Raw genomic sequence first — 121,896 nt, forward strand, 5'->3', positions numbered from 1 at the left:
CACCATAGAAATGTTGAGGGAATTATTTTATAAACACTTAATATTACATTGAAATCAGCATGTTCTATTGGTTTTGAAATCAATTTCGTTTTATTGTTCAGTAACCAAAGACATAATCCTAATCATATTAGTAATTCATGCTAGTTGATGATAACCCTAATCATATTAGTAACCCATGTTAGTTGATGATAATCATATTAGTAACCCATGTTAGTTGATGATAATCATATTAGTAACCCATGCTAGTTGATGATAATCCTAATCATATTAGTAATCCATGCTAGTTGATGATAACCCTAATCATATTAGTAACCCATGCTAGTTGATGATAATCCTAATCATATTAGTAACCCATGTTAGTTGATGATAATCATATTAGTAACCCATGCTAGTTGATGATAATCCTAATCATATTAGTAATCCATGCTAGTTGATGATAATCCTAATCATATTAGTAACCCATGTTAGTTGATGATAATCATATTAGTAACTCATGCTAGTTGATGATAATCCTAATCATATTAGTAATCCATGCTAGTTGATGATAATCCTAATCATATTAGTAACCCATGTTAGTTGATAATAATCCTAATCATATTAGTAACCCATGCTAGTTGATGATAATCCTAATCATATTAGTAACCCATGCCAGTTGATGATAACCCTAATCATATTAGTAACCCATGCTAGTTGATGATAACCCTAATCATATTAGTAACCCATGCTAGTTGATGATAATCCTAATCATATTAGTAACCTATGCTAGTTGATGATAACCCTAATCATATTAGTAACCCATACTAGTTGATGATAATCATTTTAGTAACCCATGCTGGTTGATGATAATCATATTTGTAACCCATGCTAGTTGATGATAATCCTAATCATATTAGTAATCCATGCTAGTTGATGATAATCCTATTCATATTAGTAACCCATGCTAGTTGATGATAATCCTAATCATTTTAGTAACCCATGCTAGTTGATGATAATCATATTAGTAATCCATACTAGTTGATGATAATCATATTAGTAACCCATGCTAGTTGATGATAATCCTAATCATATTAGTAATCCATGCTAGTTGATGATAATCATATTAGTAACCCATGCTAGTTGATGATAATCCTAATCATATTAGTAATCCATGCTAGTTGATGATAATCATATTAGTAACCCATGCTAGTTGATGATAATCATATTAGTAACCCATGCTAGTTGATGATAATCATATTAGTAACCCATGCTAGTTGATGATAATCCTAATCATATTAGTAACCTATGCTAGTTGATGATAACCCTAATCATATTAGTAACCCATACTAGTTGATGATAATCATTTTAGTAACCCATGCTGGTTGATGATAATCATATTTGTAACCCATGCTAGTTGATGATAATCCTAATCATATTAGTAATCCATGCTAGTTGATGATAATCCTAATCATATTAGTAACCCATGCTAGTTGATGATAATCCTAATCATTTTAGTAACCCATGCTAGTTGATGATAATCAGATTAGTAATCCATACTAGTTGATGATAATCATATTAGTAACCCATGCTAGTTGATGATAATCCTAATCATATTAGTAATCCATGCTAGTTGATGATAATCATATTAGTAACCCATGCTAGTTGATGATAATCCTAATCATATTAGTAATCCATGCTAGTTGATGATAATCATATTAGTAACCCATGCTAGTTGATGATAATCATATTAGTAACCCATGCTAGTTGATGATAATCATATTAGTAACCCATGCTAGTTGATGATAATCCTTATCATATTAGTAACCCATGCTAGTTGATGATAATCCTTATCATATTAGTAACCCATGCTAGTTGATGATAACCCTAATCATATTAGTAATCCATGCTAGTTGATGATAATCCTAATCATATTAGTAACCCATGCTAGTTGATGATAATCATATTAGTAATCCATGCTCGTTGATGATAATCATATTAGTAATCCATGCTAGTTGATCATAATCATATTAGTAACCCATGCTAGTTGATGATAATCCTAATCATATTAGTAACCTATGCTAGTTGATGATAACCCTAATCATATTAGTAACCCGTACTAGTTGATGATAATCATATTAGTAACCCATGCTAGTTGATGATAATCATATTTGTAACCCATGCTAGTTGATGATAATCCTTATCATATTAGTAACCCATGCTAGTTGATGCTAACCCTAATCATATTAGTAACCCATGCTAGTTGATGATAATCATATTAGTAACCCATGCTAGTTGATGATAATCCTAATCATATTAGTAACCCATGCTAGTTGATGATAATCCTAATCATATTAGTAACCCATGCTAGTTGATGATAATCATATTAGTAACCCATTCTAGTTGATGATAATCCTAATCATATTAGTAACCCATGCTAGTTGATGATAATCTTAATCATATTAGTTATCCATGCTAGTTGATGATAATCCTAATCATATTAGTAACCCATGCTAGTTGATCATAATCCTAATCATATTAGTAACCCATGCTAGTTGTTGATAACCATATTAGTAACCCATGCAAGTTGATGATAATCCTAATCATATTAGTAACCCATGCTAGTTGATGATAATGATAATGTTAATCATACTAGTAACCCATGCTAGTTGATGATAATCCTAATCATATTAGTAACCCATGCTAGTTGATGATAATCTTAATTATATTAGTAATCCATGCTGGTTGATGATAATCCTATTCATATTAGTATTTCATGCTAGTTGATGTTAATCTTAATCATATTATTAATCCATGCTAGTTGATGATAATCTTAATTATATTAGTAATCCATGCTAGTTGATGATAATCCTAATCATTTTAGTAACCAATGCTAGTTGATGATAATCATATTAGTAATCCATACTAGTTGATGATAATCATATTAGTAACCCATGCTAGTTGATGATAATCCTAATCATATTAGTAATCCATGCTAGTTGATGATAATCATATTAGTAACCCATGCTAGTTGATGATAATCATATTAGTAACTCATGCTAGTTGATGATAATCCTAATCATATTAGTAACCCATGCTAGTTGATGATAATCCCAATCATATTAGTAATCCATGCTAGTTGATGATAACCCTAATCATATTAGTAACCCATGCTAGTTGATGATAACCCTAATCATATTAGTAACCCATGCTAGTTGATGATAACCCTAATCATATTAGTAACCCATGCTAGTTGATGATAATCCCAATCATATTAGTAACCCATGCTAGTTGATGATAACCCTAATCATATTAGTAACCCATGCTAGTTGATGATAATCCCAATCATATTAGTAACCCATGCTAGTTGATGATAACCCTAATCATATTAGTAACCCATGCTAGTTGATGATAACCCTAATCATATTAGTAACCCATTCTAGTTGATGATAATCATATTAGTAACCCATGCTAGTTGATGATAACCCTAATCATATTAGTAACCCATGCTAGTTGATGATAATCATATTAGTAACCCATGCTAGTTGATGATAACCCTAATCATATTATTAACCCATGCTAGTTGATGATAATCCCAATCATATTAGTAACCCATGCTAGTTGATGATAACCCTAATCATATTAGTAACCCATGCTAGTTGATGATAACCCTAATCATATTAGTAACCCATGCTAGTTGATGATAATCCCAATCATATTAGTAATCCATGCTAGTTGATGCATCTTTAGATCTCCCCTCACAGGAAACCACTTGTGCGTGCACTTCTGAGAAAGTTGTTTTAACGCTTTGTGCATTTTGGTACATTCGCATGTCGTCTACAGTTCATAATATGAAGAAATTAAACTTTATCAAATTTAAAGCTAAATGGTTTGATCTGTTTCATCAGCCTTATTGCTTTTTTTTTTTACATTTTGTAATTTTGGATCTGTTGTCCCAGAACTGAGTCTGTTTTGAACCGTGTACATATTTTTTATGTCCCAGGGATGACGGGACGCCCTTAATTTCGAGCACTGGAGGGAATTATTTTATAATGACGTAAAAAGGGATTTGGTTGTCGTAATGTTGCAATTTTTAATAGGCTTCCAATGGTGGCCAACTGGCCTCCTGGAGAACCTTAAAGGGGCAGTGTTCTATTTTCAGACAGGCTTGAATATACATGAAGCTAATAGGTAGAGTGTAGCCTACAGTACATTTTTCTCTAATTCTCTTATGGTAAAAAAAATATAGTCATCATTTTTTATTTTGTAAAGTGGTTTCTTGCATCCTACAATGATGTAAAAATGGTGTTGCAGACCATTATTTTATTTTTGGACAAGTAAAAAACCTGATACAAGCGGCTAAAAAAAAGGAAATGACAAAAAGCCCTGCACTGATTTCATAAGGTCCCTGCCTTTAATACATTCAACTGTCTCTTACTCTTACTTTTGCAGTACCATACTGACACAATGTGATCGTCCCAGCACCCTACGACCTTATCCCCTTCACGTGGACCATGCATGAAGACAACACACTGATTTTATAAGAACATTTTACATGAACATCACACATGGCCTGATTATTACATAGCATTGTCCTTGTTTTACTATCTTTATGGAGGACATAGTAAAACCAAACAAAACACACACACACCAACCACTGTGTGAGAATGGCAGGACAGTGACACTATTCCTATACACCCCATGGCTGTCATTGTAGTCCTGATTGTAGTATCTGTGAGTGAACAGTATCTGTGTTTGTGACTTGGTCCGTATATCCGTGTGTGTGCATACGTGGGGGCCGTTCTTACTGTAGTGTGTGTAGATATTTCTTGTCATGGTGTAGGGGCTATGAGAGAGACAGAGTGAGAAGGAGTTGGACCTCCCTCCGCCCCTTCGTCACTCCATCCCCCCCATTACAGCTTGTTACCGTGAATGTGTGGTTAACCAGAAAAAGCTGTTGGTCAGGGAGAGGAGAAACATGGAGGGAAGTAAAGTTTGAGAAATCCAATGTTGTGCTTGTGTTTAGACTGATCTATGGGCTAACTTTTGTGTGTGAGTGTGAGAGTGTGTGTGTGCGCGTGTTAGAGGGTTGCTTTTCAAGAGCAGGGAGAGTTAGAACAAAGGTTTCTTTGTGCTGAATGCAGTTCAGTGATGAGAGAGTGAAGCACAGCCAGGTCTTAGAGAGTATTTAACAGTGTACACTGACTGACTGCATTCCATATCCAGGAATGAAAGACTATACGCTTTCAATTTATACTCCTCTCTCTCATTTCCCCAATTCATTAAAACTCTCTACCCGAACCAGTTGGCTAAAATTAATTAGTGTCCATACATATGGTCCCCTAATTGTGTTAACCCTCTCAATGCTGGGTTGCTGTTGACCCCTTCATAAAACTGAAGAGGAGTGATGAAGTCATAAACTCACAAGACACTATAGCATTGTCCCACGACTAGAGATCTAGCTCCTAAATATCATGGACAGCCTTCACAATCTAATTTGGCAAATAGCATTTGGACTTAGAGTCTGCTGACTTGGCTTGCCACCTGACAACAACATTGTGGGGGAAGAGATGGAGAGAGCGAGGCAGAGAGCGAGGCAGAGATAGTCATTTGCATTTGCTTTGGCAATGTAAACATACAGTATGTTTCCCCTGCCAATAAAGCATTTTTAATTTAATTGAGAGAGAGATCTTTTTGGCTATATAACAAAGAACACAGAGAGAAAACATGTGATAAATGAATCAGCTATTAAGGACTAACAGAACCCACTGGATTCTCCAATTACATTGAATGAACAACACAAAATACAAATCCTCCAACCCAAAAAGGCCTGTGGTGTTGATGTACAGTACATGAAATTATAAAATATACAGACTACTATTTCCAACTGGCTATACTTAAACTCTTTAACATCATCCTCAGCTCTGGCATCTTCCCCAATAATTGGAATCAAGAACTGATAACCCCAATCCTCAAAAGGGGAGAAAAGTTTGACCCCAATAACTACCATGGGATATGTGTCAACAGCAAGCTTGGGAAAATCCTCAGCATTATCATTAACAGCAGACTCGTACATTTCCTCAGTGAAAACAATGTAAAGAGCAAATGTCAAATTGGCTTTTTACCAAAATAACGTATGACAGACCATGTATTCACCCTGCACACCACAAACAATAAAAAAGGCAAAGTCTTCTCATGCTTTGTCGATATCAAAAAAGCTTTTGACTAAATTTGGCATGAGGGTCTGCTATACAAGTTGATGGAAAGTGGGGTTGGGGGAAAAACATACACTCTAAAATCATTGTACACAAACAAAAAGTGTGGTTAAAATTGGCAAAAAAACAAATTTCTTTCCAAAAGGCCAGGGGTGAGACAAGGATGTAGCTTAAGCCCCACCCTCTTTAACAAATCTATCAAGATTTGGCGAGGGCACTAGAACAGTCAGCAGCACCAAATGTCTACTGTTTGCTGATGATCTGGTGCTTCTTTCCCCAAGCAAGGAGGGCCTGCAGCAGCACCTAGATCTTCTGCACAGATTCTGTCAGGCCTGGGCCATGACAGATAATTTATTTTATTTCACCTTTATTTAACCAAGTAGGCCAGTTGAGAACAAGTTCTACTTTACAACTGCGACCTGGCCAAGATAAAGCAAAGCAGTGTGACAAAAACAACAGAGTTACACATGGGATAAACAAACATACAGTCAATAACACAATATAAAAATCTATGTACAGTGTGTACAAATGTAGTAAGAATAGGGAGTTAAGGCAATAAATAGGCCATAGTGGTGGAATAATTACGATTTAGCATTAATGCCGGAGTGATTGATGCGCAGATGATGATGTGCAAGTAGAGATACTGGGGTGCAAAAGAGCAAAAAAAATTAAGAAACAATATGGGGATGAGGTAGTTGGGTGTGCTATTTATAGATGAGGCTGTGTACAGGTACAGTGATCGGTAAGCTGCTCTGACAACTTATGCTTAAAGATAGGGAGATACAAGTCCCCAGCTTCAAAGATTTTTGCAATTTGTTCCAGTCATTGGCAGCAGAGAACTGGAAGGAAAGGCAGCCAAATGATGTCGGCTTTCAGGATAACCAGTGAAACATACCTGCTGGAGCTCGTGCTCCGGGTGGGTGTTGCTATGGTGACCAGTGAGCTGAGATAAGGCGGGGCTTTACCAAGCAAAGACTTATAGATGACCTGGAGCCAGTGGGTTTGGCGAAGAATATGCAGCGAGGGCAAGCCAACGAGAGAATACAGGTCACAGTGGTGGGTATTAAATGGGGCTTTGGTGACAAAATGGATGGCACTGTGATAGACTCCATCCAATTTGCTGAGTTGTGTGTTGGATGCTATTGTGTGAATGACATCGCCGAAGTCAAGGATCGGTAGAATAGACTGTTTTACGAGGGTTTGTTTGGCAGCATGAGTGAAGCAGATTTTGTTGCGAAAAAGGAAGTTGATTCTAGATTTAATTTTGGATTGGAGATGTGTGATGTGAGTCTGGAAGGAGAGTTTACAGTCTAACCAGACACCTAGGTATTTGTAGTTGTCCACATATTCTAGGTCAGAACTGTCGTGACGTTGGCCTGTTGGGGAGGTTTATGACCCTCATAAATACCTTTTCCCTTTTTCCTCTCTCTACTCTACTTGACTATTGAAAACCCTTTTGTTAACATAGAGTGTCTGGTAACATCAAACGGTGGGAAACGGAACCATATTTAGGTAATCCAACCAGTTGAAAATATGAGTGGGTACTTAATGAATATGATGTCAGATCAGTTGGTGTCTGAGACATTATTACTGATGATTGGACGACAAACTGTATCTTGGAAAGTCAACACATTCTAGATCAGATTCACATGGAAATGTTGTGCAATTTAAATTTTTAAATATGAAACTATTTGTGAAAAGATGAAATTACAATTTTAGCTTCTTAATGAGAGAACGGTTTGTCATAAGAGTAAACTCTGCTCACTCAGAGGACCCGCCCAAGTGAACAGACTTTGGTTGTAAACTTCTTTCATCACTATATAAACCCGTTGACAAATTCAACTTCCTGTTCCAAGGACGTGAGGACTTGCGATCCACTTGCGATTAACTTCTTAAGGTATAGGGGGCAGCATTTTCACTTTTGGATAAATAGTGTGCCCAATTTCAACTTCCTGCTACTCATGCAAAGAATATAAGATATGCATATTAGTAGTACATTTGGATAAAACACTCTGAAGTTTCTAAAACTGGTTGAATCATCTCTGTGAGTATAACAGAACTTGTGTTTCCAATCTTTACAATTCTCAGACGATATGAAAGAAAGGTTGAACAGGCTAGTAATAGGGGTTGCGATAATTTCAGCTGATCATTTTAGAAAGAGAGGGTCCAGATTGTCTAGCTAGGCTGATTTGCAGGGATTCAGATTTTGCAGCTCTTTCAGAAAATCATCCATCTGGTTTTGGGTGAAGGAGAAGCGGGGGGGGGGCTTGGGCAAGTTGCTGCGGGGGATGAATAGCTGTTGGTAGGGGTAACCAGGTGGAAACCATGGCCAGCTGTAGAAAAATCCTTGTTGAAATTCGATTGTAGATTTGTCGGTGGTGACAGTGTTTCCTAGCCTCAGTACAGGGGGCAGGTGGGAGGAGGTGCCCTTATTCTCCATGGACTTTAGTGTCCCAAAACGAATTAGTGCTACAGGATGCAAATTTCTGTTTGAAAAAGCTAGCCTTAGCTTTCCTAACTGACTGTGTATATTGGTTCCTGACTTCCCTAAAAGTTGCATATCGCAGAGGCTATTCAATGCTAATGCAGTACACCACGGGATGGTTTTGTGCTGGTCTAGGGCAGTCAAGTCTGGAGTGAACCAAGGGCTATATCTGTTGTTAGTTCTACATTTTTTGAAATGGGCATATTTAAGATGGTGAGGAAAACACTTTAAGAATAACCAGGCATCCTTTGACGGGATGAGGTCAATATCCTTCCAGGATACCCGGGCCAGGTCGATTAGAAGGCCTGCTCGCTGACGTGTTTTAGGGAGCATTTGACAGTGATGAGGGGTGGTCGTTTGACCACGGACCCATTACGGACGCAGGCAATGAGGCAGTGATCGCTGGGATCCTGATTGAAGACAGCAGAGGTGTATTCAGAGGGCAAATTGGTTAGGATGATATCTATGAGGGTGCCCATGTTTACGGATTTAGGGTTGTACTTGGTAGATTCCTTGAAAATTTGTGTGAGATTAAGGGCATCTAGCTTAGATTGTAGGACGGCCGCGTGGCTATGCATATCCAAGTTTAGGTCATCTAACAGTACGAACTCTGAAGATAGATTGGGGGCAATCAATTCACATATGGTTTCCAGAGCACAGCTGGGAGCTGAGGGGGTCTATAACAAGTGGCAACAGTGAGAGACTTATTTCTGGAAAGGTGGAATTTTAAGAGTAGTATCTTATAACTGATTGTAACTGTTTGGGCATAGACCTGGATAGTAAGACAGAACTCTGCAGGCTATCTCTGCAGTAGATTGCAACTCTGCCCCCTTTGGCAGTTCTATCTTGACGGAAAATGTAGTTCGGGATGGAAATTTCAGAATTTTTGGTGGCCTTCCTAAGCCAGGATTCAGACACGGCAAGGACATCAGGGTTGGTGGGGTGTGCTAAACAGTAAGTAAAACAAACTTAGGGAGGAGGCTTCTGATGTTAACATGCATGAAACCAAGGCTTTTACGGTTACAGAAGTCAACAAATGTGAGTGCCTGGGGAATAGGTGTAATGCTGGGAGCTACAGGGTCTGGGTTAACCTCTACATCACCTGAGGAACAGAGGAGTAGGATAAGGGTACGGCTAAAGGCTATAAGAACTGGTTTTCTAGTGCGTTGTGAACAGAGACTAAAAGGAACAGGTTTTTGGGCGTGGTATAATAGATTCAAGGCATAATGTACAGTATGGTAGGATGTGAGTATAGTGGAGGTAAACCTAGAAATTGAGTGACGATGAGAGAGCTTGCTTCTCTGGAGACACCAGTTAAGCCAGGTGAGGTCTCTGCATTGCTTCAGGACAGAGGTGTTAGCCAGCAATAGCCACTCGGTTGCAGCTAGCTAGCTGTGGTGATCTAGTGTAGCAAAAATAAGTTGCCATGACCACAAATTCAAATTCCATCTAGACACCATTTCCCTAGAGCACACAAACAAAAAACTATACATAACTTGGCCTATACATCAGCGCCACAGGTGACTTCCACAAAGCTGTGAATGATCTGAGACAAGGCAAAAAAGGCCTTCATGCCACCAAAAGGAACATACAATTGGACACACCAATTAGGATCTGGAAAAAAAATACTTGAATCAGTTATAGTATGGTTGTGAGGTCTGGGGTCTGCTCACCAACCAAGAATTCACAAAATGGGACAAACACCAAATTGAGGCTCTCCATGCAGAATTCTGCAAAAATGTACAACGTAAAACACCAAATAATGCATGCAGAGCAAGGCCGATTGTTACGAATCCCTTTTGGCCCGACAGTCTAGGGGGGGGGATGGTAATGAGACTCGTAACATAACTCATGCAAATTATTATTGTGACAAAGGAAAAGTGTGAACGAAATAAGCACGACAACTGAAATCTACCGTCAAACTCTAGGTTTATTTATAAACACACGGTAATGGGGGGAGCAGGAAATGGGGCTGAGCTGGACCCAAGGAAAGAAACAATAAGTATTCAAAAACACCCCTAAGCTAGACTAGCCTACTTTAACAACAGCTAACTAACTAACCAAAAATACAGTGGGTGGTCCGCCCAGTTCTAACTAGTGTATTTAACAAAGTTCACCTACGGGTAGTGTATGCCCATGGGCGACTTGTCTTGGTTTCCCCCTTTTCCACCAGCAATCAAACACAAACACCATAACCAAAAACAATACTCACAGGTGATGACAAAGTGCTATGAGGTGCTTAAACAAAAGAGAGGTTACGACACAAAGCGAGAGTGAAACACAGAGACCTACAGACATGGCATTTACAGAGAGATTGAGCTGAGCTGAGCTTCAGAACAAACAAATGATGGGGTTTTTAAACCATGGGGAAGGAACTGTGATAGGTCAGGAAATTGGAGGAGGTGTGTCTTCTGATTGATGATTGATTGGGGAGTGATGATTTTCACCTGTGAGGGGAGAAGGAGAGAAAAGAAACACACACACAGGATACACACACACACAGGATAACTGTATCCGTAACACCGATAACCGCTAATTATCAAAATCCAGAAAATTCCACAACCAACTAAAAGGAAGCGATTCCCAAACCTTCCATAACAAAGCCATCACCTACAAAGCAATGAACCTGGAGAAGAGTCCCCTCAGCAAGCTGGTCCTGGGGCTCTGTTCACAAACACAAACAGACCCTACAGAGCCGCAGGACAGCAGCACAATTAGACCCAACCAAATTATGAGAAAAATAAAAAGATAATTACTTGACACATTGGAAACTAATAACAAAAAAACTGAGCAAACTAAAATGCTATCTGGCCCTAAACAGAGAATGCAGTGGCAGAATACCTGACCACTGTGACTGACTCAACATGAATGACATTTTTGACTACATATATGTACAGACTCGGTGAGCATAGCCTTGCTATTGAGAAAGGTCGCTGTAGGCAGACATGGCTCTCAAGAGATGACAGGCTATGTGCACACAGCCAACACAATGAGGTGGAAACTGAGCAGCACTTCCTAACCTCCTGCCAAATGTATGATCATATAAGAGACACATATTTCCCTCAGATTATACAGACCTATAAAGATTTTGACAACAAATCCAATTTTGATAAACTTCCATGCAGTGGGGCAAAAGGTATTTAGTCAGCCACCAATTGTGCAAGTTCTCCCACTTAAAAAGATGAGAGAGGCCTGTAATTTTCATCATAGGTACACTTCAACTATGACAGACAAAATTAGAAAAATATCCAGAAAATCACATTGTAGGATTTTTAAAGAATTTATTTGCAAATTATGGTGGAAAATAAGTATTTGGTCAATAACAAAAGTTAATCTCAATACTTTGTTATATACTCTTTGTTGGCAATGACAGAGGTCAAACATTTTCTGTAAGTCTTCACAAGGTTTTCACACACTGTTGCTGGTATTTTGGCCCATTCCTCCATGCAGATCTCCTCTAGAGCTGTGATGTTTTGGGGCTGTTGCTGAGCAACACGGACTTTCAAAATAAAGAAAAACCTTTGAATGAGATGTAGATGTGTCCAAACTTTTGACTGGTATATATACTATATCATTTTATTACTTTGCATACCACCTTCTTCTAATTACTTTTAAAAAATGTTTTATTATTGTACTGCATTTTTGAGGCAGCTAGCAAACAAGCATTTCACTGCATCTTTTATACCTGCTATATATATGTTTACGTGACAAATACAATTTAACTTAATTCAATTTGAATCATGTGTAAATATTGTGTGAAAGTTGCGTAAATGTTATGCGTAAATGTTACGTGAATGTTGTGTGAATATTGTGTGACAGTTGTGTGATTATTGTTTGAAAGCTGTTTGAAAGGTGTGTGAATGTTGTGTCTCTACTACTGCACACAGTGATGATCAGTGGAGTCCCGTCTCGTCCCGTTACATTCATCTGGACCACAGTGAGGATGGAGGGATGGGGGAAGAATGAATCGAGAGTGTGTGGTTAGGAGAGGAGATGGGAAGGGAAGGGGCTTGAAGAAGAGAGAGAGAAGCAGTGGGGGACTAAAGACTGAGGGGAAGAAAGGAGGGATGTGAGAGGGGAGGAGGAAGAGGAGACAGTGAAAGTTTGGTCTGCATGAAATCACCCTTCCTTTACTGACATCAAAGCTGAGGCTGGCAATAGAATACAGAGAGCCCATCTGCAGTTCCTTAGGCTCCTCCCCCTCCCCTCCCTCTCCCCTCCCCCTAGCCTCCCCCATCCCCAAGCCATTCAAATCCCCTCCACTGCCATCGACTCCTCAACCATGCGACTAGTCTCACTCAGCAGGAGTCTCACACAGCAGGACCATTGTTCCCCTCTCTCTCCCTCTCATCCCCCATAACCCTGGCCAGACCCCTCACGCCTCCCCCACTTCATTTCCAGGCGTCCAGCAACCCCCTCTGTGTGTCTGTATGTCTGTCTGCCTTCCTGCATGCAGAAACCTCCACTGTGTCTGCCTTCCTGCCTGCATGCAGAAACCCTCTCTGTGTGTCTGTCTGTGTCTGTCTGCCTTCCCGCCTGCATGCAGAAACCTCCACTGTGTCTGCCTTCCTGCCTGCATGCAGAAACCCTCTCTGTGTATCTGTCTGTGTCTGTCTGCCTTCCCGCCTGCATGCAGAAACCTCCACTGTGTCTGCCTTCCTGCCTGCATGCAGAAACCTCCTCTGTGTGTCTGTCTGTGTCTGTCTGCCTTCCTGCCTGCATGCAGAAACCTCCACTGTGTGTCTGCCTTCCTGCCTGCATGCAGAAACCTCCTCTGTGTGTCTGTCTGTGTCTGTCTGCCTTCCTGCCTGCATGCAGAAACCCTCTCTGTGTGTCTGTCTGTGTCTGTCTGCCTTCCTGCCTGCATGCAGAAACCTCCACTGTGTGTCTGCCTTCCTGCCTGCATGCAGAAACCTCCTCTGTGTGTCTGTCTGTGTCTGTCTGCCTTCCTGCCTGCATGCAGAAACCCTCTCTGTGTGTCTGTCTGTGTCTGTCTGCCTTCCTGCCTGCATGCAGAAACCTCCACTGTGTGTCTGCCTTCCTGCCTGCATGCAGAAACCTCCTCTGTGTGTCTGCCTTCTTGCCTGCATGCAGAAACTGTGTCTGTATGTTTTGTCGTTCTGCCCCTGAACAAGGCTGTTAACCCGCTGTTCCTAGACCGTCATTGAAAATAAGAATTTGTTCTTAACTGACTTGCCAAGTCTGTCTGTCTGTCTGTCTGTCTGTCTGTCTGTCTGTCTGTCTGTCTGTCTGTCTGTCTGTCTGTATTCCTTTGTGGTGGGCTTTACCTTTGCAGGCACAAGTCACAAGAGTGTTTGGTGTGTAAGGTTAGCAGAGTGTATAATGTCAATGGCGCAGAAGGAATAGCTGCCGTTTTACGAACCCATAACCAATTGTGCTATTGTGTATGTTTTTTAGCGATATTTGTAAGTTATTTTGTACATAATGTTTCTGCCACAGTGTCTTATGACCGAAAAGAGCTTCTAGATATCAGGGCAGCGATTTCTCACCCCGTACTGGAGGAATTCATCTTCTTCAATGAGTCGGACAGAAAGGATTTACTCCAGACACCCTACAAGGCCCTCATCCCTGTCATTCGCAGGAGGAAAATACTGTGGATGACGGTTCGGGTGCCTTGTAAGGATCCGTTGCGAGGTCGGTAGTCTACCTTTACCATTGGTCCTATTAGCCAGTGTACAATCAATCCATTATAAAATGGAAGAACAACGAGCACGTATATCCTACCAACGGGACGTTAAAAATGGTAATATCTTATGATTCACCGAGATGTGGCTGAACGACGACATGATTAACATACAGCTGGCGGGTTTTAAGCTTGTTCGGCAGGATAGAACAGCGGCCTCTGGTAACACAAGGGGCGGCAGCCTATGTATATTTGTAACAGCTGGTACATGAAATCTAAGGAAGTCTCAGGGTTTTGCTCACCTGAGGTAGAGTATCTCATGATAAGCTCTAGACCACGCTATTTACCAAGAGAGTTTATATCTATATTTTTTGTTCCACCGCAGACCGATGCTGGCACTAACACTGTACTCAATGAGATGTACACGGCCATAAGCAAACAGCAAAACGCTCATCCAGAGGCGGCGTTCCTAGTGGCCGGGGACTTTAATGCAGGGAAACTCAAATCTGTTCAACCTAATCTCTACCAGCCTGTTAAATGCGCATCCAGAGGGGAACAAGTCTAGACTACCTTTACTCCATACACAGAGACACATACAAAGCTCTCCCTCGCCCTCTATTTGGCAAATCTGAACGTAATTCTATCCTCCTGATTCCTGTTTACAAGCAAAAACTAAAACAGGAAGCACCACTGACTCGGTCAGTAATAAAGTGGTCAGATGAAGCAGATGCTAAGTGTTACGTTCCCCAGTTTCTGTGTTGTGGTTTCGTTTGTATGTGTGTTTCAGGAAATGGCTTACTGAAATTCCCCCAATCAGCTGATTGGTCGGCCCCATTGTGGGGCTGTAAAGCAACAGGTTGAGAGCTTCAAGTTCCTTGGTGTCCACATCACCAACAAACTATCATGGTCCAAACACACTAAGACAGTCATGAAGAGGGCCAGACAAAGCCTTTTCCCACTCAGGAGATGGGCATGGATCCTCAAATTATTATACAGCTGCACCATCAAGAGCACCCTGACTGGTTGCATCACTGCCTTGTATGGCAACTGCTCAGCCTCTGTCCGCAAGGCACTACAGAGGGTAGTGCGTACGGCCCACAGTATATCACTGGGGCTAAGCTTCCTGCCATTCAGGACCTCTATACCGGTCGTGTCAGAGGAAGGCCCTAAAAATTGTCAAAGACTCCTGCCACCCTAGTCATAGACTGTTCTTTCTGTTACCGCACGGCAAGCGGTACCGGAGCGCCAAGTCTATGTCCAAATGACTTCTTAACAGCTTCTACCTCCAAGCCATAAGACTCTCTGAACATCTGGGCTACCCAGACCCCTCTTTTACGCTGATGCTACTCTCTGTTTATTATCTATGCATAGTCAATTTAACTCTACATACATGTACTATTACCTCAATGACCTGCCCCTAAACATTGACTCTGTACTGGTACCCCTGTATATAGCGTCACTTGTTATTTTACTGCTTATTTTTTTTATTATTTGTTACTTTTATTTTCTATTTTCTATTTTTTACATAACGCTTATTTTTTTATTACAACTTCTTAAAGCATTGTTCGTTAAGGGCTTATAAGTAAGCATTTCACTGTAACTGACAATTAACCTGTAAGTCTATGTCATTGCTTTTTTTGTTTGAGTTGTTTACGTGTTCACTATGCGTGGGAAATGACAAGACAAGCGGAACTACGTGGCTAAGAACTGTTGTAATGGGGATTATTATCTTAGCAACACACCTTTGGAGTGAAGGAAATCCCGTGCTGTGTTACTTCTTATGGCTTAGATCCCGCTAACGGGATCGGTATGACAACAGCTCGTGAAAGTGCAGGGCGCCAAATTCAAAACAACAAAAATCTCAATTAAAATTCCTCAAACATAGAAGTATATTACATCATTTTAAAGATAAACTTGTTGTTAATCCCACCACTCATTTGTCCGATTTCTAAAAGGATTTACGATGAAAGCACACCAAATGATTATGTTAGGTCAGTACCGAGTCACAGAAAAACACAGCCATTTTTCCAGCCAAAGAGTGGAGTCACAAAAAGCAGAAATAGAGATAAAATAAATCACTAACCTTTGATGATCTTCATCAGATGACACTCATAGGAATTCATGTTACACAATACATATTTGTTTTGTTCGATAAAGTTCATATTAATATCCAAAAATCTCAATTTACATTGGCACGTTACGTTCAGTAATGTTTTGCTTCAAAAACATCTGGTGATTTTGCAGAGAGCCACATCAATTTATAGAAATACTCATAATAAACATTGATAAAAGATACAACTGTTATGCTTGGAACTTTAGATAAACTTCTCCTTAATGCAACCGCTGTGTCAGATTTCAAAAAAGCTTTACCAAAAAAGCACACCATGCAATAGTCTGAGTACAGCGCTCAGACAACAAAACGAGCCATACAGATATCCGCCATGTTGTGGAGTCAACAAAGTCAGAAATAGCATTATAAATGTTCACTTACCTTTGATGATCTTCATCAGAATGCACTCCCAGGAATCCCAGTTCCACAATAAATGTTTGATTTGTTCGATAAAGTCCATAATTTATGTGCTGCTTTCTCTGACTGGGGCCAAGGGAACAGACAAACCATGATGCATTAGGTTGCTACCATACCTCAATCGTCTGAGGTGGTGGAATAAGACATAGAAGGAATGGGCAATAGTGAAGGAAAGAGTAAGAGAATGTTAGGGAGAGTGAAGGAAAGAGTAAGAGAATGTTAGGGAGAGTGAGGAAAGAGTAAGAGAATGTTAGGGAGAGTGAAGGAAAGAGTAAAAGAATGTTAGGGAGAGTGAAGGAACGAGTAAGAGAATGTTAGGGAGAGTGAAGGAAAGAGTAAGAGAATGTTAGGGAGAGTGAAGGAAAGAGTAAGAGAATGTTAGGGAGAGTGAAGGAAAGAGTAAGAGAATGTTAGGGAGAGTGAAGGAAAGAGTAAGAGAATGTTAGGGAGAGTGAAGGAAAGAGTAAGAGAATGTTAGGGAGAGTGAAGGAAAGAGTAAGAGAATGTTAGGGAGAGTGAAGGAACGAGTAAGAGAATGTTAGGGAGAGTGAAGGAAAGAGTAAGAGAATGTTAGGGAGAGTGAAGGAAAGAGTAAGAGAATGTTAGGGAGAGTGAAGGAAAGAGTAAGAGAATGTTAGGGAGAGTGAAGGAAAGAGTAAGAGAATGTTAGGGAGAGTGAAGGAAAGAGTAAGAGAATGTTAGGGAGAGTGAAGGAAAGAGTAAGAGAATGTTAGGGAGAGTGAAGGAAAGAGTAAGAGAATGTTAGGGAGAGTGAAAGAAAGAGTAAGAGAATGTTAGGGAGAGTGAAGGAAAGAGTAAGAGAATGTTAGGGAGAGTGAAGGAAAGAGTAAGAGAATGTTAGGGAGAGTGAAGGAAAGAGTAAGAGAATGTTCCTTTCCTGCCCCTGTCACCAATTTTGAAGTCGCAGGCAGGGCGACATCACGAGAGCATAAGTCCAACTCACCTTTGCTACACCCCTTTTCTCTCTCCCTTATATTGGCCTATACTCCTCTCTGTTATACAGTATGGAGTTAGTGGTGTTATTTATTTGGTGACTGAGGCAGATATATAAAGTGAGTATTCATACCCTGTTGACTTATTCCACATTTTGTTGTGTTACAGCCTGAATTCAAAATGGATTTAAAAAATTACAATTAACACCCATCTACAAACAATGTCCCATAATGACAAAGTGAAAACATGTATTTAGAAATGTTTGCATGTTTATTAATGAAAAGCATTCACACCCCTTAGTCAAAACTTTGTAGAAGCACCTTTGATTACAACTGTGAGTCCTTCTGGGAAAGTCTTTAATAAGAGCTTTCCACAACTGGATTGTGCAACATTTCAAAATTCTTCAAGCTCTGTCAAATTGTTTGTTCATCATTGCTAGACAAACATTTTCAGATCTTGCCTTAAATTTTCAAGTAGATTTAGGTCAAAACTGTAACTTGGCCATTCAGGAACATTCGCTGTCATCTTGGTAAGCAATTCCAGTGTAGATTTGGCCTTGTGTTTTAGGTTATTGTCCTGCCGAAAGGTGAATTCATCTCCCAGTGTCTGGTGGAAAGCAGACTGAACCAGGTTTTCCTCTACGATTTAGCTTGTGCTTAGCTCCATTCCATTTATTTTTTATCCTGAAAAACTCCCCAGTCCTTAACGAATATAAGCATGCCCATAAAATTATGTAGCTACCACTATGCTTGAAAATATGGAATGGTACTCAGTAATGTGTTGGATTTGCCCCAAACATAACATGTTGTATTCAGGACAAAAAGTGAATTGCTTTGCCACATTTTTTGCAGTGCCTTGTTGCAAACAAGATGCATGTTTTTGAAATATTTGTATTCTTTACAGGCTTCGTTCCTCTCACTCTGTCAATTAGGTTGGTATTGTGGAGTAACTATAATGTTGTTCATCCATCATCCGTTTTCTCCTATCACAGCCATTTAACTCTTTCTGTTTTAAAGTCACCATTGGCAACATGCTGAAATCCCTAAGTGGTTTTGTTCCTCTCTGGCAATCGAGTCAGGAAGGACGCCTGTTTTTTAAAGTGACTGGGTCTAATGATACACCATCCAAAGTGTAATTCAGAACTTCACCAGGCTCAAAGAGATATACAATGTCTGCTTTTTTTATACTCATCTACCAACAGGTGCCCTTCTTTGTGAGGCATTGGAAAACCTCCCTGGTCTTTGTGGTTGAATATCTGTTTGAAATGTACTGCTCGACTGAGGAACCTTACAGATAATTGTATAATGGGTACAGAGATGAGGTAGTCATTAAAAAATAATGTTAAACACTATTATTGTAACGGAATTCCTCTTCTTCAGAGGAGTAGCAAGGATCAGACCAATGTGCAGCGTGGTAAGTGTCCACAATGATATATTTAATAAATCAACAGAACACTGAAGAAAATAACAAACGAAAACAGTCCCGTATGTTGAAAACACTAACACAGGATACAACCACCCACAAAACACAATAGAAAACAGGCTACCTAAATATGGCTCCCAATCAGAGACAACGACTGACACCTGCCTCTGATTGAGAACCATACTAGGCCAAACACATAGAAATATAACAACAGAACATAACATAGAATGCCCACCCCAACTCACGCCCTGACCAACTAAAATAAAGACATTAAAAAGGAACTAAGGTCAGAACGTGACAATTATTGCACACAAAGTGAGTCCATGCAACCTATTATGGGACTTGTTAAGCACATTTTTACTTCTGAACTTACTTAGGCTTGCCCTAACAAAGAGGTAGAATCCTTATTGAGTGAAGACATTTCAGCTTTTAATTTATAATTAATTTGAAATAAAAAAATAACATCTTAAAAAAAGTATTCCACTTTTAAATAATAGGGTATTGTGTGCAGGCCAGTGACAAATTAATTTAAATTCTCAATTTAATCCATTTCTATTTCAGGCTGCAACACAACACAATGTGGATCAAGGGCTGTGACTTTCTGAAAGCGCTGTAAATATTTACACTCTACATCACTCTCTCGACACTCCTGAATGTGTTTTTGGCTTTTAACAAACCAAACTACTGTTCCTATTATAAATAACCATTAGAATTGTCCTTCCATGCATGCCTGTGTGTTCAGCACAAGGACACATGGGAGCAATTAGGGACCAATGAAATGTTGTCTCTGATGATGATGATCCCAGAACATAAGATTGGACGTTAATATCCCAAATTAGAGGGATTACACCAGTAGAAAGACAAGTGCTCCTTTCCTCGCCATCCTCCTTCACTTGCCTCCCCCCACAGCTCTCATCCCTCTCTCTTTCTCCTTCCCCCTGAACCCCCCTGCCCCCCATCCCCCAACACCCTCACATCACTCATGGGTCATCAGAATGAAGAAAGGGAGATTTAACGTCTCGCCTAGCCCTGGAGAAGGGACTATGAATGAAGGGGGGAGGGGGAGGGGGGGGGGGGCAACCATCATTCACACACACTCCAACTGCATCTCTGAGAATTACAAACTTTAGCATTTCCCCAACCCCTTCCTTCCCACTGCGAGGGAGCAGAGAGCCAGGTTAAATCAAATCAAATTGTATTGGTCGCCTACACATATTTTGCACGTTATCGTAGGTTGAGGATGAATTGTCATGGACACCACACATAAAGATATTAACCTCTAAGGTCGCCAAAAATACGGGGACACTTGGCAAAATGAGATATCTCCTAAACAGAAGCACTGCTCTCAGTCTCTACAACACAATGATGTTCCCATTCATCCGTTACTGTAACATTATACAGGGCATTCGGAAAGTATGCAGACCCCTTGACTTGTTCCACATTTTGTTAAGTTACAGCCTTATTCTAAAATGGATGAAATAGTTCTTTTATCCTCATCAATCTGCACACAATACCCCATAATGACAAAACAAAAACAGGTTTTTAGATATTCAGACACTTTACTCAGTACTTTGTTGAAGCACCTTTGGCAGTGATTACAGCCTCGAATCGTATTGGGTATGACGCTACAAGCTTGGCACACCTGTAATTGGGCAGTTTCTCCCATTCTTCTCTGCAGATCCTCTCAAGCTGTCAGGTTGGATGGGGAGTGTCGCTGCACAGCTATTTTCAGGTCTCTCCAGAACTGTTCGATCGGGTTCAAGTCCGGGCGTCTGGCTGGGCCACTCACGGACACTCAGAAACCGAAGCCACTCCTGTGTTGTCTTGGCTGTGTGCTTCGGGTTGTTGTCCTGTTGGAAGGTAAACCTTCGCCCCATTTTGAGGTCCTGAGTGCTCTGAAGAAGGTTTTCATCAAGGATCTGTCTGTAATTTGCTCCGTTCATCTTTCCCTCGATCCTGACTAGTCTCCCAGTCCCTGCCACTGAAAAAATCCCCACAGCATGATGCTGCCACCACCATGCCTCACCATACGTACGGATGGTGCCAGGTTTCCTCCTGACGTGAAGCTTGGCATTTAGGCCAAAGAGTTTCATCAGACCAGAGAATTTTGTTTCTCATGGTCTGAATCCTTTAGGTGCCTTTTGGCAATATGGACAATTCCTTCTATGGGCAATTCCTTCGACCTCATGGCTTGGTTTTTGTTCTGACATGCACTATCAAATGTGGGATTAAAAATATATATACATTTTAGAGACTGTAAAGTAACAAAATATGGAAAAAGTCAAGGGGTCTGAATACTTTCAGAATGCACTCTATGTGCCAGCACATACCATACCAAACTGCTATCAATCTATCGCCTGCAGAAACCACACCATACCAAACTGCTATCAATCTATCGCCTGCAGAAACCACACCATACCAAACTGCTATCAATCTATCGCCTGCAGAAACCACACCATACCAAACTGCTATCAATCTATCGCATGCAGAAACCACACCATACCAAACTGCTATCAATCTATCGCCTGCAGAAACCACACCATACCAAACTGCTATCAATCTATCGCCTGCAGAAACCACACCATACCAAACTGCTATCAATCTATAGCCTGCAGAAACCACACCATACCAAACTGCTATCAATCTATCGCCTGCAGAAACCACACCATACCAAACTGCTATCAATCTATCACCTGCAGAAACCACACCATACCAAACTGCTATCAATCTATAGCCTGCAGAAACCACACCATACCAAACTGCTATCAATCTATCTCCTGCAGAAGCCACACCATACCATACTGCTATCAATCTATCGCCTGCAGAAACCACACCATACCAAACTGCTATCAATCTATCGCCTGCAGAAACCACACCATACCAAACTGCTATCAATCTATCGCCTGCAGAAACCACACCATACCAAACTGCTATCAATCTATCGCCTGCAGAAACCACACCATACCAAACTGCTATCAATCTATAGCCTGCAGAAACCACACCATACCAAACTGCTATCAATCTATCGCCTGCAGAAGCCACACCATACCATACTGCTATCAATCTATCGCCTGCAGAAACCACACCATACCAAACTGCTATCAATCTATCGCCTGCAGAAACCACACCATACCAAACTGCTATCAATCTATAGCCTGCAGAAACCACACCATACCAAACTGCTATCAATCTATCGCCTGCAGAAACCACACCATACCAAACTGCTATCAATCTATCACCTGCAGAAACCACACCATACCAAACTGCTATCAATCTATAGCCTGCAGAAACCACACCATACCAAACTGCTATCAATCTATCTCCTGCAGAAGCCACACCATACCATACTGCTATCAATCTATCGCCTGCAGAAACCACACCATACCAAACTGCTATCAATCTATCACCTGCAGAAACCACACCATACCAAACTGCTATCAATCTATAGCCTGCAGAAACCACACCATACCAAACTGCTATCAATCTATCTCCTGCAGAAGCCACACCATACCATACTGCTATCAATCTATCGCCTGCAGACACCACACCATACCAAACTGCTATCAATCTATCGCCCGCAGAAACGCTCTGTAAGAATAATATCATCTGCCGGTTTTAGAAACCATTCAGCAACACTTTTCCAAAAATTAGGACTCATTAAAATATATTACATTAATTCTTTTCAAGTTGCTCAATTTGTTTACGGCACTTTATCACTTATTACCCTTATTCTTCAAAAACTATTTTACAGCTACAGATGAATTCCGTAACTACTCAAAAAGAAACAGACAACAGCTATGTCACCCATATTCAAGAACAACAAATTCTCAATTCTGAATGACCTATAGAGGCCCTGTGATTTGGAAATCATTCCCGACTGATTTTGCCAAGCTATCCCCATCTAGGTTACTCCACAAGTTATATAGGATGAGCCATGGCTAGAATACAGTATATACATATGAAGTGGGTAAAACAGTATGTAAACATTATTACAGTGATCAGTGTTCAATGTCTATAGACATAGGGCATCAGTCTCTAACTTGCAGGGTAGAGTACCAGGTGTTATGACGGCTAATGACAGTGTGTAGGTTCAGGGCAGTGTGCAGAGCGGAGGCCCGCTAGTGTTGACTGTTTAACAGTCTGATGTTCTGGAGATAGAAGTTTTTATCAGTCTCTCTGTCCCAGCTTTAATGCACCTGTACTGTCTACGCCTTCTAGATGGTAGCGGGGTCAACAGGCCGTGGCTCGGATGGCTGAGGTCCTTGATGATCTTCTTGGCCTTCCTGTGATACCGGATGCTGTAGATGTCCTGGAAGGCAGGCAGTGTGCCCCCAGTGATGCGTTGGACAGACCGCAATACCCTCTGGTTGCGGACGATGCAATTGCCGTAACCAGGCTTTGATACAGCAAGAGAGGATGTTCTCAATGTTGCATCTGTAGAAGTTTGTGAGGGTCTAAGGGGCGAAGTCAAATTTCTTCAGCTTCCTGAGGTTAATGAGGCGCTGTTGTGCCTTCTCCACCACGCTGTCTGTGTGGCTGGACCACTTTAGGTTCCTGAGGAACTTGAAGCTTTTCACCCTCTCTACTGCGGTCCTGTCGATATGGATGGCGGCGTGCTCTCTTCGCTGTCTCTTGAAGTCCACGATCAGCTCTTTTGTTTTATTGACGGTGAGGGAGAGGTTATTTTCCTGGCACCACTCCACCAGGGCCCTCACCTCCTCCCTGGAGGCTGTCTTAATGTTATTGATAATCAGGGCTACCACTGATGTGTCGTCAGCAAACTTGATGATTGAGTTGGAGACATGCATGGCCACGCAGCCATGGGTGAACACGGTTCAGGAGGGGGCTGAGCACACACCCTTGTGGGGCCCCCGTGTTGAGGACCAGCAAAGCGGAGGAGTTGTTGCCTGCCTTCACCACCTGGGCTTGGTCCATGAGGAAGTCCAGGACCCAGTTGCACAGAGCGGGATTTAGACCCAGGCCCCTGAGTTGTAGTTGATTAACAGAATTCTTACATAGGTATTCCTCTTGTCCAGATGGGATAGGACAGTGTGCAGTGCTATGGTGATTGCATCATCTGTGGAACTGTAGGGGCTGTATGCACATTTTTGTTGGTCTAGGGTGCCGGGTAATTTGGAGGTGATATGATCCTTAAATAGCCTCTCAAAGTACTTCATGGTAACATTATAAGCTACCTCAGGATAGACCGTTTCCAGTTTGCAGAATGTCCATTGTAGTTCCCTGAGAGCCGTTGCGCTGTCGGCCTGGGGAGAAATATACACAGCCGTGAGGTAATCCAGATCTCTTCGGAGGTAATGCGGTCGGCATTTGATGGTGAGGTAATCCAGATCGGGAGAAAAAAGGACTTGCGTTTCTGTATATTACCACAATCACACCATTAGTTAACCATAAGGCATACACCTCCACCTGTCTTTTTCCCAGAGATTTATTTCTTTCTGTCCCCATGATGGACAGAGAACCCCTGCTGGCTGAAATCATGGGGACAGTATATCCAGAGAGAGCCATGATTCCGTGAAACAGAGTATGGTACAGTCTCTGATGTCTCTTTGGAAGAAGATCCTCGCCCTGAGCGCGTCTAATTTATTGTCCGGGGACTGAGCATTAGATAGTAATATACTCAAAAGCGGTAGATGGTATGCATGCCTCCTGAGTCTGACTAAAAGCCCACTTGTTATTCCTCTTCTCCAGTGACAATGTCTTGGAGCAGCCCCTTGGGATGAATAGAATTGCCAAGTGAAGTTCAAACATAGGATCCAATTCAGGGAAGTTGAATTGCTGGTCGAAATGCTGATGAGAGACTACCAATCTAACATCCCACAGTTATTTTCAACTGTAGGTAATAATAAAATAAAACGTTCTGCTCAAATAATGTAAGAAATAACACCAAAAAAAATACTGCAGTGTGCTAGGAGCTAGAAACAGGGCGACCATGTCTGTCGGAGCCATCTTGTCTAAGATGAGGAACAGAGACCGAGATGCTTAACAACACACACACACACACACACACACACACACACACTGAACGTTTGATTAATCATGTAAATTACCCAGATTTATTTCCATACTTTTATGAAGCTACCAAATTTAGCGGTTTATTTATTCGTGGATTGCGTTGCAAGGTATGTGTTACGAGTAGCCTATATTCAACATCTCCTCTCTAACCCACTAGTTAGCTGCAAAGCAGAATCAGAACAGAGTAAGGGACTTGTAGGATTATTACTCTGATCAATAACACTGTTAAAGCCAAATGCATTTAGTGAAGACTAAACTCAATTATATAGTAAAGCCTGTTGGAGCAGGAAGTTCACCAAAGGGACTCTTTGTGAGGAGAAGGTCCAATAAGGAGCTCTGACGCAGGGATAGGATGCACGCACACGCACACAAACAGAGGGATGAGATGGGACGGGGACATGGGTGGGAAGGGAGGGGAGGAGTGCCATGAATACTGACACACACAGATCACATCACCCAGGACAACTGCATAGCTCAACACAAGGCTCTACTGCACTGGATTTCAAGCCTTTCTTTACATTTAGGCACACACACACACACACACACACACACACATACACACTTCGATACACCCCACCACATGCCATCTTCCCCCGAAAACCCAATGTTGTCTTCAGAAGAGAATAGTACAGACACAAGAGAAAAAGTGGAGGACAAGACATGATCTCAGTCTCTCTAGAGTCTAAAGAGTGTATGATGATATGTCTAAAATGATGAATGACTGTCTAACTGTCTAATATGATGAATGACTATCTAATATGATGAATGACTGTCTAACTGTCTAATATGATGAATGCCTGTCTAATATGATGAATGACTGTCTAACTGTCTAATATGATGAATGACTGTCTAACTGTCAAATATGATGAATGACTGTCTAACTGTCTAATATGATGAATGCCTGTCTAATATGATGAATGACTGTCTAACTGTCTAATATGATGAATGCCTGTCTAACTGTCAAATATGATGAATGAATGTCTAACTGTCTAATATGATGAATGACTGTCTAACTGTCTAATATGATGAATGACTGTCTAACTGTCTAATATGATGAATGACTGTCTAACTGTCTAATATGATGAATGACTGTCTAACTGTCAAATATGATGAATGTCTGTCTGATATAATGAATGACTGTCTAACTGTCAAATATGATGAATGACTGTCTAACTGTCAAATATGATGAATGACTGTCTAACTGTCTAATATAATGAATGACTGTCTAATATGATGAATGACAGTCTTAATGTCTAATTTGATGAATGTCTGTCTAATATGATGAATGACTGTCTAATTTGATGAATGACTGTCTAACGGTCTAATATGATGAATGGCTGTCTAACTGTCTAATATAATGAATGACTGTCTAATATGATGAATGACAGTCTTAATGTCTAATATGATGAATGTCTGTCTAATATGATGAATGACTGTCTAATATGATGAATGGTTGTCTAATATGATGAATTACTGTCTAACTGTCTATTTTGATGAATGTCTGTCTAATATTATGAATGACTGTCTAATATGATGAATGACTGTCTAACTGTCAAATATGATGAATGTCTGTCTGATATAATGAATGACTGTCTAACTGTCAAATATGATGAATGACTGTCTAACTGTCTAATATGATGAATGCCTGTCTAATATGATGAATGACTGTCTAACTGTCTAATATGATGAATGACTGTCTAATATGATGAATGACTGGCTTAATGTCTAATTTGATGAATGTCTGTCTAATATGATGAATGACTGTCTAATTTGATGAATGACTGTCTAACGGTCTAATATGATGAATGGCTGTCTAACTGTCTAATATAATGAATGACTGTCTAATATGATGAATGACAGTCTTAATGTCTAATATGATGAATGTCTGTCTAATATGATGAATGACTGTCTAATATGATTAATGGTTGTCTAATATGATGAATTACTGTCTAACTGTCTATTTTGATGAATGTCTGTCTAATATTATGAATGACTGTCTAATATGATGAATGACTGTCTAATATGTTGAATGGCTGTCTAACTGTCTAATTTGATGAATGACTGTCTAATATGATGAATGACTGTCTAATATTATGAATGACTGTCTAATATGATGAATGACTGTCTAATATGATGAATGGCTGTCTAACTGTCTAATTTGATGAATGACTGTCTAATATGATGAATGACTGTCTAATATGATGAATTACTGTCTAACTGTCTAATTTGATGAATGTCTTTCTAATATGATGAATGACTGTCTAATATGATGAATGGCTGTCTAACTGTCTAATATAATGAATGACTGTCTAATATGATGAATGACAGTCTTAATGTCTAATATGATGTATGTCTGTCTAATATGATGAATGACTGTCTAATATGATGAATGGTTGTCTAATATGATGAATTACTGTCTAACTGTCTATTTTGATGAATGTCTGTCTAATATTATGAATGACTGTCTAATATGATGAATGACTGTCTAATATGATGAATGGCTGTCTAACTGTCTAATTTGATGAATGACTGTCTAATATGATGAATGACTGTCTAATATGATGAATTACTGTCTAACTGTCTAATTTGATGAATGTCTGTCTAATATGATGAATGACTGTCTAATATGATGAATGGTTGTCTAATATGATGAATGACTGTCTAATATTATGAATGACTGTCTAATATGATGAATGACTGTCTAATATGATGAATGGCTGTCTAACTGTCTAATTTGATGAATGACTGTCTAATATGATGAATGACTGTCTAATATGATGAATTACTGTCTAACTGTCTAATTTGATGAATGTCTTTCTAATATGATGAATGACTGTCTAATATGATGAATGGCTGTCTAATTGTCTAATATAATGAATGACAGTCTTAATGTCTAATATGATGAATGTCTGTCTAATATGATGAATGACTGTCTAATATGATGAATGGTTGTCTAATATGATGAATTACTGTCTAACTGTCTATTTTGATGAATGTCTGTCTAATATGATGAATGACTGTCTAATATAATGAATGACTGTCTAATATGATGAATGGCTGTCTAACTGTCTAATTTGATGAATGACTGTCCAATATGATGAATTACTAACAGACTGTCTAATTTGATGAATGTCTTTCTAATATGATGAATGACTGTCTAACTGTCTAATTTGATGAATGTCTTTCTAATATGATGAATGACTGTCTAATATGACGAATTACTGTCTAACTGTCTAATTTGATGAATGTCTGTCTAATATGATGAATGACTGTCTAATATGATGAATGACTGTCAAATATGATGAATGACTGTCGAACTGTCTAATATGATGAATGACTGTCAAATATGATGAATGACTGTCTAACTGTCTAATATAATGAATGACTGTCTAATATGATGAATGACTGTCTAACTGTCTAATATGATGAATGACTGTCTAACTGTCTTATATGATGAATGACTGGGGCGGCAGGGTAGACTAGTGGTTAGAGTGTTGGACTAGTAACCAGAAGGTTGCAAGCTGTCATTCTGCCCCTGAACAGGCAGTTAACCCACTGTTCCTAGGCCGTCATTGAAAATAAGAATTTGTTCTTAACTGACTTGCCTGGTTAAATAAAGGTAAAATAAAAAATATGATGAATGACTGTCGAATTGTCTAATTTGATGAATGACTGTCTAATATGATGAATGGCTGTCTAATATTATGAATGACTGTCTTAATGTCTAATATGATGAATGACTTTCTAACTGTCTAATATGATAAATGACTGTATTAATGTCTAATATGATGAATGACTGTCTAATTTGATGAATGACTGTCTAACTGTCTAATATGATAAATGACTGTATTAATGTCTAATATGATGAATGACTGTCTAATTTGATGAATGACTGTCTAACTGTCTTTCAACCAAGCTATAACGCGGATCTTCTGCGAATACTTCTGCGATACGGATTGAATCCAGCCCCTGATGTCTAGCTAGACACATCCCTCACTACTTCAACAGCTTGTTCCCTTTAAAATGTAGAGTTTAGAAAAAAACAAAAAACATTTCATTTGATTAGAAACATCTTCAAACCACTATAAATAAATCCCAACCTCATTAAGTAATTTAATGTGGTAAAATGTAAATATTCTGTAAAACCAAGCAAAACCAAAACTAAGCCCTCCCTCCTTCCCCTCCCTCTCGCCTGCCACCCTCATCCTCTACCTCTACCTCCCTACAACTCCATCTCCCTCCCCTCTCCACCTCTACCTCTACCTCCCTCCCCTCTCCACCTCCCTCTTCTACCTCTCTCCCCTCTCCATCTCCACCGCCCTCCTCCTCCTTCCTCCTCTCTCCACCTCTCTCCTTCTCCTCTACCTCCCCCCTCCTCTATCTCCCTCCTCCTCTTTCTACCTTCCACCTCTCTCCTGCTCCTCTACCTCCCGTCTCCTCTACCTCCCTCCACCTCCTCTACCTCTCTCCTCCTCTCTCCTTCTCCTTTACCTCCCTCCTCTCTCCACTTCTCCTTCTTATCTACCTCCCTCCTCCTCCTGTACCTCCATCCTCCTGTATTGTACCTCCCTCCGCCCAACACCACCCTCTTCCTCAACCTCCCTCTTCCTCTATTTCCCTGCCTCCCTCCTCCTCCTTTACCTCCATCCTCCCAACACCACCCTCCTCCCCCTCACAATGTTACAATGCCCAGATTCCTAATAAACTTTTGTGGTGTTTTGGATCCAATAGGTGCAATATCCCTTTTCTCAAAACATCCTGACTCATTCTGGGGGGAGTGGAGGAAGGAGAATGGGGAGGAGGGAATAGAGGAGGGAGATCAAGGAGGAGGGGGTAGAGGAGGGAGATGGGAAAGGGGGGGTAGAGGAGGGAGATGGGGGGAGGGGGATGGGGAGGAGGGGGTAGAGGAGGGGAGGAGAGGATGGGGAGGAGGGGGATGGGGAGGGAGATGGAAAAGAGGGGGTAGAGGAGGGAGATGGGGAAGAGGGGGTAGATGAGGGTGATGGGGTGGAGGGGGTAGAGGAGGGAGATGGGGGAGGGGGTGGGGAGGAGGGGTAGAGGAGGGAGATGGGGAGGAGGGGTAGAGGAGGGAGATGGGGAGGAGGGGTAGAGGAGGGAGATGGGGAAGAGGGGGTATAGGAGGGAAATGGGGAAGAGAGGGTGGAGGAGGGAGATGGGGAGGAGGGGGTAGAGGAGGGTGATGGGGAGGAGGGGGTAGAGGAGGGTGATGGGGAAGAGGTGGTAGAGGAGAGAGATGGGGAAGAGGGGGGAAGACTGGAAGTTCAGAATTCTATTTCCATTTAATACAGATGGGGAACGGGAGCAAGAGCGAGAGGGACAGAGAGAGCTAGAGAGAGAGAGAGAGAGAGAGAAAGGGAGTGAGAGAGAGAAAGAGAGAGAGAGCTACAGAGCGAGAGAGAAAGTCTCATTACTGTGAGACTTTAAAACTCTATAAACGTACACTCAGAACCAAAAAAGCCCACTACAACAGCAAGCAGCTGACAATAACTGAGGAGTCCATAAACACAAACAACTTCTGGCAAAATTGGAAAAAACTAAAAAACATCTAAACAAGAGGAATTAGCGATACAAAATGGTGACATATGGACAACCCATTTTAAAACACTCTACAACACCGTTCAAATTGACACAAACGCAGAACAGTGCGAAATTCATGAGAAGTTGAATGGATTAGAAAAAGCTATGAAGGACAATCAAAATCCACTGGACTCCCCAGTTACTGACCAGGAGCTCTATAAGAAACTTCAGGCTCTCAAATTTAAAAAGGCATGCGGACCTGATGGCATCCTAAATGAGATGCTCAAACTCACTAGTGCAAAATGTCAATTGGCTATATTAAAACTGTTTAATTTGAACCTGAGTGTAGGTTATTTCCCTGACATCTGGAATCAAGGACTCATAACCCCAATATTTAAGAATGGAGACACATTTGACCCTAACAATTCCAGAGGCATTTGTGTGAACAGTAACCTGGGGAAGGTTTTCTGTTGTATTATAAATGTAAAAGTTCTAAACTTCATTACATTACATTTACATTTACATTTAAGTCATTTAGCAGACGCTCTTATCCAGAGCGACTTACAAATTGGTGAATTCACCTTCTGACATCCAGTGGAACAGCCACTTTACAATAGTGCATCTAAATCATTTAAGGGGGGGGTGAGAAGGATTACATTATCCTATCCTAGGTATTCCTTGAAGAGGTGGGGTTTCAGGTGTCTCCGGAAGGTGGTGATTGACTCCGCTGTCCTGGCGTCGTGAGGGAGTTTGTTCCACCATTGGGGGGCCAGAGCAGCGAACAGTTTTGACTGGGCTGAGCGGGAACTGTACTTCCTCAGTGGTAGGGAGGCGAGCAGGCCAGAGGTGGATGAACGCAGTGGCCTTGTTTGGGTGTAGGGCCTGATCAGAGCCTGGAGGTACTGAGGTGCCGTTCCCCTCACAGCTCCGTAGGCAAGCACCATGGTCTTGTAGCGGATGCGAACTTCAACTGGAAGCCAGTGGAGAGAGCGGAGGAGCGGGGTGACGTGAGAGAACTTGGGAAGGTTGAACACCAGACGGGCTGCGGCGTTCTGGATGAGTTGTAGGGGTTTAATGGCACAGGCAGGGAGCCCAGCCAACAGCGAGTTGCAGTAATCCAGACGGGAGATGACAAGTGCCTGGATTAGGACTTGCGCCGCTTCCTGTGTGAGGCAGGGTCGTACTCTGCGGATGTTGTAGAGCATGAACCTACAGGAACGGGCCACCGCCTTGATGTTAGTTGAGAACGACAGGGTGTTGTCCAGGATCACGCCAAGGTTCTTAGCGCTCTGGGAGGAGGACACAATGGAGTTGCTCTGGGAGTAGGACACAATGGAGTTGTCAACCGATGGCGAGATCATGGAACGGGCAGTCCTTCCCCGGGAGGAAGAGCAGCTCCGTCTTGCCGAGGTTCAGCTTGAGGTGGTGATCCGTCATCCACACTGATATGTCTGCCAGACATGCAGAGATGCGATTCGCCACCAGAAGGGGGAAAGGAGAAGATTAATTGTGTGTCGTCTGCATAGCAATGATAGGAGAGACCATGTGAGGTTATGACAGAGCCAAGTGACTTGGTGTATAGCGAGAATAGGAGAGGGCCTAGAACAGAGCCCTGGGGGACAACAGTGGTGAGAGCGCGTGGCGAGGAGACAGATTCTCGCCACGCCACCTGGTAGGAGCGACCTGTCAGGTAGGACGCAATCCAAGCGTGGGCCGCGCCGGAGATGCCCAACTCGGAGAGGGTGGAGAGGAGGATCTGATGGTTCACAGTATCGAAGGCAGCCGATAGGTCTAGAAGGATGAGAGCAGAGGAGAGAGAGTTAGCTTTAGCAGTGCGGAGCGCCTCCGTGATACAGAGAAGAGCAGTCTCAGTTGAATGACTAGTCTTGAAACCTGACTGATTTGGATCAAGAAGGTCATTCTGAGAGAGATAGCGGGAGAGCTGGCCAAGGACGGCACGTTCAAGAGTTTTGGAGAGAAAAGAAAGAAGGGATACTGGTCTGTAGTTGTTGACATCGGAGGGATCGAGTGTAGGTTTTTTCAGAAGGGGTGCAACTCTCGCTCTCTTGAAGACGGAAGGGACGTAGCCAGCGGTCAGGGATGAGTTGATGAGCGAGGTGAGGTAAGGGAGAAGGTCTCCGGAAATGGTCTGGAGAAGAGAGGAGGGGATAGGGTCAAGCGGGCAGGTTGTTGGGCGGCCGGCCGTCACAAGAAGCGAGATTTCATCTGGAGAGAGAGGGGAGAAAGAGGTCAGAGCACAGGGTAGGGCAGTGTGAGCAGAACCAGCGGTGTCGTTTGACTTAGCAAACGAGGATCGGATGTCGTCGACCTTCTTTTCAAAATGGTTGACGAAGTCATCTGCAGAGAGGGAGGAGGAGGGGGGAGGGGGAGGAGGATTCAGGAGGGAGGAGAAGGTGGCAAAGAGCTTCCTAGGGTTAGAGGCAGATGCTTGGAATTTAGAGTGGTAGAAAGTGGCTTTAGCAGCAGAGACAGAGGAGGAAAATGTAGAGAGGAGGGAGTGAAAGGATGCCAGGTCCGCAGGGAGGCGAGTTTTCCTCCATTTCCGCTCGGCTGCCCGGAGCACTGTTCTGTGAGCTCGCAATGAGTCGTCGAGCCACGGAGCGGGAGGGGAGGACCGAGCCGGCCTGGAGGATAGGGGACATAGAGAGTCAAAGGATGCAGAAATAGAAGAGAGGAGGGTTGAGGAGGCAGAATCAGGAGATAGGTTGGAGAAGGTATGAGCAGAGGGAAGAGATGATAGGATGGAAGAGGAGAGAGTAGCGGGGGAGAGAGAGCGAAGGTTGGGACGGCGCGATACCATCCGAGTAGGGGCAGTGTGGGAAGTGTTGGATGAGAGCGAGAGGGAAAAGGATACAAGGTAGTGGTCGGAGACTTGGAGGGGAGTTGCAATGAGGTTAGTGGAAGAACAGCATCTAGTAAAGATGAGGTCGAGCGTATTGCCTGCCTTGTGAGTAGGGGGGGAAGGTGAGAGGTTGAGGTCAAAAGAGGAGAGGAGTGGAAAGAAGGAGGCAGAGAGGAATGAGTCAAAGGTAGACGTGGGGAGGTTAAAGTCGCCCAGGACTGTGAGAGGTGAGCCGTCCTCAGGAAAGGAGCTTATCAAGGCATCAAGCTCATTGATGAACTCTCCGAGGGAACCTGGAGGGCGATAAATGATAAGGATGTTAAGCTTGAAAGGGCTGGTAACTGTGACAGCATGGAATTCAAAGGAGGCGATAGACAGATGGGTAAGGGGAGAAAGAGAGAATGACCACTTGGGAGAGATGAGGATCCCGGTGCCACCACCCCGCTGACCAGAAGCTCTCGGGGTGTGCGAGAACACGTGGGCGGACGAAGAGAGAGCAGTAATATAATAATATATAAATATATCCCATTTAGCAGACGCTTTTGTCCAAAGCGACTTACAAGTTGGCTGGGGCCACTACTTTTACATATGGGTGGTCTCGGTGGGAATCGAACCCATGACGCTTGGCGTTGCAAGCGCCATGCTCTACCGACTGAGTCACACAGGACCCCAGCAGTAGGACCCCAGCAGTAGGAGTAGCAGTGTTATCTGTGGTGATCCATGTTTCCGTCAGTGCCAAGAAGTCGAGGGACTGGAGGGAGGCATAGGCTGAGATGAACTCTGCCTTGTTGGCCGCAGATCGGCAGTTCCAGAGGCTACCAGAGACCTGGAACTCCACGTGGGTCGTGCGCGCTGGGACCACCAGATTAGGGTGGCCGCGGCCACGCGGTGTGGAGCATTTGTATGGTCTGTGCAGAGAGGAGAGAACAGGGATAGATAGACACATAGTTGACAGGCTACAGAAGAGGCTACGCTAATGCAAAGGAGATTGGAATGACAAGTGGACTACACGTCTCGAATGTTCAGAAAGTTAAGGTTACGTAGCAAGAATCTTATTGACTAAAATGATTGAAATGATACAGTACTGCTGGAGTAGGCTAGCTGGCAGTAGCTGCGTTGTTGACACTACACTAATCAAGTCGTTCCGTCGAGTGTAATAGTTTCTACAGTGCTGCTATTCGGGGGCTAGCTGGCTAGCTAGCAGTGTTGATTACGTTACGTTAAAAGAACGACAATAGCTGGCTAGCTAACCTAGAAAATCGCTCTAGACTACACAATTGTCTTAGATACAAAGACGGCTATGTAGCTAGCTAGCTACGATCAAACAAATCAAACCGTTGTACTGTAATGAAGTGAAATGAAAATGTGATACTACCTGTGATACTACCTGTGGAGCGAAGCGGAATGTTGACCGGGTTGTTGAAGTTTAATTCGGTAGACGTTGGCTAGCTGTTGGCTAGCTAGCTAGCAGTATCTCCTACGTTAAGGACGACAAATAGCTGGCTAGCTAACCTCGGTAAATTAAGATAATCACTCTAAGTCTACACACTCTAAACTACACAATTATCTTGGATACGAAGACAGCAAAGACAACTATGTAGCTAGCTAACACTACACTAATCGAGTCGTTCAGTTGAGTGTAATAGTTTCTACAGTGCTAGTAGACGGTAGACGTTAGCTAGCTGCTGGGCAGATAGCAGTGTAGACTACGTTAGGACGACGAAATACGATAATAACGCAATTATCTTTGATACAAAGACGGCTATGTAGCTAGCTAAGAAGAAATTGCTAAGATTAGACAAATCAAACCGTTGTACTATAATGAAATGTAATGGAAAAGTTATACTACCTGCGGACCGAAGTGTAGATGCGACCGCTCGCTCCAACCCGGAACCGGGTTAATAAGCACAATGTCTTGAGTAAAAGCCAAATTGGATTTATACCAAAACATCGCACAACTGATCGTATTTACACCCTACACACCCTGATAGATAAACATGTCCAGAAAAATAATACTAACAAATACGCTTGCTTTATCGACTTCCAAAAAGCATTTGATTCTATTTGGCATACAGGGCTGTTCTACAAAGTTATTGAAAGTGGTGTAGGGGGTAGAACATATGACATAATTAAATCAATGTATACTGGCAATACATGCAGCATTAAAATTGGTAAGAAAAGAACAGAATTCTTTAACCAGGGACGGGGCCTTCGCCAGGGTTGCAATCTGAGCCCTGCACTCTTCAATATTCACATTAATGAATTGGCCACTATTCTAAAAAAATCCTCAGCCCCTGGTGTTAGTCTCCACAATTCAGAAGTTAAATGCCTACTCTTCGCAGATGACCTATGCCTGCTGTCACCCACAGCACATGGCCTACAGCAGAGCCTGGACCTGCTAGAGCAGTACTGCCAGACCTGGGCCCTGGCAGTAAACCCCAAAAAGACTAAAATAATGATTTTCCAGAGAAGATCCAGATCTCAGGGAATTAGACCAGAGTTCTCAATTGGTACAAAATATATAGAGTACTGTACACACTACAATTACTTAGGTTTAAAAATAAGCTCAACTGGATACCTTAATGAGGCAGTGAATGAGCTGAGAGAGAAAGCACGCAGGGCATTCTATGCCATTAAAAAGCGAATTCAAATTGAAATACCTACAAAAGTTTGGCTAAAACTAATTGAATATGTCATTGAACCAATTGCACTTTATGGCAGCGAGGTGTGGGGTCCACTTGTAAAACAAGATTTCATAAAATGAGACAAACACCCTATTGAAACCATTGGGTTCTGTAATATTCTCCTACATGTCCAGAGGAAAACTACAAACAATGCATGCAGGGCAGAATTAGGCCAATATCCACTAAGAATAAAAACTCAAAAAAGAGCAATTAAGTTTTGGAAACATCTAAAATACAGTGACCCCCTCTCATATCATTACCAAGCCCTGCAATGCCAAGAGCTGAGCAAAGAAAAGAGTCCCCTCATCCGGCTGGTCCTGGTCCTGAGTTCACAAACCTGTTCTACTAACGCACTGAAGCCTCAGTCCCCTCATCCAGCTGGTCCTGGGGCTGAGTTCACAAACCTGTTCTACTAACACACTGAAGCCTCAGTCCCCTCATCCAGCTGGTCCTGGGGCTGAGTTCACAAACCTGTTCTACTAACGCACTGAAGCCTCAGGACCAGAACATCCAATCAATCAGGATAAACCAAATTACAACACAGTCAAAACAAAACTATATTGCTTATTGGGAAACACAAGCACAAGCACAAAGAAAAATGCAGTGCTATCTGGCCCTAAATCGACAGTACACTTTGGCTAAATATTTGACCATGGTTACTGATCAAAACCTTAGAAAACCTTAACAAAGTACAGGTTCGGTGAGCACAGCCATGCCATTGAGAAGGGTAGACACAGGAAAACCTGGCTCCCTGTAGAGGAAAGGCTGTGCAACCACTTCACAACAGCAGAACCTGAGACATAGCTGCATTTCCTGACAAAATGTCAAAAATATAAAACAATTAGAGAGTGTCATTTTCCCAAATTTGAAACCCTTATTCAAGGTGTGAGCTGTGGGTTGGCAGCGCACTACATTGCTGCCTGCCATAAGATGTCGGACAGTGTCTGACAGACCAATCAACCTGCTCATGTCCTCTACTGTATACTTATTGTTATTGTTAAATGTATGGTTATTTTGACACTTGGTTATTGTTGTTACTGTTGTCCCATTGACAATTTGATTCTAATTTGATTTGTTTTTATATTGTAAATATTCAAAATAAGCTTTGGCAATATGTATATTGTTACGTCATGCCAATAAAGCGAATTGAAAAAAATTGAAAGGGTATCGAGAGAGAGAGAGAGAATCCTCTCAATGAGATCTGATGAATGCCCATTATTTTATATTACCTTTATTTTACTAGGCAAGTCAGTTAAGAACAAATTCTTATTTTCAATTACGGCCTAGGAACAGCGGGTTAACTGCCTGTTCAGGGGCAGAATGACAGATTTGTACCTTGTCAGCTCAGGGATTCAAACTTGCAACCTTTTGGTTACTAGTCCAACACTCTAACCACTAGGCTACCATGCCACCCCCATGCAAAAAGCTTTTAAACACTTTCAGTCAAACAGAGAGAAGTCCAGTGTTACAATATTACTTTCCTGAGTGTGAAAGTAAGGCACTAACATGAAATACAAGTAGAGCTTTAAGACAAACACAGGGCAGACTGCCAGCGGTGTGAAGGTGGGAGGGAGATGACAGACAAAGCAGGAGTAAATACTCCTTTAAGAAACAACAGTCTAGCACTTTATAACAATAGCTTCTTCCTGGCAGGAAACGGCTCCAAAGACACTTCCTCCATGCCTGCCCCCTCGCATGTGCCCTTACTTCCTGTATGAAGCCACATGCGCACTTACTCCCGGTTCACTTCCTGCTCTTGCGCTCTCATTTCCTGTTTAGGGCCAGGGCAGGTGCTCAAAACATTGCTCTCGTAACCAGCCATTGCTCTTTGACCTCTCTCCCCCAAACCCCATCACCAGACTCCCACACATCCATGTGTTAGGCCTCAATTCAATCTGTCAAGCTTAAACGTTACAGATTCTGCAATATAAATTAAAAGGTCATTTCCGATTGAGCCGACAAATGCAGTGTTTACAGTGAATGCAGTGTTTACAGTGAATGTAGTGTCTGCTAAAGCGGGAACATTGCCTTTAAATTTCAATCACGCTAACATAATGTAATGTTTTTGGATGGCACGTTGCTATGGACACAACATGCCTCTTTCCTCCTAAATCAGGACTGAAAATGATGTATTCAGAGCTGCACACTTTAATGATTCTAGTGGAGGGAGATGATAAGAGAAATGGAGGGTTGTGGGTTATTAAGGGGTTGGTAGTGGGAGAGCGAGAGGGCAAGAGAGAGAGGGGAAACGAGAGGGAGAGAGAGAGAGGGGACTTCAGCAGGGCCAGATGTGTGAGGAATGTTCTGGCTGCTGCTGCTGGTGTGTGTCGCCTGCAGATGGTTTTAAGGAGCTGCCAAGCATCCAGCGCTCGACTGTGTGTTCATTTAGCATCATTTCCCACTAGCTACACACACACAAACACACACACACACGCCTGTACTCCTTATCACATGACTGAGGAATGAGGACTGAGGCCACAGCCTCACCACAGAACCACAGCATTCTGGGAACATCCAGCCCAGACCCACAATGCACCTGAAGAGCAGAACCTGTGTCACAGACCGAGTGTCTTCTCAACCGCACCCTCCATCTGCTTCTTGTTATCCATTCATCCATATCCTCCCCCTCTCCTTCTCTCCCTCGACTCCCTTCATCCATCCATCCATCCATCCCTCTTCTCTCCCTCTCTGTCTCCCTCTCTCTCTCTTCACATATCCATCCTGCCAATTCTCTCTCTTTCTGTCTCGACTCTTCATGAGCAATGCCTTAGATCTGCAATGCTTACTTCTTCCTACCACAAAACCCAGAGACCAACTGTGACTATGGTATGGATGAAAAGAACTACACACAAGAACTACACTCTACATTTCCTGAACTGACCACCATACCCCCCCCCCAGCCACTAGAAATATCATACTCACCAGCTACCCTGTCCTATCCTCCCCACCAGACCTTACAATAGTCCCCAGTTACCATGTCCTATCCTCCCCACCAGACCGTACAATACTCCCCAGTTACCATATCCTATCCTCCCCACCAGACCATACAATAGACCCCAGTTACCATATCCTATCCTCCCCACCAGACCTTACAATAGTCCCCAGTTACCATGTCCTATCCTCCCCACCAGACCTTACAATAGTCCCCAGTTACCATATCCTATCCTCGCCACCAGACCTTAGAATAGTCCCCAGTTACCCTGTCCTATCCTCCCCACCAGACCTTACAATAGTCCCCAGTTACCATGTCCTATCCTCCCCACCAGACCTTACAATAGTCACCAGTTACCATGTCCTATCCTCCCCACCAGACTGTACAATACTCCCCAGTTACCATGTCCTATCCTCCCCACCAGACCGTACAATACTCCCCAGTTACCATATCCTATCCTCCCCACCAGACCTTACAATACTCCCCAGCTACCCTGTCCTATCCTCCCCACCAGACCTTACAATACTCCCCAGTTACCATATCCTATCCTCCCCACCAGACCTTACAATACTCCCCAGTTACCATATCCTATCCTCCCCACCAGACCTTACAATACTCCCCAGCTACCATATCCTATCCTCCCCACCAGACCGTACAATACTCCCCAGTTACCATATCCTAACCTCCCCACCAGACCTTACAATACTCCCCAGTTACCATATCCTATCCTCCCCACCAGACCTTACAATACTCCCCAGCTACCATATCCTATCCTCCCCACCAGACCTTACAATACTCCCCAGTTACCATATCCTATCCTCCCCACCAGACCTTACAATACTCCCCAGCTACCATATCCTATCCTCCCCACCAGACCGTACAATACTCCCCAGTTACCATATCCTATCCTCCCCACCAGACCTTACAATACTCCCCAGTTACCATATCCTATCCTCCCCACCAGACCTTACAATACTCCCCAGTTACCATATCCTAACCTCCCCACCAGACCTTACAATACTCCCCAGTTACCATATCCTATCCTCCCCACCAGACCGTACAATACTCCCCAGTTACCATATCCTATCCTCCCCACCAGACCTTACAATACTCCCCAGCTACCCTGTCCTATCCTCCCCACCAGACCGTACAATACTCCCCAGTTACCATATCCTATCCTCCCCACCAGACCGTACAATACTCCCCAGTTACCATATCCTATCCTCCCCACCAGACCTTAAAATACTCCCCAGTTACCATATCCTATCCTCCCCACCAGACCTTACAATACTCCCCAGTTACCATATCCTATCCTCCCCACCAGAGCGTACAATACTCCCCAGCTACCCTGTCCTATCCTCCCCACCAGACCGTACAATACTCCCCAGTTACCATATCCTATCCTCCCCACCAGACCTTGCAATACTCCCCAGCTACCCTGTCCTATCCTCCCCACCAGACCTTACAATACTGGGGCTAGGGTAGAGTGCAGTGATTGGAGCTGGAAGACTGGAGTGAGGCTGAGGTATAGTTCTGGGGGAACACAGGTTGATGCTGAGGTATAGTTCTGGGTGAACACAGGTTGATGCTGAGTAGTGGGGCTGAGGTATAGTTCTGGGGGAACACAGGTTGATGCTGAGGTATAGTTCTGGGTGAACACAGGTTGATGCTGAGTAGTGGGGCTGAGGTATAGTTCTGGGGGAACACAGGTTGATGCTGAGGTATAGTTCTGGGGGAACACAGGTTGATGCTGAGGTATAGTTCTGGGGGAACACAGGTTGATGCTAAGTAGTGGGGCTGTGGTATAGTTCTGGGGGAACACAGGTTGATGCTGAGGTATAGTTCTGGGGGAACACAGGTTGATGCTAAGTAGTGGGGCTGAGGTATAGTTCTGGGGGAACACAGGTTGATGCTGAGTAGTGGGGCTGAGGTATAGTTCTGGGGGAACACAGGTTGATGCTGAGGTATAGTTCTGGGGGAACACAGGTTGATGCTGAGTAGTGGGGCTGAGGTATAGTTCTGGGGAACACAGGTTGATGCTAAGTAGTGGGGCTGAGGTATAGTTCTGGGGGAACACAGGTTGATGCTGAGGTATAGTTCTGGGGGAACACAGGTTGATGCTGAGTAGTGAGGCTGAGGTATAGTTCTGGGGGAACACAGGTTGATGCTAAGTAGTGGGGCTGAGGTATAGTTCTGGGGAACACAGGTTGATGCTGAGTAGTGGGGCTGAGGTATAGTTCTGGGGGAACACAGGTTGATGCTGAGTAGTGAGGCTGAGGTATAGTTCTGGGGGAACACAGGTTGATGCTGAGTAGTGAGGCTGAGGTATAGTTCTGGGGAACACAGGTTGATGCTGAGTAGTGGGGCTGAGGTATAGTTCTGGGGGAACACAGGTTGATGCTGAGTAGTGAGGCTGAGGTATAGTTCTGGGGGAACACAGGTTGATGCTGAGTAGTGGGGCTGAGGTATAGTTCTGGGGAACACAGGTTGATGCTGGGTAGTGGGGCTGAGGTATAGTGCTTTGGAACATAGGTTGATGCTGGGTAGTGGGGCTGAGCGAAGGTAAGGCTGGGATATCGGGCTGCATGTGTTTGAGGTGAGGGAAGGCTGAGTTGTTTGTTCAGCTGCTAAAGGGCTCTAAGAGAGAACCAAGGAAGCCACAGAGAATGCATACCTTCCATTCATCACAGAAGAGAGAGTGAGGCTACTCGCGACATCAGCACTGTTTTTTTTCCTGTCCTTAATGCTGACCGAGCAGACATGTTTCACTTTGAGGACTATTCTGAGACTGTCTGTCTGTCTGTCTGTCTGTCTGTCTGTCTGTCTGTCTGTCTTTCTGTCCGTCTGTCCGTCTGTCCGTCTGTCTGTCTACATTTTGCTGTTATAACAGCCTCCACTCTTCTGGGAAGGCTTTCCACTAGATGTTGGAACATTTCTGTGGGGACTAGCTTCCGTTGAGCCAGAAGAGCATTAGTGAGGTCGGGTACTGATGTTGGGCAATTAGGCCTGGCTCGGAGTCTGCCTTTCCAATTCATCCCAAAGGTGTTCGATGGGGTTGAGCGCAAATCAAATGTATTTATATAGCCCTTCGTTCATCAGCTGATATCTCAAATTGCTGTACCGAAACCCAGCCTAAAACCCCAAACAGCAAGCAGGTGTAGAAGCACGAGGCTCTATGCAGGCCAGTCAAGTTCTTCCACACCAATGTCGATTAACCATTTCTGTATGGACCTCGCTTTGTGCACAAGGACATTGGCATGCGGAAACAGGAAAGGGCCTTCCCAACTGTTACCACAAAGTTGGCAGCATAGAATCCTCTAGAATGTCATTGTGTAGAGTTAAGATTTCCCTTCACTGGAACTAAGGGGCCTAGCCCGAAACATGAAAACAGCCCCAGACCATTATTCCTCCTCCACCAAACTTTACAGTTGGCACTATGGATTTGGGCAGGTAGCGTTCTTCTGGCATCCACCAAACCAAGATTTGTTCGTCGGACTGCCAGATGGTGAAGCGTGATTCATCACTCAACTGCTCCAGAGTCCAATAGCGACGAGCTTTACACCACTCCAGCCGACTCTTGGCATTGCGCATGGTGATCTTAGTTGTGTTAGGCTGCTTGTGTCATTTTCCCTTCACTGGAACTAAGGGGCCTAGCCCGAAACATGAAAACAGCCCCAGACCATTATTCCTCCTCCACCAAACTTTACAGTTGGCACTATGGATTTGGGCAGGTAGCGTTCTTCTGGCATCCACAAACCAAGATTTGTTCGTCGGACTGCCAGATGGTGAAGCGTGATTCATCACTCAACTGCTCCAGAGTCTAATAGCGACGAGCTTTACACCACTCCAGCCGACTCTTGGCATTGCGCATGGTGATCTTAGGCTTGTGTTAGGCTGCTTGTGTCAGGATTTGGCCAGGGTTGTTCCGGTTTTTGGTCACTAGATGCCCCCATTGTGCTTTTTGACCTTTTGCTTTCCCTTGATCCCCATTATTATTTGCACCTGTGCCTCGTTTACCCTGATTGTATTTAAACCCTTAGTTTCCCTCAGTTCTTTGCTCTGTGTTTGTATGTTAGCACCCAGCCCTAGTATTCTGTGTACTCTTGTTGATCCCGGTGGACGCTCTTGTGGAATTCTGTTTTTTGTTCTTGTTTATTTATTTTTGAGTATCTTTTGAGGCTTTTTATGCTTTACCTACCACCTTGTGGATTTACCTTTTTGTCTTGGAGGATTACCTTGTGGATTACCTTGTTCTTGTGGAATTCCTTTTGAGGTTGTGGAGTTACATGTTTTCCTGAAGGACTTCACTTTTTACTTTATTAAATACACCGTCTCAAGTACTGCTGTGTCTGCCTCATCTTCTGGGTTCTGCTGACTATTTGTGGCTCAGTTGGTTAAGTGACTATTTCTCACTCCGGAGACCCGGGTTCGTAACCGGGTCCTGACAGCTTGGCCATGGAAACCCAGTTCATGAAGCTCCCAACGAACAGTTCTTGTGCTGATGTTGCTTCCAGAGGCAGTTTGGAACTCGGTAGTGAGTGTTGCAACCGAGGGCCGACAATTTTTACGCACTTCAGCACTCAATGGTCCCATTCTGTGAGCTTGTGTGGCCCACCACTTCGCGGCTGAGCAGGTTGTTGCTCAGCACTTACAGTTTACCGGGGCAGCTCTAGCAGGGCAGATATTTGGAGAACAGACTTGTTGCAAAGGTGGCATCCTATGACAGTGAACCAGTGTGGGGGTGGGGGTAGCTGCGACGGCTTTTTTCAGTAGAATCATCAGCACAACTGGACAGTTTGTGTTTTAGGAATATGATGTTCCCACATTGTTCTCACCAGACTGTTCCCACAACGTAATGAAACATTCTGGGAGCTTTACAGATCAGATTAAATATCTTAGCAGGGCTGTCAAACTCATTCCATGAAGGGCCTAGTGGCTGCCGGTTTTTGTTTTTTCCTTTCAATTAAGACCTAGACAGCCAGGTGAGGAGAGTTCCTTACTAATCAGTGACCTTAATTCATTAATCAATTACAAGTGAGGAGCGAAAACCCACAGACCCTCGGCCCTCCGTGGAATGAGTTTGACGTGTCTTATTGGAACGTTTTTGCAACATCAGACAAATGTTTAATACAAACATGATTTGTTTTCATCGCCACGACTGGACAGTTTTTGTGTTATGAGAACATTTGCCGAGACGTAACGAATGTTCTGGGAACTTTCACAGAACCAATTTTGTCTTGCTGTGAAAACATGACTAGTTTATTGTGTTATTACATTACCTGGAAACCTAATGAGAACTTTTGGGGAATGTTCTGCTGTATTTGTTGTTTTTGGGATGTTATCACCCTAATGTTAGATAAAACTCTAATTTTAACTTAATGGGGATCTTAGATAATGTTCTGGGAATGTTCACAGTCTGCTGGGTCTCTACAACCCCACACCTCCCAAGTCATCTGAAAGGCCACACCAACTATTCCCCCTCTCTCCCTCCGTGTGTGTGTGTGTGTGTGTGTGTGTGTGTGTGTGCGTGCGTGCGTGTGCGTGCGGGCGTGTTTGCGGGAAGGCGTGCGTCATCCTGCCAGCCAGGGGGTACTAACCTAACTACTGTCCTGTCAGCACCTTTCACTTCCTCCCAACACTTCCCTCCAGAAAGACTGACCCTCGGTCAGATTAAACAATGGTGAAGTGAGAAAATAAACCCAAACAGAGCCCTGTATTTAGAGAGTTAGAGACACATTTACAACACACAACATTCCATGTTAGCCCCCCCTTTCATTACATTGGGAATATAGTGTCTCGATTAAATGAGCATTATGAATCATTTACATGACAATTCTAAATTTGATGGCAGCCATGTTACCTCCCCATTAACATTACATGGGAAATATTTAAATATTGCTTTGTAACTGAATGTCTCGAATTAGACATTAGACAAAGTTTGTCCATGGCTCTGACCCCAACCACGTGAAGGACACACAGCACCCAGAAAGGCTGTGCTGCCCAACTGCTCATTCAACATAATATACAAGCCGTGTGAAGGGAAAGTTCAAACATAATATCAACCTTGTGGATGGAGTCAATTTCATTTCCTAACCATTGAACTATGTTTGGAGTGAAAGATTTTTTACATAATCACAATTCATATCTATAATACCAGACAGTGTTATATACCCAAAAGTTGCAGTGTTATGGATTTCTGTTAAAGTAGACGGAGGAATGGGGAGAAGAAAAACAAGGAAAAGGGCGGGAAACCGCATAGAGGTTCTGTTTTAGAGCCAAATCATTTATTAGCCTCAATTTTCAGGGGCTATGAAATTTCAGCCTTTGTGTGAGGGGAAATTAGACACGCGAGTCCAGCTGTCTACAGCATACCATCCCTGAGCTGAAGCAACTCTCCCCCACCACACCCAGCTTTCATCCCTCTCTCTTTCGTCCTCTCTCCCTCTCTATCCATCTTCTCACAGCTTGACAATCCAGGACAAATCTCACCACACACAGCTCCCCCCCACCCCCCCACCCATCTCTCTAACAGCCAGGTTATCAATAGGAGACACACACACACACACACACTCTCACACACACACACACACACACACACACACACACACACACACACACACACACACACACACACACACACACACACACACACACACACACACACACACACACACACACACACACACACACACACACACACACACAAGATGTGTAGATAACTATCTATTTGGCCAGAAACTCAGATATCCATGCGAAACAAACTGTTTTGAAACACTGACTCCACAAAATAAATCTGTCGCCAGCCATTCTACAGGCAGTCTGTTTGTTTCTATGGTTACTGAACATTCATTTATAGCATAAATACTTTTTGTTGTTTTATTTTCTTCTTGTAACATTATTATATCAGTCACACATTGCCATTGCTACTTATCTCAGCATTTGTAAAACAAAAACAAACAAAAAAGTCTGGAAGGTGATGTTAAATATTATTAAAAGTTTGCAAAATTATAATTACTTTGAACAGCATAGATGTCCAAAACACAATGCAATACAGAGGGGGGAGGTAAAAGGAACTGTTTAAAGAGCCCTAGTAAAATGGGTCATTAAAAAAAATGAACATAAGACCATAAAGCCTGCCTCTCCCTCTCTTTTCTTCTATTCTCCTCTCTTCTCTTCTGTTCTGTTTTCATCTCTTCTCCCCTCTCCTCCCATCCTCTCCTGGCCTACTCTACTCTCTCTTCTCCCCTCTCCTCCCATCCTCTCCTGCTCTACTCTACTCTCTCCTCTCCTGCCCTACGCTCTTCTCCCCTCTCCTCCCATCCTCTCCTGCGCCACTCTACTCTCTCCTCTCCTCGCAAGTTAAATGGATAAACAAAAGTGAAATAAACAATAAAACGTGAACAGTAAATAGTTCTAAAAGAATAAACACATTTCAAATAACATATTATGTCTATATACTATATATGTCTATATACTATATTATGTCTATATATTATATATGTCTATATACTATATATGTCTATATGCTATATATGTCTATATACTATACGATACGATACTATACGATACTATACGATGTGCAAATAGTTAAAGGAAGGAAAAAAAGGAAAAATGTATAAATATGGGTTGTATTTACAATGGTGTTTGTTCTTCACTGGTTGCCCTTTCCTTGTGGCAACATGTCACAAATCTTGCTGCTGTGATGGCACACTGGTATTTCACCCAAAAGATATAGGAGTTTATCAAAATTGGATTTGTTTTTTAATTCCTTGTGGGTCTATATAATCTGAGGGAAATATGTGTATCTAATATGGTCATACATTTGGCAGGAGGTTAGGAAGTGCAGCTCAGTTTCCATCTCATTTTATGGGCAGTGTGCACATAGCCTGTCGTCTCTTGAGAGCCAGGTCTGCCTCCGGCAGCCTTTCTCAATAGCAAGGCTATGCTCACTGAGTCTGTACATAGCCAAAGCTTTCCTTACGTTTGGGTCAGTCAGAGTGGTCAGGTTTTCTGCCACTGTGTACTCTCTATTTAGTGCCAAATAGCATTCTAGTTTGCTCTGTTCTTTTGTTATTTCTTTCCAATGTGTCAAGTAATTATCTTTTTGTTTTCTCATGATTTGGTTGGGTCTAATTGTGCTGCTGGCCTGGGGCTCTGGGGTCTGTTTGTGTTTGTGAACAGAGCCCCAGGACCAGCTTGCTTAGGGGACCCTTCTCCAGGTCCATCTCTCTGTAGGTGATGGCTTTGTTATGGAAGGTTTGGGAATCGCTTCCTTTTAGGTGGTTGTAAAATGTAATGGCTCTTTTCTGGATTTTGATCATTAGCAGGTATCGGCTTAATTATGCTCTGCATGCATTATTTGGTGTTTTACGTTGTACGCAGAGGATATTTTTGCAGAATTCTGCATGGAGAGCCTCAATTTGGTGATTGTCCCATTTTTGTGAATTCTTGGTTGGTGAGCGGATCCCAGACCTCACAACCATAAAAGGCATTGGGTTCTATAACTGATTAAAGTATTTTTAGCCAGATCCAAATTGGTATGTCAAATTGTATGTTCCTTTTGATGGCATAAAATACCCTTCTTGCCTTGTCTCTCAGATTGTTCACAGCTTTGTGGAAGTTACCTGTGGCGCTGATGTTTAGACCGAGGTATGTATTGTTTTTTGTGTGCTCTAGGGCAATGGTGTCTAGATGGAATTTGTATTTGTGATCCTGGGAACTGGACCTTTTAAAATTTGTATTTTATTTATTTTACCTTTATTTAACTTGGCAAGTCAGTGAAGAACAAATTCTTATTTTCAATGACTGCCTATTTTCAATGACAATGGGTTTACTGCCTTGTTTTGGAACACCATTATTTTTGTCTTACTGAGATTTACTGTCAGGGCCCAGGTCTGGCAGAATCTGTGCAGAAGATCTAGGTGCTGCTGTAAACCATCCTTGGTTGGGGACAGAAGCACCAGATCATCAGCAAACAGTAGACATTTGACTTCAGATTCTAGTAGGGTGAGGTCGGTGCTGCAGACTGTTCTAGTGCCCTCACCAATTCGTTGATATATATGTTGAAGAAGGTGGGGCTTAAGCTGCATCCCTGTCTCACCCCACAGCCCTGTGGAAAGAAATGTGTGTGTTTTTTGCCAATTATAACAGCACACTTGTTGTTTGTGTACATGGATTTTATAATGTTGTATGTTTTTCCCCCAACACCACTTTCCATCAATTTGTAAAGCATACCCTCTCCCCTCCTCCCATCCCATCCCATCCCCCCTCCTACCCTCTCCCTCCCCTTCTCTAACCCTCCACCCTCCCCTCTCCCCTCCTCCCATCCCATCCCCCTCCTCCCCCCTTCTCTAACCCTCCCCTCCCCCCTCTCCCCTCTCCCCTCCTCCCATCCCATCCCCCCTCCTTCCCTCTCCCCTCCCCTTCTCTAACCCTCCCCTCCTCCCATCCCATCCCCCTCCTTCCTTCTCCTCTCCCCTCCCCTTCTCTAACCCTCCCCTCCCGCCTCCCCTCCTTCCCTCTCCCCTCCCCTTCTCTAACCCTCCCCTCTCCCCTCTCCTCCTCTCCTTCTCTCCTCCCCTATCCCGTCCTCTCCTCCTCTATCCCGTCCTCTCCTCCTCTCCCCTCACCATCTCCAGACACAGTGTTGTTATTGTCAGCCAGTTAGTCTGGCACCCTAGGAATTCTGCCTGGCTTCCCCTTGTCACACACAGTGAATTAGGCCCCTTGGATCGAAAACTGGCCAATGAACTGTCTCTTTCCAAGTCCCTTTTCACTCTCCATTTTTTTTATTTCACCTTTATTTAACCAGGTAACAAGTTCTCATTTACAACTGCGACCTGGCCAAGATAAAGCATAGCAGTCCAACAAAAACAGCAACACAGAGTTACACATAGACAAACAGTCAATAACACAATAGAACTAGTCTATGTACAGTGCGTGCAAATGTAGCAAGATTAGGGATGTAAGGCAATAATTAACACTGGAGTGATAGATCTGATTTTCTTTCTTTTACCTTTATTTAACCAGGCAAGTCAGTTAAGAACAAATTCTTATTTTCAATGATGGCCTGGGAACAGTGGGTTAACTGCCTGTTCAGGGGCAGAACGACAGATTTGTACCTTGTCAGCTCTGGGGTTTGAACTCGCAACCTTCCGGTTGCTAGTCCAACACTCAAACCACTAGGCTACCCTGCCGCCCCATATGATGATGATGATGTGCAAGCAGAGATACTGGGGTGAAAAATAGCATATTTTCAGATGGGTTGTGTACAGGTAACAGTGATATGTAGGTTGCTCTGACAGCTGATGCTTGAAGTTAAAGAGGGAGATATAAGTCTCCAGCTTCAGTGAATTTTGCAATTTGTTCCAGTCATTGGCAGCAGTGAACTGGAAGGAAAGATGGCCAAAGGTGTTGGCTTTGAGGATCACCAGTGAAATATACCTGCTGGAGCTCGCGCTACGGGTGGGTGTTGTTATGGTGACCTGTGAGCTGAGATTAGGCAAAGCTTTCCCTAGCAAAGACTTATAGATGATCTGGAGTCAGTGGGTTTGGCGACGAATATGAAGTGAGGGCCAGCCAACGAGAGCATACAGGTCGCAGTGGTAGGTAGTATATGGGGCTTTGGTTACAAAACGGATGCCACTGTGATAGGCTACATCCAATTTTCTGAGTAGAGTGTTGGAGGTTATTTTGTAAGTGACATTGCCAAAGTCAAGGATGGGTAGGATAGTCAGTTTTACGAGGGTATGTTTGGCAGCATGAGTGAAGGAGGCTTTGTTACGAAACAGGAAGCAGATGCTTGATATAACTTTGGATTGGAGATGTTTAATGTGAGTCTGGAAGGAGAGTTTACAGTCTGATCAGACACCTAGGTATTCCATGCTGTCGTCATCAACATGACATGCCAGTCTCTACGGCAGACAAGTGAGGGAGGGAGGTTTATTCACAGATGTAGTGTGTGTGGGGGGGTGGGGGGCAGGACTACTAGAAAAAGTGCAGTGCATGCCAATAGTGGCAGGGACAGGTCTCCTCTAGTTCTCTTGGTACAATCTGGCGAGACACATTACCATGGTGACAAGATGCCATTAAAAGAGCAGTCTTGGAATGGTTGCTATGGGAGGTTGGTGGGGATATAGTAGTGGTGATGGTGGGGGGTATAGAGGTGGTGGTGCTCTTGGGGCATGGAGGCTCTTCAGTTCAGTGCGAGGGGCGGAACAAAAGAGGGTAAAGTACCCAGCAGATGATTCAGCTTTGTGTTTTTAGCTGGAAAGGGTAATTATGAGCGTGTCCTAATGACTGACGCTGGCAGCCGAGTGTGTATTAATGACTGACGCTGGCAGCCGTATGTGTGTTAATGACGGAAGCTGGCAGCCGTGTGTGTGTTAATCTCTCTGGGATATTCGGGACGGTAGCGTCCCACCTTAACAACAGCCAGTGAAAGTGCAGGGCGCCAAATTCAAAACAACAGAAATCCCATAATTAAAATTCCTCAAACATACAAGTATTTCACACCATTTTAAAGATAAACTTGTTGTAAATCCAGCCACAGTGTCCAGTTTCAAAAAGGCTTTACAGTGAAAGCACACCAACGGATTATGTTAGGTGTCACGTTCTGACCTTTATTTCCTTTGTTTTGTCATTATTTAGTATGGTCAGGTCGTGAGTTGGGGTGGGCAGTCTATGTTTGTTTTTCTATGATTTGGCCATCTCTATGTTTCGGCCTAGTATGGTTCTCAATCAGAGGCAGGTGTCATTAGTTGTCTCTGATTGAGAATCATACTTAGGTAGCCTGAGTTTCACTGTTTGTTTGTGGGTGTTTGTTTCCGTGTCTGTTTTTCACCACACGCTACTGTTTCGTTTTTTGTTCGTTTCACGTTTATTGTTTTTGTATCAGTTGTGTTCATGTTGAGATTTTCTTATTAAAAGAACCATGGACACTTACCACGCCTATTACTGGGCCTGGGTAGCAGGCAGTTTACTCTGGGCACCTTATTCATCCAAGCTACTCAATTCTGCCCCCCAGTCCCAAAGAAGTTAATGACTGAAGCTGACAGCCGTGTGTGAGTTAATGACTGAAGTTGGAATAGCGCCATCAACCTGGTTAAGACTGGCGCAGTGAAGAGAGCTGCTCATTACTCTGACCGGCCGACAGAAAACTACTCGACACACGCAGACAGATTGTGGTAACTGGTGATGCAGCTTCTCCATGATGTAGCTCTGTACCCAAGATCCAGTGAACTGGAAGAGCCAGCCTGCCAACTGGATGGAGAATGTTCTGATAGTGGTGGAAGCTAGGGTTAGGGGGGTTGGAGAGCTCAGGTCAGCACAAATAAAACTCTGTGTTAAAGAGCCCAATAGAAAACATCCTGTAATTTTTCAAATCTGATTTTCCCGCCCTTTCATGCATATTAATATTCCTGGTTGCCATAAATATCAATTTAAATGCCTCAGGGAGGAGAGGAGAAAGACTGGCTAGGAGGGTTCTCACTCTCTCTCAGTGCAGTGGCAAATAGGGCTGGCTGCGATATACACCCGACCCAGAACACACACACTATTGAATGGGTGTTGAATGGGTGCAGGTATCCATCTTTCTTTCATGACTTCACTTTTTTGTACATTACACCTGCAAGTAACTGGATGTACTGTACAGTCGTGGCCAAAAGTTTTGAGAACAAATATACATTTTCACAAAGTCTGCTGCCTCAGTTTGTATGATGGCAATTTGTATATACTCAAGAATGTTATGAAGAGTGATCAGATGAATTTCAACTAATTGCAAAGTCCCTCTTTGCCATGCAAATGAACTGAATCCCCCAAAAACATTTCCACTGCATTTCAGCCCTGCCACAAAAGGACCAGCTGACATCATGTCAGTGATTCTCTCGTTAACACAGGTGCGAGTGTTGACGAGGACAAGGCTGGAGATCACTCTGTCATGCTGATTGAGTTCGAAAAACAGACTGGAAGTTTCAAAAAGAGGGTGATGCTTGGAATCATTGTTCTTCCTCTGTCAATCATGGTTAACTGCAAGGAAACACGTGTCGTTATCATTGCTTTGCACAAAAAGGGCTTCACAGAAAAGGATATTGCTGCCGGTAAGATTGCACCGAAATCAACCATCCATCAGATCATCAAGAACATCAAGGAGAGCGGTTCAATTGTTGTGAAGAAGGCTTCAGGGCGTCCAAGAAAGTACAGCAAGCACCAGGACCGTCTTCTAAAGTTGATTCAGCTGCGGGATCGGGGCACCACCAGTACAGAGCTTTGCTCAGGAATGGCAGCAGGTAGGTGTGAGTGCATCTGCACGCACAGTGAGGCGAAGACTTTTGGAGGATGGCCTGGTGTCAAGAAGGGCAGCAATGAAGTCACTTATCTCCCGGACAAACATCAGGGACAGACTGATATTCTGCAAAAGGTACAGGGATTGGACTGCTGAGGACTGGAATAAAGTAATTTTCTCTGATGAATCCCATTTCCGATTGTTTGGGGCATCCAGAAAAAAAGCTTGTCTGAAGAAGACAAGGTGAGCGCTACCATCAGTCGTGTGTCATGCCAATAGTAAAGCATCATGAGACTATTCACGTGTGGGGTTGCTTCTCAGCCAAGGGAGTGGGCTCACTCACAATTTTTCCTAAGAACACCGCCATGAATAAAGAATGGTACCAACACATCCTCCAAGAGCAACTTCTCCCAACCATCCAGGGACAGTTTTGGTGACGAACAATGCCTTTTCCAGCATGATGGAGCACCTTGCCATAAGGCAAAAGTGATAACTTAGTGGCTCGGAGAACAAAACATAGATATTTTGGGTCCATGGCCAGGAAACTCCCCAGACCTTAATACCATTGAGAATTTGTGGTCAATCCTCAAGAGGCAGGTGGACAAACAAAAACCCACAAATTCTGACAAACTCCAAGCATTGATTATGCAAGAATGGGCTGCCATCAGTCAGGATGTGGCCCAGAGGTTAATTGACAGCATGCCAGGGCGGATTGCAGAGGTCTTGAAAAAGAAGGGTCAACACTGCAAACATTGACTCTTTGCATCAACTTCATGTAATTGTCAATAAAAGCCTTTGGCACTTATGAAATGCTTGTAATTATACTTCATTATTCAATAGTAACATCTGACAAAAATATCTGAAGACACTGAGGCAGCAGACTTTGTGAAAATTTATATTTGTGTCATTCTCAAAACTTTTGGCCACGACTGTACATACCAGAGAAGGCTAGTGGGAGGAGGTATAGGAGGACAGGCACATTGTAATGGCTGGAATCGAATTAATGGAACGGAGTGAAACATGATTTCCATATGTTTGATGTGTTTGATATTGTTCCATTAATTCCATTCCAGCCATTACAATGTGCCTGTCCTCCTACACACCCTCCCACCAACCTCATCTGGTACATACTGTACACTACTTCTGAACTGAGCTGTGTCAGTGGTTAGCTATGTCACTTCCTGGTTAGCTATGTCAGTCTCTGGTTGGCTGTGTCAGTATCTGGTTAGCTGTGTTACTCTCTGGTCAGCTGTATCATTGCATGGTTAGCTGTGTGAGTATCTGGTTAGTAGTGTCAGTATCTGGTAAAATGTGTTATTCCCTGGTTAGATGATTAATCTGCTGGTTATATTTGCCTGTCCCTGTTAGCTGTGTCAGTCTCTGGTTAGCTGTGTCAGTCTCTGGTTAGCTGTGTCAGTCCCTGGTTAGCTGTGTCAGTCTCTGGTTAGCTGTGTCAGGCCCTGGTTAGTTGTGTCAGTCCCTGGTTAGCTGTGTCTCTTCCTGATTAGCTGTGTCAGTCCCTCGTTAGCTGTGTCAGTCCCTGGTTACTTGCGTCAGTATATGATTAGCTTTGTCAGTCCCTGGTTAGCGGTGTCATTACCTGGTTAGCTGTGTCCGTATCTGGTTAGCTGTGTCTGTATCTGGTTAGCTGTATCAGTCCCTGGTTAGCTGTGACAGTCCCTAGTTGTGTCAGCCCCAGGTTAGCTGTGTCAGATCCAGGTTAGCGGTGTCAGTCACTGGTTAGCTGTGTCAGTCACTGATTCGCTGGGTCATTCCCTCGTTAGCTGTGTCAGTCCCTGGTTACTTGCGGCAGCATCTGATTAGCTTTGTCAGTATCTAGTTAGCTGTGTCATTACCTGGTTAGCTGTGTCACTCTCTGGTTAGCTGTGTTAGTCCCTGGTTAGCTGTGTCAGTCCCTGGTTAGCTGTGCCAGTCCCTGATTAGCTGGGTCAGTCCCTGATTAGCTGGGTCAGTCCCTGGTTAGTTGTGTCTGTCCCAGGTTAGTTGTGTGTGTCCCAGGTTAGCTGTTTCATTCTCTGGTTCCTACATCCCTGCACCAAAGATCTTATATTATGACACTATCTGTTCCAGACCTGTGTTTCTGGCTTAAATCTGTCGCGGGAAGCTGTTTTGCACAACCTCTCTATTGAGTTCTCATAAAAGTGGGTCAATGCTACACAGCTATAGCTGGAGCTGGACTCATACTCACACACACGCACGCACACACACACACACACGTACACACACTAGCATACATACATACAGGCGCACACACACACACACGCTCACACACCTGGAGGAAAGAAAATAAAATAGTGGAGGAGTTGAATGGATGGATGGGAAGATCTGTGGCTCCAGGAGGAAGAGAGGAGATACCAGCAGCTTCCTGCCTGGCTGGCTGGGACACAGTGGGATGGAGAGAGGAAGACCACAGACATCACAGATAATCCTTTCATGGCCTGCACAGCTCTTTCAAAGACACACACGCACACACACACACACACACACACACACACACACACACACACACTGTCATCACTATGGAGATGGAGGTTCTAGAACGATGTGGTGGAACTGGAAATAGGCCATAAAGGAAGTGAGAAGAGAGACAGGAAGTGGAGGGACAGTTTCTTCACAGTCCCCCTCCAAAATAAACTGAGATTGAAAACGTAGTACTATATCACTCTACACTAAAAGCTGCCCAGCCCAAGTCCCCTTCACACTAATAAAAGCCATCTGCTGCTTTTGAGCAGGTTGAAACACTTTGTAGTTCTATAATGGAGACACTGCCAAACAACATCTACAGTACAGTACTCTAGCTATACTATGGACTCTCTTCCCCCACATCTATACTCTTTACCATCATAAGCCTGATGCGTTCATATGCCATCCAGATGTTGATAGCGACTAGTGAGGAGGAAAATAAAAGGGTTTGAGGGCTGCCAGAGGTGTCTTATATGGGAGCAATTATTATTGAATGGATATAACATAACACATGAGGTCAGTCCTTCTTTCCACGAGATACAGAACCTGATCTATATTAGAACCTAATCCCTGTAGTTAAATTGACCGGTACAAAAGTCAACACAGTGGTTCAGGACATTCCAGTGTGTTCTTTCATCTTATGATCTTCTGGCTGTTTGAGGGGCTCTCCAACCTCATGGTGGATGGTAAATGATTTGGTGATGTATGGTATATTTGCTAACAGTGCCATCCCTCATCATATCCTGTAGCTGAGTGTGGCAGTACCTGTTTACACTACATGTAAATCAATATTGTCCTTCATCTACGTTTATCAGTCTGGGTAGACACCTATCTCTTTCATACACATTGTACTGTATGGACAGTGAGCTCGGGGTATGGAGCTCTCTCTCATATGCCCTACTGTAGGAGCCACGAATATGGGGAGAGGTGGAGGCCAGACACCAGCTGATATTTAAACACAAAACTCTGAAGAGGCCTTTGTCTTTGATGAAATGAGAAATAGTAGAGGGGTAAAGAAAGAGAAAGGTGTGATGTCGGAGGACAAGTTTTCAATCTGATAGGTCCTGGAAGGTCCTGGAAAAGATAGAAGCAGAGTGGGATGAAGAAAAGGAAACAGAATCTGAGGATTAGGTAGCCAGGCAATATCTGGCATATGCATACATGGGTCACATACAGACATGCAGTGGAGACAGACATACAGACACTGGAGAGAGACAGACAGACAGACAGACAGACAGACAGACAGACAGACAGGCATTGGAGACAGACAGACAGACACTGGACACAGGCAGGCAGACAGACAGACAGGCATTGGAGACAGACAGACAGACAGACAGACAGATACTGGAGACAGACAGACAGACAGACAGACAGACAGACAGACAGACAGACAGACAGACAGACAGACAGACAGACAGACAGACAATCAGGCATTTGTGACAGACAGACAGACAGACAGACAGACAATCAGGCATTTGTGACAGACAGACAGACAGGCATTGGAGACAGACAGACACTGGACACAGGCAGGCAGACGACAGACAGGCATTGGAGACAGACAGACAGACACTGGACACAGGCAGGCAGACAGACAGACAGGCATTGGAGACAGACAGACAGACAGACAGATACTGGAGACAGACAGACAGACAGACAGACAGACAGACAGACAGACAGACAGACAGACAGACAGACAATCAGGCATTTGTGACAGACAGACAGACAGACAATCAGGCATTTGTGACAGACAGACAGACAGGCATTGGAGACAGACAGACAGACACTGGACACAGGCAGGCAGACAGGCATTGGAGACAGACAGACAGACAGACAGACAGATACTGGAGACAGACAGACAGACAGACAGACAGACAGACAGACAGACAGACAATCAGGCATTTGTGACAGACAGACAGGCAGACAGACAATCAGGCATTTGTGACAGACAGACAGACAGACAGACAGGCATTGGAGACAGACAGACAGACACTGGACACAGGCAGGCAGACAGACAGACAGACAGACAGATACTGGAGACAGAGACAGACAGACAGACAGACAGACAGACAGTGGAGACAGAGAGGCAGGCAGACAGGCATTGGAGACAGACAGACAGACAGACGTGACAGACAGTAGATACAGACAGACAGACAGTCAGACAGAGAGTGGAGACAGGCAGGCAGGCAGACAGCCAGTCAGGCAGACAGTGGAGACAAATATTGTCAATTTAATGCTTTCACTTCTGCAACGCTTTCACTGTTTTGGTTAATTAAATAAAACTAAGAAAAGTCCCCCATCCATGATACTGAGAGATGTGACCACAGATACAGATCCCACAACCATGTGTTTGTATTGAAACTGATGAACTTATTCCACTCTGCCTGTGCGTGTTGGGGCCAAATTTGGTCTCGTAACCAAATTCTAATCAAATAGAAACAGACAGACAGACATATGGACGGACAGACAAAACAGGCTGCCATGTACTGTGTCCAAACAGTGTGAATGGCCTGGATAACATCATTGACTCCTCCGAGCCACCTGACCGTCCGTCTCTCCCTCCACAACAACAGCCTTCTTCACTGTAGAGAAAAGAGGAAGGGAAAGAAGAAGTAGACAGACATGACAACACTCTGAAAGGAAGTGAGACTGGGCCAGAGAAGCATCTGCTGTATATCCTTTAGTTTAACTTCACACACACACACACACCCCTCCAATGGGTCACAACACAAGCCAAACACACACACACAAAGAGACACCCAGAAATGGGCACACACACAGACACACACAGAGAAGCAAAAAATATAATAGGCTACTCTCCATATCTGATTTGCTATCGTCATTTAGCCACAGAGTCCCACAGAATTATAAACAGGAATGACACAAATCAGTGTTTTCTTTTCACCCATGAGAGTGAGAGAAAAGGAAGGAGAGAGAAAGAGGGAGAGAAAAAGCGAGAGAGAAAAGCCCCTGCTGACATTTCCCCAGCTATCCAGGGGCTCTCTCTGTCTTGGCAAGGGGAGAAAGAGTGGTAGAATGAAAGAGCCCATTCACCACCAACCGTTCATGGATGCTAATCAAGTTCATTAGCAGTCAGTTTGGCTACGAGGTCTGCTGCAGTGAACTGTTCAAACTAGGGCATCGGTCACATTTTATCACTTAGACTTGTTACTTAAATGGTCCAGGCTTGTGTGATTTCTCTCCCTTCCCTCTTTGTCATGGTTCATTATCTATAAACACTTTTCTTGGTCCCAAACACTTGGTTTGGTTTGGCCCATTAACTCCTAATAATACAGATTCCCTGTCATTAATGTTGAGGAAAGCCAAACCCACACCCCAGCTGTAGAACCTGAATCATGGAACTCCTGCAGCTTTCTCTCCCCAGAATGCTTTTCTGCTGCTCATTTCACCATGATACACATACTGTGTATACAGACACTACACTCTGTACCATATCCAGGGACTGATTGCAACTTCTGGAACAATTGTCTTCCCAGCTTGGTCAGACATACTCACACAATCACCTATATTGTGTCTACACACACAGAGGTACTGAAAACACTCAGATTCCTCCCCGCCACCCACCTTAACCACAGTGGATTTTAAACACTTTCACAGCACAAAACTGTTGAGAAATTAACAGTTCTGGCTGGACTTCACCACTTTAAATCCATTTGATTTTCTATGTCAAGAAACACCACGTATAGTTCACTTTACACCCCCATAGGAACCGACACACACTCCTACAAACTCACATATGTCAAATGGTGGAACATGTAAAACGTTCTTTAGATCTGGGTTGACTGGACAAAGTGAAGTAAAGGCAGACAACAGTTTAAAATGAATTATTTAATAGGACACAGCTTTGTCGGTAACATCTTAGAAGTTTGAGTCAAATTTCTTTAGTCAACAAAAATTAAAAATAATAAATACCAAACACAAAGGACAGGAAGTGGTGCAGCCCAGGAGGCAGGCATCCATTGACCTTTCACAATTCATCTCAAACATCTCCTTAGTTACCATGTGTCTCACCAATATGCTGTCTACCACCGGTAATCCACCATGAAACACTCACTGTGTGTGGCTTCCTAGAACACACTATAAAACAGGGGTTTAAATACACACAGAAGTCAGATGATCATCAATTAGCCAATGGGAGCTCTTGGTTGACGGCGCAGGCAATTAGTCACACCTGTGACACCAGTCTTGTTCCTGTATTCCTTACTACAATACTGTATCCCTTACTACAATACTACAATACTGGGAGACTAAATGACTTGTGAAAGACCCTGTTGACCCAGGGTCTTTTGTGTGTGTGTGTGTGTGTGTGTGTGTGTGTGTGGTAGGAATAGTGAAAGAAGTGAGACAGCCATAAGGATGTAGTGAATATAGAAAGGTTTATAGGATGTGAGAAGTAGCTGAGGTGTGTTAACTATGTTGTGTTAGCTGAGGTGTGTTAGCTGTGTTGTGTTAGCTGTGTTGTGTTAGCTGTGTTGTGTTAGCTGCGTTATGTTAGCTGAGGTGTGTTAGCTGCGTTGTGTTAGCTGAGGTGTGTTAGCTGAGGTGTGTTAGCTGTGTTGTGTTAGCTGAGGTGTGTTAGCTGTATTGTGTTAGCTGAGGTGTGTTAGCTGTGTTGTGTTAGCTGTGTTGTGTTAGCTGTGTTGTGTTAGCTGAGGTGTGTTAGCTGCGTTGTGTTAGCTGAGGTGTGTTAGCTGAGGTGTGTTAGCTGTGTTGTGTTAGCTGAGGTGTGTTAGCTGTGTTGTGTTAGCTGAGGTGTGTTAGCTGTGTTGTGTTAGCTGTGTTGTGTTAGCTGAGGTGTGTTAGCTGTGTTGTGTTAGCTGTGTTGTGTTAGCTGAGGTGTGTTAGCTGTGGTGTGTTAGCTGTGTTGTGTTAGCTGAGGTGTGTTAGCTGTGTTGTGTTAGCTGAGGTGTGTTAGCTGTGTTGTGTTAGCTGAGGTGTGTTAGCTGCGTTAGCTGAGGTGTGTTAGCTGAGGTGTGTTAGCTGTGTTGTGTTAGCTGAGGTGTGTTAGCTGTGTTATGTTAGCTGTGTTGTGTTAGCTGTGTTGTGTTAGCTGAGGTGTGTTAGCTGTGTTGTGTTAGCTGTGTTGTGTTAGCTGAGGTGTGTTAGCCGTGTTGTGTTAGCTAAGGTGTGTTAGCTGTGTTGTGTTAGCTGTGTTGTGTTAGCTGAGGTGTGTTAGCTGCGTTGTGTTAGCTGAGGTGTGTTAGCTGTGTTGTGTTAGCTGTGTTGTGTTAGCTGAGGTGTGTTAGCTGCGTTGTGTTAGCTGAGGTGTGTTAGCTGTGTTGTGTTAGCTGTGTTGTGTTAGCTGAGGTGTGTTAGCTGCGTTAGCTGAGGTGTGTTAGCTGAGGTGTTAGCTGTGTTGTGTTAGCTGAGGTGTGTTAGCTGTGTTGTGTTAGCTGAGGTGTGTTAGCTGTGTTGTGTTAGCTGTGTTGTGTTAGCTGAGGTGTGTTAGCTGCGTTAGCTGAGGTGTGTTAGCTGAGGTGTGTTAGCTGTGTTGTGTTAGCTGAGGTGTGTTAGCTGTGTTGTGTTAGCTGTGTTGTGTTAGCTGAGGTGTGTTAGCTGTGTTGTGTTAGCTGTGTTGTGTTAGCTGTGTTGTGTTAGCTGAGGTGTGTTAGCCGTGTTGTGTTAGCTAAGGTGTGTTAGCTGTGTTGTGTTAGCTGTGTTGTGTTAGCTGTGTTGTGTTAGCTGAGGTGTGTTAGCTGCGTTGTGTTAGCTGAGGTGTGTTAGCTGTGTTGTGTTAGCTGTGTTGTGTTAGCTGTGTTGTGTTAGCTGAGGTGTGTTAGCTGCGTTGTGTTAGCTGAGGTGTGTTAGCTGTGTTGTGTTAGCTGTGTTGTGTTAGCTGAGGTGTGTTAGCAGCGTTAGCTGAGGTGTGTTAGCTGAGGTGTTAGCTGTGTTGTGTTAGCTGTGTTGTGTTAGCTGTGTTGTGTTAGCTGAGGTGTGTTAGCCGTGTTGTGTTAGCTAAGGTGTGTTAGCTGTGTTGTGTTAGCTGTGTTGTGTTAGCTGAGGTGTGTTAGCTGCGTTGTGTTAGCTGTGTTGTGTTAGCTGTGTTGTGTTAGCTGAGGTGTGTTAGCTGAGGTGTGTTAGCTGTGTTGTGTTAGCTGAGGTGTGTTAGCTGAGGTGTGTTAGCTGAGGTGTGTTAGCTGTGTTGTGTTAGCTGTGTTGTGTTAGCTGAGGTGTGTTAGCTGTGTTGTGTTAGCTGAGGTGCATTTTGTGAGGGGAGAGTAACCAGCCTGCAGACACCAGACCAGATCACCTACAACTGTCCTCTCCTCTGGGAACTTCTACTGCACCCTGGTGAGACTGGACACGCTCAGTGAATGACCCTTACCTAATGCATCATCGCTTGACTGTTGCCTCGGAGAAGCTCTTTGAAGGCCTGTGTAGGGATGGTTAAGGAAGTATTAGTTTTGGCCTCAGAGAGATTCAGAGAAGATCTTTGGTTTGTCCTTTTGAAGAGCGCCTGCAGAAGTAGTGCCACCACAGACAGACGGACAGAGGGAGACCCACGAAACGCAGACACACCAGAGGGATCATTCCAGATCCAAGGAGAAGTTCCACACACACACACACACACACACACACACACACACACACACACACACACTAGCAAGATCAAATCAAATCAAATGTATTTGTCACATACACATGGTTAGCAGATGTTAATGCGAGTGTAGCGGGTGTTTTCTGGGCTGTAGAATAGAATGTGTGGGAATTGTGACTTAGCTGTGTGTGTGTGTGTGTGTGTGTGTGTGTGTGTGTGTGTGTGTGTGTGTGTGTGTGTGTGTGTGTGTGTGTGTGTGTGTGTGTGTGTGTGTGTGTGTGTGTGTGTGTGTGTGTGTGTGTGCGTGTGCGTGCGTGTTGTGGGTGACAGACTGGGACCGTCTGGGCTACCGGGTCATCTTCCACTGGGCTGCTTTGATGTCTCCTCTTGGAACGCACAACAGTTGGTCCCTCTCTGCCCCTCCACCGTAACACTAGCAGACCACCCAGACCATCAGGAATGTCCTGCCAGGCTTAGGTTTTCATAGGAATGTGTCTCCCTCTGCCAGGCTCATCAGTGCCAGATCCCAGCCCATCTGTACCCCTCTTAACCTGGGACACCCCACAGCGATCGCTGTCGCTGAGTGTGGTGTACAACAATATGTGTTGGGGGTGTACAACGATCAGTGTATTTGTGTGGTGTACAGTGATCAGTGTGTGTGTGTGTGGTGTACAGTGTGTTTGCGTGGTGTACGGTAATCAGTGTGTGGTATACAGTGATCAGTGTGTGTGTGTGTGGTATACAGTGTGTTTGCGTGGTGTACGGTAATCAGTGTGTGGTATACAGTGATCAGTGTGTGTGGTGTACAGTGTGTGTGTGGTGTACAGGGATCAGTGTGTGTGTGGTGTACAGTGTGTTTGTGTGGTGTACAGTGATCAGTGTGTGTGTGGTGTACAGTGTGTTTGCGTGGTGTACGGTAATCAGTGTGTGGTATACAGTGATCAGTGTGTGTGGTGTACAGTGTGTGTGTGTGGTGTACATGGATCAGTGTGTGTGTGGTGTACAGTGTGTTTGTGTGGTGTACAGGGATCAGTGTGTGTGTGGTGTACAGTGTGTTTGTGTGGTGTACAGGGATCAGTGTGTGGTGTACAGTGATCAGTGTGTGTGGTGTACAGTGTGTGTGTGGTGTACAGGGATCAGTGTGTGTGTGTGGTGTACAGTGTGTTTGTGTGGTGTACTGGGATCAGTGTGTGTGTGGTGTACAGTGTGTTTGTGTGGTGTACAGGGATCAGTGTGTGGTGTACAGTGATCAGTGTGTGTGGTGTACAGTGTGTGTGTGGTGTACAGGGATCAGTGTGTGTGTGTGGTGTACAGTGTGTTTGTGTGGTGTACTGGGATCAGTGTGTGTGTGTGTGTGTGGTTTACAGTGTGTTTGCATGGTGTACTGGGATCAGTGTGTGTGTGTGTGTGTGTGTGGTGTACAGTGTGTGTGTGTGGTGTACAGTGTGTTTGTGTGGTGTACAGTGTGTTTGTGTGGTGTACAGGGATCAGTGTGTGTGTGTGTGGGGATCAGTGTGTTTGCGTGGTGTACGGGGATCAGTGTGTGTGTGTGGTGTACAGTGTGTTTGTGTGGTGTACAGTGTGTTTGTGTGGTGTACAGGGATCAGTGTGTGTGTGTGTGGGGATCAGTGTGTTTGCGTGGTGTACGGGGATCAGTGTGTGTGTGTGGTGTGTTTGTGTGGTGTACAGTGTGTTTGTGTGGTGTACGGGGATCAGTGTGTGTGTGTGGTGATCAGTGTGTGTGTGTGTGTGTGGGGGGATCAGTGTGTTGCCTGGCTTATATATTATGTGTCTGTGTTGTAAGTTAATACATATTATCAAGTCGAACATGACAATAATTCATAGAGTACATACTGATGTCCTCATCCTTCATGTCAGGGGTCGGCAACCCTGGTCCTTTTGCTGGGGATTTAACTGACCTGGAAGACCACGTGTGTTGAATTTAGGCAATCACTGAACTGATCAATTAGCTCGGTTGGTCAGGTGTGGTGCCGAGTTGGAACAACATCCTGCAGGACCTGTGGCACTCCAGGAGGGATTGCCTTCACCACAGCAGCTTAACTACCACTGCTTGACAGTGATGTCTACCGGAGCCTTCAAGCCAAACGCTACAGAGTCAACCCCTGCCGGTTCTTCATCCTATAGTCTGAATGAGACCCTGTCCTGCCTGCCTGGCGTCTTCTGGGATAGACAGAGTCCTGTGACTGTCTACCTGCCTGCCTGGCATCCTCTGGAATGGACAGAGTCGCCTGCTTGCTTGCCTGCTTGCCTGCCTGCCTGCCTGGCATCTTCTGGAATGGACAGAGTCGCCTGCTTGCTTGCCTGCTTGCCTGCCTGCCTGCCTGCCTGCCTGGCATCCTCTGGAATGGACAGAGTCGCCTGCTTGCTTGCCTGCCTGCCTGCCTGGCATCCTCTGGAATGGACAGAGTCGCCTGCCTGCCTGCCTGGCATCCTCTGGAATGGACAGAGTCACCTGCCTGCCTGCCTGCCTGCCTGCCTGCCTGCCTGCCTGCCTGGCATCCTCTGGAATGGACAGAGTCGCCTGCCTGCCTGCCTGCCTGGCATCTTCTGGAATGGACAGAGTCGCCTGCCTGCCTGCCTGCCTGCCGGCCTGCCTGCCTGGCATCTTCTGGGATAGACAGAGTCCTGTGACTGCCTGTGTGTCTGGAGAGGGAGGATAGGACAGAGTATAAAACCACTTCCTGACCCCGTGGAGGCTGGGACATTAAGACTGCTGTGTGAACGCACACACCTTTCTTTCTTTCTTTCTTTCTTTCTTTCTTTCTCTCTGTCTTTCTTTTCAACTCCCAGTCATCCTAATACCACAGTCATCCTAATACCACAGTCATCCTAATACCACAGTCATCCTAATACCACAGTCATCCTAATAACAGCAAGTGCAGGTCTGCGTACGTCCGTCTGTCCGTCCGTCCGTCCTTGCTCTTTATCTGGCACCTATGGGTTGATGTGGCTATGTGTCACCAAGTCATACTCAGTGTTCTCTGCAACGTTGACTAATGTCACACACTTGACTCACCTCAGTGTTACATCAGGACTTACGCACACACACACACACACACACACACACACACACACACACGTGTGTTGAATGATGTTAACACCAGCATTTACAGTACAGTATGTTGTTCTATGTTTTGTCAATGCCAGCAGGTATACCTTTTATAGAGCTAGTCATTACCTCAACAAAACATTACCTCATCAAAACATTACCCAACAAACCACAGAGAAAGTGAGGGGGAGGAAAAAAGCATGAGTCTGGTTTTTGGGAGTGATTCCTGATAGCTTTTTCCACCAAGGCTTCCAACCAACTGCTTTCTCTCTCTTACTGTGCAAAACGTGAGATAAGTTATGCTTCATTATACCCTTAGCTTTTTTCCTATGTTTCCTGTCAGAAAAGATGTAAAAACAAGCATCCTATAAGAGTTTTCCCCTCACAACTAATGTTCCGTAATTGGCGCTTTAAAACCTTTTACAATAAACCTCACTCCCTGGCAGGGACACAACACTGGCTGGCTGGTTGGGGCTTGAAACTGAGTCAATGGGCGCATTATGTTCTCCTGCGGTGCTGTGGCCAGCCAGGCCCTATAACCAGGTCATATAGCCAGGCCCTATAACCAGGTCCTATAGCCAGGCCCTATAGCCAGGTCCTATAACCAGGTCCTATAGCCAGGCCCTATAGCCAGGTCCTATAACCAGGTCCTATAGCCAGGCCCTATAACCAGGTCCTATAGCCAGGCCCTATAACCAGGTCCTATAACCAGGCCCTATAGCCAGGCCCTATAACCAGGCCCTATAGCCAGGCCCTATAGCCAGGTCCTATAACCAGGTTCTATAGACAGGTCCTATAACCAGGTCCTATAACCAGGCCCTATAACCAGGCCCTACAGCCAGGCCTTATAGCCAGGTCCTATAGCCAGGCCCTATAACCAGGCCCTATAACCAGGCCCTACAGCCAGGCCCTACAGCCAGGTCCTATAGTCAGGTCCTATAACCAGGCCCTATAGCCAGGTCCTATAACCAGGCCCTATAGCCAGGTCCTATAGCCAGGTCCTATAGCCAAGTCCTATAGCCAGGCCCTATAGCCAGGTCCTATAGCCAGGTCATATAGCCAGGCCCTATAACCAGGTCCTATAACCAGGTCCTATAACCAGGTCCTATAGCCAGGTCCTATAACCAGGTCCTATAACCAGGTCCTATAACCAGGTCCTATAGCCAGGTCCTATAACCAGGCATTATAGCCAGGCCTTATAGCCAGTTCCTATAACCAGGTCCTATAACCAGGTCCTATAACCAGGCCCTATAACAGTGTGATGTGTCACCAGTTAGGGTAAATAGCACAGTGGGAAGGGCCCATCATGATTAGTTGATGGATGTGGATTAGGAGTATTAGGCCTGTTCTCTCTCTCTGTATGTAGGTTTGGCACTGATACAAACACTACAAATCTCACAGATTTCAAATCTCACTGGTCACATCATCATGCCTTTATATCGATATCCTGGTATCCACAAAATGAGAGAGAGCGAGTGGGATAGCTGGCAGCCATAGTTTGTTTACACAAACCAAGCTGAGCTCCACAGCCAACATCAACATCAGTTACACAAAACAGATGCTGTTTCTCCCTTTAAATGATGCTCTTACTTTACTATTTCACCCTCCTTATAGACAGCCACAGGCTTGCATCCCAAATGGCACCCTTTTCCCTAAATAGTGCACTACTTCAGACCAGAGCCCTATGGGATCAGAGATTACTTCAAGAAAAGGGAGAAAGGAAAGGACATATTTGTAACAAATCTGAACAAGGCCCGAGAACCCCACAGGGTTGGATCAGACTTTGATTGGAGTGAGAGGATGTTTTTTTATAAGTAGAGACGTTTCTCCCCCTAGGATATAACTGAAGAATGACAGCTCAACATTGGCCTGGTTCCAATAACATTTTGTCCACACTGGCCCTATTCCAATCTAATTACATGGGATGCGTCCCAAATGGCACCCTACTCTCTACATAGTACACCACTTTTGACCAGTCCTATGTGGCGCATGCTATTTGGGACGTATCCTACATCTCTATCACACTTCTGTCACATCAGACTTTCCTGTAAATAAACCCAGTCTCTTCCCGTTGGCACTCAGTTTCTCTACTGGGATTCTATACAAGCACATGACCCTCAGCCGGTCTACTGGGATACTATACAAGCACATGACCCTCAGCCGGTCTACTGGGATACTATACAAGCACATGACCCTCAGCCGGTCTACTGGGATACTATACAAGCACATGACCCTCAGCCGGTCTACTGGGATACTATACAAGCACATGACCCTCAGTCGGTCTACTGGGATACTATACAAGCACATGACCCTCAGCCGGTCTACTGGGATACTATACACCCACACGGCTCTCAGTCAGTCTACTGAGATACTATACAACCACACGGCTCTCAGCCGGGCTACTGGCATACTATACACGCACATGACCCCCAGCCGGTCTACTGGGATACTATACACCCACACGGCTCTCAGCCGGTCTACTGAGATACTATACAACCACACGGCTCTCAGCCGGTCTACTGAGATACTATACAACCACATGGCTCTCAGCCGGTCTACTGAGATACTATACAACCACACGGCTCTCAGTCAGTCTACTGAGATACTATACAACCACACGGCTCTCAGCCGGTTTACTATACAACCACACGGCTCTCAGCCGGTTTACTTGGCTACTATACACCCACACGGCTCTCAGCCGGTTTACTATACAACCACACGGCTCTCAGTCAGTCTACTTGGCTACTATACAACCACACGGCTCTCAGCCGGTTTACTATACAACCACACGGCTCTCAGCCAGTCTACTTGGCTACTATACAACCACACGGCTCTCAGCCGGTCTACTTGGCTACTATACAACCACACGGCTCTCAGCCGGTCTACTTGGCTACTATACAACCACACGGCTCTCAGCCGGTCTACTTGGCTACTATACAACCACACGGCTCTCAGCCGGTTTACTATACAACCACACGGCTCTCAGCCGGTCTACTTGGCTACTATACAACCACACGGCTCTCAGCCGGTCTACTTGGCTACTATACAACCACACGGCTCTCAGCCGGTTTACTATACAACCACACGGCTCTCAGCCGGTCTACTTGGCTACTATACAACCACACGGCTCTCAGTCGGTTTACTACACATCCACACGGCTCTCAGCCGGTCTACTTGGCTACTATACAACCACACGGCTCTCAGCCGGTTTACTATACAACCACACGGCTCTCAGCCGGTCTACTTGGCTACTATACAACCACACGGCTCTCAGCCGGTCTACTTGGCTACTATACAACCACACGGCTCTCAGCCGGTTTACTATACAACCACACGGCTCTCAGCCGGTCTACTTGGCTACTATACAACCACACGGCTCTCAGCCGGTCTACTTGGCTACTATACAACCACACGGCCCTCAGCCGGTCTACTGAGATACTATACACCCACACGGCCCTCAGCCGGTCTACTGAGATACTATACACCCACACGGCCCTCAGCCGGTCTACTGGGATACTATACATGCACACGGCCCCCAGCCGGTCTACTGGGATACTATACACCCACACGGCTCTCAGCCAGTCTACTGAGATACTATACACCCACACGGCTCTCAGCCAGTCTACTGAGATACTATACAACCACACGGCTCTCAGCCGGTTTACTATACACCCACACGGCCCTCAGCCGGTCTACTGGGATACTATACACCCACACGGCCCTCAGCCGGTCTACTGGGATACTATACATGCACACGGCCCCCAGCCGGTCTACTGGGATACTATACACCCACACGGCTCTCAGTCGGTCTACTGAGATACTATACACCCACACGGCCCTCAGCCGGTCTACTGAGATACTATACACCCACACGGCCCTCAGCCGGTCTACTGAGATACTATACACCCACACGGCCCTCAGCCGGTCTACTGAGATACTATACACCCACACGGCCCTCAGCCGGTCTACTGGGATACTATACACCCACACGGCCCTCAGCCGGTCTACTGAGATACTATACACCCACACGGCCCTCAGCCGGTCTACTGAGATACTATACACCCACACGGCCCTCAGCCGGTCTACTGGGATACTATACATGCACACGGCCCCCAGCCGGTCTACTGGGATACTATACACCCACACGGCTCTCAGCCGGTCTACTGAGATACTATACACCCACACGGCCCTCAGCCGGTCTACTGGGATACTATACATGCACACGGCCCCCAGCCGGTCTACTGAGATACTATACAACCACACGGCTCTCAGCCGGTTTACTATACACCCACACGGCTCTCAGCCGGTCTACTGGGATACTATACATGCACACGGCCCCCAGCCGGTCTACTGGGATGCTATACACCCACACGGCTCTCAGCCGGTTTACTATACACCCACACGGCCCTCAGCCGGTCTACTGGGATACTATACACCCACACGGCTCTCAGCCGGTTTACTGGGATACTATACACCCACACGGCCCTCAGCCGGTCTACTGGGATACTATACACCCACACGGCCCTCAGCCGGTCTACTGGGATACTATACACCCACACGGCTCTCAGCCGGTTTACTGGGAGACTATACACCCACACGGCCCTCAGCCGGTCTACTGGGATACTATACACCCACACGGCCCTCAGCCGGTCTACTGGGATACTATACACCCACACGGCCCTCAGCCGGTCTACTGGGATACTATACACCCACACGGCCCTCAGCCGGTCTACTGAGATACTATACACCCACACGGCTCTCAGCCGGTTTACTGGGATACTATACACCCACACGGCTCTCAGCCGGTTTACTGGGATACTATACATGCACACGGCCCCCAGCCGGTCTACTGAGATACTATACAACCACACGGCTCTCAGCCGGTTTACTATACACCCACACGGCCCTCAGCCGGTCTACTGGGATACTATACATGCACACGGCCCCCAGCCGGTCTACTGGGATACTATACATGCACACGGCCCCCAGCAGGTCTACTGGGATACTATACATGCACACGGCCCCCAGCCGGTCTACTGGGATACTATACATGCACACGGCCCTCAGCCGGTCTACTGGGATACTATACATGCACACGGCCCCCAGCAGGTCTACTGGGATACTATACATGCACACGGCCCCCAGCCGGTCTACTGGGATACTATACACCCACACGGCTCTCAGCCGGTCTACTGAGATACTATACACCCACACGGCCCTCAGCCGGTCTACTGGGATACTATACATGCACACGGCCCCCAGCCGGTCTACTGGGATACTATACATGCACACGTTCCCCAGTAGGTCTACTGGGATACTATACATGCACACGGCCCCCAGCCGGTCTACTGGGATACTATACATGCACACGGCCCTCAGCCGGTCTACTGGGATACTATACATGCACACGGCCCCCAGCAGGTCTACTGGGATACTATACATGCACACGGCCCCCAGCCGGTCTACTGGGATACTATACACCCACACGGCTCTCAGCCGGTCTACTGAGATACTATACACCCACACGGCTCTCAGCCGGTTTACTGGGATACTATACACCCACACGGCTCTCAGCCGGTTTACTATACACCCACACGGCCCTCAGCCGGTCTACTGGGATACTATACATGCACACGGCCCCCAGCCGGTCTACTGAGATACTATACAACCACACGGCTCTCAGCCGGTTTACTATACACCCGCACGGCCCTCAGCCGGTCTACTGGGATACTATACATGCACACGGCCCCCAGCCAGTCTACTGGGATACTATACATGCACACGGCCCCCAGCAGGTCTACTGGGATACTATACATGCACACGGCCCCCAGCCGGTCTACTGGGATACTATACGTGCACACGGCCCTCAGCCAGTCTACTGGGATACTATACATGCACACGGCCCCCAGCAGGTCTACTGGGATACTATACATGCACACGGCCCCCAGCCGGTCTACTGGGATACTATACACCCACACGGCTCTCAGCCGGTCTACTGAGATACTATACACCCACACGGCCCTCAGCCGGTCTACTGGGATACTATACATGCACATGGCCCTCAGCCGGTCTACTGAGATACTATACACGCACATGGCCCTCAGCCGGTCTACTGAGATACTGTACACCCACACGGCCCTCAGCCGGTCTACTGAGATACTATACACCCACACGGCTCTCAGTCAGTCTACTGAGATACTATACACCCACACGGCTCTCAGTCAGTCTACTGAGATACTATACACCCACACGGCTCTCAGCCGGTCTACTGAGATACTATACACCCACACGGCTCTCAGCCGGTCTACTGAGATACTATACACCCACACGGCTCTCAGCCGGTCTACTGAGATACTATACACCCACACGGCCCTCAGCCGGTCTACTGAGATACTATACACCCACACGGCCCTCAGCCGGTCTACTGAGATACTATACAACCACACGGCTCTCAGCCGGGCTACTGAGATACTATACAACCACACGGCTCTCAGCCGGGCTACTGAGATACTAGAGCCCCTCTCCATGTGTCCCACAGAGGAAACCAAGATGTTTTTCTTGACTTTAAAATTTCAGATTTTTATACAGAGCAATTGGTTAAAAAAGCAAAGGCGTTGAATGTCTCACATATTTTCACAACCAGACGTCACACACGTGGCACACACCTGCACAAACAGCATTCCCACTGTAATTCTCCTCGTCTGACACAGGCCCAGTGCTTTAATGCTTTCCATAGTACAGTACATTCTACAAGTTGCACCAGCGTTTCCCAAACTCGATCCTTGTGACCCCAGGGGGTGCACCTTTGGGGTTTAGCACTACCCTTACAGAGAAAGATTGCAGTTTTGAAACTGCAGTAAAAGTGCAGTAATTGCAGTCGATGATGGTATTTAGGACGCAGATTTTGCAGAATAACTGCAGTTGCACTGCAGTCTAACTGCAGTTACACTGCAAAGTTACTGCTGTTAAATGTGTATTTCTTTATACTGCAATCTTTTTTCGCAAGGGTAACACTACCCAGCTGATTCAAATGATCAAAGCTGGATGATTAGCTGATTATTTGAATCAGCCGTATAGTGCTAGGGCAAAAACCAAACTGAGGACCGAGTTTGGGAAAGCCTTCCCTACTATGTCAAACACACACACCCTTAATGACATTCTGGAGTTCCTCAGGAGTCAGTGGCACACAAACACACACACACACACATAGGGGCCAGTTTAGGGCCCCCCCCTGCCAGAGGAACCGGACCGTGGATCGTCGCCGGAGGAACCAGACAGTAGATCATCGCAGCGGGCTCTGGCCTGAGAATCCCTGCAGAAGGCTGTGGACCGCAGACCGTCACTGGAGGCTCAGGACCGCCGACCGTCTCAGGAGGTTTCGGACTGTAGACCGTCTCAGAAGGTTCCGGACTGTGGACCGTCTCAAAGGTTCCGGACTGTGAACTGTCGCCAGAAGCTCTGGACTGTGGAGGCGCACTGGAGGCCTGATGCATGGGATCGGTGCAGGTGGGCCCGGGCTGATGACATGCACCTCAGGGCAAGTGCGGGGAGGAGGCACAGGATGTACTGGACTGTGAAGGCGCACTGAGACACAGTACCTATGGCCGGCGCAGGATATACTGGGCCGTGGAGGCGCACTGGAGGTCTGGAGCGTAGAGCTGGCACAACACGTCCTGGCTGGATGCTCACTTTAGCCCGGCAAGTGCGGGGTGCTGGCACAGGACTCACTGGGCTGTGAAGGCGCACTGGAGACACATTGCGTATCTCCGCAAAACATGGTGCCTGACTGGTCCCACGCTTCTCACGGCGACTGTCTTGCTCCAGACACCAAAACATCCACTCTACCTCATTACTCCCCTCAACTATCTCACAATACTCCTCACTCAGTCTATCCCAATATTCCTCTTCGCTCTCAGACTCGCTCCTCGGCTTCGCCGACCAACCTGTTTGCTCCCCCCCAAAAATTTGGGGGGCTGCCTCCCTGGCTTCCATCGTGGTCGTGAACTTCGGAGTCGCCGTTGCTCCTCCTATGCAGCCTCTGCCTGCTTCCATGGCAGTGTCTTGTCCCCTGCCATAACTTCCTCCCATATCCACGATGTCCTCCCGGGCCCAGGATCCCTGCTCCTCCTGACCACGCTGCTTGGTCCTTTGGTGGGATCTTCTGTCACGATCGTCATAATGATTGGACCAAGGCGCAGCGTGCGTAGAGTTCCACATATTTTAATTAATCAAAACTCACCAAACAAAACAAACAAGCACAAACGAAACGTGAAGCTACTGGTATGCACACAGGCAACTATCCGTAGACAAGATCCCACAAATCACAAATGGGGAGATGGCTGCCTAAATATGATCCCCAATCAGAGACAACGATAAACAGTTGTCTCTGATTGGAAACCGTACCAGGCCAACATAAACAAACTAATCACCTAGATGGCCCACCCGAGTCACTATCACGCCCCAACCAACATAGAGAATAAACAGCTTTCTATGGTCAGGGCGTGACACTCACTGTGTGTTAGTTAGCTTTTTGGTTGTAGGATCAAGCCCACTGTGTGTTAGTTAGCTATCTGGTTGTAGGATCAAGCTCACTGTGTGTTAGTTAGCTTTCTGGTTGTAGGATCAAGCTCACTGTGTGTTAGTTAGCTTTCTGGTTGTAGGATCAAGCTCGCTGTGTGTTAGCTATCCCACATGGCCTTGTCTCGCCTGGACAGACAGGCAGAACAGCCCTGGTGTTCGGAACTTACTTCCTATCAGAACCTTTCTATGACGTGAGAATGAGCTAAGCATAAGGATCCCCACTTCGAAGTAGTGGCAGTGAGAACTAGACACCAGGCCTGTGTCCCAAGTGACTCCCTAATCCCTATGTAGTGCACTACCTTTGACCAGGTCCCACAGGGCTCCGATCAAAAGAAGTGCACTATATCGGGAATAGGGTGCCATTTGGGACTAGGCTCCAGTACTGAGCCTGGTCTGTTTGGAGCCCAATGGAGCATGCAAAGACATTAAGCAGACTAGGGCCACAGGCCAGGGTGACTGACTGATATCTGGCTGGCATTAGAGCAGGGTGGCGGGTGAAGCATTAGAAGTATTGCCCAAAACCTAGTTACAATGGAAGAACCAGAGGGGAGAGGACAGATATCTATAGCAGGAGAGACATTCACACCTGCCAGGTCAGAGGACAGATATCTATAGCAGGAGAGACATTCACACCTGCCAGGTCAGAGGACAGATATCTATAGCAGGAGAGACATTCACACCTGCCAGGTCAGAGGACAGATATCTATAGCAGGAGAGACATTCACACCTGCCAGGTCAGAGGACAGATATCTATAGCAGGAGAGACATTCACACCTGCCAGGTCAGAGGACAGATATCTATAGCAGGAGAGACATTCACACCTGCCAGGTCACTCGAGATCCAAGGCGATATTCATCGTTTTGTTTTAACCCTATCCCAAACCTTAAAGGAGAGTTTGGGATTTTGACAATGAATCCCCTTTATCTACTTATCTAGCCAGTTAAGAACTAATTCTTATTTACAATAACGGCCTACCGGGGAACAGTGGGTTAACTGCCTTGTTCAGGGGCAGAACGGCAGATTTTTACCTTGACAGCTCGGAGATTCAATCCAGCAACCTTTTGGTTACTGGCCCAACGCTCAAACCACTAGGCTACCTGCCGCCCCAAAGGTACTTGACAGAGCGTGAATTATATTAATAGTTTCTGTCACGAGAGAACATGAGATCAGTTATTAAAATTTGTGATTGCTGCTTCTCCTGCGGTCCGATGGTTGGAGCAGGGGTGTGTATGTGTGTGTGTGTGTGTGTGTGTGTGTGTGTGTGTGTGTGTGTGTGTGTGTGTGTGTGTGTGTGTGCGCGCGCGCGCGCAACCTGGAGACGAAAGTAGCCGTGCTTTTAAGAGGATGGACACAAATAAGAGAACGTCAGAATAAGAGGGAGAGAGAGAGAGATAATGCACGCAGAGCATAGTTAGGCCGATACCCGCTAATTATCAAAATGCAGAAAAGAGCTGTTAAACACAACCAAATCATGAGAAAACTAAAAGATAATTACTTGACACATTGGAAAGAATTAACAAAAAGACAGAGCAAACTAGAATGCTATTTGCCCCTAAACAGAGAATACACAGTGGCAGAATACCTGACCACTCTGACTGACCCACACTTAAGGAAAGCTTTAACTATGTACAGACTCAGTGAGCATAGCCTTGCTATTGAGAAAGGCCGCCATAGGCAGACCTGGCTCTCAAGAGAAGACAGGCTATGTGCACACTGCCAACAAAATGAGGTGGAAACTGAGCTGCACTTCCTAACCTCCTGCCAAATGTATGACCATATTAGAGACACATATAACCCTCAGATTACACAGATCCACAAAGAATTCAAAAACAAATCCAATTTTGATAAACTCCCATATCTATTGGGTGAAATAGCACAGTGTGCCATCACAGCAACAATATTTGTGACCTGTTTCCACAAGAAAAGGGCAACCAGTGAAGAACAAACACCATTATAAATACAACCTATATTTATGTTTATTTATTTTCCCTTTTGTACTTTAACCATTTGCACATCGTTACAACACTGTATATAGACATATGACAATTGTAATGTCTTTATTATTTTGGAACGTCTGTGAGTGTAATGTTTACTGTTAATTTTTATTGTTTATTTAACTTTTGTATATTATCTACTTCACTTGCTTTGGCAATGTTAACATATGTTTCCCATGCCAATAAAGCCCCTTGAATTGAATAATTGAATTGAATTGAGAGAGAGGGGGAGAGAGAGAGAGAGGGGGAGAGAGAGAGAGGGGGAGGGGAGAGAGAGAGGGGGAGGGGAGAGAGAGGAGGGGGGGGGAGAGAGGGGGAGGGGAGAGAGAGGAGGGGGGGAGAGAGAGAGGGGGAGGGGAGAGAGAGGGGGGGAGAGAGGGGGGGAGAGAAGCGCCAAACACACTTATGGATTAGAACACTGATGTTTACTTTACAAATAAAGCTCATTAATTTGAATATAGTCAAATGTGTGATAAAATGTGAAAAGGTTGTCAGTGGAACACATGACTGTTTGGCAAGTTATCCTTTGAGATTAATTTCATTTGAAATGTCTTCATACATTTTCCATTTAAAACACAATAAGCATGAAAGCATGAAAAGCTTCAGTACCATTAGTTTACGCCTGCTCACTGAAACACTACCAGAACAATATCACAGCTGGTTGGGATTGAGAACAACGCTCCATCCTGTAAACTTGAGACACACTACTAGACATCCTACCTTGGCCCTCTTGTCTGTTGTGGCCTGGGGTGGATAATGATGTTGCCTTCACAGCACATTTAGCCTATATAGACGCATGAAGCTAATATGCAGCGTACTCTGAAGAAGATACTGGTGTATTGTGAGACCTGTAAGTTCCTACTCATTTGGCACAATTGAATAAGATAATGACAACACATTTAAGAGAGGGAGAAATTGTTACAATTCTTATCTTCAGCATCACAGGACAACTCTCTGTTTACCATCAAACACACCGTGGGAAACATCCACTCTCCGCTGTGGCTCTGCATCTCGTTATGCAAAGCTTGGCGGGAGATAAGAACACGTCATGCAACCGTTTACATAACGGCCACAACCTGCTAGTGTGTGTGTGTGTGTGTGTGTGTGTGTGTGTGTGTGTGTGTGTGTGTGTGTGTGTGTGTGTGTGTGTGTGTGTGTGTGTGCGTGCGTGCGTGCGTGTGCAGGTGTGTGTGTGGCAAGAGGAGCGGCCTGGAAGACCAAATGTCCACCGTTCCAAACTGTCAACAGCCAACATCAAACATGGCACTCAGAACCTGATGTTTGTTTTGGCATCGACAGATGAGGGTTGACAAGTAAACATACAGCTTGGTTGAGGTTGAGATCGGTTGAGGTCGATCACAAAGGCGGATGCACGGATGCAGGACAGAATATGGATTATATTATCAGGGGTGTATTCATTAGTGCACGCTGTAGCAAAACACTTCATAACAGAAACCTTTGAAATGTGCGCACACCCAAAAGAAAACAGCATTAAAAGAACAAAAGAAAGTTGCTCCCAACAATTGACTGCAGTAGGTAAGTTCACACTAAATATGCTCCCAACAATTGACTGCAGTAGGTAAGTTCACACTCTAAATATGCTCCCAACAATTGACTGCAGTAGGTAAGTTCACACTCTGAATATGCTCCCAACAATTGACTGCAGTAGGTAAGTTCACATTCTAAATAGGCTCCCAACAATTGACTGCAGTAGGTAAGTTCACACTCTAAATATGCTCCCAACAATTGACTGCAGTAGGTAAGTTCACACTCTAAATATGCTCCCAACAATTGACTGCAGTAGGTAAATTCACACTCTAAATATGGTCCCAACAATTGACTGCAGTAGGTAAATCTAGGGTTTAGCACTGCCTTCTTCAGGCATTGGTAGCAGTATATAGAGTACCATTTATTTATTTTTCTAGAGCTATATGCTCAAACAGAAAGGTCACTCAGACCAACCAGAAAGCAGTTCCTCTTTGACTGCAAGTGGTATTAATCAGGGTCACACAGAGTGTTTCTTGGTAGTTTTAAACAAATCTATAGAAAAGTATACACCTCACACACATGGTTATGGGCTTAAAAAAATAAGACACCTGCACCATGTCAGATATACAGTGCCTTGCGAAAGTATTCTGGCCCCTTGAACTTTGCGACCTTTTGCCACATTTCAGGCTTCAAACATAAAGATATAAAACTGTATTTTTTTGTGAAGAATCAACAACAAGTGGGACACAATCATGAAGTGGAACGACATTTATTGGATATTTCAAACTTTTTTAACAAATCAAAAACTGAAAAATTGGGCGTGCAAAATTATTCAGCCCCCTTAAGTTAATACTTTGTAGCGCCACCTTTTGCTGCGAATACAGCTGTAAGTCGCTTGGGGTATGTCTCTATCAGTTTTGCACATCGAGAGACTGAATTTTTTTCCCGTTCCTCCTTGCAAAACAGCTCGAGCTCAGTGAGGTTGGATGGAGAGCATTTGTGAACAGCAGTTTTCAGTTCTTTCCACAGATTCTCGATTGGATTCAGGTCTGGACGTTGACTTGGCCATTCTAACACCTGGATATGTTTATTTTTGAACCATTCCATTGTAGATTTTGCTTTATGTTTTGGATCATTGTCTTGTTGGAAGATAAATCTCCGTCCCAGTCTCAGGTCTTTTGCAGACTCCATCAGGTTTTCTTCCAGAATGGTCCTGTATTTGGCTCCATCCATCTTCCCATCAATTTTAACCATCTTCCCTGTCCCTGCTGAAGAAAAGCAGGCCCAAACCATGATGCTGCCACCGCCACGTTTGACAGTGGGTATGGTGTGTGTTCAGGGTGATGAGCTGTGTTGCTTTTACGCCAAACATAACGTTTTGCGTTGTTGCCAAAAAGTTCAATTTTGGCTTCATCTGACCAGAGCACCTTCTTCCACATGTTTGGTGTGTCTCCCAGGTGGCTTGTGGCAAACTTTAAACGACACTTTTTATGGATATCTTTAAGAAATGGCTTTCTTCTTGCCACTCTTCCATAAAGGCCAGATTTGTGCAATATACGACTGATTGTTGTCCTATGGACAGAGTCTCCCACCTCAGCTGTAGATCTCTGCAGTTCATCCAGAGTGATCATGGGCCTTTTGGCTGCATCTCTGATCAGTCTTCTCCTTGTATGAGCTGAAAGTTTAGAGGGACGGCCAGGTCTTGGTAGATTTGCAGTGGTCTGATACTCCTTCCATTTCAATATTATCGCTTGCACAGTGCTCCTTGGGATGTTTAAAGCTTGGGAAATCTTTTTGTATCCAAATCCGGCTTTAAACTTCTTCACAACAGTATCTCGGACCTGCCTGGTGTGTTCCTTGTTCTTCATGATGCTCTCTGCGCTTTTAACGGACCTCTGAGACTATCACAGTGCAGGTGCATTTATACGGAGACTTGATTACACACAGGTGGATTGTATTGATCATCATTAGTCATTTAGGTCAACATTGGATCATTCAGAGATCCTCACTGAACTTCTGGAGAGAGTTTGCTGCACTGAAAGTAAAGGGGCTGAATAATTTTGCACGCCCAATTTTTCAGTTTTTGATTTATTAAAAAAGTTTGAAATATCCAATAAATGTCGTTCCACTTCATGATTGTGTCCCACTTGTTGTTGATTCTTCACAAAAAAATACAGTTTTATATCTTTATGTTTGAAGCCTGAAATGTGGCAAAAGGTCGCAAAGTTCAAGGGGGCCGAATACTTTCGCAAGGCACTGTAGAGTTGCAATGTATTAAATGTTGAGTTTGCACCCAGAGGAGGTGTAATCTATAACACACACCCTGGTCTTCTGTACCGTCCAAACCAGACTGGAGGAGGAGAGACCCGGTTCAGTTTGCCAAGTGGACCAGATGGGGAAAGAGTGACTCAATGAGTCCTAGTTTTCCATAGGTCTTCACTAGACACACACACACACACACACACACACACACACACACACACACACACACACACACACACACACACACACACACACACACACACACACACACACACACAAGCAAGCAGGCATGCACACAAACACTCACTACTACTTCCCACCCCTGCCCTCACAACACTCCCACCCCTGCCCTCACACCACCCCCACCCCTGTTCTCATACCACCCCTGCCCTCATACCACTCCCACCCCTGTTCTCATATCACACCCCACCCCTGCCCTCATACCACCCTGCACCCCTGCCCTCATACCACCCCTGCCCTTATACCACGCCCACCACCTGCCCTCATACCACCCCCACCCCTGCCCTCATACCACCCCCACCCCTGCTCTCATACCACTCCCACCCCTGCCCTCATACCACCTTCCAGCCTTGCCCTCATACCACCCTCCAGCCCTGCCCTCCTTATCTTCATGCCTTTATAAACCACATGTAATGTGGGATGGGAGGTCTAGTGTCGCTGCGGCTGCTTCCTCCTTGATTCTTGGTTCAATTGAAAACTTGCCATGAATAACTCAAACACACAAGGTTTAAAGACAAATACAGTAGCTGCTGGGAAAGTGGATTCCATTAATACAGGTGGATAACACCCCCTTTCCGTATTTGAGCTGGACTGTGGTTGGAGGAGAGCTGGTATAGTAAGGTACAGGTGAAAGAGGGTGGGGCCTGACGTGTGTGTGTGTGTGTGTGTGTGTGTGTGTGTGTGTGTGTGTGTGTGTGTGTGTGTGTGTGTGTGTGTGTGTGTGTGTGTGTGTGTGTGTGTGTGTGTGTGTGTGTGTGTGTGTGTGTGTGTGTGTGTGTGTGTGTGTGTGTGTGTGTGTGTGTGTGTCTTCAGGGGCAGAGAGGACACACCCTCTCTCACCTCACCTGTGATTCAAGTGAGCTCATATCTCTACTGGCAGGGCCGTGACTGAACTGAGGGCCAAGCCCTGAGCACAGGAGCCAGAAACTTAAAGGATCTGTCTAGATAAGTAATAAACCTAGATCCAGGCTTTAAAAACACAAACGCAAACACACACACAAACACACACAGAAAAGGTGAGGGATGCAGTGTAAGGAGATGATGAAGAAATCCCTTCAAGGCCGTAATGTCATTGACAATTTAAAAACAGAGGAAAGTAAATTCCCATGAAGATGACGTGAAACAGGAAATTGTCCATCTGAACATGTGGTATGTATGGTAACTGATATTTCTGCTTGTGCTCAAGCCTAACATCCCTTTTAGAGTACCGCTGATGCATTCCCCATTGTCTGTTATCTCGCGCTGTCACGTGTAATTTGAGTTGCCTCTTTTTTCATGCTTAGCGATATTGATTATTTATGTTCATGCTTAGACCGAGGCATCTCTTATTTTGCCTAAAAAACACTGTTTAATTTGTACCATTACTACCGCCATGTCTAGGCCTAGGACAGTGGTTGCCAACCCGTGGTTCCTCTTTTCTTTAAGGAACTCAATTTTGAAAGTTGTAATATTAGAATGCACAAGTGGAAATTGTAGACCTTAGAGAGCTCTTTATACCTTGTCAGAAACGTCCAGATCAACGACCCCAAGTCAGCAAACGTTTGTTTTTATCTACGTGTTTAATCCCATAGATTTTGTAGCAATGTTCGAGTCACTCAAATATCACACGAATACACATAAGACATGGCATAATGTATAGAATTCCAAGAAAATTAGCTTTACAACTGCAAATTGTTCTCTGTACCCCATGATAAAATGTGTAGAATTGCAGGGAATAAACTTTAAACCTGCAAAATGTTCTCTCCACCAACAAGAGAGTTGTGAACAGTTTGTGTCATGAACAGTGCTTGTGCCCTTTGAAACAGACGTGGCGTTTGGGAGCCCCTGGCCTAGGCTACCCACCAGTTTGAGAATCTCATGTTCTAGAGAGCGCGCACTTCACCCACGTAGGCCTAGATCACCGCCCATTCTGAAATGTCAGTGACATAATATTACGTTTTCTACTATTTATTACTTTTTTTAATGTTAAATAAATGCTTATTGTAGCTTATCTAGTTTTAAGGTGATATTTAAGCCATTTGCTCTTGTTGGTTGGGTTGGTTGGTCTGGTATAGAGCTCTTGCTTTAGCTCATGTATGTGTGAGTGTTTAAGTTTTTGCCAAGACCTACTTTGGATTATTTTTTAAAATACAACCATTTTTGATGCCTAACTACAACTATTTTTGGAATTGAATTAGTGGGCCTACACTGTAGACCTAAATAAAACCATAAGCCCCCAAACTGTGTGTTCCGAAACCCAACATGCAACTGGCCTCTGACAAAACAACCCCGCTGATCTCATTATTTTGTAGTGAAAGACCGACACCGTGTGGCAGAACAACGTTAATGCACTGCAACACTGTGCAGCTTGAGGTGGGCGAGAATGAGAAATGTCAAATCAAATCAAATTTTATTGTCACATGTACCGAATACAACAGGTGTAGACCTTTCAGTGAAATGCTTACTTACAAGCCCTTAACCAACAATGCCGTTTTAAGAAAAATACCAAAAACTGTAAGATATAAAGTAACAAATAATTCAAGAGCAGCAGTAAAATAACAATAGCGAGGCTATATACAGGGGGTAACCGGTACAGAGTCGATGTGTGGGGGCACCAGTTAGTTTAGATAATTGAGGCAATATATACATGTGAGTAGAGTTAATAAAGTGAAGTGACTCATGCATAAATAATAACAGAGAGTAGCAGCAGAGTAATGGGGGGCCAATGCAAGTAGTCTGGGTAGCCATTTGATTAGATGTTCAGTAGTCTTAAGGCTTGGGGCTAGAAGCTGTTTAGAAGCCTCTTGGACCTAGACTTGGCGCTCCGGTACCGCTTGCCGTGTGGTTGTAGAGAGAACAGTCTATGACTAGTGTGGCTGGAGTCTTTGACCATTTTTACCGCCTTCTTCAAACACCACCTGGTATAGAGGTCCTGGATGGCAGGAAGCTTGGCCCCAGTGATGTACTGGGCCATACGCACTACCCTCTGTAGTGCCTTGTGGTCAGAGGCCGAGCAGTTGCCATACCAGGCAGTGATGCAACCAAACTTTAAAGGATCTGAGGACCCATGCCAAATCTTTTCAGTCTCTTGAGGGGGAATAGGTGTTGTTGTGCCCTCTTCACATCTGTATTGGTGTGCTTGGACCATGTTAGTTTGTTGGTGATGTGGAAACCAAGGAACTTGAAGCTCTCAACCTGCTCCACTACAGCCCCATCAATTAGAATGAGGGCGTGCTCGGTCCTCCTTTTCCTGTAGTTCACAATCATCCTCCTTGATCACGTTAAGGGAGAGGTTGTTGTTCTGGCACCACACGGTCAGGTCTCTGACTTTCTCCCTATATGCTGTCTTGTCGTTGTTGGTGATCAGGCCTACCACTGTTGTGTCATCGGCAAACTTAACGATGGTGTTGGAGTTGTGTCTGTCCGTTCAGTCATGAGAGAACAGAGAGTACAGGAGGAAAATGAGCACACACCCCTGAGTGGCCCCCGTGTTAAGGATCAGCGTGGCGGATGTGGTGTTACCTACCCTTACCACCTGGGGGGGCGGCCCGTCAGGAAGTACAGGATCCAGTTGCAGAGGGAGGTGTTTAGTCCCAGGGTCCTTAGCTTAGTGATGAGCTTTGAGGGCACTATGGTGTTGAACGCTGAGCTGTAGTCAATGAATAGCATTCTCACATAGGTGTTCCTTTTGTCCATGTGGGATAGGGCATTGTGGAGTGCAATAGTGATTGCATCATCTGTGGATCTGTTGGGGCTGTATGCAAATTGGAGTGGATCTAGGGTTTCTGGGATAATGGTGTTGATGTGAGCCATGACCAGCCATTCAAAGCACTTATTGGCTACATATGTGAGTGCTATGGGTCGGTAGTCATTTAGGCAGGTTACCTTAGTGTTCTTGGGCACAGGGACTATTGTGGAATGCTTGAAACATGTTGGTATTACAGACTCACAGGGAGAGGTTGAAAATGTCAGTGAAGACACTTGCCAGTTGGTCAGTGCATGTTCGAGGTACACGTAATCCGTCTGGCCCTGCGGCCTTGTGAATGTTGACCTGTTTAAAGGTCTTACTCACATCGGCTGTGGAGAGCGTCATCACACAGTCGTCCGGAACAGCTGGTGCTCTCATGCATGTTTCAGTGTTACTTGCCTCGAAGCGAGCATAGAAGTAATTTACCTCATCTGGTAGGCTCGTGTCACTGGGCAGCTCTCGGCTGTGCTTCACTTTGTAGTCTGTCATAGTTTGCAAGCCCTGCCACATCCGACGAGTGTCGGAGCCAGTGTAGTACAGTACAATTCTATCTTAGTTCTGTATTGACGCTTTGCCTGTTTGATGGTTCGTTGGAGGGCATAGCAGGGTTTTCCTATAAGCTCCCGGGTTAGAGTCCCACTCCTTGAAAGCGGAAGCTCTACCCTTTAGCTCAGTGTAGATGTTGCCTGTAATCCATGGCTTCAGGTTGGGGTATGTACGTACAGTCACTGTGGGGACGACATCATCGATGCACTTATTGATGACGTCAGTGACTGATGTGGTGTACTCCTCAATGCCATCAAAAGAATCCCGGAACACATTCCAGTCTGTGCTGCAAATCAGTCCTGTAGCTTAGCATCTGCTTCATCTGACCACTTTTCTATTAACCGAGTCACTGGTGCTTCCTGCTTTAATTATTGCTTGTAAGCAGGAATCGGGATGATAGAAGTATGGTCTGATTTGCCAAATGGAGGGGGAGGGAGAGCTTTTTACGCGTCTCTGTGTGTGGAGTAAATGTGGTCTATAGAGTTTTTTCCCCTCTGGTTGCACATTTAACATGCTGATAGATTTAAGTTCCCTGCTTTAAAATCCCTGTCCACTAGGAGCGCCGCCTCTGAATGACCGTTTTCCTTTTTGCTTATGGTGGTATACAGCTCATTGAGTGCAATCTTAGTGCCAGCATCAGTCTGTGGTGGTATGTAGACAGCTACAAAAATACAGATGAAAACTCTCTAGGTAGATAGTGTCGTTTACAGCTTATCATGAGATACTCTTCCTCAGGCGAGCAAAAGCTTGAGACTTCCTTGGATATCGTGCACCAGCTGTTGTTTACAAATATACATAGGCTAACACCCCCTGCCTTACCAGATGCTGCTGTTCTATCCTGCCGATGCAGTGTATAACACGGCAGCTATATGTCATTCATGTCGTCGTTCTGCCATGACTCTGCGAAATGTCCGGGTGGTAGGATATACATTCTTTTAGATCGTCCAATTTAATTCCCAGCGATTATACGTTGGCCAGTAGTACTGATGGCAAGGGCAGATTAGCCACTCGTCGGCACCCGATCTCTTTCCGCAATATCTTTTCCGTCTCTTTCTCCTGCGAATGACGGGGATGAGGGCCTGTTCGAGTAAATCCCTCTCGTTCAGAAGCTCTTTTCGGTCATAAGAGACGGTAGCAGCAACATTTATTTCAAAATAAGTTATAAAAAATGCTAAAAAACGAACAAAACAATATGGTTGGTTAAAAGAACCCATGAAACGGCAGACTTGCTCTCCGGCGTCATCTTACACGAAGGCTCTTATTAGTAAAGTTCATCATATACTGTAGGTAGGATAACTGCATTGTTAACTTTCTAAATGACCACATGATTTAAGCCGAGGAAATATGACTTTCGCATTTATCCTGTTTCACATCTATCTTAGTATTTTTTTATCGTTTTGGAACTATTTTCACAAGTATGTGATAAAATGTCACAACTCATAGTACAAAACTCAAAACAGATCATCAAAAATGCTAGATTTTTTTTCAAAACTTTAAGCACATTTTCAATTGACTAAGTACAACACACCAAATCACACTAACTTTTTCACCATGCTCACAATACTTTCCATATGATTCTCTTCTCATTTGTTTAAACACATTTCACTTAATCCAACTGTGCTTAATGGTTAATCACTTAAACGTTTGGTAAACCTATAGATTATAAACTGGTTTGTCTACTATATATAGATTTTAAACTGGTTTGTATACTATATGGAGATCGGTCCACAGACGACGCAATCGCAACCACACTGCACACTGCCCTAACCCATCTGGACAAGAGGAATACCTATGTGAGAATGTTGTTCATCAACTACAGCTCAGCATTTAACACCATAGTACCCTCCAAACTCGACCCCGCCCTGTGCAACTGGGCACTAGACTTCCTGACGGGAAGCCCACAGGTGGTGAGGGTAGGTAACAACATCTCCACCCCGCTGATCCTCAACACTGGGGCCCCACAAGGGTGCGTTCTGAGCCCTCTCCTGTACTCCCTGTTCACCCACGACTGCGTGGCCATGCACGCCTCCAACATTCATCAAGTTTGCAGACGACACTACAGCGGTATACTTGATTACCAACAACGACGAGACAGCCTACAGGAAGGAGGTGAGGGCCCTCGGAGTGTGGTGTCAGGAAAATAACCTCACACTCAACATCAACAAAACAGGAGATGAACCTCAGGACAATCGAGAGCATCCTGTCGGGCTGTATCACCGTCTGGTATGGCAACTGCTCCGCCCTCAACCGTAAGGCTCTCCAGAGGGTAGTGAGGTCTGCACAACGCATCACCGGGGGCAAACTACCTGCCCTCCAGGACACCTACACCACCCAATGCCACAGGAAGGCCATAAAGATCATCAAGGACAACAACCACCCAAGCCACTACCTGTTCACCCCGCTGTCATCCAGAAGGCAAGGTCAGTTCAGGTGCATCAAAGCTGGGACCGAGAGACAGGAAAAACATATCTCAAGGCCATCAGACTGTTAAACAGCCGCCACTAACATTGAGTGGCTGCTGCCAACACACTGACTCAACTCCAGCCACTTTAATAATGGAAATTGATGGAAATTGATGTAAAAATATATCACTAGCCACTATAAACAATGCTACTTAATATAATGTTTACATACTCTACATTACTCATCTCAGATGTATATACTGTACTCTATACCATCTACCTCATCTTGCCCATGCTGCTCTGTACCATCACTCATTCTTATATCTTTATGTACATATACTTTATCCTTTTACACTTGTGTGTAAGGTAGTAGTTTTGGAATTGTTAGTTAGATTACTTGTTGGTTATTACTGCATTGTCGGAACTAGAAGCACAAGCATTTCGCTACACTCGCATTAACATCTGCTAACCATGTGTATGTGACAAATAAATTTGATTTGATCTGAGACTGTAGTGAAGCGAAGTGGTTCAACTCACAAATGTATTTTATAAAGTTCTTTAGAAATCACCAGTTGTCATTGAGTGCTTTACAGATACCCAGCCTAAAACCAAAGAGCAACAGATTTTATGGTCAAATAAATACATTTATTCCACAAACGATACACAATACATGTGTGATATAATACAGTGCAGTATGTCATAGTATTTTTTTTTTTTGTCGAACCAAGAAAACTAAAGTTTGGAAATAAGTACACCTGACAATAACTTTGTTACATGCATACGAAGTCTTAGGTTTATGTGGTGAGAGATCAGCCTCTCCCCCACCATCACTGAACATGCAGACACACACACTTTCCATTGCATATTTCATTTGTGTGGCTTGTAAATTCTCATTACTATAATTGCATCATCAAAGCAATGGATTTCTTGTATAAAGACATGAGCAGCACCCAATGTTCTATGCCTACTGACATATACCGGTAGTTGTAGATTAGACTCAAATATCCAGTTAGGGCCTACATGTTTGAATACATTTAAAAAAAAAATGTAAATACCTTTGGTGCAATTTTCACAAATATGTGGTACATTTTCACAACTGTTCAACAAAACTCAAAACAGATCATCAAAAAGGCAGTTGTTTCAAAACTAAGTACAACACACAGAATGATACAATCACTTTTTCACCAAACAATCTGTGTTAAATCTAGAAATACATATTTACGCATTGCAAGACATGCTCATATACGGGTAATTTCGTTTCACAATGCAATGCTCACATTACTTTTTATATCATGCTCGTCTGATTTGTTAAAATACATTATACTATTACTGAATCCGACTGCTCTTAGTTGCTCATCACTGAACAGTTTGTTAAACCTATAGATTTGAAAGTGTTTTGTCTACCACAGATTTTGTACATAATGAAAATGAACTAGAAACACATGAAGTATGATACACCGTATACTATAACGCACAATAATGTAATGATGACTAGGATTTGACTTCACAGTAAGACAAAATCTGATATTAACAAGATCAGAGATGTGATGTATGTAACAACTGCATCCCCTATACAGTACATATGTGTCCAGAATGAAGTTGCTGGGGTCTTTTTGATGGGGGGGGGGGGGGGGGGTCACACCGCTTAAATAAAATTGCATTGTAACTGTAATATATTCAATTTACATAGCATGCATTTTTATCCAAAGTGACAACAGTGAGTCTGCAGATTTTCATCTGTGACCCCAATGGGAATTGAACCCACAACTCTGGTGTTGCTTGTGCCGTGCCCTTATGAACTGAGCCACGTACAGGGCCACAATAACACATATAATTACAATTCAATACTGTAAAATACAATACATGATTACAATACAGGTAGAAGATGTATGATTGCAATCCCCATGAGCGTACCACCCTCATTCAGGCCATGGATGAGGCCTGCAGTGACATCAAATCCAGAACTATGTAAGGCTTGGATTCACCATGCCAAAATGTTTTTTTCCACGAGCATGAACAATGAGGACATTTACTGCCATGTCGATATGAGCCTATGGCCAAATTCTCGAGACAACCTTTGATGCAAACTAATGCCTGTTAAACATTGTTTTTGTTTTTAACATTCCTTTCAATTGGTTACAATACACCTACAGTATGTTGTAATGATATTTGAACAATACATTACATTTCTGCATCAATGATTGTGAAAGATGAAAGATTTCTTCCATTTTCACACCTTTGATCACACATGGTATAGAAATGATGGACATTTGAGGTTCAGTACATTTGAATGGGTAGTGCAAGTGTAATGTGAAAACAGTGTAATGTACTGTAATTTATAGTACAGTAGCATGTTACATTCAAAGGGCATTTTTTAAACATGTATTTTTTGCATTTTTTTTACTATTGATTAACTGGTTGTTAAAATAACTAAATTGAGAAGATATCATTGTTGTGTTTTGGTGATTAAATCAATGTTCTTATTGTATTTCACAGTAAACTTGGATCTTTGGATCAATGGCTGTGTGGTGAAGGATGGCTTCAAACAAAATGAATGCACAAAAAGTGCAGTACAGTTTGGAGTTTTGTACGAAGAGTTTTGAAAATTCCCCACATACTTGTGGAAATAGCACCAAAGCGATTGAAAAAAAAATTACAATAATCGTCATCACTTTGCATTGTTGATCTACTGCTTTTGAATCCGCGTGGCTTGAGGTATCCTGGTTGTCCCACACACAGAATGTAATTCTATCTCTAAGGTCCCACATCTGTTTGTGCTGTCTTGTCAAATCCTATGGTTGTTGTTGGTGCCAATATAATCTCTGAAGGAACCAATCAAATCTCGCACCAACTACAGGATTTGGATGTTGGGAAAGATTTGTGGTAATACAGTATTCATATGACACTTCAGATCAAGCATTCAGGTGCAGTATCTTATCAATTCCTAGAGCACTACTCTCCTGTAGGTTTTCACCCCAACCCTACCGCACCTGATTCTAATAATTAGCTGGTTGATAAACTGAACCAAGTTCAGCAGGTAGCCTCGTGGTTATAGTGTTGGGCCAGTAACTGAAAGGTTGCTAGATTAAATCCCTGGGCCAACAAGGTGAACATATGTAATTCTGTCCCTGAACAAGGCAGTTAACCCACTGTTCCTAGGCTGTCATTGTAAATAAGAATTTGTTCTTAACTGACTTGCCTAGTTAAATAAAGGTCAAATACAATGACAAGTGGGGTTAGAGTGCAAATCCACAGGAGGGTAACTCTAGACATTGCCACGGTTCGAGGTTCTGGTTTTGAACATAGAAATCCTGATTTCTTTCATTTGGAAGAACAGTAGATACAGCCCACAGTTAATGTAGGTACCTGAGACATCATTCATATAGCATGCTTGGGCATGTGCAATACATACAGTACATTATAAGAGTACACCTAACTGAGTTGTAGACTACTCTAAATCAATTGCCTTTTGAAACAGACTGCAGTGCATACAGAACTCTATCACTAACTTTAGAAAGCATTCTCCACATGACAATGTATTGAAGCTATTGCATTGCTTTAGGACCCAGTATTTGATAGTCAATACAGAACTTACTTCAGATTGCAACCTGAAGCTACATAACTACAGTACTTTGAATGCTGTTAAATAAATATTCAATGTACATTTCCCAGAAAGAAGAGTTACGATTCAGGGACCGTTTTCTGGACCCAGATTAAGCCTAGTCCTGGACTAAAAAGCACTTTCAATAGAGATTATCCCTTGAGAAGGCTATTTAGTCCACTATTAGGGTTATCAGTGTCTTTAAAACTGGACCTCAGTGTTCTTTGCTCAGTCCTCAGTCCACTTTCAGGAAACCATTTACCTCTGTACCTCCTTGTTCAACCCGTTGTCTCCTCCCCCCTCCTCCCCCATCTTCTCCCCAACCTGCATCAGACTTGACGTCCTCTGTTCCGTCTGTGTCCATCCTTAGCCGCAGTGTGTTGCGTATAACCAGTTGCTCCGTCATGAATGACGCACAGAACCATGGCAGGGCGTACTCTGCCGTGATCAACCCCATGAAGTTATACTGAAAATGGGAATAATCCCAGGGACAAGCCCCGAACTGGGTCAACAACAGCCCTGTACTGAACTCCCAGATGTACGTCCATACAGTATAGATGAGGCATCGCAGCAGCAGGGGGCACTGGAGAGCTCGGAGGGCCAGGTACATGTGCTCCACAATGAGGATGCAGGTCCCGTAGATGAACAGAGCCCACACACTGGTAACACCAGGGAACTTCCAGTCGCGGTTGACCACAAAGTCCCAGGCGGCGGTGAACATGACCTCACAGAAGTAGCCGTGGATGGCGTACAGGTACCAGCGACACAGGACAGTCAGAGGCACCGGCGTAGGGGCTGTGGTTGCCATTGTAGTAGGGGTTATTTTGAATCGCCACGCCTTCGTGATGAGGTAGTCGTGCTTGAGAGTTTTATGCCCAAATGTCACTTTAAGACCTGAAGGATTTTCTCTTGGTCTAATGGTTGGTTTGGTGTGTGAGAGGTCCCCTGTTCAATTACACCATTATGACCATCCCTCTCCTTTTATCCCGTGGACGAGAAATACATGTCTGAGAGGGATAAAGGAGAGAAAAGTGAGTTAGGCAGTGTGGCGTTATAGAACGAGACAGGAGTAACAGAGGTTCTCTGGCTCTCTAAAACCTACCTTGTGTCCTTGTGGTGATGGTGCACAGAGTATTACAAGGACTGTTTTAAGTACAGACAATAGGCCTATTGTGGAAAGTACCCCGACTGCTAATGATTAGACTGTAGGTGGGTAGAGGACTCTGGCCATTCCTTTCTAGCGTTGTTGGCTACCGGTCCTCAATCAACATCAGTTTGCATTTCAAACCATGTCAGTTTTCAATTATAGAACCGTGAGAAGCAGTAAAACGACGGATCATAAAGTTCAGAATAACCTTTATTCAACAAATACATTTACACATACTAAAAACGTTTATTGGTGATATGGTGCTGCTCGTGATAGACAACATTTAGAGAGAGAATACAGACAGCGGAGTTTACACAAAGTTTACATACAAGTACCAGTCAAAAGTTTGGACACCTACTCATTCAAGGGTTTTTCTTTATTTTGACTATTTTATGCATTGTTGAATAATAGTGAAGACATCAAAACTATGAAATAACACATATGGAATCATGTAGTAACCAAAAAAAGTGTTAAACAAATCAAAATATATTTTATATTTGAGATTCTTCACACCCTTTGCCTTGATGACAGCTTTGCACACTCTTGGCATTCTCTCAACCAGCTTCATGAGGTAGTCACCTGAAATGCATTTCAATTAACAGGTGTGCCTTGTTAAAAGTACATTTGTGGAATTGATTTCCTTCTTAATGCGTTTGAGTCAATCAGTTGTGTTGTGACAAGGTAGGGGTGGTATACAGAAGATAGCCCTATTTGGTAAAATACCAAGTCCATATTATTTATGGCAAGAAGGTCAGTCAATCTGGAACATTTCAAGAGCTTTGAACATTTCTTCAAGTGCAGTCACAAAAACCATCAAGCGCTGTGATGAATCTGGCTCTCATGAGGACCGCCACAGGAAAGGAAGACCCAGAGTAACCTCTGCTGCAGAGGAAGTTATGAGAGTTAACTGCACCTCAGATTGCAACCCAAATAAATGCTTCACAGAGATCAAGTAACAGACACATCTCAACATGAACTGTTCAGAGGAGACTGTGAATCAGTCCTTCATGGTCAAATTGCTGCAAAGAAACCACTACTAAAGGACACCAATAATAAGAAGAGACTTGGTTGGGCCAAGAAACACAAGCAATTGACATTAAACTGGTGGAAATCCGTCCTTTGGTCTCATGAGTCCAAAAGTAATATTTTGTGTCTTTGTGAGGTGCAAAGTAGGTGAACGAATGATTTTTGAAAGTGTGGTTCCCAACGTGAAGCACAGAGGAGGTATGGGGGTGCTTTGCTGGTGGCCATGTCAGGGATTTATTTACAATTCAAGGCACACCTAACCAGCATGGCTACTACAACATTCTGCAGCGACATACCATCCCATCTGGTTTGTGCTTAGTGGAACAATAATTTGTTTTTCAACAGGACAATGACCCAAAACACACCTCCAGGCTGTGTAAGGGCTATTTGACCAATGATAGTCAACCAACCTCAACCCAATTCAGATTGTTTGGGATGAGTTGGACCGCAGAGTGAGGGAAAAGCAACCAGCAAGTGCTCAGCATATGTGGGAACTCCTTCAAGACTGTTGAAAAAGCATTCCTCATTAAGCTGGTTGAGAGAATGCCAAGAGTGTGCAAAGCTGTCAACAGGGCAAAGGGTGGCTACTTTGAAGAATCTCAAATATAAAATACAGTGCCTTGCGAAAGTATTTGGCCCCCTTGAACTTTGCAACCTTTTGCCACATTTCAGGCTTCAAACATAAAGATATAAAACTGTATTTCTTTGTGAAGAATCAACAACAAGTGGGACACAATCATGAAGTGGAATGACATTTATTGGATATTTCAAACTTTTTTAACAAATCAAAAACTGAAAAATTGGGCGTGCAAAATTATTCAGCCCCCTTAAGTTAATACTTTGTAGCGCCACCTTTTGCTGCGATTACAGCTGTAAGTCCCTTGGGGTATGTATCTATCAGTTTTGCACATCGAGAGACTGAATTGTTTTCCCATTCCTCCTTGCAAAACAGCTCGATCTCAGTGAGGTTGGATGGAGAGCATTTGTGAACAGCAGTTTTCAGTTCTTTCCACAGATTCTCGATTGGATTCAGGTCTGGACTTTGACTTGGCCATTCTAACACCTGGATATGTTTATTTTTGAACCATTCCATTGTAGATTTTGCTTTATGTTTTGGATCATTGTCTTGTTGGAAGACAAATCTCCGTCCCAGTCTCAGGTCTTTTGCAGACTCCATCAGGCTTTCTTCCAGAATGGTCCTGTATTTAGCTCCATCCATCTTCCCATCAATTTTAACCATCTTCCCTGTCCCTGCTGAAGAAAAGCAAGCCCAAACCATGATGCTGCCACCACCATGTTTGACAGTGGGGATGGTGTGTGTTCAGGGTGATGAGCTGTGTTGCTTTTACGCCAAACATAACGTTTTGCATTGTTGCCAAAAAGTTCAATTTTGGTTTCATCTGACCAGAGCACCTTCTTCCACATGTTTGGTGTGTCTCCCAGGTGGCTTGTGGCAAACTTTAAACAACACTTTTTATGGATATCTTTAAGAAATGGCTTTCTTCTTGCCACTCTTCCATAAAGGCCAGATTTGTGCAATATACGACTGATTGTTGTCCTATGGACAGAGTCTCCCACCTCAGCTGTAGATCTCTGCAGTTCATCCAGAGTGATCATGGGCCTCTTGGCTGCATCTCTGATCAGTCTTCTCCTTGTATGAGCTGAAAGTTTAGAGGGACGGCCAGGTCTTGGTAGATTTGCAGTGGTCTGATACTCCTTCCATTTCAATATTATCGCTTGCACAGTGCTCCTTGGGATGTTTAAGGCTTGGGAAATCTTTTTGTATCCAAGTCCGGCTTTAAACTTCTTCACAACAGTATCTCGGACCTGCCTGGTGTGTTCCTTGTTCTTCATGATACTCTCTGCGCTTTTAACGGACCTCTGAGACTATCACAGTGCAGGTGCATTTATACGGAGACTTGATTATACACAGGTGGATTGTATTTATCATCATTAGTCATTTAGGTCAACATTGGATCATTCAGAGATCCTCACTGAACTTCTGGAGAGAGTTTGCTGCACTGAAAGTAAAGGGGCTGAATAATTTTGCACGCCCAATTTTTCAGTTTTTGATTTGTTAAAAAAGTTTGAAATAGCCAATAAATGTCGTTCCACTTCATGATTGTGTCCCACTTGTTGTTGATTCTTCACAAAAAAATACAGTTTTATATCTTTATGTTTGAAGCCTGAAATGTGGCAAAAGGTCGCAAAGTTCAAGGGGGCCGAATACTTTCTTAAGGCACTGTATATTTTGATTTAATACTTTTTTGATTACTACATGATTCCATTGGGTTATTTCATAGTTTTGACGTCTTCACTATTCTACAATGTAGAAAATAGTAAAATAAAGAAAAACCATTGAATGAGTAGGTGTGTCCAAACGTTTGGTTGGTAATGTACATTTTATACAACTAAGTAGAGTGAGCATAGAGCTATAGTCCCACAGTTGACAGTGCAGGTCAGAGCATAAAACCAAGCCATGAGGTCGAAGGAATTCTCCATAGAACTCCAAGACAGGATTGTGTCGAGGCACATATCTAGGGAAGGGTACCAAACAATTTCTGCAGACCTGAAGGTCCCCAAGAACACAGTGGCCTTCATCATTCTTAAATGGAAAAAGTTTGGAACCACCAAGACTATTCCTGGAGCTGGACACCCAGCCAAACTGAGCAATCAGAGGAGAAGGGCCTTGGTCAGGGGGTTGACCAAGAATCTGATGGTCACTCTGACAGAGCTCCAAAGTTTCTCTGTGGAAATGGGAGAACCTTCCGGAAGGACAACCACCTTCCGGAAGGACAACCACCATCTGTCAGGCCAAAGTGTATAATCTTGGTTTCATTAGACCAGAGAAATGGGAGAACCTTCCGGAAGGACAACCACCTTCTGGAAGGACAACCACCATCTGTCAGGCCAAAGTGTTTAATCTTGGTTTCATTAGACCAGAGAAATGGGAGAACCTTACGGAAGGACAACCACTTTCCGGAAGGACAACCACCATCTGTCAGGCCAAAGTGTTCAATCTTGGTTTCATTAGACCAGAGAACAAGATTCTCTGGTCTAATGAAACCAATATTGAACACTTTGAGAACAAGATTCTCTGGTCTAATGAAACCAAGATTGAACATTTTGGCCTGACAGATGGAGCTGAACATGTTCAGCTGGGAGAGTTTGTCTTGTAGCAGTTCTGGGATGATGGTGTTGGAACGCAGAGCTTAAGATGACAGTGTCGTCCAACAACCTGTTGGCTTTGTAGGCGAACTGCAGTGGGTCGAGGGAGTGCTGGTTTTGTGATGAGAGTACCAGGAGCTCAAAGGTTTTCATGATGAGCGAGGGGAGCGCTACAGGTCCGTAGTCGTTCTGGCAGGACATCTTTTGTTTCTTCGGGACTGGAACAACGATGGAAGATTTGAAAAGGGCAGGAACAGTGCATTGCTCTAGTGACTGGTTGAATACATCCGTGGAAACCGGGAAGAGCTGGTCAGTGCAGCACTTAAGTGTGGCTGCATGGAGATACCTTATCTGGGACAGCAGCCTTCCTGCTGTTCTGTTTTCTAAAGAGTCTGTTGACCTCCTGCTCTGTGATGACAAGTGGTTGGGGAAGGGGAGGGCGGCCTTGGACGGGCTGGGGGAGGGAGCGTGGGGGGTTCCTGAGATGGCAGAGAGCTAGAGAGAGGAACCTGAAAAGAAATGGGGAGGTAGGGGTGGGGTAGATGTGTAAGAGTGGGAAGTGGCAAGGAGGGAGATGTGGGTGCTATTGTCTTTGTGATTGAAAAGCCTTTGTGAGTTAAATCTGAAATAAAGTTGGTTTAGTTTATTTGTCAGTGAGTCATCTGCTGCCGGGGGAGCTTTAGGTTTGTAGTTGGTCATGTATTTTAGTTTCCAGACAGACAAGCAGCCGTTGTTGGAAGACTGCTGCTCTAGGCTGACTTTGTACTGATGTTTGGCTGCCTTCATTCCTGAGTGGAGCTTTCTCTTGGCCCCCCTGTTCCTGTTGTTCTTGTAGTCTTCCTCTTTTGCAGAGCAGTGAGCCCTGTAGGATTCCTTTTTGGCACTGCGGAGACCCTAAATATTACCCATATATCTGGGGCTATATGTATCAAGAGTCTGAGAGTAGGCGTACAGATTTCAGATCAGTTTTGCTTTTAGATCAAAATTAATAAGATTGCATAAAGAGGGGGGACCTGATCCTAGATCAGCACTCCTACTCTGAGAAGCTACATATGGCCCCTGGAATCAGGATAAACACAACGTTATCATATAAAGAGAGTAATCAAACAATCAATCAAACAAGAAAAGCGTCAGTATAGAGAAAGTGGAGTTGAAATTCAACAACTTAAACCCTGTGGCAGGGTCTACAAACAATCACAGATTACAAAAAGAAAACCAGCCCTTTCGTGGACATCGACGTGTTGCAGTCACATCCTGACCGTAGAGATCCTTTTATTCTCTATGTTTGTTTGGTCAGGGTGTGACTCGGATGGGAAAGTCTATGGGGCGGCAGGGTAGCCTAGTGGTTAGAGCGTTGGACTAGTAACCAGAAAGTTGCAAGTTCAAACCCCCGAACTGACAAGGTACAAATCTGTCGTTCTGCCCCTGAACAGGCAGTTAACCCACTGTTCCTAGGCTGTCATTGAAAATAAGAATTTGTTCTTAACTGACTTGCCTAGTAAAATAAAATATGCTTTCTGGTTCTTTGTTTTTGGTATGATTCTCAGGGACAGCTGTCTATTGTTGTCTCTGATTGGGAATCATACTTAGGCAGCCTTTTTTTCCTTTTCTCAGTTGTGGGTTGTTGTCTTTGTTAGTGGCATGTATAGCCTTACAGAGTGTCACGCTGCACCTTGGACCGGTCATTTCCTTGACGACGATCGTGACACTCCCAGACAAATTTAAAAACTTCTTTGCACGCTTTGAGGAAAATAAAGTGCCACCGACACGGCCCGCTACCAAAGATTGTGGGCTCTCATTCTTCGTGGCCAACGTGAGTAAAACATTTAAACATGTTAACCCTCACAAGGCTGTCGGCCCAGACGGCATCCCTAGCTGCGACCTCAGAGAATGTGCAGACCAGCTGGCAGGAGTGTTTACAGACATATTCAATCAATCCCTATCCCAGTCTGTTGTCCCCACATGCTTCAAGAAAGCCACCATTGTTCCTGTTCCGAAGAAAGCTAAGGTAACTGAACGGAATGACTATCGCCTCGTAGCACTCACTTCTGTCATCATGAAGTGCTTTGAGAGACGAGTCAAGGATCATATCACCTCCACCCTACCTGACACCCTAGACCCACTCCAATATGCTTACCACCCCAGTAGGTCCACAGACGATGCAATTGCCATCACACTACCCTATCCCATCTGGACAAGAGGAATATCTATGTAAGAATGCTGTTTGTTGACTACAGCTCAGCATTCAACACCATAGTACCCTCCAAACTCCTCATTAAGCTTGAGACCCTGGGTCTCGACCCCGCCCTGTGCAACTGGGTCCTGGACTTCCTGATGGGCCGCCCCCAGGTGGTGAAGGTAGGAAACATCTCCACTCCACTGATCCACAACACTGGAGCCCCACAATGGTGCGTTCTCAGCCCACTCCTGTACTCCCATGACTGCGTGGCCATGCACGCCTCCAACTCAAATCACCAAGTTTGCAGACGACACTAAGTGGTAGGCTTGATTACCAACAACGACAAGATAGCCTACAGGGAGGAGGTCAGGGCCCTCGGAATGTGGTGTCAGGAAAATAACCTCTCACTCAATGTCAGCAAAACAAAAGAGATGATCGTGGACTTCAGGAAACAGCGAAGGGAGCACCCCCCTATCTACATCGATGGGACAGTAGTGGAAAAGGTGGAACGTTTTAAGTTCCTCGGTATACATATCACCGACAAACTGAAATGGTCCACACACAGAGACAGTGTGGTGAAGAAGGCGCAACAGCGCTTCTTCAACCTCAGGAGGCTGAAAAAATGTGGCTTGTCACCGAAAACCCTCACTAACTTTTACAGGTGCACAATTGAGAGCATCCTGTCGGGCTGTATCACCACCTGGTATGGCAACTGCACCACCCAAAACCACAGGGTTCTCCAAAGAGGGGTGCGGTCTTCACAATGCATCACCCAGGGCAAACTACCTGCCCTCCAGGACACCTACAACACCCGATGTTGCAGGAAGGCCAAAAAGATCATCAAGGACAACAACCACTCATGCCACTGCCTGTTCACCCCACTTCCATCCAGAAGGCGAGGTCAGTACAGGTGCATCAAAGCTGGGACAGAGAGGTTGAAAAATAGCTTCCATTTCAGAGAGGGGACTGCCTACCTACAGATTTGATATTATTGGCCATTTAAATAAATGGAACACAGGTCACTTTAATAATGTCACTTGAAGAATGTTTAAATATCTCACATTACTCATCTCATATGTACAGTGGGGCAAAAAAGTATTAAGTCAGCCACCAATTGTGCAAGTTCTCCCACTTAAAAAGATGAGAGGTCTGTAATTTTCATCATAGGTACACTTCAACTATGACAGACAAAATGAGAAAAAAAATCCATAAAATCACATTGTAGGATATTTTTATGAATTTATCTGCAAATTATGGTGGAAAATTAGCATTTGGTCAATAACAAAAGTTTATCTCAATACTTTGTTATATACCCTTTGTTGGCAATGACAGAGGTCAAATGTTTTCTGTAATTCTTCACAAGGTTTTCACACACTGTTGCTGGTATTTTGGCCCATTCCTCCATGCAGATCTCCTCTAGAGCAGTGATGTTTTGGGGCAGTTGCTGGGCAACACAGACTTTCAACTTCCTCCAAAGATTTTCTATGGGGTTGAGATCTGGAGACTGGCTAGGCCACTCCTGGACCTTGAAATGCTTCTTACGAAGCCACTCCTTCGTTGCCCGGGCGGTGTGTTTGGGATCATTGTCATGCTGAAAGACCCAGTCACGTTTCATCTTCAATGCCCTTGCTGATGGAAGGAGGTTTTCACTCAAAATCTCACGATACATGGCCCCATTCATTCTTTCCTTTACATGTATCAGTCGTCCTGGTCCCTTTGCAGAAAAACAGCCCCAAAGCATGATGTTTCCACCCCAATGCTTCACAGTAGGTATGGTGTTCTTTGGATGCAACTCAGCATTCTTTGTCCTCCAAACACGACGAGTTGAGTTTTTACCAAAAAGTGCTATTTTGGTTTCATCTGACCATATGACATTCTCCCAATCTTTTTCTGGATCATCCAAATGCTCTCTAGCAAACTTCAGATGGGCCTGGACATGTACTGGCTTAAGCAGGGGGACACGTCTGGCACTGCAGGATTTGAGTTCCTGGCGGCGTACTGTGTTACTGGTGCTAGGCTTTGTTACTTTGGTCCCAGCTCTCTGCAGGTCATTCACTAGGTCCCCCCGTGTGGTTCTGGGATTTTTGCTCACCGTTCTTGTGATCATTTTGACCCCACGGGGTGAGATCTTCCATTTCCTAATAATTGCTCCCACAGTTGATTTCTTCAAACCAAGCTGCTTACCTATTGCAGATTCAGTCTTCCCAGCCTGGTGCAGGTCTACAATTTTGATTCTGGTGTCCTTTGACAGCTCTTTGGTCTTGGCCATAGTGGAGTTTGGAGTGTGACTGTTTGAGGTTGTGGACAGGTGTCTTTTATACTGATAACAAGTTCAAACAGCTTCCATTAATACAGGCAACGAGTGGAGGACAGAGGAGCCTCTTAAAGAAGAAGTTACAGGTCTGTGAGACCCAGAAATCTTCCTTGTTTGTAGGTGACCAAATACTTATTTTCCACCATAATTTGCAAATAAATTCATTAAAAATCCTACAATGTGATTTTCTGGATTTTTTCCCCCTCATTTTGTCTGTCATATTGAAGTGTACCTATGATGAGTGGGAGAAATTGCACAATTGGTGGCTGACTTAATACTTTTTTGCCCCACTGTATATACTGTGTCCTTCACTATCTATTCTTTACTATCTATTGCATCTTAGCCGCTCTGTCACAGCTCATCCATATATTTTATACTTATATATTCTCATCCCATTCCTTTACTAGATTGTGTGTATTAGGTTTTGTTGTGGAATTAGATATTACCTGTTAGATACTGCTGCACTGTCAGATCTAGAAGCATAAACATTTCGCTCGACTCACAATAACATCTGCTAACCATGTATATGTGACCAATAACATTTGATTTGAGTAACCCATATGATCTGTGTGCATCACGTGCCCTTACTTTCTGTAGTGTAAATACGCAGGTCAGACCAGAGACTGTATAAATAAGGGATGCAAGGCCAGACACACATAGGCAGTAGGCACCACTAGTATCAGGTGTCTGGAGGCCCTATCAGCGAGGGCATCCTTCAACCACTTTGTCAAAGAACCACTCTGTCATACAACCACTCTGTCATACAGGTACACAGAGCTGTTGCAGTGACACTGCCACACTAACAGTCATGTCATGACCGCAGTAAAATTCCACGTGACCATTGGGTCACGGTAATGTCCACACTGGACTTGCACTGGTAGTATTCAATTCCCTAATGACAATCAGCCAGTCGAACTCTCCATGGTACATGGACCAACCAGAGTGATGTCATCTGCAAACTTTAGTGGTTTGACAGATGCGATGTTGGAGATGCAGTCGTTGGTGTGGAGTGAGTAGAGTAGAGGTGAGAGCACACATCCTTGCGGCGCTCCGGTGCTGAGGGATAAAGAGTCAGAAAGAGATTTGCCAAGCATCACGTGTTGCATCCTGTTGGTCAGGAAGTCAGTGATCAACTGACAGATTGAGCTAAACATGGTCAGCTGGGAGAGTTTATCTTGTAGCAGTTCTGGGATGATGGTGTTGAACGCAGAGTCCAATATCCTTGTATACTGTATGTCTTTGGGTTATCGAGGTGTTTGAGGATTTAGTAAAGGCCCATGTTGAGGAAACACTTAAGTTGACAGCGTCGTCCAACAACATGTTGGCTCTGTAGGCGAACTGCAGTGGGTCGAGGGAGTGCTGGTTTTGTGATGAGAGTACCAGGAGCTCAATGTACAAGGAGCTTTCATGATGAGCGAGGGGAGCGCTACAGGTCCGTAGTTGTTCTGGCAGGACATCTTTTGTTTCTTCTGGACTGGAACAACGATGGAAGATTTGAAAAGGGCAGGAACAGTGCGCTAGTGACTGGTTGAATACGTCTGTGGAAACCTGGGAGAGCTGGTCAGTGCAGCGCTTAAGTGTGGCTGCATGGAGATACCTTATCTGGGCCAGCAGCCTTCCTGCTGTTCTGTTTTCTAAAGAGTCTGTTGACCTCCTGCTCTGTGATGACAAGTGGTTCGGGAAGGGGAGGGCGGCCTTGGACGGGCTGGGGGAGGGAGCGTGGGGGGTTCCTGGGATGGCAGAAACCTAGAGGAGAGAGGAACCTGGAAAGGAATGGGGAGGTAGGGGTGGGGTAGATGTGTAAGAGTGGGAAGTGGCAAGGAGGGAGATGTGGGTGCTATTGTCTTTGTGATTAAAAAGCCTTTGTGAGTTAAATCTGCAATCTGCAAGCTGGTTTAGTTTATTTTGCAGTGAGGGTGTCTGCTGCCAAGGAAGCTTTTGGTTTATCAACTCAGCAAAAAAAGAAACATCCTCTCACTGTCAACTGCATTTATTTTCAGCAAACTGAACATGTGTAAATGTTTGTATGAACATAACAAGATTCAACAACTGAGACATAAACTGAACAAGTTCCACAGACACGTGACTAACAGAAATGGAATAATGTGTCCCTGAACAAAGCGGGGGTAAAAATCAAAAGTAACAGTCAGTATCTGGTGTGGCCACCAGCTGCATTAACTACTGCAGGGAATCTCCTCCTCATGGGCTGCACCAGATTTGCCAGTTCTTGCTCTGATATGTTAATCCATTCTTCCACCAAGGCACCTAAAAGTTCCCAAACATTTCTGGGGGGAATGACCCTAGCCTTCACCCTCCGATCCAACAGGTCCCAGACGTGCTCAATGGGATTGAGATCCGGGCGCTTCGCTGGCTATGGTAGAACACTGACATTCCTGTCTTGCAGGAAATCAAGCACAGAACGAGCAGTATGGCTGGTGGCATTGTCATACTGGAGGGTCCTGTCAGGATGAGCCTGCAGGAAGGGTACCACATGAGGGAGGAGGATGTCTTCCCTGTAACGCACAGAGTTGAGATTGCCTGCAATGACAACAAGCTGAGTCCGATGATGCTGTGACACACCGCCCCAGACCATGACAGACCCTCCACCTCCAAATCTCTCCCACTCCAGAGTACAGGCATCGGTGTAATTCTCATTCCTTCAACGATAAATGCAAATCCAGCCATCACCCTTGGTGAGACAAAACCGCGACTCGTCAGTGAAGAGCACTTTTTGCCAGTCCTGTCTGGTCCAGCGATGGTGGGTTTGTGCCCATAGGCGACGTTGTTGCCAGTGATGTCTGGTGAGGATCTGCCTTGCAACAGGCCTACGAGCCCTCAGTCCAGCCTCTCTCAGCCTATTGCAGACATTCTGAGCACTGATGGAGGGATTGTGCATTCCTGGTGTAACTCGGGCAGTTGTTGTTGTCATCCTGTACCTGCCCCTGTACCTGTCCTGTGCAGGTGTTGTTACACGTAGTCTGCCACTGTGAAGACGATGAGCTGTCCATCCTGTCTCCCTGTAGTGCTGTCTTAAGTGTCTAACAGTATGGACATTGCAATTTATTGCCCTGGCCACATCTGCAGTCTTCATGCCTCCTTGCAGCATGCCTGAGGCACATTCACACAGATGAGCAGGGACCCTGGGAATCATTCTTTTGGTGTTGTTCAGAGTCAGTAGAAAGGCCTGTTTAGTGTCCTAGGTTTTCATAACTGTAACCTTAATTGCCTACCGTCTGTAAGCTGTTAGTGTCTTAACGACCACTCCACAGGTACTGTACATGTTCATTAATTGTTCTTGGTTCATTGAACAAGCATTGTTTAACCTCTCTAGGGTACGTGGGATGCTAACGTCCCACCTGACCAACATCCAGTGAAAGTGCAGGGAGCAAAATTCTAACAGAAATTCTCATAATTAAAATTCCTCAAACATACATGTATTATACACCATGTTAAAGATAAACTTGTTGTTAATCCCACCACAATGTCCGATTTCAAAAAGGCTTTACGACAAAAGCATACCATGCGATTATGTTAGGTCAGTACCTCGTCACAAAAAAACACAGCTATTTTTCCAGCCAAAGAGAGGAGTCACAAAAAGCAGAAATAGAGATTAATCACTAACCTTTGATGATCTTCATCAGATGGCACTCATAGGACTTCATGTTACACAATACATGTATGTTTTGTTCGATAAAGTTCATATTTATATCCAAAAATCTCTGTTTACATTGGTGCGTTGTTATGTTTTGCCTCCAAAACATCCGGTGAAAGTGCAGAGAGCCACGTCAATTTACAGAAATACTCATCATAAATATTGATGAAAATACAACTGTTATGCATGGAATTAAAGATATACTTCTCCTTAATGCAACAGCTGTGACAGATTTCAAAAATGCTTTACGGAAAAAGCACACCATGGAATAATCTGAGTACAGAGCTCAGAGACCAAAACAAGCAATACAGATACCCGCCATGTTATAGAGTCAACAAAAATCAGAAATAGCATTATAAATATTCACTTACCTTTGATGATCTTCATCAGAATGCACTCTCATGAATCCCAGTTCCACAATAAATGTTAGTTTTGTTTGATAAAGTCCATCATTTATATCCAAATACCTCCTTTTTGTTCAAGGATTTAGTACAGTAATCCAAATGTGCAGGCACAAGGTCCAGACAAAGTCAAAAAAGTTATATTACAGTTCGTAGAATCATGTCAAACGATGTATATAATCAATCTTTAGGATGTTTTATCATAAATCTTCAATAATGTTTCAACCGGAGAATTCCTTTGTCTTTAGAAATTAAAGGGAACGGAACTAACTCTCACGGGCGCTCGCCTGGCTGAGCACATGGCCTTCTGGCAGACCTATGACTAAATCAGCTCTCATTCTCTCCCACTTCACAGTAGAAGCCTGAAACAAGGTTCTAAAGACTGTTGACATCTAGTGGAAGCCTTAGGAAGTGACCCAACAGACAGTGTATATGACCCCACAATATGACCCCACAGACAGTGTATATTGGATAGGCTAAGACTTGAAAACCTACAAACCTCAAATTTCCCACTTCCTGGTTGGATTTTTTCTCAGGTTTTTGTCTGCCATATGAGTTCTGTTATACTCACAGACATCATTCAAACAGTTTTAGAAACTTCAGTGTTTTCTATCCAAATCTACTCATAATATGCATATCCTAGCATCTGGGCCTGAGTAGCAGGCAGTTTACTCTGGGAATGCTTTTCATCTTGATGTGAAAATACTGCCCCCTACCCCAAAGAAGTTAAACCCTTTACAATGAAGATCTGTGAAGTTATTTGGATGTTTACGATTTATCTTTGAAAGACAGGGTCCTGAAAAAGGGACGTTTCTTTTCTTGCTGAGTTTAGTTGGTAATGTGTTTTAGTCCGAGGCAGTAGGCACCACTGGCAGTAGGCACCACTGGTATCAGGAGTCTGGAGGCCCTGGCAGGGATGGCATCCTTCAACCACTCTGGCATACAGCCACTCTGTCATACAACCACTCTGTCATACAACCACTCTGTCATACAGGTACATAGGACTGTTGACACAGCAACACTGGCAGTCATGAGTCATGACCGCAGTCAAATTCCACGTGACCATTGAGTCACATTAATGTCCTCTTATGCATTCTGGACATGCGTTGGTAGTACCCACTCACTAACGACCATCAGATAGCTAATGGCCTGGTACTCAGGGCTCTATTGTCCCTTTAACCACTCTGACATCAATGCAAACGTATTCGAAAATCACATCAAACACTTATCATCAAAACAGTATTGTTCTTTTAAAACTCACATCACTGTGATGATCAATTTCAAGAAAGAAGTTCAACAACAAGTTGAAACTAAGTGGAATACATGGTCCTTGTGGATGTTGTTTCAAAGCCTAACACAATGATAATGACAGCGCTTTCTACGGTGATGATTCATTCAAAACTCCTATATGCATATTAGGGCCTATATATGAGCGCAAGCCCCACAAAAAATCTGAAATATAATAATGATTGTGCCATTGTATAATACCAGATGTATTTATTTTGTCAGGGATGGCATCTTGTGAAGTTATTTGGATTTTTACGATTTATTACAGACATTTTTTTAAACTGATTTTAAGATGGTCTTTAGTGCATAATTGGTCTATACTCCAGAATTAAACTAATTCTAGAAATCACTTTTGAGTGTGGACTGTATTAGTATGCATACTGGATGGACTGGTTACCTTCTGCTACGCTCCAAACGTTCTATTCAAGAGTCTGGGGGAGAACTTATAGGCCTATGCTATGCTGTTGGTTCACCTACTATTACATAGAATTTGTATTTGATTTTGTATAGGCTAGTAAAAAGGCATATTTCTATAATTAATAGGCTGACACATTACCTTTAGCTGCAGAATATCTATTCTTCGTGCATTTCCATCTACTCCTCTCTCTCCTTCATTCCTTTCTCCAGCATGCAGAAAGAAGGGCTGTCAAACAGTTTAATGAAATATATTTTGTTGTGAAAACATGTTACTATTGATCTTCCCAAACAGATATCACTTGGTTTCCCAAATTAAGCACTGGTTAGCTGCATGAACAGGGTTGGAGAGCCCATGGCATACAGAGCACTGGTTAGCTGCATTAACAGGGTTGGAGAGCCCATGGCATACAGAGCACTGGTTAGCTGCATGAACAGGGTTGGAGAGCCCATGGCATACAGAGCACTGGTTAGCTGCATGAACAGGGCTGGAGAGCCCATGACATACACAGCACTGGTTAGCTGCATGAACAGGGTTGGAGAGCCCATGGCATACAGAGCACTGGTTAGCTGCATGAACAGGGCTGGAGAGCCCATGACATACAGAGCACTGGTTAGCTGCATGAACAGGGTTGGAGAGCCCATGGCATACAGAGCACTGGTTAGCTGCATGAACAGGGTTGGAGAGCCCATGACATACAGAGCACTGGTTAGCTGCATGAACAGGGTTGGAGAGCCCATGGCATACAGAGCACTGGTTAGCTGCATTAACAGGGTTGGAGAGCCCATGGCATACAGAGCACTGGTTAGCTGCATGAACAGGGTTGGAGAGCCCATGACATACAGAGCACTGGTTAGCTGCATTAACAGGGTTGGAGAGCCCATGGCATACAGAGCACTGGTTAGCTGCATTAACAGGGTTGGAGAGCCCATGACATACAGAGCACTGGTTAGCTGCATGAACAGGGTTGGAGAGCCCATGGCATACAGAGCACTGGTTAGCTGCATGAACAGGGTTGGAGAGCCCATGACATACAGAGCACTGGTTAGCTGCATGAACAGGGTTGGAGAGCCCATGGCATACAGAGCACTGGTTAGCTGCATTAACAGGGTTGGAGAGCCCATGACATACAGAGCACTGGTTAGCTGCATGAACAGGGTTGGAGAGCCCATGGCATACAGAGCACTGGTTAGCTGCATTAACAGGGTTGGAGAGCCCATGGCATACAGAGCACTGGTTAGCTGCATGAACAGGGTTGGAGAGCCCATGACATACAGAGCACTGGTTAGCTGCATGAACAGGGTTGGAGAGCCCATGACATACAGAGCACTGGTTAGCTGCATGAACAGGGTTGGAGAGCCCATGGCATACAGAGCACTGGTTAGCTGCATGAACAGGGTTGGAGAGCCCATGGCATACAGAGCACTGGTTAGCTGCATGAACAGGGTTGGAGAGCCCATGACATACAGAGCACTGGTTAGCTGCATGAACAGGGTTGGAGAGCCCATGACATACAGAGTTTGGGGCAAAATATCACAAGTCCCACAGCAAGAGGCTGCATGCACTTCGAACAGTGGTTGATGCAGGGAGTGAAACAGTAGCCTAACTGCATTATTGAAAATGAACCGTAGGAAAGTGGACTCCATTTTTCCTCTGCCTCTGTTCCTGCCCATTTGATAATGGAGCATTCTGAATCTAAACTAATTTGACATATTAGTAAAGGCAAGATTAAATTGAGAATAGTCTGATGGGTGAAAATATGATCACTTGATGAGAGAACAGCGACTTTCTCAAATCATCAAGAGCCTATAGTCACATCATGCAGCCCATATATATTTTGATTTAAGACATTGCAGGTAGAATGTCCTTACTGAAGAGCTCAGTGACAAGTCACGTGGTCAGATTTCTGGACTGCTAGAGCTGCCTGGGTCAACTGTAAGTACTGTTATTGTGAAGTGGAAACGTCTAGAAGCAACAACGGCTCAGCCGCGAACTAGTAGGCCACACAAGCCCACAGAATGGGACCACTGAGTGCTGAAGCAAGTAAAGATTGTCTGTCCGGTGTTGCAACACTCACTACCGAATTCCAAACTGCCTCTGGAAGCAACGTCAGCACAAGAATTGTTCATCGGGAGCTTCATGAAATGGGTTTCAATGGCCGAGCAGCCTAGCACAAGCCTAAGATCACCATGCACAATGCCAAGCGTTGACTGGAGTGGTGTAAAGCTCGCCGCCATTGGACTCTGGAGCAGTGGAAACACATTCTCTGGAGTGATGAATCACACCTCACCATCTGGCAGCAGTCCGGCAGACCAATCTGGGTTTGGCGGATGCCAGGAGAACGCTACCTTCCCCAATGCATAGTGCCAACTATAAAGTTTGGTAGAGGAGGAATAATGGTCTGGGGCTGTTTTTCATGTTTTGGGTGAAGGAAAATCTTAATGCTACAACATACAATGACATTCTAGATGATTCTGTGCTTCCAACTTTGTGGCAACAGTTTGGGAGAAGGCCCTTTCCTGTTTCAGCATGACAATACCCCCATGCACAAAGCAAGCTCCATACAGAAATGGTTTGTCAAGATCAGTGTGGAAGACCTTGACTGGCTTGCACATAACCCTAACCTCAACTCCATCAAACACCTTTGGGATGAATTGGAATGCCAACTGTGCGCCAGGCCTAATCGCTCAACATCAGTGGCCGACCTCACTAATGCTTGTGGCTAAATGGAAGCAAGTCCCTGCAGCAATGTTCCAACATCTTGTGGAATGCCTTCCCAGAAGAGTGGAGGGTGATATAGCAGCAACGCTGGGACCAACTCCATGTTAATGTCCATGATTTTGGAATGAGATGTTCAAAAAGCAGGCGTCCACATACTGTACACTACATGACCAAAAGTATCTGTCGACTAGGTGGGAATCTTATGACTAAAGAGGCTTCACCTATAGCTTTTATTTTGACCCATAAGAGTAGGATTAGAATGTTTCTATTCTCAGCAATTTCCTACTCTGAGACACATTGTGGATACGGGGCCAAGGTATTGACCCCCGGCCAGTGACTGACAGATGTATGGCTTCCTAAGTCACTCTTTGTTTATCCTGATTTTAGGATGCAGGTACTGGGTTCCTGTCATGTGCTGAATGTTCACACACAGCAGCACAAAAAAAAGTTGTTCCAAATGAATAGGAAAGATGTTCCGATTACTCCTGGACAGTCTCCTATGTGTTTTACAGTAGCTCTGATACAGTGAAGCCCTCGTGGAATACAGAAGGAATAGAAGAAATGAAACAGTGACCTTCCTGAGGTCACTGACTGAGAGTCATACCCACTGAGAGAGAATAGCATGGAGGATTATATAAAAAACAACAGAGCGAAGCTGATGGAAGAGAGAGAGAGAGAGATTTTTGGAGTGCTTAAAAAGCTCATGTAACACTCCAGTAGGCATCAGTGTACTCTCCTCAAGGTGAATCCTAAACAAACACAGAGAGAGAGAGAGAGAGAGAGAGAGAGAGAGAGAGAGAGAGAGAGAGAGAGAGAGGGGAGGTAGAGAAAATAGTTAGGTCTATATAATTTAGTCATTCTTTTCTTCATCAGGGGCATGAGGCACACCAAAAATCTGAGGGGGCACAAAGTACGCGAGGATGGTCCATAGGGGGACTAGGCCATCCAACCGTATATTGGAGAATTTTGCATTTTTCAAACACCTGAAACAGTTTTTTTTCCTGCAATCTAGAGCCATAATCATCACATAAAAATGTCTGCATTTCTACAGTGCCTTGCGAAAGTATTCGGCCCCCTTGAACTTTGCGACCTTTTGCCACATTTCAGGCTTCAAACATAAAGATATAAACTGTATTTTTTTGTGAAGAATCAACAACAAGTGGGACACAATCATGAAGTGGAACGACATCTATTGGATATTTAAAACTTTTTTAACAAATCAAAACTGAAAAATTGGGCGTGCAAAATTTTTCAGCCCCCTTAAGTTAATACTTTGTAGCGCCACCTTTTGCTGCGATTACAGCTGTAAGTCGCTTGGGGTATGTCTCTATCAGTTTTGCACATCGAGAGACCGAATACTTTCGCAAGGCACTGTAAGTATACCTTTTGAGCCTCTGTATCCTCCTAACTGGTGATTCTTTAATTTTAAAGAAACTAAAGAAAAAATAAAAACAATATATTGCTTCTCTGCATGTCTGCTAAAATCTGGGTAAAATATTGAAAGGAATGTGAGTCTTATTCAGCACATTTAGTTATTGCTTGCTTTTCTAAAGTCTACCAACCTTGCCAGCAGTCATGCCAGCTATGATAGAGTAGCCAGCTTGCCAAACTAACTTGATTGATAGGCTGAAATGTCTTCTTGGTATCTAGTTTTGTGGTTGGGAACCTATCTAGACTAGCTAAAGCCAACTTCATAAAGTAGGTGGCTAGTAGTATTACAGAGAAACAATATATATTTAATAGGACAAATCTGAGGGGGAATGTGCCCCCCTTTGGGCTTGAAACCTCTGCTCTTCATGATGGGTATACAGTACATACACTGTTGCAGCGTGTTAGGGAGAGATCCACATTTACATAATAGTTATCCGGAGGCAATGGGTTTAATTTCAGTCGGAGAGGTTTTAGAATCTGTTTTATTTTGTCCAGGGGAGGGTCATGTAATTTGTAATCAATTGAATGTCATATTGCTCAGGGTTTGAAAATGAGTTGCTTATTATAATATCTCATGTGTGCACAATGATGCCCCTCATCCATGATTTTCTGCTGGGCGTGCAATATCAAGTGCACCTGGTTTGGTCTCAGTAAAATGATCCATAGCCTATACCGGCCTTTCTTAAACCCCGGGTCTGTGGAGGAATGCGTGTCTGACTGCAGCATATTTGTATTGAATATGATTTGGGTGGGGGGGTTATGGTCTGCGCCCTATCTGACTCAAATAAATACTTGCCATAGGCCTACCTTCGTAATGCGCTGAACTATGCATGCCGCAATAAAATAATTGTGTTGCCATGACTAAGTCTATCTACACCAAAACACACACTCTCTCTCTCTCTCTCTCTCTCTCTCTCTCTCTCTCTCTCTCTCTCTCTCTCTCTCTCTCTCTCTCTCTCTCTCTCTCTCTCTCTCTCTCTCTCTCTCTCTCTCTCTCTCTCTCTCTCTCTCTCTCTCTCTCTCTCTCTCTCTCTCTCTCTCTCTCTCTCTCTCTCTCTCTCTCTCTCTCTCTCTGGATTTGTTTCAAATAACAGCTGCCCGCCAAAACCGGTCTGTGTGTTATGTCAGATTTGCCTCAGCAACAACGCCATCGAAATTGCGTTCAGAAACAAAGCATCCATATCCCAAGGATAAACCAGACCATTTAAAAAAAAAAGATTATCAAAAGAGATGAACCAATCTATCAAAAAAGATGCACAATAGTTTCCCAGACAATGAGAGTTTACTGAAGACTTCATACATACTCTGAAAACCTTGTGAAGACTTACAGAAAACGTTTGACCTCTGTCATTGCCAACAAAGGGTATATAACAAAGTATTGAGATAAACTTTTGTTATTGACCAAATACTTATTTTCCACCATAATTTGCAAATAAATTCATTAAAAATCCTACAATGTTGATTTTCTGGATGTTTTAATTTTTTTTGTCTGTCATAGTTGAAGTGTACCTATGATGAAAATTACAGGCCTCTCTCATTTTTTTAAGTGGGAGAACTTGCACAATTGGTGGCTGACTAAATACTTTTTTTGCCCCACTGTATATTCAGTACATGAAGAATGTCTTTGTTTTAAAGAGTTGCCTCAGAATACAAATGCAGGTGAAATATTATGTGTTCTGAATGACTACATAATGGGACAAGGATTATGTGTTCTGAATGACTACATAATGGGACAAGGATTATGATGAGACTGTTATATCGGGATCTGTAAATCTACCGACGAGACTGCGGCTCAACCTATCCATGCAGGGATGCGCAAGTGACAACTTCCCAGCAAACAATAAAAATGCTGATTTCTAGAAAAAAAAACTGGGCATCTGGAGAGACCGAGAGGATAGAATAATTTTCGATATGCTCCCCCTATTCTCAATTCTGGCTGACATGGGTTATGTAGACATGGATCACATTTGTAAATTGATGAGGTCACATCTGAGCCAAACTCTGCTCAAATTCGAGGATTACTTCCCTTCACAATCTGATCTAAGCCCGGGAAAGCAGTGGATGTGTAATCCCTTCACCCGCACTTAAGCATGTCACTGGTTCTTGATGATAAACTATTGGAGCTGTCCAGACCAAGTCCTGCGCACTTGTTTTAATGAGATTCGCCTGTAGACATTCTGGCTGTTCAGAAGCAGAGAATACCCGCAAATCACAGAGATGGCTGTGAAGACGTTAATCCTCTTTCATTCTACCTATTTACAGTGCATTTGGAAAGTATTCACACCCCTTCTCCTTCTCTACATTTTGTTACGTTACAGCCTTATTCTACAATGGATTGGACATGATTTGGAAAGGCACACACCTGACTATATAAAGGTCCCACAGTTGACAGCTCTGGGTTGGCGCCTCCCCTTGGGTTGTGTCGTGGCGGAGTTCTTTGTGGGCTATACTCGGCCTTGTCTCAGGGTGATAAGTTGGTGGTTGAAGATATCCCTCTAGTGGTGTGGGGGCTGTGCTTTAGCAAAGTAGGTGGGGTTATATCCTCCCTGTTTGGCCCTGTCCAGGGGTATCGTCGGACGGGGCCACAGTGTCTCCCGACCCCACCTGCCTTAGCCTCCAGTATTTACGCTGCAGTAGTTTATGTGTCGGGGGGCTAGGGTCAGTCTGTTATATCTGGAGTATTTCTCCTGTCTTATCCGGTGTCCTGTGTGAGGTTGTATGCTCTCTCTAATTCTCTCTCTCTTTTTCTCTCTCTCTTTTTCTCTCTCTCTCTTTTTCTTTCTTTCTTTCTTTCTTTCTATCTTTCTCTCTCTGAGGACCATGCCTCAGGACTACCTGGCCTGATGACTCCTTGCTGTCCCCAGTCCATGTGGCCGTGCTGCTGCTCCTGTTTCAACTGTTCTGCCTGCGGCTATGGAGTCCTGACCTGTTCACCGGACGTGCTACCTGTCCCAGACCTGCTGTTTTCAACTCTCTAGAGACAGCAGAAGCGGTAGAGATACTCTAAATGATCGGCTATGAAAAGCCAACTGACAATTACTCCTGAGGTGCTGACCTGTTGCACCCTTCGACAACCACTGTGATTATTATTATTTGACCCTGCTGGTCATCTATGAACATTTGAACATCTTGGCCATGTTCTGTTATAATCTTCACTCGGCACAGCCACCCCTCATAGCCTGTTTCCTCTCTAGGTTTCTTCCTAGGCTCTGGCCTTTCTAGGGAGTTTTTCCTAGCCACCGTGCTTCTACACCTATATTGCTTGCTGTTCGGGGTTTTAGGCTGGGTTTCTGTACAGCACTTTGTGACATCAGCTGATGTAAGAAGGGCTTTAAAAATAGATTTGATGATTTGATTTGACAGTGCATGTCAGAGCAAACACCAAACCATGAGGTCAAAGGAATTGTCCGTAGACAGTTCCAAGACAGGTTACCAAATAATTTCTGCAGCATTGAAGGTCCCCTAGAACACAGTGGCTTCCATCATTTTTACATGGAAGAAGTTTGGAACCATCAAGACTCTTCCTAGAGCTGACCCCTGGCCAAACTGAGCAATCTTAGGAGAAGGGCCTTGGTCAGGGAGGTTACCAAGAACCCAATACTCACTCTGACAGAGCTCCAGAGTTCTTCTGTGGAGATGGGAGAACCTTCCAGAAGGACAACCATCTCTGCAGCACTCCACAAATCAGGCTTTTATGGTAGACTGGCCAGACGGAATTCACTCTTCAGTAAAAGGCACATGACTGCCCGCTTGGGACTCTCAGGCCATGAGAAACAAGATTCTCTGGTCTGATAAAACCACTATTTGACCTGATAGCAAAGCGTCAAGTCTGGAGAAAACCTGGTACCATCCCTACAGTGAAGCATGGTGGTGGCAGCATCATGCTGTGAGGATGTTTTTCAGCAGCTGGTACTGGCAGACTAGTCCGGATCGAGGGAAAGATGAACGACATAAAATACAGAAAGATCTTTGATGAAAACATGCTCCAGAGCACTCAGGAACTCAGACTGGGATGAAGGTTCACCATCCGACAGGACAACGACCTTAACTTCTGTCATGACGTTGGCCTGGGGGGAATTCTGGGAACGTCAGAAGGTGGGGGGAAATATGCGGTGGTACTTAATGAATATGATGTCAGTTCGGTTGTCATCTGAGACATTATCATCAATGAACAGATGACATAAATTCTACAGTGGAAAGTCTACACATCAGAGTTATCGGATTCACATGGAATTGTTGTTCAATTTAAATGTTTGAATATGAAATTATTTGTGATGGGATGAAATGTGATGTTAGCTTCTAAAATGAGAGATTGGGTTTTCATAAGATAGGGCTGCTCAATCAGTGGCCCGCCCCTGTGAAGGGACGTGGGCTATAAAACCTTTCAAACACGCACTCCTCTCCCTTCCTATATAAGCCCTTGACGACAATATAACTTCCTGTTCCGAGGATGTAGGACAACGGTCCTATGTCAGAATATATCAGATAATAACTACAGAACAAAGCCAACATCAGCTTGAGCTTTGGTTGCGAATGGTATGATCTCTTATTCACTACAGATTTGATACCTCCTAGCCGTTGAGTTAGCAACATCAGATGCAACGAGGGTTAGGAAGGAACAGACAGAGTATCCCATCTATCACCCAAAGACGTTACTACAATGTATCCAATTGACAACCAGAGACATTCTTCAAAGGACTTGGTTTGGCAACATGGCCTTCCATCTACCACCAACCTACCGAAGCGCAGCTCAGAGTAAATATTTATTGTATTTTCCTTTTCCAAATTGGCGGTAATTTAGAATGTATCAAATACTCTATTTACGATAGCACAGCTTCTCCCTGTGTCCCTCAGTCTTCCCGCTCTTTCACTCAAACCCAGCCCTTTTCCTTTGTGTAACAAGCTGTCATATCTGTTCCGCCCGCTAGGGACGTTTTCCTTTATGACGTAATTTGTAATCAAGTTATGATTGAATTATGTGTATGTGTAATTCTGTGTGATTAGTTAGGTAGTTAGTAAATAAATAATTAAACCAAATGTTATATTGCTGATTCAAATTGTTAGCCAGGGTTCATGCAGATAACCAAGAATTTACAACTTTCAGATGAGACTGAATTAAGACGACGATTAATATTGACTGCTATTGATGTAAAATATTACTAGGTCTTTAAGAGTTTATTCGGCAGATAACAGCTCTATAAATATAATTTTGTGGTGCCAGACTCTCTAGTTAATTACATTTACATGATTAGCTCAATCAGGTGATACTAATTACGGATAAATTATATTATAGAATAGCATGTCATATCACTTAATCCGGCATAGCCAAAGACACAATACTTCTCTAGGGTAGGGAGCAGCATTTGGAATTTTGGATTAAAAGCGTGCCCAAATTAAACTGCCTTCTACTCAGGCCCAGAAGATAGGATATTTATATAATTGGTAGATTTGGATAGAAAACACTCTAAAGTTACCAAAACTGTTACAATAGTGTCTGTGAGTATAACATAACTGATTTGGCAGATGACAACCTGAGAAAAATCCATTCAGGAAGTAGGATTTCTTTGTGTGTGTAGTTTTCTTTTCAATGCCATTACATTATCCATTGACTTAGGACTCAAACTGCAGTTCCTGTGCCTTCCAACAGTCTTTAGAAATTGTTTCAGGCTTTTATTCTGAATAATGAGGGAGTAAGAGCAGTCTGAATGAGTGGACCCTGCCGTGTCACAGAGCTTTTTCATGCGCGCAACCGAGAGAGTGCCTTTCTTGTTTACCTTTTATATTATTATCGATTATTTAGGCTAAAAACAACCTGAGGATTGAATATAAACATCGTTTGACATGTTTCTATGAACTTTACGGATACAATTTGGATTTTTTTGTCTGCCTATTGGGACTGCATTTGAGCCTGTGGATTACTGAAGAAAACGTGCGAACAAAACTGAGGTTTTTGGATATAAAGAGAGACTATCGAACAAAAGGAACATTTATTGAATAAATGAATGTCTTCTGAGTGCAACCATATGAAGATCATCAAAGGTAAGTGATTAATTTGTTCTCTATTTCTGACTTGTGTAACTCTTCTACTTGGCTAATTACTGTTTGTAATGATTTGTCTTCTGGGCAATGTTCTCAAATAACCACAAGATATGCTTTCGCTGTAAAGCATTTTTGAAATCTGACACCGTGGTTGGATTCACAAGAAGTTAATCTTTAAATGTATGTAAAATAGTTGTATCTTTTCTGAATTTTTATAATGAGTATTTCTGTATTTGAATTTGGCGCTCTGCAATCTCGCTGGATGTTGGCCAGGTGGGACGCTAGCGTCCCACATACCCTAGAGAGGTTAAGGACACAGGCAATGCAGAAGTGGCTTCTGGACAAGTCTCCGAATGTCCTTGAGTGGCCCAGCCAGAGCCCGGACTTGAAACCAATCGAACATCTCTGGAGATACCTGAAAATAGCTCCCCAAATACAGGTGTGCCAAGCTTGTAGCGTCATACCCAAGAAGACTCAAGGCTGTACACGCTGCCAAAGGGGCTTCAAAACAGTACTGAGTAAAGGGTTTGAATGGCATGCCCTGCTCTTGCTGATGTAAACCCTTTTTGTGCTGCCTAACCAATGACTGTGCTGTGTATCGTGGCACTTCAGGAGGCGAGTCAATATGTCAACAAAAAAATGCAATATCTGTGTTCAATGACTAGGCCTACTAATGTCCTGTTCAGCTTGAGAGGGAGAGCATGAAGAGGAGAAGGAGGACCGGAGGTAAGCTTACTATTATTAGAATTTATTTTAATAAAAAATATGTTTCATTGCCCATAATGAAGCTATTTATCAGAGTTATTGAACTCACAAATAAACCTTATTCAAGTAATTTACATGCATTACAATGAAGCGGAAGCCACAGAGATGGACAGCACAAAAAGCTGAAAGTAGGCTAATTCGAGAAGACCTAATTCATTTAAAACAGTCTAATTTTAATTAGACTTTAGGCTACTAACAACTAGAGGGCTTTGTGTTGGAGCCTATTTCTTCCTATTAAATAAAAGGTAGACCGACCTGTTTGACAGACTAAATTATAGCCTACTATCCATAGATTTGGTCGGCCAATTCCTTCAGTCACCATGAACTCCTTAAATATCTCAGTGTCAGTTAAGGGCTTAAGGGCTTGGTGTGTTAAGTTAAAACCAGGGCTCTATTTGAGTGGGTATGTGAGGGTATGGTGGCTTTTGTTTAGGAAAATCACTAAAAGCATAGGTCTACCCTTTGTTAATTTAAGATAAAAAAGAAAGAATTTGAACTTATTATATAAAGTGATCTATAACGATGCTGGATGGAAAATGCCGGGGAATGACTTGATTCCGATGCATATGGGATATATTTGGTTTGCCTCTATGACATTCAGAGGCTGCGCTACAACCTTCTGTAGCTGAGGAGGAGACCAAAAAAAAGACTTTACTAGGGAAGTAAGGATTTTGTCACTATCAATTGAGGTTCGCCATCTCAACAGGCTGTTAAACAACATACTAACTCTAAATCTGTCAGAAGCAAGGTAGCCTAAAATGTGAAAATTTTTAGGCTATATTATAATTTCAATGCTATTGCCTGCCATTTAAGAATTCAATTGTGAAACATTTGTGACACGCTATAGGCTGTCAGGAGCACTCAGCATTTCAACAACACTTCAACAACACTTCAACAACACATCAACAACAGCACCTTCAACAACAACACATCAACAACAACACTTCAACAACACTTCAACAACACTTCAACAACACATCAACAACAGCACCTTCAACAACAACACATCAACAACAACACTTCAACAACACTTCAACAACACTTCAACAACACTTCAACAACACTTCAACAACACATCAACAACACATCAACAACACATCAACAACAGCACCTTCAACAACAACACATCAACAACAACACTTCAACAACACATCAACAACACTTCAACAACACTTCAACAACACATCAACAACACTTCAACAACACTTCAACAACACATCAACAACACATCAACAACAGCACCTTCAACAACAACACATCAACAACAACACTTCAACAACACATCAACAACACTTCAACAACACTTCAATAACATATCAACAACAGCACCTTCAACAACAACACATCAACAACAACACTTCAACAACAACAACACATCAACAACACTTCAACAACACTTCAACAACACTTCAACAACACATCAACAACACTTCAACAACAACACATCAACAACACTTCAACAACACATCAACAACACTTCAACAACACTTCAATAACATATCAACAACACATCAACAACAGCACATCAACAACAACACTTCAGCAACACATCAACAACACTTCAACAACACTTCAACAACACATCAACAACAGCACATCAACAACAACACTTCAACAACACATCAACAACACATCAACAACACTTCAACAACACTTCAACAACAGCACATCAACAACAACACATCAACAACACTTCAACAACAACACATCAACAACACATCAACAACAACACATCAACAACAGCACCTTCAACAACAACACATCAACAACAACACTTCAACAGCACATCAACAACACTTCAACAACACTTCAACAACACTTCAACAACACATCAACAACACTTCAACAACACATCAACAACACATCAACAACAGCACCTTCAACAACAACACATCAACAACAACACTTCAACAACAACACATCAACAACACTTCAACAACACTTCAACAACACTTCAACAACACTTCAACAACACTTCAACAACACATCAACAACACTTCAACAACACTTCAACAACAACACATCAACAACACATCAACAACACTTCAACAACACATCAACAACACTTCAACAACACTTCAATAACATATCAACAACACATCAACAACAGCACATCAACAACAACACTTCAACAACACATCAACAACACTTCAACAACACATCAACAACAGCACATCAACAACAACACTTCAACAACACATCAACAACAGCACATCAACAACAACACTTCAACAACACATCAACAACACTTCAACAACACTTCAACAACAGCACATCAACAACAACACATCAACAACACTTCAACAACAACACATCAACAACAACACATCAACAACAACACATCAACAACACTTCAACAACAGCACATCAACAACACTTCAACAACAGCACTTCAACAACCCATCAACAACAGCACTTCAACAACACATCAACAACAGCACTTCAACAACATGCCCTTCATTTTGCATTTAGGCTGTAAATTTTTTTTTACAAAATAACTACTTAGAGTTAAATAACAATGAAACGAAATATGTCTTATTTGCCTTTGATTTCACTTTAAGAAACATGAGTCTGGCCAGTGTTTGGTTTGAGGATCATGTGGTGAGCTAGCTATGCATGCCTAGCTTGTTAATTTAGCCTAGCAGATGCTCTTATTGAACCACAGTCAACACAAATCTGTTTTTTAACAACAATAAAATAGAATGAATTAGAAAATGATAGTTGCCAAATGAAAAATAAATTCCAAGTGAATACCTGATGATATGTGTCTGCTGTGTTAATCAATTCATGGATTTTTCTCCAATTCATTGACGATCAGATACTTCAGTTGTAACTGGTTCTGTTGCTCTACATTTTTACACTTGACGGACAACTTTTCCAAACTTAGCCTATCCTCTTTTTGAACATTAGCCTGTATAGAAACCACCACGTGTATGGTGCTGCAGCATGTACTCATTACTTTTCATGCTCTGTTGTGGTGTTAAAAAAGATTGTCTCCAGTCAGGTAAATGGATGTATTATTACATGAAATGCATTAATAAAAGGCAATTATTTTCTCGGGTCGCAAATAAGATGATAGATTCATGCAGTGCTTTTATTATAATGGATATCTTTCCACCCTTGTCGTCTGTGGTCTGCGAATCCACAACCTTCTGGCTACTTTGCCATGTGATGCTTACAAAACCAAGAACAGTTCCTAAAACGGCATACCCAAGGCTCTGGTCTGTCCTAGGAGTGAGGGTAAACCGAAGGCATGTTCTCTGCTATCGTTTTAATTGAAGGAGGGTCCTTTTTTCTCTCCAATTGTTCAGGAAGGGTCGGGAAAATATATACTGTATTTTACTGAAGGGAAGGCCATCCATTTTAATTTCAGAGAGATACAATTTCGTCTCGGTATCCCTCATTATAAATAATGCACAGTCCCTTAGCAGACATCTATCATTTTGCATCTATTTTAGCAGAAAAAAATTAATTAAAAAAAATGTTTTTAAAAAACAAAAAAATCTTTATATGACTAAAAGAGTATGAAAAGTTTGATGTGAAAATGTGGATGCGATTTGGTTATTTGGTAGGCTACTGTGCTGTGTGGAAATTAATTCAGTCAAATAAATTACTAGCCTGTGGCCCCGCCCCCCTCTCTCTCGGTCTCTTCCTCTCTCTGTGTCATTAAATTCAGGGACCCTGAAAGACCCTGATATGTGGAGTTAAATAACTAAGCCCTCCAACCTGTGACATTGTTTATATCCATGGGATTAGGAATCGTGGACACTCAAATGAAAAGAGGAAGAAGAAGGGTTGGCCACAACACCTTGACCATGCTTGTGAACGAGGGGGAGGGGAGACCGCAGCATTACTGCGCGGATGCAAGATTCTCCATCTCTCCTGTCCCGGTTCTAAACGCTGCATTGGCAAACTCACAAAGCCTAGCTGATAGTGGAGGAAATGTCGATGACATGACACAAATAGGCTACGGTGGCCTACCCTACTGAGTACTCCCCCAAATCAAAATATTGATTGCTGATGATGGCTTTGTGTGCATTTATTTTAGGCGACACTACATTATGCCAATGCGACAAAACTGTTCCTATAAAATCAGTGTGATAATAAACATGTGCGAATGTTATCCGGAGAAACTGGAAATATCGGGGAAAACGCTGGTTATAATCCTTATAATTAAACATGAATAGTCTTGTTCCGTGATGATTGCAGTGTTGTAAAATAAATTGGACAGAGTAAAAAAAATGACAGCGAACCGCGGACACAAGCTGGCCCATATTTTATTTGGCTACATTTCATTCCATTCCATTGGTTCAATATGTCACTGCGGCATACCCATATTATCCTCGGGTCGTTTTGCAAGAGGAGATTTCAGTTGAATAAATATGAATTACTGTAGTGATGAAAAAAGTAGTCTTGCACAATGTCCTGTCCGGTTTCAAGTATATTCATTTAAAGTGTAACAAAAATTATACAAACCTAAACATCTTACCGTAATATTGTCGCTGCGGTGGTCCCACCGGATGCAGCACAGCCAATAATTTATGTGATATATGGACCAACAGTCCATGCGAAGTCTCACCGTCCTGCTACCGGCGCACCGTTCCGGGTCCCTCCACTGTCCGATCCTTCACCGACTGCAGTAGTAGCCACGAGCCAGGACAGCGGCACATGTTTAGAGACGGCTCGAGCACCGGCTCCACTCACGCGGTTCTTGCATCTTAACTCTTTCGTCACCTCAACGAACAGTGCCTTAAACAGAGTAGCACTCAGAGCTGGGTCTTGTTCAGTAGGGAGAAACATTTTGAAACTGAGTGAGAGTGGAAAGGGGGGATACCTAGTCAGTTGCACAGCTGAACCCAACCCCTCTGAATCAGATAGATGCGGGGGCTGCTTTAATCGATATGCAAGTTATTGGCTCCCGGGGAGCAGTTATTGTTGGCGGTTAACTGCCGTGCTCATGGGAAGAACGGCAGATTTTTCCAACTTGCCGGTTCGGGGATTCGAACCAGTGACATTTCGGTTACTGGCCCGATTCTCTTAACCGCTAAAGTGCTACCGAAACTTGTCCAATTAGAACAAGTGTAGTTTCAATCTACCGTTGTGAAACGTTTTTGCTCCAGTGTGCCCTACTGAACAGGTCCCAGGCCTTTCTACCCCAGGTAACCAATTTGTCATGGGATAATCAGAGGACAGAGCAGATCCTTTTTATGGCCACTAACCTCCAGGGACCCTGACCGGAGGTATTATTGATTGATATGATTTATTTAAGTGTCATACACCTACTACTAAACATAGTACCAATTTCCTTGTACTCAAAACATGTTTTTTGTTTTTTACAAATTGTGCAAATATACAATAATTGTACAGCCACAAACAGTACATTTCTCCTTCTCCTCCAGTCATTGTGAACAAACGGTGCAATCTCAAACACTGAAACAAAAGTTACACCTCTGCTCGTCCCTTAACCAGAATAATTTAGGGTTAGCACCAGAAATTAACAAAAAAAGAAAGTCTCAGATCGTCATACATAGGGCAATAAAACACTAGATCACACCGTAGGAAAATTGTCACCTCTTCAGGCACTCTGTTGAATGTACGCGTATCTATAGCCAGAGGGAGGGTGACGGATCTGAGTTGTGCACAAACTGACCCATTGGCTTTTTGTTAGGTTCAGTTTGTTAGGTAAACCCATCTAGTACAAGGTCGGTCCCCCCTTCACCTCCAGAACAGCCTGAATGGTTGCACCTGGCCAGCAACAATGTTCAGATACGCTGTGGCGCTCAATAATTGCTCAATTTTTATCAAGTGTCCTAACGTGTGCCAGAAAAACATTTACCACACCAGAAGGC

The 121,896-nt window shown here is 44.0% G+C and overlaps 2 protein-coding genes across 4 annotated transcripts; both read right to left on the reverse strand.

Annotated features, from left to right (window-relative positions):
* Positions 1-68,295: 68,295 nt before the first annotated feature.
* LOC135526900 (uncharacterized) lies at positions 68,296-68,880 on the reverse strand. The gene has a single exon (XM_064955567.1). The coding sequence runs from the start codon at positions 68,878-68,880 to the stop codon at positions 68,296-68,298; it is 585 nt and encodes a 194-aa protein (XP_064811639.1).
* A 17,516-nt stretch (positions 68,881-86,396) lies between these two features.
* Positions 86,397-120,818, reverse strand: LOC135525601 (transmembrane protein 229B-like). 3 transcript variants are annotated; one of them, XM_064953320.1, is made up of 3 exons: positions 120,537-120,818; positions 105,233-108,561; positions 86,397-90,509 (listed from the first exon to the last, which is right to left on the reverse strand). In XM_064953320.1, exon 3 carries the CDS (start codon positions 90,308-90,310, stop codon positions 89,738-89,740), a length of 573 nt encoding a protein of 190 aa, XP_064809392.1. In that variant the 5' UTR covers positions 90,311-90,509; positions 105,233-108,561; positions 120,537-120,818; the 3' UTR covers positions 86,397-89,737. The 3 variants fall into 3 exon arrangements, 2 of the variants coding, with proteins under 2 accessions (XP_064809392.1, XP_064809393.1); XR_010453196.1 differs by having other exon boundaries at positions 90,310-90,509; XM_064953321.1 differs by lacking the exon at positions 105,233-108,561.
* Between the last annotated feature and the right edge of the window lie 1,078 nt (positions 120,819-121,896).

The sequence above is a fragment of the Oncorhynchus masou genome, chromosome 32, assembly GCF_036934945.1.
Source record: "Oncorhynchus masou masou isolate Uvic2021 chromosome 32, UVic_Omas_1.1, whole genome shotgun sequence".
NCBI classification, from domain to species: Eukaryota; Metazoa; Chordata; class Actinopteri; order Salmoniformes; family Salmonidae; genus Oncorhynchus; species Oncorhynchus masou.

What these genes read in the sequence shown, in the direction of transcription:
- LOC135526900 (XM_064955567.1), bottom strand. Translation starts at nt 68,880, where the DNA reads ATGTATAGTATCCCAGTAGACCGGCTGAGGGCCGTGTGGGTGTATAGT.
- LOC135525601 (XM_064953321.1), bottom strand. Translation starts at nt 90,310, where the DNA reads ATGGCAACCACAGCCCCTACGCCGGTGCCTCTGACTGTCCTGTGTCGC.